Genomic DNA, 143600 nt, shown 5'->3' on the forward strand with positions numbered 1-143600 from the left:
AACCTGATGTCCCGGCTGGGTTCCATGGAGCTGCTCAGTTCACCCCAGCGTGGCCTCCCAAATGGGCACATCCAGACCTAGCAAGGTTTCCAGATCACAGGCCTTTCTTGTTATTTATTTATTTTAAAAAAGACTTTATTTATTTGAGAGAGAGTAGGAACAGGGAGGAGAGGGAGAAGCAGGCTCCCCCCCGCGGAGCAGGGAGCCCGATCAAGCAGGGCTTGATCCCAGGACCCTGGGATCATGATCTGAGCCAAAGGCAGGTGCTTAACCAACTGAGCCACACAGGCACCCCTAGGGTTTTCCTTTTAATTGGACCTACTTAGTCTCCTTCAAAGGCAGTAGGGGTTAAAATATTCTTTTCCTCATTCATACAGCGGAGACCTTACTACACATAATATTTTACAACCTGCTTTCTGTCTTAGCAATACATAATGGGCACCCTTTTATGTCAACAAATATTCTTCTCAACAGCAATTCTGATGGCTGTAGAGCATTTTATCCTATAGACCTGCCATGATTTACTAATCTATACCTCATATATTGAATGCATCAGTTACTTTGAAATGTTCGCTCTCATGACTAATACTGCACAGACTCCAGAGTTCCCGGCCACTGGTAAGGATGTCCTGGTAGGATCACAGGTGACAGACAAGGATCTAGCTAACTATTTCTGGTCTGTTTATTGAATGTTCATTCTTTCCCCCCCTATTATTAATTGCCATTTTGACCATGTACTAAATAATTACGTATACGTCTGGATCTGTGTCTGGGCTTTCTCACTTTAGTCTGCCTGTTCTTGTGTCAGGACTGAAATGTTTGCTTTATAAGTTTGAATTGGGCGGTACAGAGTTTCTGTACTTCTGTACGTTTTCCAGGCTGTTCTCATCTATTCATTTTTTTTTTTTTTGGTTGAACTTGGCAATCTTTTTATCAAGCTTCTCCCCCACTTCCCAATTAATTTCCAGGTTTGGCCTGAAATTTTACTAAATGTATACATTAATTTGATATTGTATTAGTTACGCATTGCTGCATAACAAATTACCCCGAAGTCTGACAGCTTAAAACAACATATATATATCTTATACCTTCTCTGAGGGTCAGGAATCTAGGAATGACTTAGCTGGATGATTCTGGGGAGGTTACAGTGAAACTGCCGGCCCAGGGCTGCAGCCTTACCTGACCAGATCTCTGCCCACTTCACTCACGTGACTGTTGGCAGGAGACGTCAGCTCCTTACCACGTGGGGCTCACATGGCTTCCCCAAAGAGATGAGAGAAAGAGAACCCAAAGGAGAAGCAGAATGCCTTTTACGCCCTAACCTCAAAAGTGACAGATCACCATTCTAGCATTTTCTATTGATGGCGCAGAGCAACCCTGACACACGGCGGGGGGGGGGGGGGGTCACGAATACCAGGAATCACGGGGAGCCACGTTGGATGCCCACGAAGATAGATGGATTAGACATTTTCTGGCGTTAGATCTTTCTGATTGTGAATGAGACCGTGTGGTGAGGGCATGGGGGTGCAGCGGGGGTGGGGCAGGGCAGGGGCCCTACAGCAGGGCCATCAGTCTAATACCCCAGAGATTTAGCTTATCGCCTCATGACTCCTACATCCAAGTCTCCAGCAACCTCACTTCAGAGTCCTGTTCTGGATGCCTCCCCAGCATTTGCATGGGCTCCAATCAATTCCCCCTTGCAAGTTCCTTCATTCATTCTCTTCCAATAGATATTTATCTAATAGCACCTGCTGCAGCCTAAGCAGTGTGGCATGCACAGAGAACATCAGTGAAGCACTGCTTGCTATCTAATAGGGAGAGAGAGAGAGAAACACACAGTAAGTAAAATGGTGTTTTACAAAGCAAGTAATAAGGAAAAAAAAAATCAAGCAGAGTAGGAGAGGATCAGGAGTACGGAGGAGTTAAAAGTTAGAGCAAAGACTTGAAGGAGGTGAGGTTCCAGATGGAGGGAAGATCCCGGGGAGGCCCTGAGGAGGGAGCATGGCTGGTGTGTTTGTGGAAAGCCAAGGAGGCCAGCAGGCTGGGGCACAGGTGGAGGGAGAGGGCTGGGAGGGCTTATCTGAGGGGGTGAGGGTGGAGAGAGGCAGATCCTGGAGTGCCTTTGTGGGCCCCTGTGAGGACTTGGGCTTTGACTCTGAGTAAAATGGGGGCCATGGCAAAGTTTTGAGCAGAGAATGCCATGATCTGATTTAAGTTTTAAAAGGATTTTAAGTAGGGCGCCTGGGTGGCTCAGTCGTTAAGCGTCTGCCTTCGGCTCAGGTCATGATCCCAGCGTCCTGGGATCGAGCCCCACATCGGGCTCCCTGCTCAGTGGGAAGCCTGCTTCTCCCTCTCCCACTCCCCTGCTTGTGTTCCCTCTCTCGCTGTGTCTCTCCCTGTAAAATAAATAAATAAAATCTTAAAAAAAAAAAGATTTTAAGTAGATGCAGAGAGAACCTGATAGGACGCTCTGGGATAAGAAATGTCTCCCAAGTCTCCCCTCCTTGGTCCCCACTGGTAGCTCCCATACAGTCCTTATCACCTCTCTCCTAGACTTTGGCCAAAGTCGGCCGGCTTTGCCTGCCTCCTGCTCTTCCAGCCTCCTCTTGGCACCAGCGCCAGAGCTGAGAAATGCCTCCAAGCCCTTCTCTGGTTTAGGAACCTCTGATGACGTGAGCAGTTCATTCATCCTGACACTCTAGGCTTCCTGGCCAGGGAGCTCTGGCTTTGCCTGCATCTCCCTCCCTCCCGGTGGTGGGTGCTGGTGTGGAGGCCCATTATTTGGAATCACATTTAAGGACTTTCGAAAGACATTTTGCTTCAGTTGTATGTATTCTATATCTTACTGTATAAAACAATGCAGAATTGCCTATAGTGGTCGCCCTTCCCCTTCCAAGAAGAAAGCAAGAAGCCATGTGTGGGGGTGCCTGGGTGGCTCAGGTCATGATTCCAGGGTCCTGGGATGGAGCCCTGAGTCGTGCTCCCTGCTCAGCAGGGAGTCTGCTTCTCCCTCTCCCTTGCTTGCCTCTCTGCCTACTTGTGCTCTCTCTCTGTCAAATAAATAAATAAAATCTAAAAAAAAAAAAAAGCCACGTGTGCTCCGTATTTGTCCTTTGTCTACACAAAAGTAATGATACAAATTCAAATAATGAATTACACTGCACACAGTATTCTGTGGGTCACCTTTTCCTTTTATCTGCCGTGGATATCTTCCCTTGCCAAAGCAGACAGTTCCACCCATCCTTTGTGACAGACAGGTGTAATGTTCGGGACTGAGCAGCGCCCCCATCCCACAGAGGGACGTTCAGGTGGTCTCCAGTCCCTTTGCGTGTACTCCCGCTCCAGAAGCAATTGCGTTAGCGTGCAGAATTAAACAAATCACGCGGCCAATGACAAATGAAAACAAAACAAGGGCATTGAAAAGCGGCAGACAACCATCTGCAGACCCAGGGGCCCCCTCGCCTCGTTTTTAGTCGCCGGTATTCCTGTCGTCTGCGCGGCCCCTGCCCCTGCGTTCGCGGCCACTGAGGGCCACAGTGTCCCCGACGCACTGTTTGGTGGTCTCCTCTCCGCGCGGATCCACCTCTGCGCCCCTGGTGCCCCGGGGCTCCGGGCAGGCGGGCTCCCGGGCTCCTCGAGGCGCCCACACCGGCCGCCAGGGGGCGCCCCAGGCCCGGGCCGAGCGGCCTCCTCCGCAGGGCAGGGCGGGCGGGAGGTGGCGCCGAGCGAGCAGAGCGGCAACCACCCGTGCCCGGCGAGCGCGTCTTTCCGGAAGGCGGATCCGGTGGCGCCCCGGCTGCGTTCGGCTGGAGGCTCGGCCTCCCGCCCCACCGACCTGGGATTGCCCACCCACCCTTTCCCGGCAGAGTGGCCACCACATGGGTGCCATCGGCATCACCCCCGCCCGAGGCGCGCGTGCAGCCTGCCCATTCCTGCTCTCCGTCCCCTCCGGCCTTTCTCCCTGCAGGCGTCTCTCCCCGCCCAAAGAAAGAAGGAGGAGGGGGCCAGCCGGAGGCCGGACTCCCCTCGTGCCCCTGTTGCCTCTGCTCTGGACACCGTTCTCCCACCCAGCCCCAGTTAGGGCGCGGAGAGCTGTGCCGGAGGCAAGGGAAGCCCTCGCTGTAAGAAACCGGGAACCGGCACACAAGTAGGGGAGTCACTGGAATGTCTGAGCTGGGAGGACAGAGAAGAGAAGGGCGTGGCGAGTCCGGGGCCGCGGCTCCGGATGGTCGAGCCTCAGTGTGGAGGCTGCAAGGTCTGGGTCGCGGGGCAGCAAGCCAGCTAGGCCTAGGCGAGGGGCAGCCTGGCCCTCCACACTTGTTTTTGACCCTGTGGCTTGACACTCATCCCAACAGCTTCATTATTCTCCTGTTGTGTGCTAACCCAGCAGCTGGAGAAGAGAACCCAATCACACCTGTGGCCCATCACCCTCGGGTGTCTGATCCACCTTTGGCCCTCATGGGGAGGGAAGGGGACATGAAATCACCAATCCTACCACACCACAGTGCCAGACCCGCACCCGCTGTTGTTTTTCTCCTGGTCGGGTTACAGTTTTAAACCATCAAAAGATTCACAGTTGCCAGTGGATGTCGGATTTGAAAGTAGAGTCGCAAGGTGGCAACTTAGGGATTGGGTAGCAATAGGCAGGTTACTTACCTTCTGGAGCCCAGTTGCCTTGTGGGAATACAGGGGCAGCTGTGAGTAGCTGTGAGCACCTGTTGGCCTGGTCCTATCCACCTGAGAGCAGCATCCCACTCTGTCCCAGGTGCTTCTGATTCAGGGCACAGAGAAACCATATCATTCTGCTTGGTGATCTCCAGACACCTGCAAACAACCACCACAAAAAAATCAACTGCAACAACCAAAACTGAGCCCTGGAGGATTAATCCGTCAGGACATGCTCGGCTTTCGGAGCTCAGGATAGGGAATGGAGAGAGGAAGTCGGCCACCTGTGTGTCCTTGAATTCCATCCATGGTAATGCCCCTTCCTGGTCCCTACTCATTCTATCGTGTTTCCTTTCTGGGCGCTAACACAGTGAGAGGCAGAGTTTTAAAAGCATTACCTCAGGATGCCAAATGTCCTGGAAAAGAAGAAGGCTGGCAAGATGGGAGCAGGTAGAGGGAGAGGCTGAGGAGCCTAGGGACTGCTGGCTGGCTCCTCTGGCCAGTTTGAAGTTGGCTCAGAACTCATGGAATGCGTAGGCAGAACTGCCTTTTCCTCCTCTTACCTGCGGAGGAGAGATCAGTTCCTGGCTGGCCCGGGCAGTGTCATCGATACGGCTGGTGTCATCGTTACCTTCCACTAACAGATCACTTGACACCTGTCGGCCCAGGCAGGGTCGGGTCCGCACATTGCCCTGCAGAGCTGGAGGCTTTGATCCTCCCCATTGTCCTTGAACCCCAGGGGAGGCCAGGACACAGGCGCTGCTGGGATGTGGCAGTTGGTGACCCAACAGAAGGACTAGATTGCTCCTGATGCCTGCCCCCCACCCCTTGCCGGGGCCCAGCTGCCTCTTTGCTTCCTGCTGCCTGGTCCCTGTTGCTGTCCTGGGCAGAGGAGATGCGTTTGTCCCTGGCTGGGTGCTGAGGCAGCGTGACGATGCTACACAAAGGGACACCCCAAGTGATGCTGCAGTGAGGAGCCGGGGGTGAGGAGTAGCCCAGGGTGTCCCATCTGGCAGGGCTTCTTGGCTGGCTGCCCTTCTGGTGGGTGCACCCCAGCTGACATCATGCTGCAGCAGATCCTGCACGACATGTACATCGACCCCGAACTCCTCGCCGAGCTCAGTGATGTGCAGAAGCACATTCTCTTCTACAAAATGCGAGAGGAGCAGCTGAGGCGCTGGAGGGAGCGCGAGGCTTGGGAGGTCGTGGCCCAGGCAGAGGGCCTCAGGCCCCCGAAAGTCAAGCAAGGTATGTGGCTGGGAGTCACCAAGGGGTTGGCCCCTGGGCTCCCAGGAGGTAGAAAAGTTATTGATGCCAGGCTGTCTTCTTTAAAAGGAGCCCAAGTGTGATGAGGGCTGGGGACTCGAAACCCTTGTTCTGGGAGGGTCTGGCCCCACTAGCCTGGCCTCTATGTTTTGATCAGGTCTGTGAGGCTCCAAGGCAGCAGAGGGGGCTCCTGATGGGGTGAGGGAATGGGGGGACTCGCTTGGCCTTGTGGGAGACCCAAATTCTGGGAAGACTCCGTTGGGATCTCCGATTGGGCTCCAACACAGGTGATGATCCCTTGGTGAGGGAGAGGGCGTATTCTTGACCTTCACCAGTGGTTCTAGGATGGAGGGCCAGCGTGTAAGGAGGACATGCAGTTCCTCCCTCCCTTGTGCGTGCCAGCACAGTGGTTCTCAGCTAGGGTCAGCACAGAGCACCCTGCTGCTCCTCTCAATTTGCGTGTGAAAGGAAGCCTGGGGCTGTGGCTGGAGCCTTGCCAGGCATCTGGAGAGAGGGTGTCAGGGAATGTCCTGCACAGAGAATGACAAGCCCTTAATGGCAGTAGCAGGTGCAGAGAAAAAGCAGGGGTCCGGCCCGTGTTTTACGTTTCGGGTGGTTTATATGCAGTCCTGGGCCCGCTGGCTGATGCGCCCGGGATGAAGATAACGCTGAAGTAGTCAGGACCTGCTGGAGGACTCCGGGTCCTGCGAGGGATGGTACTTTCTGTGGCTCCTGCACTTGACAGTATGCAGTCCATTAATCTTCTCCCTCATTCATTCCCCCCAACAACCCTCCTCTTGGCCTCCATATGGTTCAGCAGAGTGAAGTATAGACTTGATCTCTTTAAAGTTTCAATCCAGGACAAAGCCCTATGTCTGGACTGGGCATGCAGGCCCCCTGGTGACCTAGCTCCTTTCCCCCTCCAGGCTCCCCGCTGGACCGTCCTGGCCACACTCACACCCATCTGGACATGCTTGCTGTACCTAGCCTCTGTCTTAGCACGAGTGGTTCTTCCTATGGGGAATGTCCCCTTGCCTCCTCCCCCTGACAAACTCCCCCAGGACTAGTCCCTGCCCCCTGGAGTCTTTGGTGGGTGCTCCTGGTGCAGGGAAGAACTCACTCCTCTACAGGTGCTTGGCATGTAGTGCCCCCCTCTGGGGGCAGGAGTAAGTGGGGACATGCTCTACTGGCTGGATCCTCTCTCTTCCTTGCCTCTCCCCCCCCCCACTATCATTTATCATCTGCTTGCCTGGCTCTCCCAGGGGTCTCAGAGCCATTGGAGCATGAGACCATACTCCATCCTGTCTTCCATCCTTTGGTCTAGCACAGAGCTGGCACACGGTTAAATCTGTGTTTTGAATGAGACCCACAACAGGACCCCAAGGGGGAGAGCTCTGACTTGGCTGGGTGTGGCTGGTGTCCAGGCTGGGGCCTCCCTAGTTGGTGAAAATGACAGGCTGCCTTTCCAGCCCTGCCTGACCTCCGCCCTGGGGCCTCACACCGTCTGTATGGTGGCTTTTCTGGGAGGAAGACAGATGCCCAAAAATTTAACGGCAAAAACATTTTTATGGCAATTTGTCACACATTGACGTCTACATTTTCATGTGTAAATTATACATTAAACTCATTTGGGTTTCTGATGCAGAAGATTCTTTTCCGGGTAATTAATTTTCTGATTTATAAAGAATGGAAGAGAGGAAACACACTGAGGAATGTGTGCATTTCAGGTCAGGATCTCGTTCAAATCTCAGCTCTTGGCTTCAGCCCGGCCTGTGGAAACGTCTGGGTGGACCATGGGAAGCCTTTGGAGGGGGTGTCTGGCTTAGCAGAGCTTTTGCTGCAGGGTCTGGGATGCACCGTATGCTGAGACCCTGTTTCAGACGAGAAGCCATGGGCCACGAAGTGACTCAATCCACCTAAAGTCACCTAAATGCTAAGAAGTGGAGTCGGGAAGCACAGCTCATGACTTTGACCTTAGATCTGGTGACTAATGTTTTTCTATTCATTCGCTTCTGAACTCAGACTTGAATTCCACAAATGATCTGTGCGTGCATTCACTTGTTCATTTCTTCACTTATTCCTTCCCGTGCGCAACATTGCTAAGTGCAGACTTTGGTGAACTGGACAGAGCTTTGGCCCTTGAGACTGGGTAGACAGATCACAGGGGCCACAGCCGACTGGAGTGCCAGCAGCAGGGCCTGGCGCATAGCAGCTGCATGGTGGCTCAGGGCAGGAGTAAGTGGGGGCATACTCTACTGGCTGGATCCTCTCTCTTCCTTGCCTTCGCCACCCCCATCCCATTCCCACTCTGTCTGGAAGGAAGATCTGCTATGCTTTGCTGAGGTGTGTGCCAGCCCCTTGGGGTCCCCGAGCACAACTTACTCAGTCCTGGTGAGCCTGGAATGATGCTTTGCCTCCTCCTGCCCATTCCCCTGTCCTGTCTTGTCCCTTAAAGCCTCTCTCCCACTGTCTCTTTTCTGGGGACATTTCCCAGCTCCTAGCAGATCTGACCTTGTGGTTCCGAGGGCCCCTGTAGGACGGGGCAGGGCAAGGTGTGCCTTGTCTGTGAGAACTTTCCTGCTATCCAGTCGTTCCTGGAGAGGGTAGTAGTGAACATTGGTGATACGGATCATTCTAGTTTACAGCAACTCAGGGGCTTTATGGATCCTTGAACACACCTTTGGGGTCTACGCAGAAATGAGCTGGGGTAAAGATGATGGTCTTGGCTGGGCACGCATCACTCCTCTGACCACGCGGGCATGTCTATTTTGTTTTCACCTTATGCTTTGGTGAGCACCTTCTGATGTCCTACCCTGCTGTGGAAGATACAGACTCTCAGCTGTGTTTTCCCATCTACCATCATGCTTGCTGTTTTGTCACATTTCTATGATTCAATGTCTGACAAGAATTGGTGCTGTTATGTTGAGGCTCTGGGAAGGCATACTCTAACATTGTGTTCCTGTTAGATTGAAGCCAAGCCCCTCCAACATGACCATGACCTTCACACTCTCTTCCCTGGTTAAGTGTCCTTTCTCCACAAACCCCACACCACACGTCAGGAGCTGTGGAGCCTCACAACCTCTCGCCCTTCAGTGCTTGCTCAGTCATCCCTGTTTCTTGAGGGTAGACCTAGGTGTTGTCTGGGACGAGGACTCAGGAGACATGTTCACCCTGCCGCCAGCCCCAGGAAGCTTCCCCACCTGGACCCGTCCGTTCTGCTATGACCCACAATTTCTGTCAGTGTTAAAGTGGTTCCTCCATGACCACCTCTGTATCCATCTGGACGTCCTCTGCCTGGGAGCCAGACATCTTTCCCCACCCTCCTTCCTGGCCAACACCGGCCAGCTGGTGAACCAAGTCTGCACACTCACGGATGTGGCTCCTCTCAGCCACATGGCCGGCTCCGTGCCAGAATGCCTGCATCTTCCTGTGTAGGCTCGCCAGCCTGCCCCTTAGTTCCAGCCTGGGGAGTGCTCAAGTCCAGCTGGGCTCCGGCCCCCTCTGCCTCCACCCCCCACAGCTGGGATCATCCAAGGCCCACCTCTCTCTGTTGGCTTAGCCTGGGCAGTGACCAGAAGCAGCCCTAAGACGCGCTCCTTAGCATCCTCTCAGGTGACTCAGAATTCAGCCCCTCCTGCTGCATATCTGGCCTGGCTTAGGTGCCACAGGTGGGCCCGGTCCATGCCCCAATGACGGCTGTGTGACATGTTCCTTTTCATGGGGCATCTGCCTTCTCTGTGTGTCCTGGGAACCATCCAGTAACCATGGCAATCTTGCCTGTTGGGCCAGGGGCCCTCCTAGCCTCAGCGTCCTCCCTCCCCGCCCTCGCAAGGAAGGGTTGACCTTGATCACCAGCCATGCCTGTACTTGCCTGCAGACTTTCCTAGTGTGGCCCTGTCCTCTGCCTCATGCTCACTCCCTGCAACCCTTTTTTCACACAGCAGCCAAAGAAACTTTGTAACGTGCCGATTAGCTCCTTCATCTCCCTGCCTCAGTGGCTTCCACTGTCTTCAGAGGAGATAAGATGCTTCTTGTTGGCCTGTGTCCCCTCTCCAACCTACTCTCCACCCATTTGTGTCCCTCTGCGGGGAATGCTCTCTCCCCAGATCCTCACAGGGCTGAGTTCTTCCCTGACCGCCCACTCTCCACGGGTCCCGTCCCCATCTCTCTCTTACCATACCCTGCTGAACTTTCCTTACAGAACCTTCCATGACCACAAGTATCTTTTCAACAAAATTGTGGTGAGATACACACAACATAAAATTTACCATTTTAGCCACTTTACAGTGTTCATTTCAGTGACAGTACATTCAAAATGTTGTGCAGGGGGTACCTGGGTGGCTCAGTCGGTAAAGTGTCCGACTCTTGGTTTCTGCTCAGGTCATGATCTCAGGGTCTTGAGACCCAGCCCCATGTAGGACTCCAGCTCGTACTCAGCTCCAATCGGCTTGACGTTCTCTTTCTCCCTCTGCCCCTCCCCAGCTCGCGGGCGCGCTCTCGCTTAAAAAAAAAAAAAAAAAAAAGTGTTGCAACTACCACCATCATCTAGTTCCAGAACATTTTCGGCCCAGAAGGGAAACATTTTACCCATTAATCACTCACTCCCCATCCCTCCCCCCGCCCGCCCCCCCCCCCTCACCCTCAGACCTTGGCAACCGCGCCGGTCTGTGTTCTCTATGGATTTGCTGCCTTTTTTTTTTTTTTTTTTAATGTATCTGTTTGCTTGTTTGTTGTCTGTCTCCTCCATTAGCCTGAAAGTGCTGCGAGGCCTGGAGCGGGGAGCAATCGCTGGCTTCTGTGCCAGCATCTGGATGTCTGGATGCGGGGTGGGGGTAGGGGCGTGGGCGTGGGTGCGCAGCTTGCACACACGTGCTGTGTCACAGGAGCTGGCCCGAAGGGGAAGGGACGAGTAGTAAAGGGTTTCTACTGAGTGAATGGTTGTGCGCTCTGCAGCATGACCCCTCCTCTAGACCCTGAAAATCTGCATCGAAAGTATCAAAGGCCCAATATAGTTGTGTTGGTAGATGGGTTATAGAAGCTGAACTACAACGTATAACAACATATAAGTCACAGCGATTCTGTCACCTTTTCACTCAGACTTATACCTCATTTCAGCTTCCTTCCTCGTTTTCGGATTTTTGACTTGGATGTGAGTTTGACCAATACAACGTTTTCCCCCATGCGTCTTTTTAAAAAAACATATTTATTTATTTGAAAGAGGGAAAAAGGAGAGGGAGAAACAAGACTCGCCACTGAACGCAGAGCCTGATGCAGGCTCCGTGCAAGGCTTGATCCCAGGACCCCGAGACCATGACCCACACCGAAGGCAGATGTTTAATCCACTGAGCCACCAGGTGTCCCTCCCTTACATCTTCTTAGTATATATATATATATATATATATACACACACGCACACATATATATATATTTAAAGATTTTATTTATTTATTTGAGAGAGAGAGCACAAGCAGGGAGGGGAGGGAGAAGCCGACTCCCCTCTGAGCAGGGACCCCGACCTGGGGCTTGATCCCAGGACCCCAGGATCATGATCGGAGTGGAAGGCAGACAGACACTTAACCAACTGAGCCACCCAGGTGCCCCTTCTTAATGTATATTTGCCTCAACCTTTTTTTTCTTCCAGCTTTTTGGTGCCATATTAAAGAGCATATGCTGTTTTAAAAACTTATTTTAGGGGGTGCCTGGCTGGTAAATTGGGGCTGAGTGTGGGTCTGAGGGGTCAGTTACGGTAGCAGAAGAGCAGTGAGGGAGCAACCAGCTTCCTAATGGGAACCCGGAAGTCAGGCAAGAAGAACATCATGAGAAGTGTATCTGTGGTGACACAGGGCTGTCTACCTGAGCCCAGAGAGGTGTTCAGCACCCATGACTTGGAGATAGGTGCCTGCAGCTCTTGGGGTATATTTGGGGACAGGCAGACCACGTTCATTCTTCTAGATTTTCACACCCAAAGGGATACTCTATTAGCTCATTTTCTGAGGGGCTCAGGGATGGGAAATAACAGTGAGCGATCAATTCTTCACCCTTTGGTTGGGTCGATGCTATTTTCAAAATGCCTCTAGCATGGTGGAATGGAACCAGGTCTCCTGATGTTCATCTTGGTTCCGTTTTGACCTTTGAAAGTCACCTGTGCAATGGGAATAACCACCCTTTCTCAACAGTCATTGGGAGGATTCATAAAGCTTCTTCAGCAAGTGGGAAAAGCTCCTGCTGCGTGAGGGGCACTTAAGAGCCAAGTTCTATTCCTCTCCTCCCTCTTCCCCCCGACTCTGGTGGCAGATCATCTGGGGACTGGCTCAGCCTCTTCCTGAGAGCTCCCCCACTAGACCTGGGGCGGCTGGGGGGCCAGCCTCCTCATGGCCTGGCCAACCTCAGTTTTTCCGGAGCCTCAGCCATAAGGGGGTCTTACTTGTGTCTGTCAAATCACTCCTTGTGTGGCTTATTTTTTAGGATAAATTGGGAGGAAATTCAGTTATTTCACTAAAAGTCTACTCTGATAAACACCTTTCCTATGGATTGGGCAAAGATGTGATACAGGGAGTGCAGGACTAATCTATGGGGAATTGCTGTGATCTGCAGGTTGTTGGAGGCACGGCATTGTGTGGCCTGGGACCACCCTGTTTGTGACTGTGTGGCTGGGTGTGGGGCCTAGTCCTGGGCAAGGCACTGGAATAAAGGCGAGTGGTCTCTGAGAGCCGTGTGTGTGTGTGTGTGTGTGTGTGTGTGTGTGTGTGTGTGTGTGTGTGTGTGTTTTATGCGTTTTGCTGGTACTTTGGGGCATAGAGATGGGGGCTGGGGCCAGACCCCCTGTTCCACCTGCCTGGACTGTGAGACCCAACGTGAGCCTTCCACCAGTAAGTGCTCTACCCAGCTTTGTGGACTTGACTTTGGGGCCCTACTTTCTGGTTTGCTAGCATCATGTTCTGCCCCTACGTGGCAGACAGCAGGGTGGGATGGCTGTGCTGGCCAATGAGCTCCTGGGGGTGATGTCACTCTGCTTCCTTGCAGCTCCCTTCCTTCATCTGCAATGGGGGAGGGATTTCGGAGTGGTAGTGAGGATGTAGGAGCCACTGTGCCAAGTTCCAAGCCCATGCTGCCTGCATAGCACTGGCTGTGGGGGCGGCTGGTTCTTTTGCAGCCCACCGCCTTGGCCCCTTTTACTCCCTGCCTTCCCTAAGCCCAGCGGTATGGTGCCCCAGTGAAGAGGCAGCTCCGCCTGGCCAAGGGCGCCGGGGTCCATGGCTCCCCATGTCCGGTGCCAGCACTTTTGAAAGTGAAAAGCCCAGCATCACTAGTAAATCACAACAGGGCAAATTATAACAGGAAGATAGGCAAATGTCAAAGAAGTTTGAGGGTAGTCATGTTGATGATGATCCAGACAAAGAGATATTCTCTCCTACGCAGCCGAGGGGGACATAGAAAGAGGGGCAGAGTGCTTGTCTTTTTCCAGTATTCCTGCAGGTTCCCGAAGAGCCTGGGCCCACTGGGATTGGACAGGTAGCAAAGGCCGGTGCCTGGAGGCACACAAGCTGGCTAGGGGTCAGTGGCCCAGCCGAGAACTTGACTTTCTGGGTAGTACCCTGTCCTCTCCTCACTGCTGCCAAAGCTCAAGGACTTTGGGCGGATGAGTTTTGCTCAGCTCTGGATGGAGGAAAGCCCTTCTCATTGCTATTGCAAGGGGGATGCCTGGTGAGCTGTGCTCAGGTTTAATTTCTGCCCCCTTGCCACAGGGGTGACCATGCCTGCCACTTCCCTGCTTCTCCCCTCTCCACCTCCCTGCTTGCCATTCCAGGTTGGAGGTCAGCAGGGGGCAGTTTCTGAGAAAGGCCACCAGCTGGTTATCTCCTGACTCCCTGTAACCCGACCCCAGGTCTCAGCTCTGGCTCAGGGTGTGTTGAAGTAATAGGTTGCAGATGGGTGCCTGTCCCTCAGCTCATCTCTCCGAGTGGCTGGCATTACTGCTTTCCAGGGTTTTCTCACGTAAAAATTAGCAATGCTTCTTAGGGTTTTCCCATTTGGAACCAGATTTTGCATTTGACTGCTGGGTCTAAATTCTTTGGTGGGGAGCATTTTCACACCGACTTCTCCCATGTTCTTGCAAAATTACATGAATTTAGGCTTCAGGGGCATTTATTTTATTTAATTTATTTATGTTTAAAGATTTATTTATTTTGGGGGGAGGGGCAGAGGGAGAGGGAGAGGAGAGAGAATCTCAAAGCAGACTCCCTGCTGAGTCTGGAGCCCTCTGTGGGGCTCAACCTCACAACCCTGAGATCACGACCCAAGCCGAAACCAAGAGTCGGATGCTTAGCCGACTGAGCCACCCAGTCGCCCCTGGGGTCATTTATTTTTATCCTATCATTTCACTGATATGTTCATTTTCTGGCCACCACAGTTGGGTTCTCACAGTCAGACTCTGTGAGATGCTAAAGATTTAGGAAGTCGGTCCATGTCCCCGGTACATATGTACCCCTTCATTTTACAGATTAAGTTATTTTGTGCCTCAGATGTTGTTCCAGATAAACATACTGGGCTAACACCAGTGACACTGGGGTCCAGAGATCTCACTGGTACTTTGATTGGGCTGTGCCTGAACTGAGGGGAGGTGAGGTCGAAGGTGGAGTATTGCGGATTTCCCAGTGATAATGACACCAAGTCCCAACATACATGGGGCATTATGGTCTTGGTGGCAGATTTCAGATTTGTCCCTTATTTTCCCAGGAAAGGGCAAGCCTTCTGAGAGGATGTGGCATGGAGCGTGGGGAGCCAGGTGAGGAGCCATTTTACATTCACAAGGTTAAAGCAAGTGTTGGGGGAGGGTGGTTTAGTGTGAGCTGACCCCAAGTCTGTCGCTGACCCACAGCAAGGACAGTTCTGAATACAACATAAAACAGCCTGGCCTTGTTGACTGTGTACCTTATGGCCATACCGTGCCAAGCTTCACATTGTTTGCCCCAGTGGTGGCTTATGCAGTGATTGGTCCGAGGGCCCTGGGTTCAAGTTTTGGCTCTGACCACTCCCTAGCTGTAGGTGTCTTCTATGTATTAATTTGAACTTAGCAAATTGCTCAAGGCTTCCTGAGCCTCAGTTTCTTTTTGTGTACATTGGGGATGATGGCAATAGGACCTCTCTCCCAGATCTGCGGGCAAGATTAAACGAGATGCTCCCAGTCGAGCCTGGTATGTTTAAGTATCTGATAAACATGAGCAAGAGCACATTTCTCACCTAGAGGAGTTCTTTTCTGTTTGTTTGTTTTTCCCAGAAAATTAAAGTTCACAACTTAGAACAAAAAGCACTTATATTAAGAGAACACACCAGCCATTGGGGCAGCCACTTCCCTGCAGGATTGTTGAAAGGCACCATTTCATCAGAAGTGGCCCTCCCCTTAGGAGATAGCTATCTGTCTGTCTGTCTGTCTATATTTATTTTAAGGAATTGGCTCACATGATCATGGGGACTGGCAAGTCTGTAATCTGTAGGGCACACCTGCAGGCTGGAAACTCAGGCAGGATTTCTGTTCCAGTCTTGAGGCAGAATTCCTTCTTCTTGGGGAGACTCTTAAGTCTTTTAACTGATTGGGTGAGGCCCACCCACATTATGGAGAGTAATCTGCTTTACTGAAGTCTACCGACTGTAAATGATAATCACATCTACAAAACATCTTCACAGCAACATCTAGACTAGTATTTGACTGAACAACTGGGCACATGGCCTAGTCATGTTGACATATAAAATTGACCATCACAGTTCATAACTGATTCTACTCACAGGGAGTAAGCACCTACTGTGTGCATCTACTGGGAGAGATGCTAGAAGTCCTCTATCTGGCTGGGGTGGCCAGACACTTTGGTAAGGACGTGCCGGGTAAAGGAGGATTCTTCCAAGCTACCTCCCAGAATCCAAGAAGGGCAAGTATAATCTGGAATCAGAGAGTCACAGCCAGAGATTGTTCTCCTGGTTTCCTGTTGGTGTTTCTCTAGGCACACTTGCTCCTTCAGGCCAGCTCCCAGTGCTAGTCATCTGCAGACATAGCCCTGCTAATACTGCCCCAGATCCGAATCTGGGTGGCCTTCCATTTCCAAGATCCGTTATCACCCCACCCTTTTTGTCCCTCAGTTTAGATTCCATTCAGTGGGTGTCTGATTGGCCCAGCTGATTGGTTCACCTCTATGAGCAAAGGAGCTGGGGTCATGGAGAAGGTAAGGCTGCTGATTTTCAGAGTTATGAGCTATGGAAGGCAGAACTAAAAGGGCAGTTGGATGTGATGGGTAAACTGGTAATATATCTGCTTAGGGTAAACCTTCTTGTCTTGGTCAACCCAAAGTGAACTTTCTGCACCTTGGGAATCTCCTCAGTTCCAGGCAAACTGGGACTCTTGGTCATCCTATCTCTGGCACACCCTTTCTATTTGGAGAGAAACTGTAAGATAAAGGGGGATGCTATTACCTTTCCCACTCGTTGACAGGTAGAACATGGACACATACATGAGGTAAAGTAAGGGTCCAGATTCTGTTTGCTGGAGAAAAATATCCTTTCTCCATTGAATTACTGTGGCACTCTTGTTGAAAAGCATTTAACCATATATGTGTGGGTCTATTTCTGGACTCTGTTCTGTTTCATTGTTCTTTTTCACTGATGCATATACCTACCCTTACACGAATACCACACTGCCTGTAGCTTCATAATAAATCTTAAAACTATAGCTTCGTAGAAAATCTTGAAGCTGAATTGTCTGAGTCACACTTTGTTCTCTTCCAGCATTGTTTTGGCTAATCTAGGACTTCTGCTTCTCCACAGAGATTTTAGAATCAGCTTGTCAATTTCTATAAAAATCTTGCTAGGAATTTGAGATTGCATTGAACCTGTAGACCAATTTGGGGTGAGTTGACATATTGATACAGTTGAGTTTTCCAATCCATGAAAAAGGTATGATGTTCCATTTATTTAGGTCTTCTATTTCTCTCAACAATGTTTTATGGATTAGAGAACACCTTTTGTTAAATTTATCTCTATTTCATGTTTTTCTATTTTCTATTTCTATTCTATTTCATGTTTTTCAATGCTATTGTAAATGGTTTTTTAAATTTTAATTTTTACCTGTTTGCTGATAAAATATAGAAATATAATTTATTTTTGTGTTTTGATTACCTTGTTTTCTGCAACTTTCCTAAAATCACTTATTAGTTCAAATAGTCTTTTTGGTAGATTCTTTAAGATTTTATACATGGTGATCATACAATATGCAAATAGAGAGCATTTTATTTCTTCCTTTCCAATACGTGTACATTGTAAATTTCTTTTTCTTGCCTATTGCACTGGTTAGGATCTTCAGTACAATGTTGAATAAATGTGGTGAGAGCAGACAACCTTGTCTTGTTCCCAATCTTAGGGGTGAAATCTCAATCTTTGGTCATTAACCATAATGCTAACCAAAGATTTTTCCTAGACGTATTTTATCAGGGTGAGGAACTTCTCCATTATTACTGTTTTGCTGAGAATTTTTATTAGGAATGGACATTGGATATTTCAAAAGTTTTGTTTGCATCTGTTGAGTTGATTATAGTTGTTTCTTTTTTAGTCTGATCATATGACAAATTACTTTGATTGATTTTTGAATTTGAATCAACCTTGAATTCCTGGGATAAACCCTGTATGGTAATGATACATTATCCTTTTTATATATTTCTGAATTCAGTTTGCTAATACTTTATTAAAAATTTTTAAAATCTGTGTTTGTGAGGGATATTAGTCTATAGTTTTCTTGAGATGTCTTTAGTTTAATATCAAGATAATATTGACCTCATAAAAATGAGTTGGAAAATACTCTCTTCTCTTGATTTTCTGGAAGCATTTGTGTAGAATTGGTTTATTTCTTCCTTAAATATCTGGTAGAATTCACCAGTAATGTCTCCTGGGCCCACGCTTTTGTTGTGGGCAGATTTTAAAGTACAAATTCAAATTCTTTAATGGACACAAAGCTACGCAGGTTGTGTATTTCTTCTGGAGTGAACTTTGGTATGTCTTTCAAAGAATTTGTTTATTTAATCTAAATTACCAGATTATTGGCATTAAGTTCTTTGTAAATTCCTGTGTCTGTGGGATCTGCAGCGAAGGACCCTCTTTCATGCCTGATATTGGTAAGTTGTGTCTTTTCTTGCTATTTTGATCAGTCAGTCTGGTGAAAAAATTTATTAATTTTACTAGTGGTTTCAAAGAACCAATTTTTATTTCACGGACTTTTTTCTGTTTTTGTTTTCTTGACTTCTGTAATCTCTATTATTTCTTTTTTTATTTTTGGATTTAATTTGTTCTTTATTTTCTAGTTTCATAATGTGGAAGCTTAGACCACTGATTCGAGATGCTTCTCTTTTAAAAAAATATAAGCATTCTACATTTCTCTTATAGCACTGCTTAATAACATCCATGGGTTTTACATGTTGTATTTTCATCTTTCTTCAATTAAAAAAATTTCTAATTCACCTTGAGATTTCTTCTTTTATCCATGAGTTGTTTAGAATTGTATTGTTTTATTTCTGAATACTTGAAGGGATTTTTTCCGGACATCCTTCTGTCATTGATTTCTAGATTGATTCCACTGTGGTCAGTGTTATACCATAGATGATTTCAAACTTTTAAATTTGTTCTTTTTTTTTTAATGGCCGAGAATATGATCTATCTTTGGTGAACGTTCTGTGTGCACTTGAAAGAGTTCTGCTGCAGTGTGAAGTGTTCTATAAATGTCAATTAGGTTAAGTTGGTTGACAGTGTTGTTTAACGACCTCTTATACCCTAACTGATTTTTTCCTCTACTTATCTTATGAATTACCAGGAGTGATTTTTTTCTTAAAATTTTTTTTATTGTTATGTTAATCACCATACATTACATCATTAGCTTTTGATGTAGTATTCCATGATTCATTGTTTGTGCATAACACCCAGAGCTCCACGCAGAATGTGCCCTCTTTAATACTCATCACCAGGCTAACCCATCCCCCCACCCTCCTCCCCTCTAGAACCCTCAGTTTGTTCTTCAGAGTCCATCGTCTCTCATGGTTCGTCTCCCCCTCCAACTTACTCCCCTTCATTCTTCCCCTCCTGCTATCTTCTTCTTTTTTTTTCTTAACCTATATTGCATTATTTGTTTCAGAGGTACAGATCTGTGATTCAACAGTCTTGCACACTTCACAGCGCTCACCATAGCACATACCCTCCCCAGTGTCTATCACCCAGCCACCCCCTCCCTCCCACCCCCCACCACTCCAGTAACCCTCAGTTTGTTTCCTGAGATTAAGAATTCCTCATTATCAGTGAGGTCATATGATACATGTCTTTCTCTGATTGACTTATTTCACTCAGCATAATACCCTCTAGTTCCATCCATGTCGTTGCAAATGGCAAGATCTCATTCCTTTTGATGGCTGCATAATATTCCATTTGGTTTATATACCACATCTTCCTTATCCATTCATCTGTTGATGGACATCTTGACTCTTTCCACAGTTTGGCTATTGTGGACATTGCTGCTATAAACATTGGGGTGCACGTACCCCTTCGGATCCCTACATTTGTATCTTTGGGGTAAATACGCAGTAGTGCAATTGCTGGATCGTATGGTAGTTCTATTTTCAACTGTTTGAGGAACCTCCATACTGTTTTCCAGAGGGGCTGCACCAGCTTGCATTCCCATCAACAGTGTAGGAGGGTTCCCCTTTCTCTGCATCCCCGCCAACATCTGTCGTTTCCTGACTTGTTAATTTTAGCCATTCTGACTGGTGTGAGGTGGTATCTCATGGAGGTTTTGATTTGGATCTCCCTGATGCCGAGCGATGTTGAGCACTTTTTCATGTGTCTGTTGGCCATTTGGATGTCTTCTTTGGAAAAATGTCTGTTCATGTCTTCTGCCCACTTCTTGATTGGATTATTTGTTCTTTGGGTGTTGAGTTTGATAAGTTCTTTATAGATTTTGGATACTAGCCCTTTATCTGTTATGTCATTTCCAAATATTTTCTCCCATTCTGTCGGTTGTCTTTTGGTTTTGTGGACTGTTTCTTTTGCTGTGCAAAAGCTTTTTATCTTGATGAATCCCAGTAGTTCATTTTTGCCCTTGCTTCCCTTGCCTTTGGTGATGTTTCTAGGAAGAAGTTGCTGTGGCTGAGGTCGAAGAGGTTGCTGCCTGTGTTCTCCTTTAGGATTTTGATGGACTCCTGTCTCACGTTTAGGTCTTTCAACCATTTGGAGTCTATTTTTGTGTGTGGTGTAAGGAAATGGTCCAGTTTCATTCTTCTGCATGTGGCTGTCCAATTTTCCCAACACCATTTGTTGAAGAGACTGTCTTTTTTCCATTGGACATTCTTTCCTGCTTTGTCAAAGATGAGTTGACCATAGAGTTGAGGGTCCATTTCTGGGCTCTCGATTCTGTTCCATTGATCTATGTGTCTGTTTTTGTGCCAGTACCATACTGTCTTGATGATGACAGCTTTGTAATAGAGCTGGAAGTCCGGAATTGTGATGCCACCGGCTTTGCTTTTCTTTTTCAATATTCCTCTGCCTATTTGGGGTCTCTTCTGGTTCCATAAATATTTTAGGATTCTTTGTTCCATTTCTTTGAAAAAAGTGGATGGTATTTTGATGGGGATTGCATTGAATGTGTAGATTGCTCTAGGTAGCATTGACATCTTCACAATGTTTGTTCTCCCAATCCATGAGCACGGAACGTTTTTCCATTTCTTTATGTCTTCTTCAATTTCTTTTCTGAGTATTTTATAGTTTTCTGAGTACAGATCCTTTGCCTCCTTGGTTAAATTTATTCCTAGGTATCTTATGATTTTGGGTGCAATTGTAAATGGGATTGACTCCTTAATTTGTCTCGCTTCTGTCTTGTTGGTGTATAGGAATGCCACTGATTTCTGTGCACTGATTTTATATCCTGCTACTTTACTGAATTCCTGTATGAGTTCTAGCAGTTTTGGGGTGCAGTCTTTTGGGTTTTCCACATACAGTATCATATCATCTGCAAAGAGTGAGAGTTTGACTTCCTCTTTGCCGATTTGGATGCCTTTGATTTCTTTTTGTTGTCTGATTGCTGTGGCCAGGACTTCTAATACTATGTTGAATAGCAGTGGTGAGAGTGGACATCCCTGCCGCATTCCTGACCTTAAGGGAAAAGCTCTCAGCTTTTCCTCATTGAGAATGATATTCGCTGTAGGTTTTTCATAGATGGCTTTTATGATACTGAGGTATGTACCCTCTATCCCTATACTCTGAAGAGTTTTGATCAAGAAAGGATGCGGTACTTTGTCAAATGCTTTTTCTGCATCTATTGAGAGGATCATATGATTCTTGTTCTTTCTTTTGTTAATGTATTGTATTATGTTCATTAATTTGAGGATGTTGAACCAGGCTTGCAGCCCAGGGATAAATCCCACTTGGTCATGGTGAATAATCCTTTTAATGTACTGTTGGACCCTATTGGCTAGGATTTTGGTGAGAATTTTTGCATCCATGTTCATCAAGGATATTGGTCTGTAATTCTCCTTTTTGATGGGGCCTTTGTCTGGTTTTGGGATCAAGGTAATGGTGGCCTCATAAAATGAGTTTGGAAGTTCTCCTTCCATTTCTATTTTTTGGAACAGTTTCAGGAGAATAGGTATTAATTCTTCTTGAAATGTCTGAGAGAATTCCCCTGGGAAGCCATCTGGCCCCGGGCTTTTGTTTGCTGGGAGATTTTTGATGACTGCTTCAATTTCCTTAGTGGTCATAGGTCTGTTCAGGTTTTCTATTTCTTCCTGGTAATTGATACATCTCTAGGAATGCACCCATTTCTTCCAGGTTATCTAATTTGCTGGCATAGAGTTGCTCATAATATGTTCTTATAATTGTTTGTATTTCTTTGGTGTTGGTTGTGATCTCTCCTCTTTCATTCATCATTTTGTTGATTTGGGTCATTTCTCTTTTCTTTTTGATAAGTCTGGCCAGGGGTTTATCCATCTTGTTAATTCTTTCAAAGAACCAGCTCCTCGTTTCATTGATCTGTTCTACTGTTCTTTTGGTTTCTAGTTCATTGATTTCTGCTCTGATCTTTATGATTTCTCTTCTCCTGCTGGGTTTAGGCTTTAGTTGCTGTTCTTTCTCCAGCTCCTTTAGGTGTAGGGTTAGGTTGTGTATTTGAGACCTTTCTTGTTTCTTGAGGAAGGCTTATATTGCTATATACTTTCCTCTCAGGACTGCCTTTGCTGTATCCCAAAGATTTTGAACAGTGGTGTTTTCATTTTCATCGGTTTCCATGAATTTTTTAAATTCTTCTTTAATTTCCTGGTTGACCCATTCATTCTTTAGTAGGATGCCCTTTAGCCTCCATGTATTTGAGTTCTTTCCAACTTTCCTCTTGTGATTGAGTTCTAGTTTCAAAGCATTGTGGTCTGAAAATATGCAGGGAATAATCCTAATCTTTTGGTACCGGTTGAGACCTGATTTGTGACCTAGGATGTGATTAATTCTGGAGAATGTTCCATGGGCACTAGAGAAGAATGTTATTCTGTTTCTTTGGGATGGAATGTTCTGAATATGTCTGTGAAGTCCATTGGTCCAGTGTGTCATGTAAAGTCTTTATTTCCTTGTTGATCTTTTGCTTTGATGATCTGTCCGTTTCAGTCAGGGGGGTGTTAAAGTCCCCGGCTATTATTGTATTGTTGTCAATGTGTTTCTCTGATTTTGTTATTAATTTCCTTATAAAATTGGCTGCTCCCACGTTAGGGGCATAGATATTTACAATTGTTAGATCTTCTTGTTAGATAGACCCTTTAAGTAGGATATAGCGTCCTTTCTCATCTCTTATTACAGTCTTTGTTTTAAAATCTAATTTGTCTGATATAAGGATTGCCACCCCAGCTTTCTTTTGGTGTCCATTAGCATGGTAAATGGTTTTCCACCCCCTCACTTTCAATCTGGGGGTGTCTTTGGGTCTAAAATGAGTCTCTTGCAGACAGCATATCGATGGGTCTTGTTTTTTAATCCAATCTGATAGCCTGTGTCTTTTGATTGGGGCGTTTAGCCCATTTACATTCAGAGTAGCTATTGAAAGATATGAATTTAGTGCCATTGTATTGCATGTAAGGTGACTGTGACTGTATACTGTCTGGGTTCCTTTCTGATCTATGCTGCTTTTAGGCTCTCTCTTTGCTTAGAGGACCCCTTTCAATATTTCTTGTAGGGCTGGTTTCGTGTTTGCAAATTCCTTTAGTTTTTTTTTGTCCTGGAAGCTTTTGATCTCTCCTTCTCTTTTCAATGACAGCCTAGCTGGATATAGTATTCTTGGCTGCGTATTTTTCTCATTTTGTGCTGTGAAGATATCATGCCAGTCCTTTCTGACCTGCCAGGTCTCTGTGGATAGGTCTGTTGCCAATCTAATGTTTCTACCATTGTAGTTTACATATCTCTTCTCCCGAGCTGCTTTCAGGATTTTCTCTTTGTCTCTGAGACTCGTAATTTTACTATTAGATGTCGGGGTGTTTACCTATTTTTATTGATTTTTGAGAGGGGTTCTCTGTGCCTCCTGGATTTTGATGCCTGTTTCCTTCCCCACATTAGGGAAGTTCTCTGCTATAATTTGCTCCAATATACCTTCTACCCCTCTCTCTCTTTCTTCTTCTTCTGGGATCCCAATTATTTTAATGTTGTTTCGTCTTATTGTATCGTTTATCTCTCGAATTCTGCCCTCGTGATCCAGTAGTTGTTTCTCTCTCTCTTTCTCAGCCTCTTTATTTTCCATCATTTGGTCTTCTATATCGCCGATTCTCTCTTCTGCCTCATTTATCCTAGCAGTTAGCGCCCCCATTTTTGATTGCACCTCATTAATAGCTTTTTTGATTTCGACTTGGTTAGATTTTAGTTCTTTTATTTCTCCAGAAAGGGTTTCTCTAATAACTTCCACGCTTTTTTCAAGCCCAGCTAGTATCTTTAGAGTCATGATTCTGAACTCTAGGTCCGACATCGTACTAATGTCCGTATTGAGTAGGTCCCTGGCAGACGGTACTACCTCTTGTTCTTTTTGCTGAGGTGTTTTTTCTCGTCTTGTCATTTTGTCCAGAGGAGAATAGATGAATGAGAGAACAAAATGCTAACAGGTTAACAACATCCCCAGCAAATATACTCTATACAAATCAGAAAAGACCTGAAACCAGGGGAAAAGAAAGGGAAAGAAAGAAAAAAGAAAGAGGAGAAAAAAAAAAGAAAAAGAAAAAATAAAAACAAAAACAGAACAAAACAAAAAAACAGAATATGATCAAATATGATCAGGCTAGTGCATAGATCAGTGCCACACATACTGGATTTTGGGCGTATTTTGGTCTGTTAGAAGAAAGTGCCTCCTAAAATTTTAAAGGAAGAAAGACTTATATATGTACAAAATAAGGGTTGATACAATGAAGGGATGGAAGATGAATGTAAAGATGAAAATTATAAAAGATTTTATAAAAGGAATTGATAAGATAAGAAGTTGTTTGAAAAAAGAAAGAAGATAAAAAAAAAGGGAGAGAATGTGATCAGGCAGGAGACTAGAACAAAGCCATACACTAGTGATTTAGGGTATATTTTGATATGTTAGAAGAAACTGTATCTCACAATTTTAAAGAGAGAACAACTTATATATATATACCAAAAATAAGGGTAACTACTATGAATGGATAAAATATGACTCTAAAAAAGAAAAATAAAAAATATTTTTTTAAAAAAAAAGTGATTGATAAGATGTTGGTTGAAAAAGGGAAAAAGAAAAATAAAAAAAAACAGTTAAAAAATTAACTTTGAAAAACTAATGAATCATGGTAAAAAAGCCATGAATTCTATGTGCAGTATTCCCCTAGCGCTGGAGTTCTCCTGTTCTCCTTGATTGGTAAACTTGGTCTTGGCTTGCTAGCTGTTCCTGCTGATCTTCTGGGGGAGGGGCCTGTTGCCGTGGTTCCCAAATGTCTTTGCCGGAGGCGGAATTGCCCCGCCCTTGTCGGTCTGGGCTAAGCAATCTGCTCGGGTTTGCTCTTGGGAGCGTTTGTTCCCTGGAAGCTCTCGGTACAGCTTTGGAGGCCCAGGGTGAAAATGGTGGCCTCCCAATCTCCGCCCGGAGGAGCCGAGAACTCGGGGCCCTGCTCCTCAGTGCGCCCCCAGAGAAAAGCAGTCACTCCCATCTCCCCGGTCTCCGGCCGCACTCGGTGCTCACCCAGCCTGTGACCGAGCGTTTGTATCTCTGGTTCCTGACTCCGTGTGGAGTCTCCAAACCCAGCAGATCCCTGCGGTGCGCTCCCACGCCACTCCTTCCAGGGGGAGAAAGGGGAGTCTCCCGGATCTGCCGCTTGTTGGGTCCCTGCTGGAGGAGCAGTGGCCCGACTGGGCCGCGGATCACAGTTTATGGCAACCCCGAGCTGAGTGCCCACGCCTCGGCTCTGTCTCTGCAGCCGGCTTCCCCGCTCCGATACCAGGAGCTGTGCTGCACTCAGGCACCCCCGGTCTTCCCGTGACCCCGAGGGTCCTGAGACCACACTGTCCTGTGAGGGTTCCACCCCCCGCTTAGCCACTGGAGCGACGTCCCTCAGCGGAGCCGACTTCTAAAAGTTCCGATTTTGTGCTCCGCGGCTCTATCACTTGCCAGAAGCGGCCGTCGGAGGCCACCTCCCCCACCGTCTATCCTCCCGAATATCGCCTTGGATTCACTTCTCCGCATGTCCTACCTTCCAGTAAGTGGTCACTTCTCTGTTCAGAGAGTTGTTGCTACTCTCTTCTTCGGTCTCCTGTTGAGTTCGTAGGTGTTGAGAATGGTTTGATCCCTATTCAGCTGAATTCCTGAGACCAGACGAAATCCAGGTCTCCTACTCCTCCGCCATCTTGCTCGGCCCCCCCTTAAAAAATTTTATTGAGATAGAATTCATCCCCCATGTAAGTCAGTTATATAAAGTTGTACAGTTAATTTTTAGTAAATTCACCAAAATATGCAACCATCACCACAGTTAATTTTAGAATATTTTCATCAACTCAAGAAAACCCCATACACTTTAACTGTCACTCCCCTAGAACCCCTTTTCCCTTCCCCAGTCTTTAGCAACCACTCATCTACTTTATGTCTCTATAATTTCTCTATTCTGGACTTTGATATGGAGGAAATCTTGTAAATATGTGGACTTCTGTGACTGGCTTCTTGCACTTAGCATAATGTTTTCAAGGTCCATCCATATTGTTGCATTCCTTTTTATGGCTAAATGATATTCCATTGTACAGATGTAGATTTTTTTATCTGTTCATCTCGTAATGGACATTTGGGTTGTTTTCACCTTTTTGCTATTATGAATAATGCTTCTCTAAACCTTGAATGTACAAGTTTTTGTGTGCACATATGTCTTCATTTCTCCTGGGTGTGTACCTAGGAGTGGAATTGCTGGGTCATTTGGTAACCTTATGTTTAATCAGTTGAGGAACTACCAGACTGTTTTCCAAAATAGTTGCACCATTTTACCTTCCCACCAGCAGTATGAGAATTCCAGTTCCTCCACATCCTCCCCAACCTTTGCTATTATCTATGGTTTTGATTAAAACCATCCTGGTGGATGCGAAGTGTTAGGTCATTGTGATTTTGATTTTCATTTCTTTGATGAGTAATGACGTTGAGCATTTTTTCTTGTGCTTATTGACCACCTGTATATCTTCTTTGGAGAAACATTTATTTAGATCCTTTGCACATTATTTGAGTGGATTGTCTTTTACTATTGAGTTGTAAGGGTCTTTATATACTCTACGTACATGTACCTTATCAGATATATGATTTGCAAATATTTTCTCCCCGTCTTTGGGTTGCCTGCCTTTCTTTCTTTCTTTCTTTCTTTCTTTCTTTCTTTCTTTCTTTCTTTCTTTCTTTCTTTCTTTCTTTCTTTCTTTCAGAGAGAGAGCACTTGTGCGTGTGTGTGCAAGTGCAGGAGAGGGGGGACAGAGGAGCAAAGGGGGAGGGAGGGGGAGGGGAAAAGAATCTCCAGCAGATTCCACAGAGCCCACCTCGGGCTCAATTTCACGACCCTGGGATCATGGCCTGAGCCAAAACCAAGAGCCAGATGCTTAACTGACTGAGTCACCCAGGTGCTCTGCCTTTTTACTTTCTTGGTGGTGTCCTTTGAAATACAAATGTCTTAAATTTCAGCAAAGTCTGCATATATATATATATATATATATATATATATATATATATATTTGTTGTTTGTGCTTTTGGTGTCATATCTAAGAAATCATTGTCTAAATTAAGGTGATGAAGATTTGTGCCTATATATCTGTATCTATTTTCAAATTTATTGACACAGAATAGCACATGGTATTCTCTTGTAATCACTCCTTGTTTTATGTTATCTCTATAATTCCTAATGGTATTTTTTGTTTTATTTCTTTTTTACTTAATTAGGCATGCTAGGTGATTTCCTATTTTATTACATTTTTCAAATAACAAATGTTTGGACTTATATATGCTTTGCATTTCACTAATATTAGCTTTTTTCTTCATTAATTCTTTTCCCTTACTTTCTTTTATCTTATTTTATTTAAAAAATGTTTTAGATTGAACACTTAGTTTGTTCGTGTTACACCTCTTTTTTTTAAAGATTTATTTATTTATTTTAGAGGGAGAGGGAGAGAGAGAGAGCGTGTGCACACAACTGTAGGGGGGAGGGGCAGAAGGAGAGGGAGAGAGAGTCCTGAGCACACTCTGAGCTAAGCCTGGAGCCTGATGCGGGGCTAGATCTCACGAACCTGAGATCATGACCTGAGCCGGAACCAAGAGTTGGCCGCTTAACTGACTGAGCCACCCAGATGCCCCTCATTTTACATCTTTTAAAAATAAAGCTTTAACATTTTCTTATTATAAATTTTTGAACATACAGGCAAAATAGAAAATAATATAATAAATACTCATAGACCTATAATATCTTTTTTTTTTTTGAGTTCCAGTGTAGTTAACATACAGGGTTATATTAGTTTCAGATGTGCAATATAGTGATTCGACACTTCCATACAATACCCTGTGCTCATCGGGAGAAGTGCACTCTTTAATCCCCATCACCTATTTCACCCATCCCCCCGCGCACCTCCCTTCTGGTAACCATCAGTTTGTTCTGTATAGTTAAGAGTCTGTTTCTTGGTTTGTCTCTCTTTCCTTTTTTTTCTTCCTTTGCTCATTTTTTTGTTTCTTAAATTCCACATATGAGTGAAATCATACAATATTTGTCTTTCTGTGACTGACTTATTTTGCTTAGCCTTATATTGTCTAGCTCTGTCCATGTTGTTGCAAATGGCAAGATTTTGTTCTTTTTTTAATGGTTAAATAATGGGGTGCCTGGGTGGCTCCAATGGTTAAGCATCTGCTTTTGGCTCAGGTCATGATCTTGCCCTGGGATTGAGCTCCATGTCGGTCTCCGGCTCAGTGGGGACTCTGCTTCTCCCTCTCCCTCTGCCTCTCCCCTCTGCTCCTGCTCTCTCTTTCTCTCTCAAATGAATAAATACAATCTTTAAAAAAAATTAAAAAGAATAATGGTTGAATAACATTCCTCCTCCCCACCTCTTTTCTTTATCCATTCATCTATCGATGGACACATGGCTATTTCCATAATTTGGCTATTATAAATAATGCTGCTATAAACATAGGGCTGCATGTATCCCTTTGAATTAGTGTTCTTGTTTTCTTTGGGTAAATACCCAGGAGTGCAATTAGTGGATCATAAGGTAGTTCTATTTTTAACTTTTTGAGGATTCTCCATATAGTTTTCCACAGTGGCTGCACCAGTTTGCATTCCCACCAAAAAGGCATAAGGGCTCCTATTTCTCCACATCCTCTCCAACACTTGTTGTTTCTTGTGTTTGGACCCATAATATCTTTATTAAATGTTGACATTAGTGCCTTCTTTGTTTTTATTTAAATACTTCATATAGAGTAGAGACCTACGTTAACGCCTTCCTAAAATTTTACTCCCCATCTCTCTCCCAATATGCAACCCTTATTAAATTCAATGCATATCATACTTATATCCTTGCCAGACTGTGATATATATTTTGTAGGCACTATGTTACTTAATCATTATATGAATGACATTATACTATATGCAACCTGAATTCAATTTGTGGTTCTGCATTTTTAAAAGGCATATATTTATATTGTTCAAATACATTTATTTTTCTTGCTGTAGAGTATTACATTATCGAAACATATCATGATTTGTCTGTTTTTCTTTATTGGGTATTTACGTTGTTTCTAATTTTTCAAATTTTGAACAGTGTTAAATTTGAATCATATTTTCTTGTTCAGTTTTCTCCAAGCACATGTGAAAGAGAATCTGTAAGTTATGCACCTAAAGTGTTATTCCTTAGTGATGATGTATAACATTTTCAACTTAACTTAATGTTACCAAAGATCTTCCAAGTGGTTGTATCAGTACCTTGCACCATCAGCAATTTTTGTAACAACTATTGTTGCTCCATATCCTTTCCAACATTTGGCTCATCAGACTTTTACAAGATTCTTTCTAATCTTGTAGGAGTGAAATGACTGTTCATTCTTGTTTTTATATGCTTGTACCTAATTAGTGATAAAGTTAAGTCTCTTTAATATGTTAGTTTACTGTTTATGTTTCCTCTCTCGTGAAATGTCTGTTCATATCAATAACCTGACAGCAATGTGTTAAGCTGGAAGCAACGGAAAATCCAATCACCAGGGACTTACCTAGGTAGGGTTTGTTTTCCACCCAAGCAAAAAAAATCTAGAAATAGGCAAACCTGAACTGGGTTATTGGTCCTGTGATGTTATTAATGTTGCTGGTTCTTCTTTCATGATCTTAGATGGTGGCTTAGTATTTTGGGTCTTCAGGTGGCTCTTGTGGTTTTTAGCATCACGTGAAGAATAGGGGGAAGAAAGACTGGATGTTATTTGTGTCAGGACAGCAAACATTTCTCACAGCACTCTCACTACCTTCTAATTATAATAATTGGCCAGAACTTTGTCACATGGCCGCCCTTCCCTGGAAGGGAGACAGAAAATGAGAATTGTAATCAAATCTATTGCTCTTTTGATTAAACTCTGCATACTAAAAGCAAGGAAGCAACAGAAGGAGGGTTGAGGGGTAACTGGTAGGTAACTGAAGGCATTTGGGACAATATTTGTTGCCCTTTCTTCTGTGGGGTTGTTTATCATTTTCTTATTAGTTTATAAGTATTCTTTGTATATTCCAGATAAATATTATTATTTTTAAGATTTTATTTATTTATTTATTTATTTATTTATTTATTTATTTGAGAGAGTGAGAGCATGAGGGAGCACAAGTAGGGGGAGGGGCAGAGGGTGAGAAAGAATCTCAAGCAGACTCACCAATGAACCCAGAGCTGAAACCAAGAGTCAGACACTTAACTGAGCCACCCAGGTGCCCCTATTCCAGATAGTTTTTTTTTTCCAGTCAAGATTCTGTGAAAAAAATTATGCCTCTATATTTTAGCAGTGATTCTTGAAGTGTGGTCCCTGGATTCCTGGAGGTGTGAGACTCACCATGTCAACAAGGTTAAAACTGTTCTCACAATAATACTGAGGTGTTCTCTGATGCTACTCACAATGTTTATGCTTGTACTAATGATGCAAAACCAAGAGTGGGTAAATGTGCTGGTATCTTAGGAGCAATAGTCATTGTATTTTTTCACCATCACACACTTACAGTAAAGTTAATAATGGTTTCACTCCTTGATGAAACAGTAAACCTTATTCATTTTATCATGTGACAAAATGGGAAGTATGCATAAAATATTTCCATTGCATATTCAAGTACGATGAGTGTCTTCAGGAAAAGCACTGTGGGATTTCTTAAGTCACGTGCTACACTATCCTCTTTTTTCCTAGAATGCCATTTTTACTTGAAGGAAGACTGACAGACAAGCTACATCTTTTGTAAGACTTGGGTATTTGAAAATGAATAAAGTGAATCTGTCACTTCAAGAAAAACAACTGATAGAATTTATGCCAACGATAAAATCCCAGCTTTCAAGAAAAAATTAGAATTTTGGGAAAACTTCTGTCACCAACAATTTATTAAATTCCCAATACATAAAGGCTTTTCTCATGAGATTCATAGTGATATTAACAAACATGATTTTCTGATATTATAAAATAAAATGCATCCACATTTGGAATATCTGCTTGACTCAGTGAACCAATATTTTCCAAAGGACCAATGGATAACTTTGGAAGATCATGCATTAGTGCATGATTCATTCGAAGCACAAAATAAACCAACGGATTTCTATTTTATTTTGCTTTTTAAAATTTTAAACTTTTTATTTTGAAACAACTTTAGACTTAGGGAAGAGTTGCACAGTGATTCAGAGAATTCCCATGTAGCCTTCACCCAGCTTCCCTGAATGGTAACATCTTATGTTACCTTGGTCCATTGATCAAAACTAAGAAAATAAGATGACCAATGAGTCCTAAGATAACAAAGTGCAATAAATTCATGGATATTTTTTCAGGTTCCACATCACAATTAACTTTTAAGAACTACCATTTGTTTGGGCGCCTGCGTGGCTCAGTTGGTTAAGCGACTGCCTTCGGCTCAGGTCATGATCCTGGAGTCCCTGGATCGAGTCCCGCATCGGGCTCCCTGCTCGGCAGGGAGTCTGCTTCTCCCTCTGACCCTCCCCCCGTCTCGTGTGCTTTCTCTCTCTCTCATTCTCTCTCTCAAATAAATAAATAAAATCTTAAAAAAAAAAGAACTACCATTTGTTTGAGTTTCACCGTAGTATCAAAGATTATCAAAAACTCTCTGAAAAACTATCAAGTTTTCTCCTTTCTTCTCTTTTCTATGTATCTGTGTGAAGTAAAAATTTTTTATATATTTCAACTAAAATTACATATTGCAACAGAGTGAATGTAGAAGCAGATATGAGAATCCAGCTGCTTTCTATTAAGCTGGACATCAAATAGATTTGCAAAAATGTGGAACAAGGCCACTCTTCCTATTAAATATTTTTGTGCTAGAATATATAGCCATTTTTCATAAAAATGCCGTGTATGTTAGTATGTAATGGATTTGTCATTATTTTTAATAAGGATTAAATTTTTTTCTGGTTTTAGTTTTGAATATGGTAAATATTGGTAGATATGACTCAAATAAATAACAGCATTTGAGATACTTAATATTTTTAAAGAATGTAAAGGGGTCCTGAGAGCAAATTATTTGAGAACAGCTTTCTTAAAGGATCCATTGTATGTAATGGGTTAACTTTTCTACAATGCATCAAGGCTAGTACTATCTATGTACCATCTTTAAAAATCATCATTCAAATTATGTTTTATAGGGCTTATTTTTCTCACAGGACCTCAGGAGGGGAAGCTTGTTCTAGACATTAATAAGTTAATAGATGTAAAATATGTTGAACCGTGATTAACAGATAAGCCCTCTGTAGATGTGAGCTGTTATTATTGCTTTAATTAATTGTTGCAATCATTTGACAGTTATGTGTATTCAAATATCTTCTCTCCGCTGGTGGTCTGATTTTTTTTTAAAGATTTATTTATTTATTTTGAGAGAGTGAGAATGAGAGCGAGAGAGCGAGAGCGAGCGAGAGAGAGAGCGCACATGAGAGGGGGGAGGGCCAGAGGGAGAAGCAGGTTCCTTGCTGAGCAGGGAGCCTGATGGGGGACTCGATCCCAGGACTCCAGGATCATGACCTGAGTCGACGGCAGTTGCTTAACCAACTGAGCCACCCAGGTGTCCTGGTGGTCTGATTTTTAATTGTCTTTATGGTGTGCCTTTTTGTGTAGAAATTTTAAGCCTTGATCTGTATTCAAATTTATCAACATTGTCTCTCATAGTTTATTCTTTTTATTTCTTGTAGAAGAAATTCTTCCCTTCCCCAAAGTTATAATGATGTGCTTTTATATTTCCCTCTAAAAGTTTCCAAGTTTCCTAGTATTCCTTTTCACCAATTCATGAAACCACTCTTGTCAAGATAACCATGACCTCCATGGTGCCAAATGCTGTGGTCGGTCCTCGGTCTTCATTCTGTTGACCCATGGGCAGCTTTCGACGCAATCGGTGCTTCCTTAATTCCTGAAATTCTTTCTCTCCTTGGCTTCTGGGATATCGCTCTTTTAGGGTTATTCTCCGGCTCATAGGCTTCTTTGTCCTTGCCTCCTTTGGGGGTCCTCCTCCTCAGTGTTGAAGTGTCCTGGACCTCCAACTTTCGACTTCTTCTCTTTTCCATCTATCTTCATGCTCTCTTTGTTCTCATCCAATTTTGTGGCTTAAATATCTATACACTGATGACTCCAAAAATGTATATCTTAATTCTAGCCTCTCCTCTCAACTCTGTTTTATTCAACTGACTCTTGGACGTCTAATAAGCATCTCAAACTTAATTTGGCCCAGACAGAATCATCTATTTCTGCAAGTTGTTTCTTCATGGTGCCAGCCCATTCATTCTGATGTTTAAGCTTGGAATGTTGGACTTTTCTCGTTCTCTTTCTTTCACAATTCATATCCAGAATTTAGGCAAATTTTGCTTTTTCCCTCAGAGTATGTCCTAAATCTTAACCACTTTGTGCCTCCTCCACCATGGTTGGGGCTGCTGCCCCTTCCCCACCTTCCCTCCCGCTCTCCTTGCCCCCCTTGACTGCAGCCACGGTGGCCTCCGTGCTGTTCCTTGAACTCACCAAGCACATCACCAGCACCTGGCTTCAGTAACGAGCTTATTCAGACCCCTGCCTTGCCCAGAGAACCTTTGTTCCCCTTCACCAGTAGGAGTCACATTCCCGGTGACCGCTGATGCTTCAGGACCAAGTGGAGTCTAAGGCTTCAGCCCTGCTCTCTGCTTCACATTCCTGTTTGGTATAGATTCCTTGGAGGTGTTTCTTGTATTCCTATGCATTTTGTCTTGCTATTTTGTATCTATTATTGTTATGTGTTTGGAGAAGAGATGTACATCTTCACCAGGGCATCCAAAAGAAAAGCGTTTATGCCTATACTTTTGAGCTCACTGTTATGTGTACCTATATTTTTTGGCTACATTTTCCCCTTACATAAAATGTGATTGCAATTTTGATTTTTTCTAAGATTCTTAGGTTACCTAGGAGATATTTTCTTTTCTTTTCTTTCTTTCTTCCTTTTTTTTTTTTTCTTTTTGTGAGAGAGCACAAGCGGGGTGGGGAAGGAACTTAGGGGAGAGGGAGGAGGGAGACAATCTTAAGAGAATCTTAAGCAGGCTCTATGCTAAGCATGGAGCCTGATGCAGGGCCTGATCCCACCACCCTGAGATAGTGACCTGAGCTGAAGCCAAGAGTCGGACCCTTAACCCACTGAGTCACCCAGGTGCCCACTAGGAGATATTTTCTTAATTATTAATTTATTAATGGCTTTTAAAAATGGCTATTTTCCCCATCAATTTCTAATTTTTATATTATTATTAGAGATTATGGCCTATACATTTTTTTCTCACGATTGTAAGCTCAAAAGGAAAACAAGTACAATCTCAAAGCTTAAGGAATGAAGTTCTGTAATTGTTAAATAAAATTTTTTTGACCATATTATTCAAATCTTCTGTATTATTAATTTTTAAAATCTACATGATCCACCAACTTCTGAAATAAATATAATAAAACTACCCACCATAGATACACTTTCAAATTCTCCTTGCATCATTAGGAGTTTTTCTTTGATGCAGTTGTCTGCTGTGTTATATGTTGTATCAAGTTTTATGACTTTTATATTTTCTTTGTGGGGTGCATCTTTTATTATCACACAATATTCTTCTTCTTTTTTTTTTAAGATTTTATTTATTTGACAGAGAGAAACACAGCGAGAGAGGGAACACAAGCAGGAGGAGTGGGAGAGGGAGAAGCAGGCTTCCCGCGGAGCAGGGAGCCCGACGCAGGGCTCCATCCCAGGACCCTGGGACCATGACCTGAGCCAAAAGCAGACACTTAACAACTGAGCCACCCAGGCACCCCTTCTTTGTCTTTTTTTTTTTTTTTAAGCACACTTGTCCTTGCATTGTCACTCCTGCTTTCTTTTTGCTCACCTTTTCATGGTCCACTGCTGCCTAGCTCTTTACTTTTAACCTTTATCTTGTAAAAAAAAAGTATGTTTTTTTAAAAAAATATTTATTTATTTATTTTAGAAAGAGAGAGAGTGCACGTGCAAGAGCACGAGAAGGGGGAGGAGCAGAGCGGGAGGGAGAAGCAGACTCCCCGCTGAGCAGGAAGCCTGATGACGGGCTTAATCCCAGGATCCTGAGATCATGACCTGAACTGAAATCAAGAGTCAGATGCTCAACTGACTGAGCCACCCAGGCACCCGCAAAAATGTATGTTTTATTTAAATAATGCACAGTTAGGTTTTACTTATTTATTTTAAAGATTTATTTATTCGTTTGAGAGAGAGAAGGGGGGAGGGGCAGAGGGAGAGGGAGAGAGAATCCTAAGCAGACTCCATGCTGAGCATAGAGCCTGATGCGGGGCTTGATCTCATGACCCTGAGATCACAACCAGAGTCGAGTGCTTAACCGACTGTACCACCCAGGCGCCCCTAGATTTTATTTTTAATCACATCTGACAGCTTCAGAGTTTTAATGGGGGAATTAATTCTGTTCATGTTTCTGTGTTAGTGAATATACTTAGGGTTTAGGGCTTTGGTGTTATTTTGTGTTTGTTATCTAAATCAGTTAGGGATGTGCTTGACCTTACATAATGGAATATCTGGCAAATAGTCGCTTAATTAAAGCAGCATTTCAAATTAATATTATCATATTTCATTTGATAATGATACAACTGTATTCTTTGAAGGTCGTTATTTGTCTCAAACGGCGAGGCCACTGGAGGTTACTGCTTGGGTAATACTGGTGTAGCTGCTCAGGAAAACCATCAGGGCCCCACCTCCTTCTCTCTTTCTGCTTCCTCGCCCTTAGTTGCGGCTTTCTTCCTCATGGTGGCAAAAGTCTTCCAGCAATTCCAGGCTTCATGTCTTCATTTCAGGGAGGAGGAAGGAGGAAATAAAAGAGGAAGCATGCAGGGGTTTTTCCTAAGGAGTCTTCCCCTTCCGTTCAGAGGGGAAAGCTCTTTATTTGGACTTCTGCTTACATCTTTGTCAGAAATGGAGACTTTAGGTCTTTCCTAGATTGATCCCTCACTAATTCTGCTTGTCCTTTGAGGCTGGCATAGAAACTTGCCTTTCCTGATGCTGCAAGATCTCTATACACCCTGGGCAGATCAGGGTTTTCCCATAAGGGAGGAAGGTGGGGTGGAGGGGTGGCGGCTGGGCACCGACATCGTCTGCTCTAATAACTGCATCGTGTTTGTTTTCTCTTGCCTTTTACAGATTTTTGCAAGATTGGTAAACCTCTTATCATTTATTTCCTCCCACTATTACTCTGGAAGTTTTATAATCTTAATAGTGTTTTACCAGTCATAACTAAGCCTGTGTTGCTTTTACCATGCAAAAAAGTAACAGTATCGTCCTATATTAGGGAATTAATGCTGCTTTGGGCAATGGATAAGCCCTGAAATTTCAGTGGATTAATATAAAGGAGGTTTATTTCTTGATGTGGATTGGGTGGCTCTTCTGTGTCACTGGCTTTCAAACACTGACTCATGGATCAGGCTGCTTTTTCCTTGCACTCCCACCATCTTGGATGAGACGGGTGGGTGAGGGACAGAATATGGAAAAGTCACACCAACCGCAACAGTCACAGCCTGAAAAGGTATAAATAGCCTCCTCTGACATCATCCATAGTCTAGAATTCATTCACATGGCCACGTGGAACTGAGGAGAGCCGTCATCTGGGGGGCTCAGGGAGGGGAAATGGGGTGCCGGACAGCATGGTGGCGGTCACAGATTGTCATTCTGGTCCCTCCCACATTATGTTCTCCTCTTCCATATAAGTGCACTCACGACCTCCTTAAGCGGGATACCCTCAAGTCCCATGCAGTCACTGCCTCCAGCCCAAAGTCCACAGTCTGCATGGGTTCTGCATTGATCTCTCTAATGTCTGGATGTGGCTTGAAAAGGCATGTCATCTAAACACCCCCCACCTTTACAACATACTACACAGTGGTAGAGCGGGGGTTGAGAATGTCCACTATGGAAAAGGGGAGAATGTGAGCCCCACTCAGTCACTAGCTGATAGCATTCCTGCAGTCCCACCGGTCAGGCTCTGCAGTTCTCCTGCCCCGGCAGTGAAGGGACAGCCTTCAGTAAGGGTAGGACCGTGCCCTTGAGGAGCCTTCTCTTTGTTCATCATTCCCCTTAGCCTCATCTGAAGTGAGTGTTGAGGACCACGCCCTCCTGACCAGTACAGCCTTTGAAACCTGCCTCCTGTTCATTCATCGAGGTTGGGTATCCAAGGGTGGCTGACATCTCGAACAATCAAAGGCTTTTTTTAGTCCAGACTCAAAAACTTAGGAGGCTTCTGATCTGTTTGTTTCCATGTCCCTGTAACCACATCTAAAATTTCTTTTCTAGACATATTTTGCAAGTTGACTGCACCTCTCTGCCTCTATTTCTCCTTCCAACCGAAGGGCATCTATCTATCTCAGGCTCTTTGAAAAATAACACAAGAGATTGCACTCTTAATGCACTTGTGTTAGCCTGACTCCTCTGAGGAATAGAGACAGGAATGGGGTTACACAAACAAGGGCTTTATTCAAGAAATAAAATTTTCCTTATGGGAGAAAAGGGGCAGAGCCCTGGAGAAGTGTGGGAGAGCCATTGTACTGCAACACAAATCTGACCTTGAGTGAAGGAGGGTGGGAGGCCGAGGTGTTCTGGGCAGGGGGGAGGGAGGTGGGGGAGGAGGTGTTCTAGATAGCCATGCAGCCCAAGCTGTGCAGTCAAGGAGTCATTGACGTTGCCCATCCGAAGAGTCTGCTCTTCGGATGGTGAGTCAAAGGCTGGGAGCCCCTCTGGGAAGCATGGTGGCGGGCAAACACAGGAGAGTAGGAACTGAAGTGCTTGCTCGGTTCTGCCCCCTGCAGTTGGATGTCGGTGGAGCACATTCTCATGGCCGCCACGGTGTTCTGTGCCTTAGGTCACTTCTTCACCTTAGGAGTTCTATTGGGCTCTATCATGCAAACTTCAAAAAAAAAAAAAAAAAAAAAAATCCCCTCTCCTGTAATTTGGGCCCCAGAAGGAGGTGGTTTTTTCCAGTCCTACAAAGTCCCAGATTTCTGTGTTCTCTCCATTCCCTTTCATTTTTACTTGCAAAGCACTCAATTCTTCCTGGAACTCATTTCTTTTCTCTTAACACCTTGCTGAACACAATAGGCATTGGAATGTTCTGTTTTCCAATCTCTTGCCTTAGAGTGGCAGTTCTGGAAGGCGTGAGGGTCTGCCTTTCCAGTTACAGCGTCTGACAGTTTTCTCAGCTGTTTTGCTCTTGTATTAACATGGATCTGTAGCCGTTCATTCAGTCTGCGGCTGACTGCCACCTCATGGCTCAGGCAATGACACACAGCTGCTATTTCTGTCCTGGCACTACCCGGCTTTGGGAGTAGATTTCCATTTTATTTTATTTTTATTTACTCATTTTTAAAGATTTTATGTATTTATTTGACAGAGAGAGACACAGCGAGAGAGGGAACACAAGCAGGGGGAGTGGGAGAGGGAGAAGCAGGCTTCCCGCGGAGCAGGGAGCCCGATGCGGGGCTCGATCCCAGGGCCCTGGGATCATGACCTGAGCCGAAGGCAGACACTTAATGACTGCGCCAGCCAGTCGCCCCATAGATTTCCATTTTCGTCCTGGTAATCAATGGAATCTGTTGCAACAGGCAAACCGAGCAATCTCAGTGGCTTAATACGGCACAGGTTTATTTCTTGCTCATGTTACAGGCAGGTGCGGGTCAGGGGCCTAGACTCTGTATCTTGGAACACTATCTCCAATTCCTTGTTTCCAGCCAGTGGACAGGAGGGAGGAAGAGAAGGCCGGATGCACTGTTCTCCTGCTGTCCTGTTTGCTGAAGGTCATCTCCACAGCGCTCAGCCGCCGACACCAATTCCAGCCTTGGGCACCTGCTTCAACGGGCTGACGTGGCAGCTGCGTTGCTCCCTGGAGGGAGTGGGAGGGGAGGTGGAGGTGGACCTGCACTCAGGCTATCTCTCTGGAATGCTTTTTGTAGATGACAACGTTCTGTAGAGACAACGTGGTGCACCATTGGCCAACCTAGCCCATCCTGGACTAATTAGAACTCAGACCTGTTTCTTCTTCCTTCCTTGTTCCTCCTTCTGCTGTGAGGCAGCGAGCGACAAGCACATCCGGTGGCTCCTGGGGGCAGATGGTGAAGTCTGGGTCTGGATCATGGGCGAAGGTCCTGGTGACAAGCCCTACGAAGAGATCTCTGAGGAGCTGATTGCACAGAGGGCGAGGCTGCAGGCACAGAGGGAGGCCGAGGAGCTCTGGTGAGAGGTGCAGATGGGTCTTGGGTGGGATCTGAACACAGAGCCTAGGCTGGGTCCAAGCTGAAGGACGACAGGTGGTGGGTGGGAGGGAGGAGGTGCCAGGCAGCTGGCTGACCCCGCTGAACTCAGCTAAGATTAGGCGACCAAAACCTCAGAGTCTTCTTCATCAGGTAGATCTTGTGGGTTCAAATCCTGGCTTCACCAGTGAGTAGAGAGCTGATCTGGGGTCTCAGTTTTCGAATCTGTGGTGTGGGCATAACACCCTTTCCATCTGGACATAGTTTGGATTCACTGAGATAATGACATACATTTCTTTTATTCTTCACTGAGTTGTCCCTGTGACAATAAAGGAATTTGGATTCACTGTTGTCTGCTCATTTCTCTTTTAGCTGCATTTCACATACAATGTGGATAGTTGAGCCCCCGGTAAGATTTGGTGTCAGCCTTCTTTCATAAACAACTTTTAACCTTTTTTTTTTTTTTTTTTGCCCAACTTGGAAATCCATATAAGTTGACTCCAACATTCCCTCCCACCCAGCTTTTAATGACAATATTTTAATTGTAAAATTGTAACAACTCAACACCCACTACCTAAGATAATCACGGTGAGCATTTGGCAACACCTTCTTTTCATTTATATGTATTTTCTGAGTTTTCTCAGACAAATTGATTAATATAGATTCACAAGGATTATTATATGGTATCCTATTACATGAGAAACCCAACTTATTGGTCCTGTTAATGGACATTTAGGTTGTTTGCCAATTGTTATGTGATAAAAATCCTCTGATGAACATCTTCTACCTACACCTTTGTGATCTTAAGCGAGAAAAAGGATTTCTGAGTCTATTTTTTTTCCTGGCTTCCAGAAAAATTCGGTCGATTTACATTACCCTACAGGACAGTGACTATTTCTGCCCCCACCTTTGCCAGCATTGAGTTTTGCTGCTCTTAGATATATTCCATTCTGATAGACCAAGAAATATTGCTCCTGGTTTTTATTTGAAATCCTGTTTTTATGTGCCTACATGAGCTCATACCTCCTGGTGTTCTCTTGCAAGGAGACAGAAGGAGGCAGAAATCACCAAGAAGTTCCGGGATGCTCTGGCCAATGAGAAAGCCCGGATCCTGGCAGAGAAGTGGAAAGTGGAGATGGAGGACCGGAAGGCTGCCAAGGTCCTGGAGGAACGCATCCGTCAGGAGTTCAAGGTGAGCCAGCGCATGGGGCATCCGTCTGCGGCCCCCAATGCTAGCTCCCAGGCTACTGGCTTTCATCTTTGGTTTGGCCATTGGTTGGTACTGAGTGCTTTATGAGAACAGAAATCTTGAATGTCTGAGGAGGGAGGAATGTGACACCCCATTTGAGCCGATCCACTTCTCATTGGACAGATGAGAAAACTAAGTGTTAGAGGAAGAGACTTGCTGAGGACATCGTGTAGGAGGGGACAGAGGCAGGATCAGAACTCAGACCTTTTTTTTTTTTAAGATTTTATTTATTTATTTGAGAGAGAGAGAACGAGAGATAGCACGAGAGGGAAGAGGGTCAGAGGGAGAAGCAGACTCCCTGCTGAGCAGGGAGCCCGATGCGGGACTCGATCCTGGGACTCCAGGATCATGACCTGAGCCGAAGGCAGTCGCTTAACCAACTGAGCCACCGAGGTGCCCAGAACTCAGACCTTCTGCCTCCCAACCCAAGGGGCTTGAAAAGGGGCCCAGAAAGTGCTGAGTTTGTGGTCAGACCAGCCTGGGATCAGGTTCCAATTCTTCTGGTTGGTCCTGTGTGACCTTGGGAAGCTTGCTGAGCTTCTCTGAGCCTTCACTTTCTTGTTTATAATATTAGGGTAATAACAACACCCAACTTGAGATTTTTGGAAGATTCAAGGAGATGAAAAATGCACATTTTCTGGCTCTGGAAAGGGAGTTGTTGGGAACCTTGCATACCTACACATTCTGGGAAAGTTTGGAGCTGGTAAAGGAGTTTTTTACTGCTCTCTGGTAAGAAGCTTAGGTTGCCTGAAGAAAAATTTTTTTCTGGTCCCTATTTTGCAATTTATTTTTTTCTATAGGAATAATACATTTTTTTGGGGGGTAGAAAACTCAGAAAATACATATAAATGAAAAAAAGAAAATAATAACCATGCTGAATTCCAACAATTATATTATTTTATGAATTGTATATCACAGCATTTGTACACTTAAACGTTTTAATAATATTTTTTCCTATAATGATTAGACAGTGAGGACAGTGGCCCCTTAAGATCATTTATGTTGCAAATATTTATCTCAGAGGATTCTTTTTTTTGAGAGAGAGAGCAGAGGGAGGGGCAGAGAGAGGGAGAGAGAGAATCTTAAACAGGCTCCACACCCAGCGCAGAGCCCAGTGCAGGGCTCCGTCTCAGGACCCTGAGATCATGACCTGAGCCGAAATCAAGAGTCAGACACTCAACCGTCTGAGCCACCCAGGTACCCCGCAGTTTTTTTTTTTTTTTTCTTAATTTTGGTTATAGTGCTTTCAGGTGTATAGAAGATTAAAATTTTTATTAGCCAACTATATCAAACTTTAAAAAAATGATTTGTCTCATGCTAAGAAAGATCTGTGCCGCCACAAGCTTGTACTACTATTAATCTACATTGTTTTCTCTATTTTTCATGATTTTATTTCTTTGTACCTAATTTTCCTGCACTTTGGAGTGTGGTACGATATAGGGCTATGACTTTTTTTCCTTCCACATGGTGGGCACATCGTTCCATCATCGTTTATTATATAACCTGTCCTCTCCCCCTCTCATTCTACCTGCTGTCCCGATTCTTCTTACAGATCTTTGGATCTCTTCGTGGGTTTTTTCTTCTTTGATTATTCCTGAGCCAGATTTGGTCATTTAATGACTGTAGCTTTTAAAATGAGTTTTAACATCTGCTAAGGTATGAACCTATCATTGCTCTTCATTTTCAAAATGCCCTTGGCTGATTTTGCCCATTTTTTTTCCTACCCGAGATACATTTGAATCTTTATGTCACTATCCTCCCCCAAACAGCAACAACAAAACCACACAGTGATTTTAGTTGGAATTACATCAGTGTTACAGATGTATTTGTGGAGGATAGACATTTTTCCCAATACTAAATCATTCAGTCTGCTTGTTCAGGGTATGGTATGTTCTCCCGGTTACTCAAAGCTTTTTTTGTCTTTGGTAAAGTGATTTGTTGTTGTTGTTATTTTTTGTTATTTTTTGTTTTTATTTTTATTTTTTTATTTTTTTTAAAGATTTTATTTATTTATTCATGAAGCAGAGGGAGAAGCAGGCTCCCAAGGAGCAGGGAGCCTGATGCGGGACTTGATCCCAGGACCCTGGGATCATGACCTGAGCCGAAGGCAGACGCCTAACATCTGAGCCACCCAGGCGCCCTTTTTTGTTTTTAAACACCTGTAAATGCACTGGCCACCCAATCCCAAACATTCACAATAACTTGTACATAATGTTGTGCTTCCATCTTTTGGACTTTGGTGAAATTTATTATTTTACTTAAATGCTCCACATCTCTTGTTAACCATAGGTTTAATATTTTTTGTTGTGATTGTGAATAAGATTGTTCTTATTACTTTAAAACCTAATGCAATTGCTGGTTACATATTTATATTGTTATTGATCTTATTTAATTTTCTCTTGAGCTATATATATATTTAGGAGATTCTCTTTAGTTTTTAAGGGAAGCAATATTTACTCTCCAAACATTTTTTTTAAAGTAATTTCAAACTTGCAGCAAAATTGAAAGAAAAAAGGACTTGTAGAATCTCCCCTGAAATTCACCAATTATTAATGTCTTGTCACATTTGCACTGTCTCTTTCCTCCTCTGCTCTAGATATATACGCACACATATATACATATGTATATTTCTGTTGCTACTGCTGAATTGTTTTGCCAGGCAATTGGAAAGGAAGCTGTAGATATCATATACTGTAGCCCAGGGCTTACCAAACTCTTTTCTGTAAAGGTCCAGATAGTTAATATTTTAGGTTTTGTCAGCCACACCCTCTCTGTCACAATTACTCACCAGGCCATTGCAACACAAAAGCGGCCTCAGATAGTATGTAAGCAAATGGGTGTGGCTATCTTTTAATAAGACTTTATTTTAATTTTTAAAGATTTTTGAAATGCATTTGACAGAGAGAAAGAGAGAGAGAGCGCAATGCATGAGCGGGATGGGGAAGGGCAGAGGGAGAAGGAGAAGCAGGGGCTGGATCCCAGGACCCTGGGATCATGACCTAAGCCAAAGGCAGACTCTTAACTGAGCCACCCATGTGCCCCCGTAAGACTTTATTTTAAACAATAGAGGGCAGATCTGGCCTGGGAGCCTAAGTTTGCCGACTCCTGACCAAACCCTACGTACTTCAGTGTGCATCTCCCATGACTGAGAGCCGTTCCCTCTGGAGCCACAACAATCATTTCCACACCTGTTGAAATGAACAATAATTCCATAACAGTATAAAAATCCAATCAACCCATAGTGGAGAGATGTTTGGTTTATATCGTTGGATTTTGCATACAATTATTTAAGTCTGCTGGAGAAGACAAGTAATACTTTCTCTTTTTTTTTAAATTAACATATAATGTATTATTTGTTTCAGGGGTACAGGTCTGTGATTCATCAGTCTTGCACAATTCACAGCGCTCACCATAGCACATACCCTCCCCAAAGTCCATCCCCCAGCCACCTCATCCCTCCCACCTCCCTCTCCTCCAGCAACCCTCAGTTTGTTTCCTGAGATTAAGAGTCTCTTATGGTTTTTCTCCCTCTCTGGTTTCATCTCGTTTCATTTTTTCCCTCCCTTCCCCTATGATCCTCTGTCTTGTTTCTCAAATTCCTCATATCAGTGAGATCATATGATACTCGTCTTTCTCTGACTTATTTCGCTTAGCGTAATACCCTCTAGTTCTATCCACGTCGTTGCAAATGGCAAGATTTCAATTTTGATGGCTGTATAATATTCCAGTGTGTGTGTGTGTGTGTGTGTGTGTGTGTGTGTGTGTGTGTGTGTGTGTACACCACATATTCTTTATCCATTCATCTGTTGATGGACATTGAGGCTCTTTCCATAGTTTGGCTATTGTGGACATTGCTGCTATAAACACTGCGGTGTACGTGCCCCTTCAGATCACTACATTTGTATCTTTGGGGTAAATACCCAGTAGTCAAGCAATGCTTTCTATGTATCTCTAACAGCAAGAATCCCCTGTTCTAATCTCTGGCCTCCCCCCTCCCCGGAGGTGAGCTGAGCCCCAGATGCTGGGAAGGTGGCTCCATGGAGCTGGTGTCCTGGGGCTCAGTTCACAAGGAGATTACAGAGGGGCTGAGTTCCCAGAGATTTTCTGGTTGATGATCTCCTTGAGAACCTCAGTGAGATAGAGATGATAAATTGTGGGGTGCTCCATATTGGGGCTCATGGGGGGCTCAATAAAGCCATGAGGTTCACCAAGGAACCCACATGCAGGCTTTGGGTGTTATTTATAAGGGAGGCTATGGTGATGATATGTTTGTTTTTGATTTCAAAATTAATTTGCTGCATGTGAACGTTTAAACTTTAATACTCACAGTAATTCTGATTTGGTATGTCTGCATTTTGAGGAGCCTCAGACAGGCAAGTAGTACCTGTGAGGCCCTGGTGGGCCTCATCGGGGCAGTGTCTGCCAGGAATGTCAGCTCATGCACTTGGGGGTGGGAAGGTCCAGGCTTACGAGCTGGGATATTTTCTATAAATGGGCTGCCCTTGTATTGTGATGAACTCTTCATATCAGGAACTGTCTTAGCATGGGCTGAAACAAGATCTGAGAAGTTTCTGTGGTGGATTAAATATGGCTGACAGCAAATTCTTTGTCATGTCTCTCTTTGAGAGGTAGGTTTATTTCCCTTCCCTTGAGTCTGCTTTGGCCTTGTGCCTAGCCTTGATCTGTAGAGTGCAACAGAAATGATTGTGTAACTTTTGAGGACAGGCTAAAGGAGATTTCCAGCTTCTGCCCCTTTTGCAATGCTCCCTTTTGGAAGCTGCCCCATGAGAAACTCTACAGCCTTAGACTACCACTCTGTAAGGAAAGCTGGGCAAGCCAGGCAGAGGGAAAGGGGCTGTGTGGAGGACACTGAGGCACCAGACACGTGAGTGAAGCCTTGGTTCTTCCTGTGGTGAATGACCCCGGTGAAGTGATTGACCTCAGATGTAACCATGTTGAGCAGAAGGGCCACCCGCCAAGCCCTGCCCAAATTATTACCTACAGAACCACAAGCAAATAAAATGTTGTTTTTTTTTTTTTTAAAGAATTTATTTATCTGACAGAGAGAGACACAGCGAGAGAGGGAACACAAGCAGGGGGAGTGGGAGAGGGAGAAGCAGGCTTCCTGTGGAGCAGGGAGCCTGATGTGGGGCTCCATCCCAGGACACTGGGATCATGACCTGAGCCGAAGGCAGACGCCCAATGACTGAGCCACCCAGGCGCCCCAAAATGGTTGTTGTTTTAAGCCATTATGTGTTCTGGGAGTTTGTGACTCGGTAATAGATAACGGGAACAGCTTCACCAAAGGGATTTATGCATTGGATTAGAGATTGGCTTAGATCATTTTCATTGTGTCTTTCAACATCAAGATTCTAACCTGATGTGAGTCTTGCATGTGGGAATGCACCAACAGAATTCATTTAATTTCATACATTTTTTCCCCCTTTCCCTGAGAACCTAAGTGCAAGTTGTTTGGGGGGAGGGTGGTGGTAATAGTAATAAACTCCCTACTCTCTACAAGCTTACAGGGTGCCAGGAGAGAGAGAGAGAGACAACTCTGTGAGCACCCCTCAGCCCCCACCATGCCTGGGGGCCTACATGGAGCGCAAAGGAGCACCTGCAGGAGGCTGGGCGTGATCAGAGCAGGAAATGGACAGGAGATACGTGGAATGGTGACTGTGGTCTGCTAGGGGGAGACAGAAAAGCACGTATGGGGGAAGCCAGACAGGAACCTGGCAAGGTAGGCCGTGGGGTCCTTTGATGCTACGATAAAGAGGCAGACAGTTGTCTGTGGGCAGAGCAGTGCTGTGAGGATCTTGATACAGAGGGACATGGTTAGATCAACCTCTATGAGAATGACTGGTGGCCATGGTGTGATGCAGGTGATGAAGGCGTCGAGGGAGGGAGAGGCCAGTGAGGAGATTTTTGCGGTCCTCGAAGTGGTCACTGATGAGTCTGAGGATGGCTAGATTCAGGGGGATAGACACAGAAATAGGGGAGGCGAAATCAGCAAGGCTTGGCGTCAATTAGATGCTGGGATGAGGGGATGGAAGAGCAAAGGCACCTGAACCCAGGCTGAGGAGTAGGGAGAGGGCGCCACCCTGTTGCAGAGGCAAGCTGGGAAGGGGCCGGGTAGGCTTGGGGGGCAGGGAATGTGCTAGCTGGGCCCAGGGGGTTTGTGTTTTGTGCCGCCCGAAGAGGACTTTGGGGTGGGGGCTGGAGGAGGGGAGGAAGCTGGATGGGAGCCGGCTGGTGGAGGGGGGACGGGTTGCCTGTGTCCAGGATGCAGGCAGGTTCTGTGAATTCTCCTGGTCATAGGAAAGATAAGAGTGAAAATTCCTTTGAGGAAATGGGGGGAGAATCCAAGAATCTTGTGTAAGGTTAAAGAGGGAACTTCAAAATAGAAGGTACAGACAGTTGGAAACCTGTTTTTTTAAAACCTGTTCTGTTGTGTCTGGCACCGTTTGGATGCAATTTACATGCGTGTGAAAGTGTTCCTTTAGAAAGAAGGGGTCATGAGGCCAGACAGAATTTGTGTATTTTCTCCGCTTTCTTAACTCCTAAGACTGCTTTTGGCTGCTTCTGCCTCTGCTTAAGACCACAGAACACTGTCGGTAAGGATCCTGCGCTCTCCCTCTGCCTTAGTCTCCCTCCCTTCCCAGTGCTCCCAATAAGGACCGCGCACAGTTGATACAGTTATGTTGTCCTCTGGTTTTGCACCATTTCCTATTCAAGGCCACTCGTTCTCTTTTGTGTTTCCCTCCATTAAGGCTGGAATTCTTCTTGGCCCTTCATGCCATCTTGTACGACTATAGAAACAATCCCCACCTTATTTCCAATAGGATTATCAGTGGTGGGGACACTTTCCACTTTTCTCTCAAAAATGGGAGGCTTGCTCCCAGTTTCTCTTGGATGACACTGGCCTCAACAAAACAACACGATGCGGCTTACCCTTCCCCTCTCAATGATCATCACAAACCCTGTGTTACCTTCTTTTTGTTTGTTAGTTCATTCACTCATCTGGTCAGCGTTTACGGAGAACCTGCTCTCTGCTAGGCCCCGTGCTGGGGGTTGTCGATGGGAGATGGACAGACACAGTCATGGCCCTGTCCTTTTGGAGTACATCATCTCAAAAAGCATGATGGTATTATTCGGGCCAGATGAACAACTAACTGAAGGGGCTCGGACAGCCCTCCTGCCTCCAGAATGTGCCACTTTGGCCCTCAGACTATTTTGAGCTGAAGGAAATTGAGACCCGAGTGTTCAAGAGAAACTATTGTCCCACCCTCTAACTACATAGAAGAATCTAAGTGGGGGGATCTTTTCAAGATTGGGGGTTTATTAGCAGAGATATATTTGATCTGAGTGATCCAGCTGTATGGCAGGGCCAACATCGAATTACCAAACACCTGCTCTTCTCTTTATTGCCCTGTGAATTGCGTTCCTCTCTTTGGGAATCCCAGACCCCTAACTCCCCTTCTCCTAAGTTCAGGATGACACATATCCCTCATTTTGCCTGACAGTCTTCCATATCTGTGTGCTTTCCCCGTATGTATGCTATGACCTCTGATTTTCTACTGTTAATCTGTCTCATGTCAATTTGATTCTTAGTCCAGCTAGAAGGACCCTTGAAGGGGACAGGAATTCTTGCTCCCCAGCACAACGAAAATGACTGTGCCTTCCAGAAAAACATCTGTCTCGGTGACAGTTTCCACGGGGGTGGGGCGTGGGCTCCCACAGTGTGGCGTGACTGATGGGTTATCAGGAGAAGGGGGATTGAATAAGGCGGGTGGCTCCGAGGGCTTTGGGCCCGCCAGAAAGAGGCATCGATTCCTAAGGTAGAAGAAGGGCATGTTTGCCCATCTGCCTTTTGGCTGTGTTGGCCTTTGCCCATCTGTCTTTGGCCGCCTTTGGAAAAGATAGACTTTTCCTCAGGGCTCGCAGGGGAGCCAAAGGGTTGTGAGAGTGGCCGCAACAGGGGAAGTTTCCAGGCAATTTCAGCGGTGAGGGCTGAGGCATTTCAGCAAGACTGTGGAGGGAAAGATGCAATGCTCTTTATCTGTAGCTGCAAAATGTTTTCTTTTGTTGTCCCCAGCCCTGTGAGAAGCTTGTCTTTGTCACAGTAAGTGGCTGGTTATTTTCCTCGGAGATGGAGGAGGCAGCGGGTTCCGGCTCCCAGCGTGCTGTTCACTCGGGCAGAGAGGATTGACTGAACAGTGTGGCTCTGCCATTTGTCGATTTATTTATTTGTGGGTAGTTCCCTCCCCCGCAACTTTACTGAGCTACAATTTCCAAATAAAAGTTGTATATATTGAAGATGTACAATGTTTTAGTATAGGTATACATTGCGAAATGGTGACCATAGTCAAGATAAGGAACACATCTGTCACCTTACCTGGTGACCTTTTTTGTGTGCAGTAAGAACACTTAAGATCTACTCTCTTAGCAAATTGCAAGTAGTCAGTATGGTATTAACTATAGGCACCATGGAGCAAGTCCAGAATGTATTCATCCTGCACAACTGAAACTTTGTGCTTGTTTGCTAAACAAAACCTTAGTGTCTGCTGACCAATGAATGGATAAATAAAATGTGGTATGTATATATTATGTGTGTGTATATATATATAATGTATACATAATGTAATGTATATATTATAATGTATGTATATATAATGTATATGTATATATAATGTTTATATATGTATTATGTGTGTGTGTGTGTGTATATATATATATATATATATATATATATATATATATAATGGAATGTTATTCAGTCTTAATAGAGAAAGAAACCCTGCCATTTGTGACAACATGGATGCACTTGGAGAGCATTATGCTAAGTGTCAGTCATGACCCTTCCCTGGGGGTGCTGTCTCCTTGTGATGGGCTGAACTGTGTCACGCTAAAATTCTAATGTTGAAGACCTCACCGGCACTATTTCAGAATGTAAGTGTATGTGGAGGTAAGGTCTTTGGAAAGGTCATAAGGTTAAGAAGCGGTCTTCAGGGTGGGTCCTGATTCAGCATGACTGGTGTTCTTAGAAGAAGAGGAAACTTGGACACAGACATGTGTACACACAGAGGACAGAATGTGTGAGACATGGAGAGAAGATGATCCGTCTACCAAGCAAGGAGAGAAGCCTCAGAAGAAAGCCACTCTGCCTCTAGAGTTATGGCCTCGATAGCTCATAAATGTCTGTGGCTTCAGCCTCCTGGTCTGTGGTACTTTGTTATGGCAGCCTGAACAAGCCAGTACACTCCTCCTCTGTACCAGAAAGTAGGACCAGGGGGGTTGAAGACACTCTGCTCGGACAGGCCTTGGCTGACTGTGTTTTCCCTGAGACCTGTTCCTGCCTGGAACCCCGCCCTGGGCAGGTGCCAGATCTGAAGAGCCGGGGTGGACGCCGTCTTTGTGGGTGCCCCGTGTATTGGGTAATGTGACAACCTGGGTCAGAGATGAGGGAACTGAGGTGAAGGAGGCAGGCATGGGAAACCAGCTGCATACACTGCAGTGCTGTGCTGGGGTGGGGTGGATTTTTGCTCTGCTGAGATGCTGGTGATTGCAGAAGGTGAGGTTTTCTTCATGGCTTCGAGCTAAAACTTCTGCTTTGGGGTCAGACAGACTTTGGTTCCAATTCTGCATCTGTCATCAACTCTCAGCTCTGGCCGTTCCCATCCGAGCCCATGTCCCTCCTCACCCCACATTTCCCTCCACCTGCCGCTCCCTATCTCCGCTCCTATCTGCAGAAGATGTCCCCAGAGGGCTGTCTGCGGTCATTTCCACTCCCTCCCCCATGCCGCCTGGATGGCTGCCCCTCCACCCCACTGGGCAGCTCTCCCATCATGTCCTGAGGCCACGACCTGCCTGCCGTCCTGTCACTTCTCTGTCCTTATCTTCTGTGATGTTTCAGGGCCTGCAGCTCAGTTTACCACTCCCTTTTACTTGAAATGTTCTTTCTTGGTTTCCCCAACAGACATCACCCCTTCTGGGTTTTTAGCTTATCTGTTGGCTTTCCTTCTCAGCCTCCTTTCCTGGTTCCTGCTCTTTCTCTCAACTTTTAAATGGTGGAGTGGCCCAAGACACTCTGGTTGTTCTCTCTCTCTCTCTCTTTTATTGTTATTGTTGAAGCATAATTGACATACGGCGTTATATGAGTTTCAGGTGTGCAACATAGTGATTCAACAATTCTCTGCATTACGCAGTACTCACCACGGTAAGTGGAGTCACCCGCCATCTGTCACCCTACAACGTTATTATGGTTTTATTGACTATATTCCCTATGCTGTACTTTCATCTCCGTACCTTATTTCTGGTTGTTTCCTCTGGATCTGCATTCTTTCTCTCAGTGATAGCATTAGGTCCTGTGGCTGAGAAACTTCATCCCTACGCAGATGACTTCTGAACCAGTATCTTCAGCTGAACTTGCCCTTCAGCCCCAGGCTCCCCCATCCTGCTACTGATGGCAGGCCTCTGGGATGTCAGATGGCATCTCGAACTCATCAAATATAGAATTTTGACTTTTCTTCTTCCAACCACAGTAGATGATTCTATACTCAAACATGCCAAGCTCATTTGCAATGCTGGGTCCATTGTGCTTGTGCTTTTCTCTGCCTGGAAATTTCTTCTCCCCCAAACTTACTTATCGGCGTTCTTCCTTACTATTCAGTTATCAGATCACATCGACCCTTCTGAGAGGACTTCTGGTCACCCAGCCTAAAGTAGCATCCTAAATTCTCTCTGTTCTTTTTCCTGTTTTAATTCTCTGCACACTGGTTATTATCTTCTGATATTTCCTGATTTTTATTTGTCTGGTGTGTTTTGCCCCCTGGAAAGGTAAGCGCGGAGGTGGGGCCTGCATGTGTCCTGGCCACTGCTGTGTCCCCAGAGCCCGATGCAGGCCTGAGCCTCTGTGTGCTCTGTAAGTATTTGGTGAGTGACGTGTGAAGCCACTCAGCTTCTTTTGTCCTCATGCCCAACTCTTGAGAGTGACTCATTAGGAAGTGGGAATTCTGCCTATTTTTTCAGACTAAAACTTTGATTTTTGAATTAGTAAAAAATCCTTAATCTATACTGTTTCAGAAGAAACAAAAAACTTTGTCTTTTTTTTATTAAATGAGGGATTAAAAACTCAGTTACCTCCTCTCCACCCCGACTCTTGTTGATCCATTTAAATAGTAGGAAAGGACTGAAAAATTTCCAAAGCACCAGGAGAGAGAAAATGAGAAGAGGGAACAGATAAGAAAATGTTCGCTGAGGTTTGAAGGCTGGAAGACAGAGTGGTGAGGTTCAGTGGGGCTCCTGCAGGAAGGGGGTGGGTGGGTGAGCTGGCTCAGTCTGGGTCCCCATGGGCTCGGGACCTAGAGGCACCAGGGACTGTGAAGCAGGGAGCTCAGGTTGGCGACCAGTTTCTCTGTGGAATGGCTGGACCCTCACGTCCCCATTTTCATCCAGGCTACTACATCCCTCCCTCCACGCTGAAGGAGATGGGGAGTGGGCAGAGGCTCAGAGCTCAGTGTGTCAGGCTGAATGGCGAGAGCAGGCAAGGGACACATGGGAAACAGGAGGATTAAGGAAAGGTCTTACTTTAAGCAGTGAGTAACCTGAGCCATAGAACCTGCAGCCTGGGCTGCCTCTGGGATGACAGGGCGGGCAAGTAGTTTTGCATGGTGTCTTTTCTTATCATAAATTATCAATTTGAGCCACGTGAAATCAGCCTGTTAGGTCTTTTCTGGTGACCCAATCTCATGCAATGCTGCAATAAAAATACAGTGCCTACTGGCAGGGTTTGTAGGCTTGCTAGGCCACCCCCCTGGAAACGTGGCCTGGCCACTAGACTTCAGGATGATTCCATAAATATGTGTCTTGGAGCTCCTGGGGCCATATGGTTAACCCCTTTCATGAAGGAGAGGGTCAGAGAACACCCTGAGGGGGAGAAACAAGGGACTGGGGCTCATGCGGGACCTGGTCTGGACTTAGGGTACCTTACCTGGATACCACTGCTGCCCCTGCCAATCCTGGGAGGACTCTTTCTGGCCTTTCCTGGCAGACACCTGAGGGGGATGTTTGCAAAGAAGGCATGTCAAGGCATGGTGTTCCTATGAAATGTGGGACGCAAGCTAGGGGTTCTGTTAGCTAAGGTCTCAGGGCTGTCTTGCCTGCAGCCTGCCTCCCCCACAGATTTCGGTATGCTGGTGCTCAGACTCCACCTAGTAGGATAGAGGAGAAGACACGGAATAATCTCAGACAAAGGACCTCTAGATACTTACACTTACACTGGAGTACTGAGTATTTTCCTCAGTGAAATGGCTGATTCCTCATCCAGTCATCCTAGCGTGAAGCCCACTTCCCAGGGAAGTCCTGTCTACACCCTCTGAGTCTCCCATTCGGATAGTTATTTCCTGTCTTGAATATGGACAGCCAGGAAACATGAGACATCTGAGAAAAGCCTCCAACACCAATGACAGGCAACACATAAAACATACTTTAAAGGGAAAAAAAAAGCAAAAAACAGAGGAAATAGACCTAAATCAGAATATGGGGGGCGGGGGGAGAAAGCTCTAAAGTCCTCAGAGATGAAACATTACACTCTTGAAACCAGGACAGGGTGCAATGAAGCAAAAAGGAACAACCGAAGAATAAGAAGGAGGGCTTTAGGAATTACAAATGCAATCTGTAATAAAAAATGTAGTAGTCTGTTTAGACAATAAAATCAGTGAATCAACCAGGAAGTAGAACAGCAAAGGCAGGGAAGAGAAAATAAGAGAGAAATGCTAAGCCTCCTAGAGGATCAAGTCAAGGAGTCCAGAATTTGACAAGCAGGAGTTCTAGAAAGAAAAACAATGAGAGGAGAAGAAATTACCCAAGAAATTCTAAGCCAAGGTGTATCAGACTGGAAAGATCTGAGACTTCAGGCAGAAAGCTCCTTGCATGCCTAGCACAATCAATGAAAGAAAATCCCCACCAAGGCACATCATTTAACCATGTTCAGAACATCAGCGATAAAGAGAAAAATTAATGTCTCATGCAGAAGATTGAGAATCCACGTGGCAGTATTGGATGCTGGGAAGTAAAGTCTTCCAAATTCTGCTTTAGGAAAGTGGTTTTTAATTGAATTCTATGCTCAGCCAAATTAGCAGTTATATCTGAAGGCAGCATATAGATGTCTTCAGACAAGACTCAGAGTGTCTCCCTGTGCGTCCATACTTGAGAAGTCCTGCTAGCTATGTTGTTGCAAAATGACGAAGTGGCCAGAAAAGAACGTGGAACAAAGAAACAAGAGCTTCAACTGGAGGAGGGCTAAGAAATGAGTCCCCAGGTGGATGGACGGAGTGGGTGGTCCCCGGGTGGTTACCCGGAGACCCGGTAACAACCAACTGAGATGGGAGAAGAAGGAAGGCTGGCATCTGGGGATAGTGGCGACCCCTGAAAAAAGATAACTGCTGTTTACCTGTTAAAATAATAAACACAGAGAAAGATTTACGACAGATCTTAGAGAAGTTGGGAAAATTCAATATGCAACTTCAGGATAAAACAATTATGAACTCAGGAAAGAAAAAGCCATCGTACTACCATATTTTACTGAATATAAGATGCCATATTAGTTAAGTATTGATTTATTACTCATCATTTTAAGAAGAAAGAAAAAACTGTTGCCTATTAAAAAGGCAACTTGCAAGTCTTGAGACACACCCACATTATGTTAGAAAGTTACAAAACGTACTTCTTATCATTGGTGAAAACAGCGCCCTACTTTGGCTTTGCAGTGAACCGTATTTACACCGATTATTGATTTCACCACAAATTTTGATGTTGACATGCTAAGGAGGAGGAGAGGAAAAGTCTGGGCGTGTACCTGTGTGGCAAACATAAATGTCAAATACTCATGTACCAAAAAGGAAAGGCAGTAGTTTAATGTCTAGAATTGATAAATAAAAAAATTAGCTGCGTGATTCAGACAGAGATGTCACCACATGAAGGAACAGCTAAAATAACTGAGAATGGTGGCCTCTGGGCACTGGGTGAGGGTGGGTAGTTTGGGGTGACGTGGCCTGGAGAATTGCTGGTTCTGAAAATGAGCCTATAGCATATAATGCATGTTCGACACCTGCCGGTTACTTTGATGTGAACAAAGGTAGAGGGAAATACACACACACACACACACACACACACAGCTTTTTGGAGTTTCAAAGTGTGACAATTGGAGATGTGGGTCCCCCGAAACCTGCTTGTCTTGGAAATATCTTATCCAGACAGAAGGTTAAGACATGATCATATCCTGCTTAATTGGCCTCCAGAAGGAGTGGTACCTACCCTCCGTCTCCCCCAGAATGCAAGTGTGGCCAAGGATGGCCCAACCTCCTCTTATCTTTGCAGAAAGCTTTGGGGTCTACAAATTATTCCACACATTATTTTTTTTTTTTAAGATTTATTTATTTATTTTAGGGAGGGAGGGGCAGAGGGAGAGGGTGAGGGAGAGAAGCTCAAACAGACTCCACGCTCAGTGGGGAGCCCAACACAGGGCTCGATCTCACGACCTTGAGATCACCACCGGAGCTGAAACCAAGAGCTGGTAGCTTAACCGACTGAGCCACGCAGGTGCCCCTGTTCCCCGGATTTTAACCCGTTGGATCCTTCCCTGACTATGGCCATTTCCTGTGTCAGAGAATACACCTGAGCCGCCAGCCCTGGCCCACCCCACGCCGCCACAGCACAGCCCTGCCCCAGAGTCACAGGGGCACTTCTCTCTCGTAACCTAACGTCCTTCTGTCCCCATGATATTCTAGAGGAAAGAGGAAGAGGAGAGGAAGCGAGGAGAGGAGCAGATTCGCCTCCGGGAAGAGCAGAGGGCCAAGGAACTCTACTGGACCCTGAAGCAGGCCCAGCTGCAGAGCCACGCCAGCGAGAGCGAGGAGCGTGAGTGGGAGGAACAGCGTGAGTAGACCGGCCTGTCGCCCCACCCGCTCTCCTCCCGCTGCTTATCTGCTCCGTCATCCTTCAACCTACCGGTTCACGCCTTCCGCCCCAGGCCTTTACGCAGGACACACCCTGCACGGGGCCCTGCTAAGGACCCAGAGGGTGAGGGCTCCGCCCGCCGAGAGCTTATTTATATGCCTATGGAGGAGATTTCTTACACTAAAAAATATTGATTGCGTTACCAGTACTTTACTGGCTCTGTGCTAACCTCTGGGCACCCAGAATTGGGGGATCACCGTGCTTATCTTGGAGGAACTCCCGGGCCGGGTGGGAGACAAGACACGCAGGCTCCCGGCTTTGAGGGAGAAAGTACCACTCCTGTTGGGAGTACAGAGTGGCTATCCCGGTGGGCTTCCGGAGGCAGCATGACGAAGTGAAGCTTGATGCGGGCACAGGAACAACGGAGGCGAAGGGCGGGTGAGGGAGAGGGTGCCCCAGACGGAGGTCCCAGCCTACGTAAGGGCATGATGATGGGAATGGGACGTGCACAGGAAGGTGGAGATGTATGGCGCGGGCTACAGAGGCTACACAGCTTGGCGAGTGTCGGGGGGAGAAAAGTTGGGGAGGGGGGAGAGGGAGGCGGAAGCAGATTTGAAGGGTGGTGTTTCAGTATGTGCTCGGGCTTCGTTTGAATCAGGTACGGTAACACCTGGATCATATGGATAATGTGGAAATGACGACGTTGCCCCAAGAAGTTTTTACTCACAGGGAGCGGGACACGCCGGGCGGGGCTTCATGGGGAAGCACCAGGGCCCGTCAGGGGGCGGAGGGAGCCAGGGCCCAGTGCTGGCCTTGTGGTTTGCTGGGCGCAGGTGACGCCAGGCAGGGGAAGCAGGTGTAGGATCGGCTGGTTTGAATCATGTCTGCAGGCTCTGGGGCACAGGGGCTCTCTAGTTGTCTGACGCCTGGCCCTGGGGTGAGGAGGGCAAGCGTCCAACTCTTGGTTCACAGTCAGAACTAGATAGAGGAAGTGATCCGAGTATTTTGGATTGGCTGGTTTGCAAATGAAAGGCACACTTGCGGGTGAGTCCTCTAGTATCTTTAGGAATTGGACATCCCTGGGAGGGCCAGTCTCTCTCGGCTCAGCAAGGTCCCAGAAGTCAAAACATGGAGAAAATAAAAAGGCATGGTTCCTTGCAGGTGGGCAGTGGGACACTTGTAAAGGTGGGTTTGGGGGTGACAGACAGGAAGAGGCTGTTGCAGTGGTACCCCCGAGAGATGACTGGGGCCAGGGCCACGACAGGGGGAGCGCATGACTTCTACTCGCCAGCCCTCTGGTCCGCAGCCTTTTTCAACCACATGCCAGATTCATTCAACAGACTAGAAAAAGAAATTGAAATACAATTCACATAACATAAAATTCATCCTTTTAAAGTGTACAGTTTAGCGGCTTTTAGGATACTCAACGCCTTGTGCAAACCACCGTCACTGTTACTTCCAGAGATCTCCTCACCACAAAGAGAAACTGTCCCCATTGGATTTTCCTTCTCCCGCCACACCTCTGGGAGCCACTAATCTAATTTCTGTCCCTATGGATTTGCCCATTATCGATATTTCATATAAATAGAATTATACATGATGTTTATCCATTCATTAGTTGATGGACCTTTGGGTTGTTTCTACTTTTGGGCTATTATGAATAATGTTGCTGTGAACATTGGGGTTTTTTTTTTTGTGGTTCTTGAACATGTGTGTTTTTACTGAAAAAAATCACTCATAAATTAACAGAAATGTACAAACACATAAGTAAATAATGTAGTGACAAAGACTATTTTTGTGAAGTGTTTTTTTAAGTGAAGATTTAAGTGAAATCTTTAGATTTCAGTGCAAAATGTACCCCTGGCACCTCTTAAAACATAAGTGCAAGCTCAAAAAAACGTAGTAGTGACTGGATGTTTACCCCAAAGATACAAATGTAGTGATCCGAAGGGGCACGTGCACCCCAATGTTTATAGCAGCAATGTCCACAATAGCCAAACTATGGAAAGAGCCTAGATGTCCATCAACAGATGAATGGATAAAGAAGATGTGTTGTATACACACACACACACACACACACACACACACACACTGGAATATTATGCAGCCATAAAAAAATGAAATCTTGCCATTTGCAATGACATGGATGGAACTAGAGGGTATTATGCTAAGCGAAATAAGTCAATCATAGAAAGACAAATATCATATGATCTCACTGATAGGAGGAATTTGAGAAACAAGACAGAGGATCATAGGGGAAGGGAGGGAAAAATGAAACAAGACGAAACCAGAGAGGGAGACAACCCAGAAGAGACTCTTAATCTCAGGGAACAAACTGAGGGTTGCTGGAGGGGAGGGGGGTTGGACGGATGGGGTGGCTGGGTGATGGACATTGGGGAGGGTGTGTGCTATGGTGAGTGCTGTGAGTTGTGCAAGACTGATGAATCACAGACCTGTACCCCTGAAACAAATAATATATGTTAATTTAAAAAAACAAACAAAAAAACCCCCATAAAACAAAGCCAAAACCAAAAAAAAAAAAAAAAAAAATCCGTAGTGGTTGAAGGAAGCTAGCTATGTTCCATGCCAATGACCAGTTTCTTCCCATCCTTGCTAATGCTTGGCATCTTTTGTCTTTTTGATAATAGACGTCCTAACAGGTATGAAGTGATGTCTCTTTGTGGTTTTGATTTGCATTTCCCTTATAATTAATGATGTTGAGCACTTTTTCATGTACCTATTGACCATCTGTATATCCTTTTGAAAAAATATCTATTCGGGTCCTTTGCCCATTTTTTTAAATTGGGTTATTTGTTTTTGGCTATTGAGTTGTATGGATTCCTATGTATTTTGGACATTAACCCCTTATTAGATATTTGTAAACCCCTATATGTGGTTTACAAATATTTTTTCCTATTCTGCAAGTTGCCTTTTCGTTTTGTTGATGTTTCCTTTACTGTGTGGAAGGTTTTTAATTTGACATAACCCCGCCTGTTTATTTTTGTTTTTGGTGTCATAATCCAAAAAAAATCACCAAGACCAATGTCAGGGAGCTTTTTTCTTACGTTTTCTTCCAGGTGTTTTACAGTTTCAGGTCTTATAGTTAAGTCTTTAATCCCTTTTTCATTCTTTTGTCTGTGGATATCCAGTTTTCACAGCACTATTTTTTTTGAAAAGACTATCTTTCCCCATTGGGTATTCTTGGCGCCTTTGTTGAAAATTATTTGACTGTATGGGCGCCTGGGTGGCTCAGTCGTTAAGCATCTGCCTTCGGCTCAGGTCATGATCCCAGGGTCCTGGGATAGAGCCCCGCATTGGACTCCCTGCTCCGCGGGGAGCCTGCTTCTCCCTCTCCCACTCCCCCTGCTTGTGTTCCCTCTCTCACTGTGTCTCTCTCTGTCAAATAAATAAAATCTTAAAAAAAAAAGAAAATTATTTGACTGTATATGTATAAGTTTATTTCTGAGCCCTATATTCTTTTCCATTGGTCTATATGTCTCTTTTTATGCAAGTACTATACTGTTTTGGTTACTATGGCTTTGTAATATAATTTGAAGTCAGGAAGTTAGATGCTACTAGCTTTGTTCTTCTTGCTCAAGATTGCTTTAGCTGTTCAGAATCTTTTGTGGTTCCATACAAATTTTAGGATTATTATTTTTTCTATTATCTGTGAAAAATGCCATTGGAAATTTAATAGGGATTGCATTGAATCTGTACATTGCTTTGAGTAGTATGTATATTTTAACAATATTAATTCTTCCTATCTATGAACACAGGATATCTTTTTGTTTATTTGTGTCTTCTTTAATTTCTTTCATCAATGTCTTATAGTTTTAGTGTCCCAGTCTTTCATCTCCTTGGTTAAATTTATTTCTAAGTATTTTATTAAATTTTTTTTTCTTTCCAAGTTTTTATTTAAATTCCAGTTAGTGGGGTGCCTGGGTGGTACAGTTGGTTAAGCGTCCAACTCTTGGTTTTAGCTCAGGTCACGATCTCATGGTCCTGGGCTTGAGCCCTGCGTTTGTCTCCATGCTCAGCATGGAGTCTCTTGAGATTCTCTCTCCTCTCTCTGTCCCTCCCATTCATGCTTTCATTCTCTCAAATAAACAAATAAAATCTTGAAAACAATAAATTCCGGTTAGTTAACATACAGTGTAATATTAGTTTCAGTTGTAGAATTTAGTGACTCATCACTTGCATATAACACCCAATGCTCATCACAAGTGCCCTCCTTAATACCCATTGCCTATTTCACCCATTCTGATGCTATTGTGAGTGGGATTGTTTTACTAATTTCGTTTTTGGATATATATTGTTACTGCATAGAAACAGAACCGATGTTTATATGTTGATTTTTAATCCTGCAACTTTACCAAATTTATTGGTTCTAACAGTTTTTTGGTGAAATATTTAGGGTTTTCTATATGTAAGTTCATGCCACCTGTAAACAGAGACAATTTTACTTCTTCCTTTCTGATTTGGATGCCTTTTACTATTTTTTTAAAAGATTTTATTTTTATTTATTTGACAGAGAGAGAGAGACAACACAAGCAGGGGGAGTGGGAGAGGGAGAAGCAGGCTTCCCGCTGAGCAGGGAGCCCCATGTGGGACTCAATCCCAGGACCCTGGGATCATGACCTGAGATGAAGGCAGACGTTTAATGACTGAGCCACCCAGGCGCCCTGCCTTTTACTATTTTTTTTTCTTGCCTAATTATTCTGGCTAAGACTTCTGGTATCACGGTGAAAGAAATGGTGACAGTGGGCATTCCTGTCTTGCTCCTGATCTTAGAGCAAAAGCTTTCAGCCTTACGCTGTTATGTATGATGTTAGCTGTGTGCTTGTCATATACAGCTTTTATTATGAGGTACATTCTTTGTATACCCGATTTGTTGAGAGTGTTTATCATGAAAAGATGCTGAATTTTGTCAAATGCGTCGTCTGCGTCTATTGAGACGATCATACGATTTTTATTCTTTTTGTTAATGTGGTGTATCATAGCTACTGAGTTGTGGGTGCTGGGCTAGCCTGGCATCCCAGGAATCAATCACATGTGATCATGGTGTATAGAGCGTTTGGAAAGGCCCCGTGGAGGAAATGGCATTTGGTTTGGGAGAAGTGGGGAAGTAAAGAAGCAGGGAAGGGCATCACAGCTGAGGGAGGAGCACTGAGCAAAAGCAAGGTCATCGGGTGCCTAGGATGTGTTTCCCCGTGGCTGCAGCCTGAGGTTCATGGTGAATAATGGGGAAAGTGGGAAAGGCAAGATGGATAAGAGCTAACGAAGAATTCATTCATTTAAATTCAGAATGGAAGAGATAGGGGGAAAAAAAAGGCAGGACAAAGCTTTATACTGAAAAAATAGTGAACAAGTACAAAATGAGGTCACATGAGGTCACTCTAGTGTGGGAGAAGGAGCACTGGACTGGGAGTCCTGCCCTAGCTCTGCCACGGACTCGTGTGACCGAGAGCAAGTTCTTGCTCAGCTGCTCGGTTTCTTCCTTTGGAAAATGGGGGTAATCATGCTGAGTTGAGGCTTGTTGGGAGGGTATAGTAGGAGGAAGGAAGTGCCACCCAAGAGTGTTCCTCTTTTTGTAGCGACATGATGAGGCGGACCGTTAGGGGCCCGGCAGGTGTATCGTTAGGGATGCAGACTGGAGGTCATCTGGCCCAAGTGCTGCCTGACTGCTAATTAATGCACCATGTGGCAATGGAAAGTGGAAAAACCTCCAAAAGACAGTGAAAAGGTGATGATGCCGGCCTCACGATTTTGGTTCCTTATTTTATGCTTTCTTAAAGAATGATGTAGCTAAACTCTGGAGGCTGTCATTCAAAACCAGCAAAACCATTCTGCACTCAATTAATTTAATATGAAAGATTATAGTGGGCCATTAATCTAGAGGGAGCAGCCGTTTTTGATAAAACACCTAAATTAAATTCTCCGAGTTAGAAAAAAAAAGGCATTGTTTCCTTTAGTATCACTCGAATACAAAATTCGTTTTTCAGTTCAGGCTCTGGCCTCTCAGAAGCTCTGAAAATCCAGGCAGAAATTCATTTAATTAATTCTCAGCTGCAAACGTGTAGGAGTGTGGAGTTAGGTGCTGTCTAGTTGCCCAGAGAGTTGGAGAAGAGCCTGGATGACTTGGTCGATGATACTATTTCCAAATCCTGGAACTGTGTTCTCATGAACCCCTCCCCCCTTTCCTTGAACCATGTCATTCTGGGGTGGCCCCTTCCCCACAGTCTATACTCTGCTTGTCTCACCCTTTGCCGTGTGCTCAGAGCCGAGGGAGAAAAATGTGTGCTCAGGCTCAGGATGGAGTCCTGCTCAGGATGTAGTCCAGCTATGTTGGTTCTGTTCTCTTTGTTCATAGAAAAGAGAGTGCTCTGGAGTCTGGGTTTAACGCGGGTGTTCTACAGTGCTGTGTGCTGGAGACAGGCAGACCCCGAAGGGGAGATGCCGGGTGGTCGGGAGATGGGGTGGGGTAGAGCTGGATGTGGGGCTGGAGGGAAAGCTGACACAAAGCAGGGCCTGTTCTGTGTACTGATGGCCTGGGAAATGGTGCAGTGTCTCTTTGGACAGAACCAGTACTGGCCGTACCTCCAGCTCCGAGGGCCACGTAGGTTTGGTTTTACTATTCAGATTAATGCCCGCCGGAGTCCCCATGTGCTCGATTCGTATCCTGCGTGGGCTTCTCTCTCCTCTTGAATTGCTCAAGAATCTCTGGAGGCTTTCTGTTGTCCCAAAGTGGAGTCCTTCCCGGGTTCACCCGGGTGCGGGGAGCACTCTGGTCTTAAGGAACCTCTCCACTGGTTGCGCCTGGTGGCCACAGGGGGTCACTGTTGGCAGCCATCAGGAATTGCTAGCGGAACTCGGTTGATGGTGATCTCAGAGGCATTGGAGTCAGGGAGGAGAGAGCCCTCCTTCCCTTGGGCTACATTTAGCTGTGGGGGAGCCTCACTTTCTTTCCCTGAGGCTTATCTCTCAGGGTCCATCCTCTTGGTGCCAAACCCACCTGTTTCCCAGGTGATGGCTGCTCCAGCAGGTTGAGTCCCCAGGGGCCTGTGTGCATAGCCTTCAATATCTGGAATGCCTGTTGTCCTCCCCCCGGGGCCAGGAAACCTCCCTGTTTCACAAAATTTTCATTTTCCCCCTTTGCCCGACCAGAGCTCCTGACACTACTCAGCCCTACCCCTACACCAATTCCCTGCCTCCACCCCTTTCTGCCTTAAGTGGGACGGGCCCTTTCTAGAGGCGGCGTTCCAGTCCCCTCACGTCACAGCGAAGACAGAGGTAACAACAGTATATGATATTTAATGAACTTCTGCTCTGTGCCAGAGCTGTCCAGGACCCTTCTGTGTAATATCTCATTACCTCATTTACAGAGCAGCCCTCTGAAGTCCCCATTTTACAGATGAGGGGATAAAGTGTAGATATGGTAACTCGAGTTGTCCATTGTCACATGGAGCAGAAAACAGAGCAGAAGTTAAACACAACTGCCCACATAAACAATTTAAATCTTTATGGGTGCTTTTTCATTATATATATATACATATATATGTATGTATACATGTATGTATGTATGTATGTATGATTAACTAATTTTCGGAGACATTATATATTATTCACCCAAGGTGTTACTACAAATTGATATTGCTTTGAAGCATTGGGTTTCTCTGTGGATGTAACTGGATCATCTGAATTCTATAAAGTACTCTTTTCTATCTGGGCAGAGGTAGAAAGCACCCAAGGAACCATGGGCAGGTTCTCTAGAGAGGAGTCTCATGATGAGCAGCAGCTAATGATCTTCCAGAACCTCATGTCCTCCTGGGATCCCATAGGCATCTCCACCTCAACACATCCAAAACTCAAGCCCCCACTTGCCCCCAACCGGCTTTATCAGCTGGCTGTCAAAGGCAGAAGCTTGGCTGTCATTCTGGTCTCTCCTTTTGGCTCACTATCAATTCCCAAACTTACCAAGTGGTAAGGATTCTACTTCCTTACTATTTTTTGAATTTACACCCTCCCACCCCATTGTCCTGGTACCATCTGAACTTTGACCCCATGGCTCTCCATATATTTCTGTTTTCCAAGCCTTTATTCTTGTTCCTGTCGGATTCATTCCCAACACTGCAGCCAATCCAATCTTCGAGAGGTGGAAACGGCATCCCACTGTCCTGCTAAAAACATGGCAGTGGCTTCCAATCACCCTTTGGTAAAGCATTAAAATTAATTAGCCAGTATTTATTGGTCTCCTAAATGGCCTTTTCTGTTTCTGCATCCTCACCTTTTGCCCAGTCTGTAAGAGAGCTGCCCTCCAGCCATCCTGACCCATTCCGGGAGGAGTCTTGCCCCTCGGCCTCTGCCCCTGAGCCTGCTCTGCCCAGAAGACCCTCTCCTTGGCCTCCGTTGGTTGACTCCCACGTGTCCACCAGGCATCAGTTTAGATGTCCTTCTCCAACTCAGGTCCACAGTTTGCTGGCGGGGTCCCCCTGCTAGATGGTAAGCTCTCTGAGAGCAAGGACAATGTCTTGCTCATTGTTGTACCCATGTCTCTTAGTACCAGCTTGGCAGCCAGCTGTTATGCTGACCTTGTGAAAATTAGAAAAAGACACTGCACTACCATCTGCCAGAAAATTGTTACATGTGTCCAAATCTATGATGATCATTACATGTGTCCAAATCTATGATGATCATGCAGGGACTGTGCTCTCTGGAGGTGTGCAATGTGCAGCTTTGGTCCTGTGCAGCACAGAGTGGGCACAGAATGGGCACTAACTACGCATGTGCTGAATAAATGCACACACCCTGCCCGACTGTGTTAGAGTGTTAAGAACTCTGCCTCTTGCAGTGACTAGTGTGGCTTGACGTCTGAAGCAATGTAACTGCTTGCAGATTCTGCCAGGGGGGAAACCAACTTCTGTTGTTTCTCTTCGGTGTTGGAGAACTGAGCAGTGTTATCCTGAGCACAGATAGGGACATGATTCCAGACCAGCCTGGCAGTTTGGTAGCCCTTGGATAAAGGATGGTACTGTCTCCAGGGAGGGAAAACTAAGATCCAGAGAGATGAAAACTTGTCCCAGTCTAGACAGACAGGAGTAAAGCCAAGCAAATGCCCAGCTCTCTCCACACCCCTGAGCCTGAGGCAGCTGAAGTTTCCTGGTCTGATGTGGGAGAGTTTGGACTCCAAAACCTGTGGGACTCCTGGTTTCTTCTTGAGCAGGAGGGTTCCAGGCTGGGCAGTCCTGGAGAGTGGTGTCTCAGTTCTGGCGAGGTGGCCCCACGCCAGGCAGGTGTGGGTACATCCCTGAGATAGGGGGCAGAGCTGGAAGGGACCTTCCCCCTTACCTGCATGGGAGAGAATTGAGGGCTGAGGCGGGGACACAGTTGGGTGCACATCTAGCCAATGATGACGCTTAACTATGCTCTGGTGGCTGCTTCTTCTTTTCAAGATTTATTTACTTATTTGAGAGAGAGAGTGAGTGTGAGCACGGGAAGGGGCAGAGGGAAAGAATCTCAAGCAGACTCCCTGCCGAGTACAGAACTCCACAGGGGACTTAACTCGGGGTTTGACCCAGGGCTCGATGCCACGACCCTGAGATCATGACCTGAGCTGAAATCAAGAGTCGGACGCCCAGCCGACTGGGCCACCCAGGCGCCCCTATGATCTGGCTTCTTCATTCTCAGCCCAGTGCTCACCAACCAGAGTGTTACAGAATGTCCATTTAAAAAAATTGTGGTAAGATGCACAACTTAAAATTTACCACTTTACCCACTTTTAAGTGTACAGCTCAGTCGCATTGAGTACATTCCAGAACTTTCTCATCTTTCCAAACTGAAACTCTGCCTCCACTGAACAGTAAGTCCCTGATCCACCCTGTCCCTAGCTACTTGGAACCACCATTCTACTTTTCGCTGTGTAATTAACTATTGTAAGTACAGTACGTGAAGTATCAGGGGAATCATACGACGTCCTTTGTGTCTGGCTTATTCACTTAGCCAACTGTCTTAAAGATTCATCTGTGTTGTAGCAGGGATCAGAATCCCCTTCTTTTTTTTTTAATATTTTATTTATTTGAGAGAGAGAAAGCGTGAGCAAGAGCACAAGCAGGGGGAGCAGCAGAGGGAGAGGAAGAAGCAGGCTCCCCACTGAGCAGGGAGCCCGATGCAGGACTTGATCCCAGGACCCTGAGATCATGACCTGAACTGAAGGCAGACGCTTAACCAACTGAGCCACCCAGGCGCCCCAGAATTCCCTTCTTTTAGGGCTGGGTAATATTCCACTGTGTGTGTATACCCTACTGTGTTTACCTATTTGTCCTTTGATGGACATTTGAGTTGTTTCCACCTTTTGGCTATTGTGAATCACGCTTCTATGAATATCGCTGTACAAAAAATGTGTCTGAAGCCCTTCTTTTGGTTCTTTTGGATATATCTCCAGGAGAGGAGGTGCTGGCTCACATGCTAATCGTATGTTTAATTTTTCTGGAACTGCTGTCCCATTTTCCACAGCAGCTGCGCCATGCTCAATGCCCACCAACAATGCACAAGTGTTCCACTTTCTCTGTACCTTTGCCAACACTTGTTTTCTATTTTTTCTAATTTTTTTCTTTTTTTAAAATAATTTTTTATTGTTATGTTAATCACCATACATTACATCATTAGTTTTTGATGTAGTGTTCCCTGATTCATTGTTTGTGCATAACACCCAGTGCTCCACGCAGAATGTGCCCTCTTTAATACCCATCACCAGGCTAACCCATCCCCCACCCCCCTCCCCTCTAGAACCCTCAGTTTGTTTTTCAGAGTCCATCATCTCTCATGGTTCGTCTCCCCCTCTTACTTACTCCCCTTCATTCTTCCCCTCCTGCTATCTTCTTCTTTTTTTTTTAACATATATTGCATTATTTGTTTCAGAGGTACAGATCTGTGATTCAACAGTCTTGCACAATTCACAGCGCTCACCATAGCACATACCCTCCCCGATGTCTATCACCCAGCCACCCCATCCCTCCCACCCCCCACCACTCCAGCAACCCTCAGTTTGTTTCCTGAGATTAAGAATTCCTCATATCAGTGAGGTCATAGGATACATGTCTTTCTCTGATTGACTTATTTCACTCAGCATAACACCCTCCAGTTCCATCCATGTCGTTGCAAATGGCAAAATCTCATTCCTTTTGATGGCTGCATAATATTCCATTGTGTATATATACCACCTCTTCTTTATCCATCCATCTGTCGATGGACATCTTGGCTCTTTCCACAGTTTGGCTATTGTGGACATTGCTGCTATAAACATTGGGGTGCACGTACCCCTTCGGGTCCCTACATTTGTATCTTTGGGCTAAATACCCAGTAGTGCAATTGCTGGATCATATGGTAGCTCTATTTTCAACTGTTTGAGGAACCTCCATACTGTTTTCCAGAGGGGTTGCACCAGCTTGCATTCCCACCAACAGTGTAGGAGGGTTCCCCTTTCTCCGCATCCCCACCAACATCTGTCGTTTCCTGACTTGTTAATTTTAGCCATTCTGACGGATGTGAGGTGGTATCTCATTGAGGTTTTGATTTGGATTTCCCTGATGCCGAGCGATGTGGAGCACTTTTTCATGTGTCTGTTGGCCATTTGGATGTCTTCTTTGGAAAAATGTCTGTTCCTGTCTTCTGCTTATTTCTTGATTGGATTATTTGTTCTTTGGGTGTTGAGTTTGATAAGTTCTTTATAGATTTTGGATACTAGCCCTTTATCTGATATGTCATTTGCATTCTGTCGGTTGTCTTTTGGTTTTGTGGACTGTTTCTTTTGCTGTGCAAAAGCTTTTTATCTTGATGAAATCCCAATAGTTCATTTTTGCCCTGGCTTCCCTTGCCTTTGGCGATGTATCTAGGAAGAAGTTGCTGTGGCTGTGGTCGAAGAGGTTGCTGCCTGTGTTCTCCTTTAGGATTTTGATGGACTCCTGTCTCACGTTTAGGTCTTTCAACCATTTGGAGTCTATTTTTGTGTGTGGTGTAAGGAAATGGTCCAGTTTCATTCTTCTGCATGTGGCTGTCCAATTTTCCCAACACCATTTGTTGAAGAGACTGTCTTTTTTTCCACTGGACATTCTTTCCTGCTTTGTCAAAGGTAAGTTGACCATAGAGTTGAGGGTCCATTTCTGGGCTCTCTATTCTGTTCCATTGATCTATGTGTCTGTTTTTGTGCCAGTACCATACTGTCTTGATGATGACAGCTTTGTAATAGAGCTGGAAGTCCGGAATTGTGATGCCGCCACCTTTGCTTTTCTTTTTCAAGATTCCTCTGGCTATTCGGGGTCTCTTCTGGTTCCATACAAATTTAAGGATTATTTGTTCCATTTCTTTGAAAAAGGTGGATGGTATTTTGATGGGGATTGCATTGAATGTGTAGATTGCTCTAGGTAGCATTGACATCTTCACAATGTTTGTTCTTCCAATCCATGAGCACGGAACGTTTTTCCATTTCTTTGTGTCTTCTTCAATTTCTTTCATGAGTATTTTATACTTTTCTAAGTACAGATCCTTTGCCTCTTTGGTTAAATTTATTCCTAGGTATCTTTTGGTTTTGGGTGCAATTGTAAATGGGATCGACTCCTTGATTTGTCTCTCTTCTGTCTTGTTGTTGCTGTATAGGAATGCCACTGATTTCTGTGCATTGATTTTATATCCTGCCACTTGACTGAATTCCTGTATGAGTTCTAGCCGTTTTGGGGTGGAGTCTTTTGGGTTTTCCACATACAGTATCATATCATCTGCAAAGAGTGAGAGTTTGACATCCTCTTTGTCGATTTGGATGCCTTTGATTTCTTTTTGTTGTCTGATTGCTGTGGCCAGGACTTCTAATACTATGTTGAATAGCAGTGGTGAGAGTGGACATCCCTACCGCATTCCTGACCTTAAGGGAAAAGCTCTCAGCGTTTCCTCATTGAGAATGATATTCGCTGTAGGTTTTTCATAGATGGCTTTTATGATACTGAGGTATGTACCCTCTATCCCTATACTCTGAAGAGTTTTGATCAAGAAAGGATGCGGTACTTTGTCAAATGCTTTTTCTGCATCTATTGAGAGGATCATATGATTCTTGTTCTTTCTTTTGTTAATGTATTGTATCATGTTGATTGATTTGAGGATGTTGAACCAGGCTTGCAGCCCAGGGATAAATCCCACTTGGTCATGGTGAATAATCCTTTTAATGTACTGTTGGACCCTATTGGCTAGGATTTTGGTGAGAATTTTTGCATCCATGTTCATCAAGGATATTGGTCTGTAATTCTCCTTTTTGATGGGGCCTTTGTCTGGTTTTGGGATCAAGGTAATGGTGGCCTCATAAAATGAGTTTGGAAGTTTTCCTTGCATTTCCATTTTTTGGAACAGTTTCAGGAGAATAGGTATTAATTCTTCTTGAAATGTCTGATAGAATTCCCCTGGGAAGCCATCTGGCCCCGGGCTTTTGTTTCTTGGGAGATTTTTGATGACTGCTTCAATTTCCTTAGTGGTCATAGGTCTGTTCAGGTTTTCTATTTCTTCCTGGTTCAATTTTGGTAATTGATACATCTCTAGGAATGCACCCGTTTCTTCCAGGTTATCTAATTTGCTGGCATAGAGTTGCTCATAATATGTTCTTATAATTGTTTGTATTTCTTTGGTGTTGGTTGTGATCTCTCCTCTTTCATTCATCATTTTGTTGATTTGGGTCATTTCTCTTTTCTTTTTGATAAGTCTGGCCAGGGGTTTATCCATCTTGTTAATTCTTTCAAAGAACCAGCTCCTCATTTCATTGATCTGTTCTACTGTTCTTTTGGTTTCTAGTTCATTGATTTCTGCTCTGATCTTTATGATTTCTCTTCTCCTGCTGGGTTTAGGCTTTAGTTGCTGTTCTTTCTCCAGCTCCTTTAGGTGTAGGGTTAGGTTGTGTGTTTGAGACCTTTCTTGTTTCTTGAGAAAGGCTTATATTGCTATATACTTTCCTCTCAGGACTGCCTTTGCTGCATCCCAAAGATTTTGAACAGTGGTGTTTTCATTTTCATTGGTTTCCATGAATTTTTTAAATTCTTCTTTAATTTCCTGGTTGACCCATTCATTCTTTAGGAGGATGCCCTTTAGCCTCCATGTATTTGAGTTCTTTCCGACTTTCCTCTTGTGATTGAGTTCTAGTTTCAAAGCATTGTGGTCTGAAAATATGCAGGGAATAATCCCAATCTTTTGGTACCAGTTGAGACCTGATTTGTGACCTAGGATGTGATCAATTCTGGAGAATGTTCCATGGGCACTAGAGAAGAATGTGTATTCCGTTGCTTTGGGATGGAATGTTCTGAATAAGTCTGTGAAGTCCATTTGGTCCAGTGTTTCATTTAAAGTCTTTATTTCCTTGTTGATCTTTTGCTTAGATGATCTGTCCGTTTCAGTTAGGGGGGTGTTAAAGTCCCCCACTGTTATTGTATTGTTGTCAATGTTTTTCTTTGCTTTTGTTATTAATTGTCTTATATAATTGGCTGCTCCCACGTTAGGGGCATAGATATTTACAATTGTTAGATCTTCTTGTTGGATAGACCCTTTAAGTAGGATATAGTGTCCTTCTTCATCTCTTATTACAGTCTTTGTTTTAAAATCTAATTTGTCTGATATAAGGATTGCCACCCCAGCTTTCTTTTGGTGTCCATTAGCATGGTAAATGGTTTTCCACCCCCTCACTTTCAATCTGGGGGTGTCTTTGGGTCTAAAATGAGTCTCTTGCAGACAGCATATCGATGGGTCTTGTTTTTTAATCCAATCTGATAGCCTGTGTCTTTTGATTGGGGCGTTTAGCCCATTTACATTCAGGGTAACTATTGAAAGGTATGAATTTAGTGCCATTGTATTGCCTGTAAGGTGACTGTGACTGTATATTGTCTGTGTTCCTTTCTGATCTATGCTGCTTTTAGGCTCTCTCTTTGCTTAGAGGACCTCTTTCAATATTTTTTGTAGGGCTGGTTTTGTGTTTGCAAATTCCTTTAGTTTTTGTTTGTCCTGGAAGCTTTTTATCTCTCCTTCTATTTTCAATGATAGCCTAGCTGGATATAGTATTCTTGGCTGCATATTTTTCTCGTTTAGTGCTGTGAAGATATCATGCCAGTCCTTTCTGGCCTGCCAGGTCTCTGTGGATAGGTCTGTTGCCAATCTAATGTTTCTACCATTGTAGGTTACATATGTCTTTTCCCGAGCTGCTTTCAGGATTTTCTCTTTGTCTCTGAGACTCGTAAGTTTTACTATTAGATGTCAGGGTGTTGACCTATTTTTATTGATTTTGAGAGGGTTTCTCTGTGCCTCCTGGATTTTGATGCCTTTTTCCTTCCCCACATTAGGGAAGGTCTCTGCTATTATTTGCTCCAATATACCTTCTTCTTCTTCTTCTTTTTTTTTTTTTTTTTTTTTTATAAGAGACAGAGAGAGAGACAGGCAGAGGGAGAAGCAGGGTCCCTGCCGAGCAGGGAGCCGATGTGGGACTCGATCCCAGGACCCTGTGATCATGACCTGAGCCGAAGGCAGACGCTTAACGACTGAGCCACCCAGGCGCCCTCTATTTTTTCTAATTAAACAAGTTAAAAAAATAGCTACCCTCATGAGTGTGAAGTGGTGTCTTACTGTGCTTGGTCCACTGTTGGATCTCTCAAGTCAGCCTTGCTTCTGAAGTCTTCAGTGTGTTCCCGCAGTCCCGGTTGTCTTTACGGTGTTACTGGGAGATGAGTCTCAATCTCCCACAACCAGGAGAGAGGAGGCTCTGGATCCTGCCTCAGAAGTAGGGGTGGCCATGCTCACCCTTTGTCCTGTGTGCAGTGCAGGCCCTCTCAGTGTCTACTGGACAGGCCTGTGGGGCATCATCTCGGGCCAGAGTGTGGCGGGGGGAGGGAGCAGGTGACTCAGTGTGGGTCTTCACCTCCGCCGGGGGGTCCGCCGGGCCATGTGGAGAGGCTGACCCTTGGTGGCTCAGGGCAATAGATGCTTGTGGCTGCTCCTAATGTGGCTCCTCCTCTGAGTTTTGGTTATTTTCACTGGGTGAGAAGGAAGAAACCCTGTGAGTTTTGGCTGAGGGTTTTCGCGGCAGATTCACGGGATACAGTCTGAATCCCTGATTCTGACAAGGAACTAAAGCAACCTTTTAAGATTTCAACTTGCAATTTCGGGTAAGCTGCTTGACCCAGAGCAGATTCCCTGTGATCGACCAGCAAGGATGTCTCTTCCTGGACTGGCCATGAACTCTGGTTTGGACTTGGCAATACCAGGGCTAATGGAAAGGAAAATTTTAGGGGCGCCTGGGTGGCTCAGATGGTTAAGTGTCTGCCTTCTGCTCAGGTCATGATCCCAGCGTCCTGGGATCGAGCCCCACATCGGGCTCCTGGCTCAGTGGGGAGCCTGCTTCTCCCTCTGTCTCTGCTTCTCCCTCTGCTCATGCTATCTCTCTCTCTGTAGCTCTCTCTCCCTCTGTATCTCTCTGTCTCAAATAAATAAATAAAATCCTAAAAAAATTGTTTAAAAAAAAAAGGAAAAATTTTAACACTTAACCATGGTGCTTAATATGTCCCTGACATGGTTTTAAGTGAACACTATTAGCTCTCTCAAGCCTCACGACAACTTTATGAGGTAGGGACTACCGTTGTGTCCATTTTACGTAAGAGGAAATGCAGGCCCAGGGTAATGAAGCAGCTTGTCCAGCGTCACACAGCTGGAACGTGGAGCTGGGATCTGAATCTAGGCAGCCGGGCTCCAGACCCAGGCTTTGGGGCATTTGAAGAAAGGATCAACGTCAGGGGCCTGATCAAATAAGACACTGCCTTTCCAGAATACTTCATATGTTTTTATTTTCCATTTACCCTTCATGACCACTCTGTGAGGCAGACATTTGTGTCATTCTCGTTTTGCCAGAGGTGGAAACGGAGGCCTAGAGGCGTTCAGGGACTTTCCTAGGGAAGCTGGATGGCGTGTGGCAGGCACGTGTGTGAAAGGGACCCGGTGTGCGCTGTTGGTGGGAATGTAAGTTGGTGCAGCCACTGTGGAAAACAGTATGAAGCTTCCTCAGAAAATTAAAAATAGAACTACCCTATGATCCAGCAACCCCACTTCTGAGTATCTAGCCGAAGGAAATGAAAGCAGGCTACTGGATGAAATAAGTCAATCAGAGAAAGACATGTATCATATGACCTCACTGATATGAGGAATTCTTAATCTCAGGAAACAAACTGAGGGTTGCTGGAGTGGGGGGAGGGAGGGATGGGTGGCTGGGTGATAGACATTGGGGAGGGTATGTGCTATGGTGAGCGCTGTGAATTGTGCAAGACTGTTGAATCACAGATCTGTACCTCTGAAACAAATAATGCAATATAGGTTAAGAAAAAAAAAAGATAGCAGGAGGGGAAAAATGAAGGGGGGGAAATCGGAGGGGGAGACGAACCATGAGAGACGATGGACTCTGAAAAACAAACTGAGGGTTCTAGAGGGGAGGGGGGTGGGAGGGTGGGTTAGCCTGGTGATGGGTATTAAAGAGGGCACATTCTGCGTGGAGCACTGGGTGTTATGCACAAACAATGAATCATGGAACACTACATCAAAAACTAATGATGTAATGTATGGTGATTAACATAACAATAAAAAAATTAAAAAAAAAAGCATAAGGAAGCTAACTGACCTGGCCAAAACTCTTTGACAGAGCCAGGAGTGGCATCTGGCCATCAAATTCTAATCAAGAATAATTTTCACCATTTCATGTTTTTTTTTTTAACTTTGGATCGAAAATCAATAAGCAATTGAGATTTTTTCCTTAATAAATTATTTGAAATTGTTAAAAAAAAAAAGCAGGCTACTGGAGAGATAACCTGCACTCCCACGGGCATTGCGGCATCATTCACAGCGGCTGAGATATGGAAACCACCTCAGGGTCTGCATGGGATAAGTGGCTAAAGAGCATGCGCGTGTGTGGCTGGGCAGCAGGTAGGCTTGGCCAAGGCCACGGCAGAGCCCCCGCTTGCTTCCTGCTCTCAGCCTCGGCCACTTGCTCATCCCCGGGAGACGTCAGTGCTTGGCCCTTCTGGCTGCCCTGGCTGCCCGCTCGTCACAGCGGGTCTGGGTGGCTGAGCACAGCCGCACAGGGGAGAGTCCGCCGAGCGTGGGGAGCACGGTGGAACCAGACAGCAGAGTGGGGAGGAGCTCAGAAGCCATTGGACTGGGGGAAAAAGTGGGGCAGGCAGGACACTTCTTAAGGGCTGGGAGAGAGGGGGGCTATCCTTTATCCTGTGTGCAGTGGGAGCCCCTGAAGGCGTTTGAGGAAGAGAATGGCCAGATTAGAGCTGGCCTTTAGGAGGCTGGGTTTGGTCTCTGTGTGTCTGATGGCTCAGGGCCTCACCTGGCTGAGTTCCAACAGCCTGTCTTCCTAGTTTGCCTATGACTTCCTTTTGCTACCTGTCACTGAGTGTCACTGTCTCTCAGGGGCTGTAAACTCTCAAAGGTCACCGGCTTTTGTAGGTCACCAGCTTCCATGTTTAGTTTGCTGGCTGGTGGCTGCAGAGCTCACGCCCAGGCAATCCTGGTCTTATCTTTGACCCTCCCATGGCAATGCAGGGCAGGCATTATGGTGTTCTTAGTGTCTGGAACATACAGATGAACCAGCTGGGCATCAAACCTAGATTTCTCCCTGGGATGGCTTCTTTTCTCTGGAAAACTCCTACTGACCTTTCCAGATGCTTCCTCTCCTGGGATGGCTGTTGGCTCCCTCACAGAATATGAGAGCTGCTGCCCCTAACCCCTGACAGTACTTTTATCTGTCCCAGATTTCATTGTGTTAGAGATACTTGTCTTATTTTCCCAGGCAGGCTCTGAGTGCCTTGAAGGAAGGGTCTGGTCTTTGTTATGTCTGCACCCAGCTCAGAGTTAAATACTTGATTGGGCACAGTCATCCAAGAATAGGCATTGTCTGTTCACTGACACCTGTGTATGTAGGCCCTGGGATATAGCCATGAACAAAGCAGAGCAAGTCCCCCACCTGCCCTTGGGGGGCTCAGCCTACTGGAGGCTCTGCATGTGACCTCCACTTCCATAAATCTTTCTGAGGGACAGACTTTATGCTGCCTTCCTCATATCTGGGGAAATGTTCTATTATAAGACAAGGTCTTTGATAACGTGAGAGGTAAAAGTGCTCTCTTTCAGGACAGGGGCTATTTACCTTGTATCCTCCCAAACACTGACAGAACGCAGTTCTCTGATGTTGGTCGGTTGTAGGTGTTTGCGACACACGTGTGGAATGGAGCTGGAGCAGGAACAGACTCTGGGTAAGAGTTGACTCCAGGACCGGGCCCGCGCACTCACCAGTCATGCACTGTTAGAACATGTCCAGCTCCAAGAGTTCTCTACAAAAAGAATTAGATTTTAGAGGCAGATAGGGGCCTGACAAGATGCAATCAGACTGCAAAAGAATTGGTTTTAATTCGAGACCTTGCCTCCAACAGGTTGTGTTCCCTCTCTTGTCGTTTCCCCAGTTCCAGGACTCCCTTTTGAGTTTTAGAAGCAGCAGCACACGCATGTCTTTCCCAGGCCACTTGGCCGAGACCAGGCCCTGCCTTGGGAAACACAGAAAGCTGGAAGGCTGGAGAGAGGGGCATCTGGAGTTTGTGGTCTGCGAGTGACAGAGCTACCAGAGGATCCTCTCTCTCCAACACACTCACCCAGTGTCAGGGCCACCGCAAACCAGAGAAAGGGCACCAGAACCAGGACACCAGGGTTTCCAACAACTCAGCCTGTGGTAGCCGGAAGGATGGCTCCAGGCTTGGCTTGGCCATTGCTCCAGCTGGTCAAGTTACTGTCCTTCCTCCTGCCTCAGATTCCACATGAGCAGCATGGGGAGGTTGGATGGAGGGTCTTAAATGCTCTTTTGGCTTTTTGTAGGAAGAAGCAGTGGCTCTGGTGTCAGGCACACCTGGATTTCAAAGGAAGGGAGCTTGAGAGGTAGGGTGCAGGTGGTAGGAATGGCTGCATAGGTTTTAGAGACAGCCACACTTGGTTTCCAACGCTGGCTCTGCCCCTTGTTAGCTATTTATTTGGGGGCAAGTTTTGTAACTTTCGGGAGGCTGAGTTTCTGATGTAGAAACAGTGATGGGCCCTCCACCCTGGGTGGTTGGGGGAATCATCTGTAACGAGATGTTGCAGGGAAAGTGTGGAACAAGAGTGTGGCACAGAGAAAGCCTAGAGTCAATGTGGGGGATGGCAGTGGTATTTGGAGATGCTGGGCACCTGTCCAGGTGCCCTTGAGGCTGGCAGGTGGGCACATGGTACTCCCAGAAAGAAATACATATAGAGATGTATATTTCCATCCAAAGGTTGCTTGCACGTTCTGGACCAGGGCTGCAGGAACAGGCAGATGACCCTCAACTGTCATGAGTGTCTCTACCTCCACGGTGACAGGCAAGCCCAGAGCTGCTGGCCGGAGCTGGGCTGGCCCTGCCATTCCTGGGCTCTGAACATCCATGTAGCCCATGTAGGTGAATCCAGGTGAATTATGAGACTCTGGGTGAGTCCCGGGTCTCCGGGCCCAGTCCTGGCTTGCTGGGTGTATGGCCTGGGCTGTGGGTCTGGGTGAACATGCTCTCCACCCCTTTCCAGTGCGCAGGTCCAAGGCCGCGGACGAAGAGAGGAGCTGCCGAGCTCAGCGCGCCAGGGACGAGTACCGGCGCCACTCCCTCCGCGCCATCCAGAAGGGCACGGTCGCCGGCCTCAGCTCCATGTTCCAAGAGCTTGGCCAGAGCCGCGAGCAGGAGGCCAGACTCTACCACCACCTCCCAGGCCCCGGGCTTCCGCCACCCCTCGCCATACCTGTCAGGTGGGTCTGGGGGACTCTGCAAATGCAGCGTGGCTGGGGGATCCAGTCCCTGCTCTGCTCCAACAGCTATGAAATTTGGAGCTAGTCATTTCCCCGCCGTGGGCCTCAGTGTTCAAGTCTGTGTAATGGGGCCAGAGCAGGGCCGTGAGGAGTCTGGTTGGAGATTTCTTTTTTTTTAAATTTTTTACTGTTATGTTAATCACCATACATTACATCATTAGTTTTTGATGTAGTGTTCCATGATTCATTGTTTGTGCATAACACCCAGTGCTCCTGGTTGGAGATTTCTAATAGCCCCAGAGTTCTGGGAGTCTTAACATTTTGGGGTCTAGAATTCTTTTGAGAATCTAAAGAAAGCTGTGCACCCTCTTCCCTCCAAGACGTGCATATGAAAATACCCAAAAATGTTTGCATATAATTTCAAGCTCTTAAACGTCCACACACCCCAAGAACTTGTAATATAAGACCTCAAATGGGTTAAATATGGCCCAGCTGCTTGGAAACCAGGGCTGGCTGCTTTTTCTAACCACAGGTAGTGCTGGTGCATCCCTGGTTCTGATAACAGGTTTGCAGATGAGCGTGGTTGAGTCCTGAGGGTCCTCACACACACTGGTGTCTCTGGAGTGGCTTGGCAGGGGCACTTAGGTGACTGCCCATCATTGCCAGAACCCAAGGTCAAGAGGTTGCCTGGAGCCTTTCCACTTCCCGCCTGTGCCCACCTTAGGCCAGCCCCAAGGTTGGTGCCCCACACCTCCATCCTTGCTGAGTAACTACTGCCCCATGAGGGTGCGTGGTGAGTGCTGCTGGGTCCCTGAACCATGGTTAATCTGTAGAAGAGTACGTTCTGAGTTTTACTTTAATTGGGATTTAGGATTATTCATAACTCCCTTCTCCCTCTCCCTGCAGGCTAGAGAGGGCTGACCATACCTGCATTTCTTCCTTCCTTTCTTCTCTTCCTCCCTCCCTCCTTCCCTCCCTCCCTCCCTTCCTTCCTTGTCATTTATATGATTCACAAACCACGAAGTTTAAAAAGAAATATGGAAAATGGTTGCCTTCTATGCCTACCTCCACCTACTTAGTTCTCCCCCCCTGTAGGGGAGCACTGTCCTCAGTGGTTTTGTGCACCACCCCCCCAGTTCCTTTGTGTAGTTGATGACCTGAAAAGTCGTAGCCCTGTCTTGTGTTTTTGTTTTTGTTTTTGTTTTTTTGTTTTTTTTTTAGAAAAGGTTGCATACTATATACATGGCTCTGCATCTTGACTTTTATTTCCATTTAACTATATTTTGGAGGTCTTTTCATATCAATTCTTAGCTAGTCATTTATTTTTATTTAGTTTTTTTTTTTTTTTTTTGACAGATAGAGACACAGTGAGAGAGAGAACCAAGCAGGAGGAGTGGGAGAGGGAGAAGCAGGCTTCCCGCTGAGCAGGGAGCCCGATGTGGGGCTTGATCCCAGGACCCCAGGATCATGACCTGAGCCGAAGGCAGACGCTTAACGACTGAGCCACCCAGGCACCCTATTTAGTTTTTTTTTTTTTTTTTAAGATTTTCTTTTTAAGTAATCTCTACACCTGATGTGGGACTCGAACTCACTTCCCCGAGATCAAGCGTCCCATGCTCCACTGACTGAGCCAGCCAGCCACCCTGGCTTAGTTTCCTTTTTTCTAACTGCATCATGTTCACTCCGCAGATGTGCTAGAAATTATTTATCAAAAACTCTGTTAATGAACATTGGAGTTGTTTGAAATCCTTGGTTATGACCAGCAGTGCCCTTAATGAATAACGCTGTAGACGTTCATTTTACACACGGGCCACCCTGGGAGGGAGGCTGGTGGCTGGCCTCTCTGGGTGCGTGGGTCTGCCGCTCCTGGTACACGAGGGTCTTCCTTCATGGATGCTGATGTTCGTGCTCTGCAATTCTAGAGGGGAAAAAAAATGCCTTTTCTCTCCCTCAAACACCCCCTCCTCTTCTCTTTTCCATTCCCATCTGTGTGGCTTTTTTGGAAGCAAGCGATAACAGTGCTCTTTTGGGAAAAATAATAGTAGTTGGCGCATTATTATCTGCAAAGTGCCTTCATGCACCTGGACTCATTTAATTCGCTCCACAGGCATGAGTGTGGGCACTGTGCTGATTCATTCTCACAGTGGCCTTCCCTCCCCTCCCTTCCCCTCCCCTCCCTTCCCCTCTCCTCCCATTCCCCTCCCCTCCCTCCCCGACTCTCCACACTTCGTCTCTCTTCTCAGCAGGACCTGGGAGCGCCCACTGAGACCTGTCTCCAGAGAAGTCATAGTCCGCTGGTTTAAGGAGGAGCAGCTGCCTCGCAGAGCTGGCTTTGAGAGGAACACTGAGTCCATCGCCCCCTGGTTCCATGGTAGGATGGCTTTCCGGGCCCCTGGGGCAGACAGTTTCCACCTGTCAGCCTCTCTCCAGGGTTGGGAGGAGGTCCTGAGGGACTGCTGTCATCAGGGGCAGTGGAGGACTTTGGACTTGGCTACTTTCGCGCTGCCCCCACAGAGACTGGCCAGTCTCCCAGCGTTAAGGATCGGCTCTCCTGGGTCACCTGGGGGACAGTGGCATGGAGACAGGTCCCATGGCTGCCCTCTGTTTGCTCATTGAATGTGCTAAGCTCAAGGCAGAGTTTGATTTCCCCAGGGCATGAGCTGAAATGCTGAGTGGCGTTCATCAAGGCCTTAGGGACCAAGGCAAACATCTCCGAGCAGGAGTCCAGGAGACTGGAGGCGCCAGGGATTCTGAACATGCATTCATTCCCCTCTCTCTGCTGGGGAAGGATGACCACGATCTTGCCCACTGCCCCCACTCACAGCCTCCTTGGCCATCCGGAGGCGTCTTCTCTATACTCACAAGACAGGGAGCTCCCCTTGCACTTGGTGGACAGGGCCCACATCTTGTGGTCTGAGCCTGCATCCCAGATCCTGGCCATAGACAGGCACACAGCAGGCTCTGAACAAATATCTGTTGATTAGATGACAGAACAGCTGAATGAAGAGGTCAGAGTCACCCAAGCAGAAGGCTCCCTGGAAGTGTCTAACTTCTCATTTTTCAGATAAGGAAACAGGTCCAGATTGGGGAGAAAGTTTTCATCATATCACCGATAGCCTTGTAAAGTCAAGTTCAAGAATATATCTCAAGCTCATGATCCCAGTCCAGTGATCTGAACCTGGAGAGGCCTCAAACCGGGAAACAGGATTGTAATTTCAGCAGAGACTTGCTACAGTGAAATAGGAGTCGTTACTGGCCATCAACCTCTTCTGTATCAGTTAGCTATTGCGACATAACAAATCACCCCAAAACTCAGGAGCTAAAAACAAATAAGCACTTATTGTTTACTCATAAATTTCTGAATCGACTAGGCAGTTCTTCTGGGATGGGCCAGGCTCAGATGATCTGAGCTGAGCTTGCTCATGTGTCCCCAGATAGCGGGCTGGTCTCCTGGGTGCTTTATCCAGGACAGACTTGCCCAAGACATCTCTTCTCTGCTCCATATGATTTCTTATTCTCCAGCAGCCTGGCCAGACTGCCAGGTTTCTCTGGATAAGTTGCATGCTGGCCTTGCTCCCGGAGTCTTCCCTCCCTCATCAGCACTGAGCCCCGGTTTGTCTGAGGACTAGCCTGGTCAGAATGGATCTCTTCGGCTGCAGTTAGCATCCATCAGACCCTGACCTGCCTTTGTTTCACTTCTGCCTGCCTCTGGGGAGCGTGGCCAGCCTCCACCTTGGCCTGTGTCTCCCCTTGCAATGTGAACTACATACCTGCTTCCTGACCAGCCTCCATGTGTTCTCAGTTCCATCCAGATGGAGAGCATGACCCTCAGTGCCATGATGGGCACTAGAGACCGTGTATTCTTAAGGGCTAATGGGGAGGCCCTCACAGGCAAGCTGTGGGCGTGGCTCCAGCTCTAGGACAGGCAGCTGGAGTGAAATCATGCAGGGGCAAGCAAGGCCATGTGCACCTTCAACCCCATCTTCAGGAGCCCAAAGAGTTTATGAACTATTGAGTGTAGGTGGTAGCCATACTACAGGTGGGATGACTGAAATGTAGCATTTTTCAGGGACTGTCCAAGGTCATAAAGGTCACAGAGGCACCACCCAGTTCATGCAGGAATGTCTTTACAGGTTTGCCTGTTTCACTCTGGCCCCTCTACAATTTATCCTTCACATAGCATCCTGCGAATATTTTAAATATAAATCAGATCCTGTCACTCCCTTGCTTAATACCTTTACATCTGCAATGAATTTCAAGCTCCATGCTGGGGCCTGCAAGGCCCCCGATGATGGGTCCAGCTTCCTGCTTCAGCCTCATACCACAATTCTCTCTTTGTCCACCTTGCTTCTACAACTCTGGCTTTTTCCCTCTTCCTCAAACAAGCCGTTTTCTTTTCTACCCCAGGCCCTCTGCACCTGCTTTTAATCTGCTTGGTATTGCTCTTTTCCTAGCTTTTTGCATGGACGATGCATTCTTATTTCTCATCTCAAATATCCCCTTCTCAGAGAGGCCTTTCCTGAATCCTCACCTAAAGAAGCCTTTGCCATTTTCTCTCAACTCACTATGCTCATCTCTTTAAGAGTGCTCACCCGATTGGTATTTATCTTATTATTTGCTTTTGTCTGTTCTCCTACCTGAACGTGAGCCTGTGAAACTAAGACCTTGTTCATTTTCTCTGAATGCCTAAAGAATGGGTGAAGGTGGGAATCAAGTGCCAGATTAGATCCAGTCTTCCCAGTCCCAGAGAAGAGCCATCGCTTCTCCACACTGGGCCCTGGTAGGTCTCGTAGGTGTGTGGGTCTCCTGAGGGCCTGATGAGTGAGTTTAAGTGGGAGCCGTCCACTTGTAGCCTGCCCCCTTCTCCATGGGGATGGAGAGGCTCCTGATGGCCCAGAAAGAAAAGAGTCAACATTCACAGGTGACTGAGGCACACAGCCCCCAAGCTGGTCCTGGGGGATTCCCTGCTTCTTACTTCGCTCCCAGTTATGTAGCCCTGAGAATATTGCTGCTTTCCTTTTCATTCATCCATTAGAAGCACAGAAGGACATCAGGAGCATCTTAGGCGCCTGCGCAGTGCAGCTCCAAAGTTCTGCGGAGGAGGGGGTGGGGCTGGGGCCCCCGGGGGCTCCGCAGTGCTTGCTGCAGCTGGCGGAGAAGGCACGACAGAGGTGCTCAAATTCATCTCTTAGCTTTATTTTCTATCCTGATGAAAAAAATAAACTTTTTATATTGTCACGGAACAAACAGAACCGTGATTTAAGTCTCATAATTTATGTAACTGATTTCATGTTCTCTTGACAGTTCTATCATAAAGCATGCGGGAAAGTTGCTAATACCCAGACTGGAGCTATTTAGTGACAAAGTTCTTATTGATATGTGACAGAATGAAAAGAAAAAGGCTCATGGACGGAGGGTGGCCCACTGTCTTTGCTTGGAAAGGACTGTGTCGTATTCTAAGATGATCTCCTTTCCTCCATTGTAGTATGAAAATGTTCTATCTTTTATGAATTGGTGGTGATAGTAAGTGGTAGTTATTTTTATATATTGCCTTTGCTCAGAAAAGCAAAAAGCTAGCAGCCCCATGTTGGTTTCTAAACTCTTGAGAGTAACTTTGCTTCATACCTAAAATCCCAAAGTCTGGAACTACTGGTATGGTCCGACCTCTTCTCCAGTGGAGGCATTCTGTGACAGCATCCCTGAGAGGCGCCCCCCCCCCCCGCCCCCGGTCCAGTCCTTCCAGAGAGTGAGCTATTGCCCATACTGCCCACAGGCAGCCTGCACCCGTTTAACTGTGAGGGAGTCTTTGCCAAGGTGGGCTGGGGGCTCTGCTCTCAACTGCTCTTGGTTGGACATCTCAGCGGGGGTGGCTCTGCTCCCCGAATCTCCCACGCTCCCCTTGGGACCAGCAGGCTAGCCCAGGCATGCTCTTCCCAGCAACCAGAGAGCAAGTGGCATTCTAGGCCTGTGAGTCTAGTCTTCGAAGCAGGACGCTGGCAACTTTCACCTCATAACATTGGCCACGATATGTCACAGAGTTCAGGCGTGGGAAAGTGTATCCTGCTCCTTTCCCGTGAGGAGCTGCAAAGCTGTGTGTCAAAAGGTGTGAGGACAAGGAGGGAGAGAGAACTTGACGATAATGGAAACTGTTACAACCCCAGTATAAATCTTTTCTTTCCTGGGTAAAACATTCCTTATTATTTTAGCTGGGTTTTAACTATTTTTTTAAGAAAATACTTTATTTATTTATTTTAGAGAGAGAGCGCACGAGAGAGGGGAGGGGCAGAGGGAGAGGGAGAGAAACTCAAGCAGACGCCACATGGAGAGTGGAGCCCGATGTGGGGCTCGATCTCACGACCCTGAGCTCATGACCTGAGCTGACATCAAGAGTTGGACGCTTAACTGACTGAGCCACCCAGGCGCCCCAATTTAGCTGGGTTTTAGATGGAGATTAAAAATGACCACTGTGACTCCTGGTTCCTTCCCTACCCTCAAACACATTTGGATACATTGTATGCGCCAAAGAGTAATGTGAACGAGGAATCTGAAGATACGGGGCCCACTCTAGAACCTAGCAGCTCTGTGACCTTGGGCGTGTCCTTTAAATCCCCATCTATGAAATTGAGATTTTAACATTGGTTTCACAGGACTTATGGAGATCAAGCCAACAAATGTGCTTTGTCCACCATAATGAGCCATGTTGGTGTGAGTGCTGATGTCTCTCGGAGTCTGAGGTGGGCCACAAGAGAAGCCACCCACTCTGGGAAACAGAGTTCAGAGGTGGGGGGAGGGGGAGGAGAACTGGCTTCCTGCTGGGGCCAAGGAGTTCTCAATAGTCTCCTCTGTTAAAAAGAGAAAGTGGTAAAGTTATTCCTCCTTTCTCCTTTGTTCATTGTCATGTTCCAGGGGTTGTAAGAGAGACTTCTAGTTCTATAAAAATACTCCCAAGAAAAGCTCGTGCATCTGAGCTTGGCTTTGGGGGAAAAATCTATTTTTGGACTTCAACATGTATCTAAAATTATTAAGAACATCCTCTGTCTGAACATTGGCTCAGTCGGACCCCATTTCTCTTTCTGTGCTTAACTTGTAGAAAAACAGTCACAGTGTGATCCATAGTTTATTGTCTTGGCAACAACCCACTGGCTATCTTGCCACTTACCCTTAGGGCTTGGTGGGGGACGGTGCTAGGCGGTGGGTGATGTAGTTGGTGTTGGTAAACTATTCCCACAGGACCCTGTTCAGGTCCTGGGAGTGGATCTTGAGCACGGCCTCGCCTGGGGTGTTATTGTCCTGCCTTTTCAGACAAGCACAAAGTGGGGGCTTCCCCAGGGAGGAATTACTCCCCACCCCCCCCCACGTAGACGGTGCAGTCTGCAGGGAGCCTAGCAGTGGGGGGTGGCTTTCCATGCAAAGCTTGAGCTCCCAAGTGGAATGGGCACTGCTTCCTACCTTTCCACACTGACTTCAGAGCATAGTTAGAGGACAGGAATGTTGAAGGTCCTAGGGCTGCGAGGTTCTAGAATGGGCCCAAACCTTCAGACTCCTTGTTCACCTTGCCCTTGGTCCCAACGCATCTCAATGTGTTTGAGGTTCAAGGGAAAGAAATAGAGGTCACTGTGGTCATTTTCAGTGACTACCCAGGGGAATGTTTGTTTTGGAAAAGACTTGGTGGGGGATGGGTGGGAGAATAGAGCCACCATTTCTCAATCTCTGGAGTTCTGTCTTGAGAAGAGAAGACTATTCTAAGATGATAGGACCAGGGCTGGGGGCTAGGACTTACAAAGAGAGTCCTAGCATTGGGATTCGAGTTGGACCCCAACAGAGAGTCAAGCTCCTCTCTTGAAGAAAGAGCTTTTTGGTGGTTACAGCTCACTGTTGGGCAGTCTGGATGGCTGGTGGCCTCATCGGATGGGGTGGGGGCCTTTAAGCATTCTGTCCTTAGCGCCCAGGGTGCACTGTGATTCTGAGTGCATGTTCTGCCGGCAGCACTCCAGGACCAGGGGCTCTGCTCCTGCTGAGCCTCTAGCGTTTTCTCTGGTGCACAGGTGCATTGGAAACTATGGCCAGGGCACAGGGCCACTAGGGGGCGCCTGGGAGTCTGCGGGCTGAGAATGAAGGGTGACTGTTGGCTTTTTCACCTTGCTCATTTCTCTATTGCTGCTGGTGTTTCTGGCCTAGGAGCTGAGGTACAGGCAGTGGGGACCCCCTCTGGATGGCTCTTCTGGGAGTCCTGCAGGCGAAAGACAGACTCACCAGGCCGTTCTGCCGGGAGGCAGCTTCTTGTGAAGTGGGAAAGATTGTGCTTGGAAGGCAGAGGCTGAGTGGGAATGGAGTCTAGACTCAGCTCCTCCAACTGCATGGCTTGGGAGGTCTCCTCTTCTCTGAGCTGCACAGAGCAGGGAGGACTTGGATTGGCTGACCGTAGGTGACCCTCCTAGCATGATGCAGCTGTGCAGTCTTGCGTGTCTGCAGGGTGGTGTAGATGTACGGGGTGGCTTGATGGGTATCATCTCATGGGAACTCTCAACTTCTCTTGACCCAGTCATGGTTCGCTTTTTACTGGTGACCATACTGAGGCCCAGAGAGCTTGAGAAACTAGCCCCTGTTGGCTTCTGGATCCTGGTCTTACCTACTCCATTTTGGAGGTTCCTTGAATATACCGCTACCAAGGGAGAGAGATTGGGGCACAAAAGTCTTCCCTCTGGATTCACTGTCCCTTACTGTATATTCATTTGAAGCTCTTTTTTTCTTCAAGATTTTATTTATTTATCTGAGAGAGAGAGAGAGAGAGTGAATGAGAGGGAGAGGGAGAGAAAATCTGAAGCAGACTCTGCACTGAGCACAGCCCACTGTGGGGCTCAATCCCACAACTGTGAGATCATGACCTGAGTTGAAACCCGAAGTTGGATGCTAACTGACTGAGCCACCCAGGCGCCCCTCATTTGAACCTCTTTTAGATGCAGCCTGAGCTCTTTATTTTAAACCTTACCCCTGCTCATTCTGTGTGTGACCTTGTGGATGGAGCTGCTACTGGTCTCCTGGCCCAGCTAGAGGGAAAATCTGGGAATGCCCTGTTTGGCCTTTGAGATTACTTTCAGAAGCTAGCATTTCTGGAGCCGAGATGGAAAGCATGAGCCAGCTCGGGCCCTGTTCTTGGTGTCCAAGATCAGTGGGAGGAGAAGGAGCCATGGTGAGGCTTTGGAGGTTGTGGAGACGTGGCAGCCGGTCCGGGGGCCGGGCAACCATGACCCATGGCCCAAGTCCGTGTTAAGCAAGGACTGACTGCAGAGAAAGTAGTCATACCCACTTTGTAGTGGTGTTACGAGGATTAAGTGTATGGTATTTATAAAGTGTTTAGAACATTCCTGACGTAAAGTAAATGCTTCCATTTATTATATGGAATAAATAAACACGGTAGCTTTTGGAGATGCATATGAGGATTTGAATATGTAAATGGTGGCCTCTGACCCTGAGGCCGGGTCACTGCTGTCACTCGGAAGTAAAGAAAAAGATGACATCAAATGATTGCATAAAACAAAGATGATACTTATTTAGCCTCCCCCCTGCAAAAAAACCCACAAGTCTGAATTTTCTTACATTATGACTCTGATCCCCATCTTGAAATGTGTCTTGAAAGCTGTGAGGGTAACACACGGGTCATTTGGAAGGATAGTTGGCATGTTGCAGATCCATCGTGTCAAGTCAGATTGCTCAGTTTCCTGAGCAGAGCGTGGAGTGGAAATTTTCCACCAACTCGGATCCCAAATGCAAAAATTTCTAAAGAGGGAAAAAGTAGGTTAGTTGACCTACTTTCCTCTTAAGTTCTTGCTGAAGCTGTTCCAGCTAAGAAATAAAGGAATCTTTTTCCTTCTTTTAAAAAAAATTGTGCACTGGCTGTAAAGTCTCAAAAAAGGATTACAAAGAACAGCAGCATTATTTTTTGCTTTAGGAAAGCATAGATTGTAATGGTGTTTTCAAGATTTTAACTCTTTCCTTTGGCTATCTGTAGCTCTGTGCTTTTGATTTCAGCCTTTTGTGTCTTGTCCACCTAACACTTTTATTTGGGCTGTTTTGCTGAGATATTTGTCTTCTGATCCACAGGTGAGGGTAACTAAAATATGTGGGAAGGGACTGGGCTTGGACTTCTAGTTGGATTTGAGAGAACTGAGTTTTTCTTTTTTCTATTTGGGTTTAAAAAAGCAGAGTAGCCACAAACCATGATGTCTGTTGATGTAATTGATTTAATATTCTTCTGACAGTCCCATCATATTTCTGGTGGTGACAAAAGACGCTTCCTATCTCCCTAACTCTGGGAGCTTCCTATCATAGGTTAGACCCCTCTTCCATTCCAGCAAGCTATTTTGGGGTTTTCTTTGCTCCAGGCTCTGTAGTCTAGTTTCCCACCTGTTCCCAGCCCCAAGCTCATCCCAGCCCTGGTACCCAGCGCCCCAGCTCATGCCAGAGCCATTGGCCTCCCGTTTTCCTGAGGGCAGGCACGGGGTTGAACAGGAAGATGTGGTGGGGGCGGGGCACAGCTGCCGTCTTCAAACCACTAACATCCCCCAACCTGTGAGAAGCCTCAAGGTCAGGACATGGAGCATGAGGTGAAAATCACAAGGGCTGACTTTGGCACAGTCTGATGTCCTGAGATGGAATAAGCTACCTCCAGGAGTCCTGAGCACCCGCGGCTGGGGTGTGTAAACAGAAGCCAGACAGCCCTTCAGTCAAAACAGCGAGAGCACAGATGGTCCCGTCTGATGGCGATTAGGTCAGATCGCGTGCCTCTTCTCCCCTCCCCTTCCCACCAGGAGCTGTTCTCCCTCTGCTTAGCCGAGAGACCAATATGGTGGCTTTGACATTTGCTAGAGAACAAAGTCTAGTCACTAGAGTAGTTGAGAAGCCTTTCTGGAAATGAACTCATTAATATTTATGCATAATTATTAACAGTTTATCAGACTCAATCTATAAAGAACTTAATTGCAGAGCAGAAGGTAATTTTACATGCCAGAGCATTTGCTTACAGGTTTCATTTCAAACAGTGATGCTGCTTTTGGGTATTGTGATTCACACTGCCTCTCACCAGGGTGCCCAGTGCAGGAAGGTGTCCTCTACCCATGGGACAATCTAGAAATGCTTCCCGGAGGGGAACAACATGGCTTGCATATGCAATCAATGTATGGGTCCTCCTGTAATGGGGGCAATACACCACCCCCTGCAGGTAGTGGGGCGTTACCAACATTGGTGCAGTCAAGTTGCAAGCTTCAGCGTACAAAGAAAGTGGAATTCCTTTATTTTTCTACATTTCTCCCATGTCATGAAGTTATCACTGCCCCCCTCTTCCTTTCTGGGTAGTAGGGGAAAAAATAAACTCTAGTCCATTTTGTTTAACTTCGTCCTATTTAGTGGAGTCATTTTCTTCGGGAGGCTAGGTCTTTAGGATTTTCTCCCATCTGCTTCTCTCCAAGAAGGCATTGGAGTATTTGGGGCTTCTCTCCAGGGTGAGGAGGTTGTTGGGGGCAGGGTTGCCGTGCAGATGTTTGGCCTTTGTCTTGCATCAGGGTAGGGGGCTGAGGGACAAGAGAGGCTGACCCCTGGATCTCTGCTGCCAAGCCCTGTACCATGTATGGAATTGTGTCCATCTGGAGACGCACAGAAGCACTGCTTGGATCGCGGGCATCCCTGGAAAGGGGGCACTTAACCTTGTACCGGTCCTCAGGGATGCAGCTTGCTCTCCATGGGGTGTGGCTGGTTGGCCTCCCCTGTGGGGTCATGCTGGCTTTTATGTTTTAACAGATAATTTATGAAATTTTTACTTTGTCCTGGCTATGCCAAGGAAACATTTCCTTGACTCCTCACACTACTCTCTGGAAGAGGTAGGAATACGGGCAGTTAGGTAGGAACAGTGTTTATAGTAGGCCAGATGCTGGCTCACATTCATGGACTTATTTAATCCTTGTATCATCGCTGTGTGCTTCCTGCTAGCGTTAGCCCCATTTTGCAGATGAGAAAGCTGAGGTTCAGAGAATTGAGGCCACTTGCCCGAGGCTCGCTTGTGGTAGGTGGGGGCCATGGGGCTCAAACCCTGGAGATCCCACTCTAGAGTCCATGCCCCTATCTGTGATGCAAAAGCAGCCTTGTCACCATCTCACAGGTGAGGGACTATGTTACGTTACTGCCCTGGGGGCAGGCAGAACTCAGGGGAGCCACTTCCTTCCCAGTCCAGAACAGCTTCTGGAGGAGGAAGAGATAGCTATTTCCTTAGGAGACACACAGCATCTGTGGGTCGTGGGGTCAGCTGTTCAGCTGCCATGCCTTATTCTTGGCTAAGGCAAGTATCTGCTCCTTCCTAGGCCGGCACACCCGCCCACAGAAAGCCTGAAGGGTGACCTCCAAGTCTCACACAGTGTTCAAAGTCCTCATGCAATAAATGGGAGTAAAACAGGAAATTGTCAGTGTTGGGAATTGTCGAATCACCCAGGCAGGGGCATGAGGAGGCAGGCTCCCTGTGTAAGGCATTTTTGTAATTAACTTATTGTAATTTTGTAATTAATATTAAGCTTCTGTTGTGTTAGACACTGTGCTAAGTACAGAGCATTTGGTGGTGAATTCAACTGACAGCTTCCCTGCTCTCATGGAACTTATATTCATTTGCAAGTAACAGAAAAAAACACAACCCTGATATAATAAAAAAGAGAATTTATTTGTTCATGTGACTGAAAAATCTAAAGGTAGGGCTGGCTTCAGGCTTTGCTTGATCCAGGGAACTTAAAGTTTCAGCATCTGGCCTTTCTCCATCTCTCAGCCCTGTTGCTCTACACCATGATTTCTTGTCCAAGCAATGCATCAGCTTGTGGTTGCCACGTCCCCTTTTGCCTAGGTTGACGTCCAGCAGACAGAAGACGTGCTTTTTTCTCAATATTCCGGATACTACTAGTCCTCACATCCTGCTGTGTTGGGTCTGGTTTGGTCACATGCTCTCTCCTGAACCAGTCACTATGGCCAGAGGCACGAGATCTCTCTGATTGGCCAGGCGTGAATCACATGACCATCCCTGGTGAGGAATAGAATCCATCCCATTGCAACGGCATAGACGTGAGTGTAGACGTGAGTGAGAGGTGTGGCTTCCCAAAAGGAGGTCAGCATTCCCTTGCCAGAAGATGGGCAACTGGTCCCGAGTGGGCAAGACCAAACGATGTCTGCCATAGAGAGGAAAAAGCCCGTTCTTTGTCCTCGTGAAACTGTCAGTCCAGTCAGCAAGACTGACCTGAAACAAATAATCGTTTTATACTTTCAGTTGAAGTTGGTGCTACACAGGTTCCTTGGGTAGCCAGTTTCAGAAGTCATTCTACTGCGTGGTTGCCATCCTCTGTCCCAACAGTGGCGTTAGTGATTTGAACCTGGCATGTCAACCTGGAGCAGGCGGTCGTGGGCATGGGATATTGCCTCTTGTGCATGGCTATATCTGGAACCAAGAAGCTCTTCCAGTGAAACCCTTGTCTCAGCAGTTAGCCGTGGTTAAATTTCATTTGGAGTTATAAAAAAATGAAGGCATGTGAACTCATTCATCACAATCTCTGTGGCTTTAGGATGCTTTAAGAAACTGTTGAGAGTGAAGAGCTTAATAATTCCAGCCTCTTTAATGATATCGTCTGGAAAGTATGGCAATAAGAAAGGAAAGTCACAAAAATGAATGAGAAATAGCTAACCGGTTGATGGAGGAGTTGCCGGCCGGTGAGGCGTAGCTACAATGGAAGCTGTAAGAAATATGCCCATCAGATAAATTGAGACCCATAAAAAGTAAAACGTCGTGTCTGGCCTGCCTGCATTTCGTTCTTTTCAGAGAGAAACCCCGACAGAGAAATAAAAGGAACCCATTTGGTTACTCAGGTTAAATTCAGAGCCAGTGCTTTCAGGGACCGGGATGGAGGTGGAGGAGGGGCTGGGAACTGAATCCAGGATTTGCTAACAGGGATTTATGGGTCCCTTTTAGCCCAGCGTCTTCTGGAGGTGTGTTTAAAGTGCCTTTCCTTTCCTGGGGCTGCCGCCAGTTAGCACCGATGGAATCAATATTTTGATAACAACTTGAGGTTGTTGTTGGTGGTGTTTGAGAGCATCTTCATGGGATGCAGGGAGATGATTAGGTGAGGCTTAGCGAAGATGGCACGGGGATTTGTGCTCCGTACAATAAGAAGGGAGTCCGGAGCTGCTGGCCACACCTCGCGGGGCTGCCGGCTGCAAACACGATATTAATGTGCGGGGATTGGGACAGGGAGAGCAAGCCTGGACTTCTTGGCTACGCTGGCCATCTCCGCTTCTGCATTCCCTGCTTCTTACCCTCCCGCTGTGCAGTCCGGGATGGGGTGGGGGGAAGGGGGCAGATGCTCTGGAAGGCTTCTGTCCCCTGACCTTGGCCATGGTTTTTACTGGAGAGGCCCAGCAGAGGGCGCTGTAGTTAGTTGGCTTGCCTCTGATGTTCAGCACCCAGAGGAACCGCAGACTATTTTGTTAAGACTTTTTGTTGTTGTTATCAGTCAGAGATCTTTTGGGTCCATCTGTATGTCAGCGGTTCTTGCCAGGGATGATTGTGCCCCACGGGGCAGCTGACAGTGTCTGGAGACATAGTTGGCTGTCTCTACATTTCCATCAAACTTTTGAATTGTTGCTAGAAAGATATAAAAGTGTAATTTCTTGTTAATTTGTTTTTTTTTTTTTAATTTTTTATTGTTATGTTAATCACCATATATTACATCATTAGTTTTTGGTGCAGTGTTCCATGATTCATTGTTTGTTCATAACACCCAGTGCTCCATGCAGAACGTGCCCTCCTCAATACCCATCACCAGGCTAACCCATCCCCCCACCCCCCTCCCCTCTAGAATGCTCAGTTTGTTTTTCAGAGTCCATCATCTCTCATGGTTCGTCTCCCCCTCTGACATTTATAAGGGGTCTTACCTTGTCAGGACCTCTGTTTCCTGCTAATGCCTAAAATATCACCCTCAGCATTTCCACTTCCTTTGGTTTTAAGAGTCTCTTTCAGTTTAACTCGGTTACTTTCTAACAAATATTCAATCTTTCCAACATCACTCCTTTTCCCCAGGTGGTGTCTGAGTGGAGGGGGAGCTCATGGCTTGGGAGGGAGTCAAAGAAAGGCCCTGGTTGGCCCCTCATCTCTGGACCTTGTTCTCTGCTTTTCCGAATCCGATGGTCCACTGCTGCTGGAAGCATCTGTGATTGTCGGATACCGAGCATAGCTGGGGTCTGGGGATCCCCTTCTCCACACCAGTTATCTCCCACACTTGACTTACCCTACCTTGGCTCTTGCTGGGCCTTCTGAGTTTCAACAACTGCCATCAGTTAACTGTTAGAGAAGACCATCTACCCCAGAGCCTAGGTTCTGGGGTGACCTTGCCTCTCTTCTGGGCTATGCTCTTAATGATGTTTATTTTCCAAAAAAAACCCTCAGTCCTAAAGGTTCAGTTCACTGGCCACCTCTTTCACCCCTGTCCTCAAACTTTATTATCTTTATGGAAAGAAACAAGGCTGTCCCTTATTTGTTTGTTTTCTTACTCTCCTTTATGCTCCACCCACATTCCCCTTCCTCCTCAATAAGCAGCCAACCTGATCATAATGAGTATCTGTTCAAAGAGTTCTTGTATATATATCATGTATATATCACCCAAGAGAAGTTTTTCCGTTCCTTATTTTCTTTTTTTCTCATGCTAACGTTACATATGATTTGACCTTGATGCTTTTCTGTGGCTAATTTTTTAAAAGATTTTATTTATTTGAGAAAGAGAATGAGTGGGGAGGGGCAGAGGCAGAGGGAGAAGCAGGCTCCCCGCCGAGCCGGGAGCCCGATGCGGGGCTCGATCCCAGGACCCTGGGATCATGACCTGAGCCGAAGGCAGACGCTTATCTGACTGAGCCACCCAGGCGCCCCACTTCTGCTGTTTTTGTGATGTGTCCACAAAGAGCGCAGCTTACTTCCTGGAATATCCAGGCTCTGTTCCCCTCCCCCATGTGGGTCTGGACCTTCTCCTTCATCCCTTTCTTTTCTCCTACCTTGCTCAATTTTGATTCCACTCCCAGTGATCAGGGGTGGCCCCAGAGGGTGTCACCATGGATGGGCCTCTTGCTCTTCCCCAGGATTGGGGAAGGCAGATCCTCCCCAGGTTTCAGCTGCTGTTCTAAAGTTGGCCTCCTGCTTTCCAGTGAATTCCTGTTGACTGCTCTCGGGTCCATCGGTCACCCTTGTTTCTTTCTTCTTCTTCCTGTGGAAACACTTGGTATCACGAAAGTCTTGTGTTGACTGATTTTTCCTACCTCCATCTGTATCTGGGGTTCATGGGGCTACCTTGCCACCTAGTTTTGTTGGAAACTTAGTCCATGGACTTTGTTATAAGAGCCACGCTGCTTCTACCTCTGGCCTATTATTTCTAATTGCTGCACAGAATTCCACAGGCTGCATCTACCTAATTTTGCTCACCCTCTCCTCGAGTCCTGGATACCCACATTGCCCTCAACTTATCACCACCACAGATTAATCTCAGAGTCAATTACGTTTCTTGCCCTGGACCCTTATGGACTTGTGTGAGGATTTCTTTATAATATACCCCAGGAATGGAATTGTTGGACCAGAGGGTAAATGTGCAGTTAATCTGATTAGGGGTGTCCGGAAGGCTGATCCAGTCCCGATTCCCAGCAGCCACACATGATGGTTTCTCTCCTTCCATGTTCCAAATCCCACACCAGAAGGTGTTGGAAGTCCTGGCTCCCCTCCAGGACACACAGAAATTTGGGGAGCCTGGCAGCCATCATGTTCAGGCTGTTCTGTCTCCAAATCCATTGTTCTGCCTAATTGTGGCTATACTGTGCTGGTGCATGGCACCTGCTAGATTTGCCACAAAATTGGGATACGGGACTCTTCTAGTTTCTCTGTGGGGTACAGGAACATGAGTGGGGGTCCTCCCTTTAGTCCCTCTTTCCCTCGGTGGAGGGGATAGTGGTGGGATGCCACCCCAGCCCAGGAAAAGCTCTTTCCCATCTGCAGGGACTTCTCACAGGCCCTACCTCTGTCCCCTCTAGAGTAGGTCTATAAAACTGTGTTCAGACCTCCAAGTACTGCTTGAAATATAGAGGGAGTTTGTAGAATGTGAAAATCCACTTTTTACATCTGTGCCAGCCTTAGCTTGCAAGACCATTTACACTCTAGCTCAGTCTGTCTCAAACCTGGTTGCGTATTGGAATTACCTGGGAAGATTGTAAACATTACTGATGCCTGTTGGACCCAAAATGAATTAAATAAGACTGTCAGAGTGGGCCCGGGCAGAGAACCGTGCTCTAGGGACCCAAGACAGCCAACACTGACATTTAAAGCTCATTAGTGATCCTTTTTTTTTTTTTCTGGGTGATAACCTCCCCATCCCTCAAAGGACATTGACCGACTTTGAATGAACGTCACAGCATGATGTGTGGGGAGGTGCAGAACCATGATATTTAAATCCTTAAAATATTAAACATCGAATAGATACAGTGTGCGCACATCCGATGTGAAGGGCATGAAGAGAGCTTCAGGAGCAGAAACACGAGCTGTCCTGGGAGCACCTGTGTGCCCCCGACCTTGGTCGCCCGGGTCATCGTTCCACCAGACGCCATCCGTCTCCCCAATACCTGCTCTATCAGATCTTTGCTTCATTTATTGTTTGTATATTAATCTCCAAGCGCTGTAGCCTTTAGCTTGGTGAGCTTTTCACTTTAATACCAATGGAACTATAGTGTAGTTATTTCTTAGTTATTAGCTTGTTTCACTTCATTGAAAAAAAAACTTCTCCTGGTTGCATTTGTCCAGCTCTGCCCTTCGGAGGCCACACGGCTCTCCAGGCCTATCTTTCAGCGGTTAATTGAGAGGACATAACATGTATATTTCACATATTCTCAAAGTTGCTACATATCTTTACCCTCTTCCTAGACACAGAATTTTTATTATTTTTATTATTTTTTTAAAGTTTTATGTATTTAAGTAATCTCTACACCCAGCGTGGGGCTCCAACTCACAGCCCTGAGATCAAGAGGCTCATGCTCTTCCAATGGAGCCAGCCAGGCTCCCCCTCAAGACACAGAATTTTTAAAGTCCAGTGATTCTGCTCTCAGCTGATCAGATGTTGTCAGTATGACAGTTCTTTCCTTAAATCCTCAAATTATCCATTACTAGTATCGTTTTGTAAGTCAGTATATCTTTTTAAATTCACCTGCAGGATCTATGCTCATCATTCCTTCTAGCCCCTGAGATTCTCTGTTCAGGATCAGATTTCTTCTACCTGAAGTATGTCCTTTAGATTATCTTTGATAGTCGATTTTCTCATTTTTTTTTCTTCTGAAGATGTCTTTATTTTGTCCTTTTCCTTGAAAGATAGTTTCATTAAACACTGTTATTTTTTTTTTTTTCCTCAACACACTGAAAATATTATCCCATTATCCTCTGGCTTCTACTGTTGTAACTGAGAAGTTAACCTCAGTCTAATGGTTCATTCTTTGGCGATAATCTGCCTTTTGCTCTGGCTGACAGAATGACACTAAGTCGCTTTGGGCAGGTTCACTGCAACGTGTCTTTGATGAACCCCCAATCCTTCACTCTCTAAATATGGCCTCCTCTCCCTCTCGCCTGTATTCTCTGGGATCCGGACCGCGCATGTGCGAGACCTCTCAGCCCATCCTCCGCGTCTCTTCCTGTCCTCAGACTTTGATGAAGCTTCTCTTATGCTCCATTTATATCAGTGCGCCGTGGGGGTGTCCTTCCTCGTCTTGGCTGTGACTCTTCGCTCATTGCATCCCTCCTTCTCCCCTCCCACGTCATCAGCTCTGCTTACGGCTTGTACCCAGAATCTGCCCGGCCCCAGACGCCTGCTTCACATCCCCCTTCGTTGCTACTCGCACGCCTGTCCTGACTTCTCCAGGTCACATTAATCTCCTCCTTCTGTGTCTTTCACAACAGCTCTTACTGTCCTGTGCATGTGAAAACATGGTGTAGAGCAAAGAGCACTGGGCTTGGAGTCCGAGGACCTGAGTTCAAAATTTGGCCCCACCACTTACTAGCTCTGTGACCTGGGATAGGTCCCTTTTCTTGCTGACCCTTGGCACCCTCAGTTATGAATTGATGATGATCGGGATGTCAGGAGGACTGAAGGGGATGAGGGTCACAGAGTCCCTGGATGGTGCCCAGGGCTGGCTGTGACAGGGAGCTTCTTAGGTAACCCCCCCCCCCGTGTGTCCTTTTGCACCCCTGCCTCAACATAGAAGCCATCTCTGGCAGACACTCAGTCCGGGAGCTGAAGTCCAGCGCTGCAACTGTGGAAATGTAGCTATGAAGCAATCCCTACATGATGAAGACCTAACTGCCTAACAGCCCTAACTGCATTGAGATCCCTGGCTTGTGTGCCTCTAGTTCATACCCCCTGGAGCCGTCTTTTCATCCTTGGACATTCTCATATTCTTCTCTGTCTAGTTCATACCCCCTGGAGCCATCTTTTCATCCTTGAACATTCTCACGTTCTTCTCTGTTTAGAGATCATTAAGTCCAGGATCCTCTATCCCTGATGGTATGGAGAGCTCTTGGGGGCTTGGCTCCTGCCGACCTCTACGTATCTCACCATTGCTGTTCCTGGGCTCCTACTTTGGCACTCCCTCAGGCCACAAAGAACCACGTGCTAATCTCTTTTGCAAACAAGTTCTTGCCTCGCGCCTCTGTTTTCACCTTTCTGGTCTCAGTCTAGCTGTCGCTTCCACCCTTAGCACCAGAGCTGGGTGGGGTGCCTCCTGCAGCACCTGGGGCCTTGATCACCACTGGTTACAGTGAACCTTTTCTTAAAAAAACAAAACAAAACAAAACAAACAAACAAACCCTGTCGATCTTTATTTCTGTCCAGAGTCAAAGCTTCTGGAAGGCAGGAACTCTTTTTCATTCAGTGCTGATTCCCAGGTATGCAGCATGGGGCCTGGCTCCTAGAGTGCTTAACACATAGTTATTGAAGGGAGGAAGGAGAGAAATTGCAGGAAAAGCTACATTTCCCAATGTTGGCAGGTGAGAATTGGCTCAAAAGGGATCTACAGTTGCATTCTCCAGTCATCATTCCAGAACAGCTACCCTGGAGCATTGTGTGGTAAGGCCGCATCCCTCAGCAAGCCCTGGTCATTGGCAGACGCAGAAAGTGTCCATGATCCCTGGGGAGCAGTGTGCTTGCTCCACAGTCAGAAGCGGTGAGGTGAGGCCTTCCCTTCTTTCCTTAGCCAAGAAGTCGTAGAGTGTTGAGAAGGGGCAGAGGTGGGATGGGATGGGGTATGATTAGTGCTTAGTTCCCAGTACACTTGGCTTAGAGGCGATCCAGGGAGAGAGAGGGAGACGAGCACAGAGTATGAATGGGCAGAAAAGTGTAACAGCTTCTCCTTGTAGGTGTCCTACAGGCCTCCCAGCCACCAACTAATTCTCCTGGGGGTCAGGTTTTCTATGAAATGGTCTATGCCATCCTGAACTATGAGGCTGCATTACTTTTGGTCTTGGGCCAAATTATACTGTTGACTTCTATGTAAGTATCAAAGAGTGGGGCCAGAGTTCACAGATGTTTATTATCCCAGACACCTGGAGAGTCTGCCAGGGATGGTGCAGGTTGGGGCCCAGGGACCCAAGCAGTCCCCATCAGAAGTCACCCGCTACAGCCTCTGTCTGGAGGGATTGGGTGCGTGGGTGTGGGCAGCACAGTCTGGCAGTGCTATGACCATTGCTGTTCCCAGGACGAAGTGACATCCAACCCTGGCACAGGAGTGATATGCTTGGTGTAGCCAAGACAAACTAGTTATGTGTATTAGATAAGCGTTGTGTTCTCAGGCACTGTGGCGAGCACGCTTACACATTAATTTAAGATAGGCTCAAACAACCTTTTGACGTAGGTAGGAGTAATGGTACCACTTAATAGATGAGGACACTGCCCTGGGTTTCAGAGAGGCTTAAGTAACCTGCCCAAGGTCACCTATTGAATGAATCCCTGAGCTGTGATTTTATTTTTATTTTTTAATTTAATTTAATTTTTTATTTTTAAAAGATTTTATTTTATTTTTGATTTTTGATTTTATTTTTATTTTTATTTTATTTTATTTTTATTTTATTTTATTTTTATTTTTTAAAAGATTTTATTTATTTGAGAGAGAGAGAAAGCAAGAGAGAGCGTGAACAGGGGGGGGGCGGCAGAGGTAGAGGGAGAAGCAGACTCCCCACTGAGCAAGGAGCCCGATGTGAGGCTCGATCCCAGGACCCTGAGATCATGACCTGAGCTGAAGGCAGATGCTTAACTGACTGCGCCACCCAGCTGCCCCACCTGAGCTGTGATTTTAGTCTATGCTCTTGATTACTGCTCCAAGCAAGCCCCCCAACGGGCCAGATGCTTGGGGCACAAAGGTCAGCATTCGGTGTCAGTTTGGGTCTTCCAGGAAGCAGAAGTACAAGCGATTTTCTGGAAGAAATGCCCATGAAGGGTAAAGGGGAGAGGGAGCAGGAGAAGGTGGGGAGAGTCTTCAGATGAGGTGCAGGCCTGACACCCATGAAGGGAGGATGGGAAGGAAGGGTCATTGGGAGGAAGAGCCTGCTACTGGAGCACAGCTCAGGGAGAGCCTTGCTCCGGCTGATGGGAAGCCCTGAGCAGTGACTGCTCACTAGAGGAGTCCCACACCGGGCAGAATGGCAGCTTCTGTAGCCTCGTGCTCAGTCATAGAACCCTCTGTGTTCTGAGTCCGGGGCACTGGGTCCTGTACCCTCTGTACCAGAAGCAGCTGGGGCAGAACATGCTTCAGTGGTGGATCCTGAGCAGCAGCTGGGGGCTGTCAGCTCTGGACACTGTTCCTTGCAGCAGAGTCTCTCTTGAGGGAGGCCCGAGCAGCGCGCTCCCATGGTTGCCACAAGCTTTATCCTCGAGCCCTTCACAGCCTGTTCACTAATACACTGTGGCATCTGGGCAGGTGTTATGAAAGCTCACAGGTGGATATCCTGTGCAGCCTCCTGGGATAGCGATGATTTCCTGACAGGATGGAGCAGGTTGCACACTGAATAAAGGGACCCTGCCAAGGGGGCTGGTTGTGGGGAGCAGGGGTTGAAATGTGGAAATGTGAGCTTGGCCATTTTGGCCCAGAGAGGCACCCTTTTCAAAGTCCACCACTCAGAGGGACATCTGTTTCTCAGTGGCACAAAGGTAGAGTGTAGGTGACCAGCAGCATGGGCTTCCCAGGAGAGAAGAGGGGGATTCGGGGTCAGTGGGGACAGAGGGGGCTGGGGGCGGGCATGAAGCTTCTGCACAAGGAGGGCTTGTGGGAAGGAGCCAGCAATGGTGCACAAGGTGAGTGACTGAATGAGCCTAGAGAGGTGGGTGGGTGGGGTCCCAGAGCCCAGTGTCTGTTGTTCCTGGAGCCTGGAGTCTGCCAGAGTCCGGGGAGGCTATTCAAAGGTTCTAGATGGCAGACACATGACATTGTCCTTTTGGTGTTATTGGTCGCTTTCAGATATTAAAAAGTCGAGTCCTATTCAAGTTTGACTGTTCAGGCTCCTGCCCAATGCAACAATTCTCTCCTCCCCGATTTTCAGTCTGGTCTGGGCTTTAGCTTGAGGTGGGCAGAGTGGAGATGGGGGTGGCATTTTCTGGTCCTTTTTCCTCCTGGCCCTTGGCTCTACTCTGTCTCCTCTTACTTTTCTCCCTGCCCCAGCCACCTTTAGGGTCTAGGTCTTCTGGCACTGGGGCAGGGAGGTGGGTGAGGGACGGTGCTGAGTCTTCTGACAGATTCCAGGTGGCCATTTTGGTCCTCCTTTGGCTGTCACTGCTTCCCTGGCTGAAGACACTAACATCCTCCCCGGGGCAGCCCTCGGGTGCTTCCTCCTGCCTACGTGGGAATTGTGCACGATTCTTCAGGTGTCCTGTGGTAGAAGGGCTCCCCACTTCCTTCCCCTTCCCCTCTCCCTAGTTTCCTGCTTACATAGCCTGGCTGCGGAGAGGGTGGCTCACTTGACGGCCTCTTGATAAGTTCTGGGCAAGGAGGACGGAAGTGACCCCCAATTGTGTTGGCTGTCTTTAAAAGGGGGACATGTGACAGTGTGGTAGCCTCTATGTCCTCTGCTTTGGGCACAAGGAAAGTCCTGCCACACCTCCTATAAATAGGAGAGCAATGGCAGGGGTTTGGGGGGGAGCAGGGAGTACCTACAGGAAAGCTTGAGAAAGGCACCAGGGTGCAGCAGGGGAGAGGTCACAAGTGTGCAGTGCCTCTCAGGGTCACAGGGACCAACAGCCTGGCTACCTTCTACTCCTTTGCTATGTGACTGTCAGTAAATGATCCCACGGAGTGTATGCACAGGGTAACCAAGTGGGTGTGTGAAAAGGACCATGTGTTTCTCCTCTCTCCCCAAATACGATGATAACAGTAGCCAACATTTCCACAGTGTTTCTCAGTTTATGAAATGCTTTCAAACTCTTTAGCTGACTTGAAAGTCGTAATGTGCCCTTGAGGTAGATGGATTAAGATGCTCACTTAAATGTCAGAGGACATTGGAAAAGTCGAGGAGTTGGCTGAGCATCACGGAGCCCAGAGGAAGGCAGGTTGAGCAGGTCACCTAGGCCTTCTGGCTCCCTCCCTCTTCCCGCTGCCCCACCCTGCAAGGCTGGTCCCCTGACACATGGCTTCCTATGCTCTATCCAGAGGACAGCAGCTCCCAAAAAGCCCTTCTGGGGATTGCCACTGACAAGTAATCAGTAACTTCAGGGCTGGACCTGACCTCCATACTGTGGTGAAACCACATCCTCGTGAAGGACTGCAGAACCTGAGAAAATTTTGTCCTTTGAGCTGGTTTCCCAATGCCCACAGGTGGGCGGAGGAAGTCTTTTCACTTCTTAAGAGGACCTACTGTTTTCAGGTGCTCATTCATGGGTACCAGCAAGATAACTGGGGTAGTAATCGTGAATCACTCTGCTGTTGTCATTAAAGCAGGACTCTTAAGGCTCTCCATGGGGCAGTGCTTGCTGACTTGTATTTGTAATCGATAGATGCTCTAATTCTGGCTCATTGCTAATTCTTTGCTTACCCAATTAATCCAAATTAGTGTGGCTTAATTTGGAGGAAAGCGTGCTAAACTCAGGTCCTAGTAGAAACTCTGCCCCCAGGCTCACAGCTGGTTGCTCTGGGCGGAAGGAGGTAAGTAAGTGCTGGACAGCTTCTGAGGCCCCCTCTTTCCTGACACCATGGAAGGAGGATGAGGGGCAGGGGTGTGTCAGGGAGAGTGGCAGGGGAAAGATTTGCTGAACCTACGGACTTATTTTTTTTCTTTTTTAAACCAGGAATTATTAGCCGAGAAGATGCAGAAGATCTCCTCGAGAACATGACGGAGGGAGCATTTTTGGTCCGGGTCAGTCAGAAAATCTGGGGCTACACCCTCTCCTATCGCCTGCAGAAAGGGTTCAAGCACTTTCTTGTGGATGCCTCTGGGGACTTTTACAGCTTCCTGGGAGTGGACCCCAATCGCCACGCAACACTCACCGATCTCATTGATTTCCACAAGGTATCCTTCACAGGGCTGCTGGTCAAGAGATAGGACTGGGAGAAACTTGAAGTGAAGGAGCACCAGGCTGCAGGTATCCTAAGAGATGGGGTGGAGAGAGAGCAGGCAGCCCCAGAAGGTCCGCAGGATCAGAGGGATATGGGACATCGTGGTGGAGGAGAGCAGAGATGGTCTAGACAGGCCCTGGGGCCTGCTGTTCTTCTCTCTGGCTTACCCTCTGACTAATGCAGGCCCCTCCAGCCCTGGTCCCTAAGCCTCTCCTCACCTCAAGTATCTGAGTTCTCCCTATGGTAAACACCTTGGGACTAGTTGATGGCACCTTCTGTCCAAGCCCGCAGCTTACCTGCAACACATCCCCAGGATGTCCTGCTTGAGGACGTTCTAGCCAGGCCTCTGGCAGCTTTGTAGCGTTGGCTGAAGCCTAGCTGTCAACCCTGTGCCTTGAGAAGCTTTTCTAGTAGAGTTACCACGCCTCTTGTTCAAACTACAAGGATATGTACGTGTGTGGTACGTGTGTGACTTTGGGCAGGTTCCTTAGTCTCACTGAACTTTACCATCCTAACCAGGCAAATGGATGTAAATAATCGTTCAGATCCCATGACTGTTAAATGAGGCAGTGTCCGTTACAGCACCCTGTGAAGTGGTGTGGAAGTTCTTGTTTTCCAGAACTCTCTGTTATTTGTCCCCCTCCTGTAGACCTCTCATGAGGAAAGATGTTGCCTTCCAAACAATATATGCAGAAAGAAGCAACTTTTGTGTTAATGTGACTGTCAGCACAGTAGTAACTGGGAGAAAGCCAAAGGTGGAACTTGGTGAGCCACAGGGTGGGGGGGGGATTCCGAGAGACAGAGTCATGGTCGCTCCCCATCTACCTGAGCTTTGCAGCTGTGGCAAGGTTCACAGACTCACATCTCACCGGGTTTTTGCTGTAGTAGGAACTCTTGGATTGGTTTTGTTTTTTCTTCATGGATGTCCCCCAGGCCCTAGGGACAGCTCTTGACTTGACCTTCTAAGTAAAGCACATAGAAAATTACCTATTTACAAATACCTAGACTCTGGGTGGACAGGACTCCTGGAAAACTGGACTAACCAGGTTCAGGGCAGTTTTCTACCTGTGTTGGGAAGAGCTTTCTAACAACTCTAGGAAAGAGAAAGGGAGGGCATGTGTGGTTATTGGCACCTTCTCTGTGTCAGGCATTATGCCGAGTGCTCTCCATCCATTTTCTCGCTTCCTCTTCATGATAGCTCCGTGAGGGAGGTAGACTAGTCCCATTTCACAGATCAGGAAACCAAAGCCAGGGAGCTTGAATAGCTTCCCTAAGTTTTCATGGCTGGCACCACGAGGTCCGAGAGTTAATCCTCAGGCCGTCTGCCTCTAAAGATTGTGCTTTTTCCTCTCTAGCATGATGTTTGGTTTCCCTGGCCACTATAAGCTGCTTTGAGCAGTGATGAGCTGCTTGTCCTACGAAGTGTTCAAACCCAGGAAAAAAGTCCATCTCTCAGATATGCTATGCTATGGTTCCTGCGTTGGAAGGTTAGAACAGATGTCTTTGAAGGTCTTTATTCTCTCCCAAATCTAGGGTTGGAGACTTCCAATGTAGTTTCTTACACTAAAGAGGGGGTTCATCTATGCCTATGTGGAGATCTGGTGGTCAGCGTGTATAAATTAAAGTTTTAATTACACAATTAATTTGTGATTATGTTCTAAGAATAATCAAATACAATATAAAGTGAATGCCTTGTCCATTTCAAATCTCCATTTCCATCCTCCACCTTAAAGTATTAGTTTGCCATGTACCTATCCAAGTATTTCCCGGGCATTAACACAGAAATTTATGTACATAAGGAAGTACATAGTTTTGTTATTTTCCACATAAGCCAGACAATTCTTTTTTTTTCTAATTATAAATTTAATGCAGTTCTCTACCCAACAAATATACCAATAGGATGGAGATTAAAAAAAAAAAAGGTAGGATTTTCCAGAAAAAACTGAAATACACCAGTTTAGCCAGGGAAATTCTAAAAAATAAGGATAGTGGGGTGAGATTAAACTGGACACTTCTTTACCAATAGCTCAGCAATTTGATTTTTTAGCAGGATCAATATAGCATATGGTGTATTTTTTCAAAGCATGGTCGCTGGAAGCGGGCTGCTAAATTTTCAATCCCAACTTCATTACTGTGAGTGACTTTGGGCAAACTACTGAAATTTTTGTGCTTTAGTTTTCTCCGCCGTAAGATGGGTTTCAAAATAGCACTCACCTCCTTAGGGTCCCTGGGAGGTTTCATTGAGATATCACTGTGTAAAGTGCTGAAACAGTACAGCCAACATTTGTAAGTTATCAGGACGTTGGCTGTTACTGAAATGCTTGTATTGAGTACATGTACCAACCACATCCGTACACGTGCCCCATGGTTTTTCATGATGGCCACTTACATAGCTTCCAGGTTTCCATGATCACAAACGGGGCTGCAGAGCTATGCTTGTCTATGTCCCTCTGGGCACAGGTGCAAGTATTTCTCTAGGATGGATCCATCGTACTGGAATTGCCGGATAGAAGATGATGCACATTTTAATTTGAAAAGATCTGCCAGATTGCCCTTCAAAAACATAGCACCAATTTGTGCTTCTGCCAAAACTGGATGAGGCTGTTTCCCCACACTGTTGCCAACACTGGGGATTATCAGTCATTTTAATTTTTTCCCATCAGATGGGCAGATGCTCTACCTCACTGTTGTTTAGCTTGTATTTCTCCAATTACTACTGACACAGAGGATCTTTTCATATGTTTAATGGCCACTTGGATTTCTTCTGTGGATTGTTCGTTCCTGTCCTTTGTCCATTTTCTACTTAGATGTCTCCTTTCCTACTGACTTGTCAGTTCTTCCAGCAATTAAATTGAGCTTTAGTTATGTCTATTCTGCTTCTCAGGTCTTCTTTTGGGAAATTTTTATTTTTATTTAATGGGCACTCTTTTCATTTGCAGGTTCTTTAACTAAAAAAAATAGCCCATTTTTTAAAAGATTTATTTATTTATTTTGGTGAGAGAGAGAGAGAGAGAGAGAGAGCACGAGTTGGGGGGTGCAGAGGGAGAGGGAGAGAATCCCAAGCAGAGTCCATGCTGAGTGTGGAGCCTGACGCGGGGCTCAATCTCACAATCCTGAGATCATGACCTGAGCCGAAACCAAGAGTCCGATGCTTAATGGGCTGCACCACCCAGATGCCCCATAAATAATAGCCCATTCTTATTTCATGAATGATTTATCTTCTTATTCCACTGAGGAGATGAATACCCATCCCTGAAAAGCTCTTTCAGTTTGTTTTATAAACTTGATATTTTCTTGAGGGTCAGTTCTGTTGTTGAGTTGCCATCTTTCTTTTATGGGTATGATTTTCCTTAAGTATGTATACATTTTGAGGTATGAGGTGGTGTCTGAACCTTGAATTTCCTGTTTATCCATCAGTGGATACAGTCCCTGTTTCCTGAATCCATTCTCTCCATGCTGTAAGGGTTGGAGTTGACAGCTCATCTTTTGGGCAAGGGAATGTCTGAGCTTTTGTGGACTCTTTGGCCTCCCAACGAAGGGCAGTGCCTCTCCTCACTTCCCATCTGCCCGAGGCAAAGACCTCTACTGTCTCGGGCTCCCCAGCCCGTCCCTCGGATACTTGCTCCAGCCCCTGCCTCACCTTCCCTCCTCTGACAATCTCACCCTGTAGGTCTTTTGGTTTTCGAGTATTCTTTAACATTTGGCTTTGTTGATGGCCTTCCTTCTTATTTTCCCGTATTGGATTTATTTCAGTTTTCCCAATATGGCTCTATTTCTTTTTTAAAAGCAGATTTTTTTCTGTCATTTCTATAAATTTGAGTGAGGAGGAGGCAGATACATATTCATAGACTTTCTATCTTGAACTGGCCTCTCTCTGGTAGATGTTTATTTCCCTTGCTTGGTTATAAGTAATTCTTCCTTTTTGTTTTTCCTTTTAGGAGGAAATTATCACTGTTTCAGGGGGAGAGCTGCTGCAGGAACCCTGTGGACAGAGGAACAGCCCACCAGACTACCATCTGTTGTTTGAATGATCCCCCCCCCTTATCAATTGGGCTTCTTTGGGCATCCATTTTTTGAACTCAACTTAAGAACTTCCCAGCTCAAATCCTTATGGCCCTTCTGGAAGATCCACCACCATCCAGAGGATTCAGTAGATTAGTATGTCTCAAGGGATATGAAATATATGTGCTATTAGTCCCCGTCCCAATGCCCAGGACAGAAATTGCTAATAGCTGATGCAATTCTTTCATGAAGAGCTTAGTTATGACTTCATGAAGCCTATTTTCCTTGGCCACCCTAAGCTGAGCCCCTAGAGCACCTGGGTCATGTTTTAATAATCCAAAATAATTCCAGTGCCGAACTCTGAATTTAACCCATGGTAGACATTTAATAAATGTTTGTTGAATGAATGCAATTCTTCTGAATGTCTTGAAACACTAATCAGCAATGTTTTCTAGTAAGTCATTTCCTACCTTTTCTGTCTATAAAGTCATGGAGAGTATAGAAGAAATACTGCAAAGGATTTATATGGAAAATATAGATGCTGCATCTTTAATGATGTACATTATCGCCCTCATTGATTTTATCATTGGAATAATTACCTAAGGCCTCTGAGACCCAGGTTCCAGAATAGGTGGCTGATACTGCCCTGCTTTCTTTATTTGCCTCTTCTTCTGCCACCCATCCTTGGTCTTGGAAGCATATCTTTTTTTTTTAACAATTTTTTATTGTTATGTTAATCACCATATATTACATCATTAGTTTTTGATGTAGTGTTCCATGATTCATTGTTTGTGCATAACACCCAGTGCTCCACGCAGAATGTGCCCTCTTTAATACCCATCACCAGGCTAACCCATCCCCCCTCCCCCTCCCCTCTAGAACCCTCAGTTTGTTTTTCAGAGTCCATTGTCTCTCATGGTTCGTCTCCCCCTCCGACTTACTCCCCTTCATTCTTCCCCTCCTGCTATCTTCTTCTTATTTTTTTTTCTTAACATATATTGCATTATTTGTTTCAGAAGTACAGATCCATGATTAATCAGTCTTGTACAATTCACAGCGCTCACCATAGCACATACCCTCCCCAATGTCTATCACCCAGCCACCCCATCCCTCCCACCCCCCACCACTCCAGCAACCCTCAGTTTGTTTCCTGAGATTAAGAATTCCTCATATCCGTGAGGTCATATGATACATGTCTTTCTCTGATTGACTTATTTCACTCAGCATAACACCCTCCAGTTCCATCCACGTCGTTGCAAATGGCAAGATCTCATTCCTTTTGATGGCTGCATAATATTTGGAAGCATATCTTGACCCTGGTTTTGCAATATTGAGTCAGTGGTTTTGTTTATTCCCATAGATGTGCCCAAAACCTGGGATGAATTATAAATTCAAGAAAGCCTTCGCTCTCTAGGATTTGACCCTCTTGATGTATGTTACCCAAATGATTACTTCTGCCTTCTTGGTCATTTTGAGTCTGATCCTTGTATTCACTTAATCTGAGTATGGTTTTCATATCAATGAGATTCTTCCAGTGACTCATCAGTAACTCTCAGGGATAGTGTCTTCGTGCATACTCAGGTTCTCACGTTTATGGACAATCAGAGACAGCATGTTATGGTGGGAATATTATAGTGGAATCAAGCAGACTTGTGTTCAACTCCCCACCCTGGACTTACTAGTATTTTAATGTTGGCAGCACCATATTGGTGGGAGTGAAAGCATGGATGGGCTCTGATCCTTGTCAGTGGATGGGCATACCTTACTTGATAGTCATGTCCCACACCACTTATGCTCTCCTTCACTTCCTCCTTCCCTTACTCTTCACATCCTTGGCCACTTGCTTCACCCTGGTCACTACCACTGCAAGGCGTTCTGCCTGGACTCTGTTCTTCCTTACGGGGTCCATCAGCTTGATGTGAGAAGAGCCAATGCCACTTGCCCATGTGGTGCTTTGGACCCCTCATCTCCTATTGCTGCAGATGCTGAAGACACCGTGCACCCATCAAGAGCAGGGCAGTTAACTCTGCATGTGCAGCGAACCTGCACATCAATGGGAGACAGCAGCTGGTAGATTACTTCTTCCCCTTCCTCCCGCTGGGGGGCTGTTCGAACAGGCAGTTCTTCCGACGACCTCTGAGAAGACAGTCCTGCAAGATGGAGCAACTCGTCAGGATGAAACCAAGGAATGGCCAGATGAGGTCCGACCCCTCCCGTCTGTCCCTCCTCCTCTTCTGCCTCCTTCTCCCGCTCCTCTGGGCTGCCCACCCCTGAATTAAGTGGCAGCATATGGGCATTTGCTGCAGGCTCTGCCTTTGAGGAAAGCCAGGGTAAGGACCTATCATACAAATGTGTTCGATAATGTCAGCCTCGCAACCTGGCTTCTGTCTCGCTCTCTCCCAGGGCCCCCGAATTAATAAAAGAGAAGGTGGAAACCTGCTTCTTGAATGCTAAGATGCTTTAAAACCTTCATTGATTATGGTTAGATTTTCTTGTAATAGTCTTCCATTCTAGTAGCCTCAGAGGAACCAAATTTTAGTTTTGGCCGTGCTACTTACAAACTATGTGACTTTGTTCAAGACGTTCAACCTTGTGAAGGCTCAGTCTACCTGAGAAGAGGAATTTCTGTGTGGCTGCCACTAGTTTTTTTTTTTTTTTTTTTGGTGGGTCACTTAAATGAGCAATATGAAAGCTCTGTCTAAATGAGAGGCATTGCTGGCAACAACCACAGGAACAGCAACAATTATTTTGGGATTAGCAGTGATGTGGCAGGGGAATATGGTGTGATGATTTTCAAGGTGTTGGAAGAAACTTCTTACTCCAAGCACTAGCAGCAGCTCTGAGAGCCAAGCAGGCTGGGCTGAGAACCTGAACCCCTGAGCTGTTGTTCCTATCACCCCTAATTAATATGTGAGAGACAACAGCTGAGGTTTCTATGCCTAACACATTTATTTCATTTTATTTTGGGCCTGCACTTTCTGCATGTCTCATATATTTTAGGTTTTACCTGGCCTTAAAATAAATTCCTTGTAAGTTGTCCTGCAAATGAAATTACTGTCTGGAAAACTGCAATTTCATCTTGAGAGTTTTATTATGCTAATAAATGTCAGGATTCTCAAATAAAAGGATTGCCTTTTTTTTTTTTCCCTGAGCCCTACAAATATAATGAAAAATAGTCAGCTACAAGACTCAGCAAAGAGAAGATTTACAGTCTATAACTAGAAAGAGAAGTTGTGAAAAACACTATGCAAGTTAATGGAAGATAAATGTCACTGAACGGAAGGGTAACTTGGGGTCCCGATGAGGGAGGGCCCTGAGTGGCAGAGCCGGAGAGCTGGACACCTGGGGTGTGAGGGTCTAAGGGGCACGGGCTGCAAAGTGGCTCCTTGGGGTTAGAATGGAGCCCTGGACATGAAGATCTGGGCTCCTGGGGAGTGTGGCCCCCTTCTGTACCCTTGAACCCTTCATTAGCCTCAGGACTAAATTTAGAGCGTTTGTTCTGTGACCCTAGGCAAGTGTCTCCAATTCTCTGGGCCACAGTTTCTTCTATGAAATGGGGGTAAAACCATGCTTGTCTCAGACGGTGGCTGGGAAATTGAACCATGTGGGGGTGCACTCGAAAATCCACATATAACTTTTGACTTCCCTCAAAACTTAACTACTAGCGGCCTACTGTTGACAGAAGCCTTACTGATAACATGAACAGTCAATTAACACCTACTTTGTATGTTTTATGTACTACATACTGTATTCTTACAATAAGGTAAGTTAAAGAAAAGAAAATGTTATTAAGAAAATCATACTGAAGAGAAAAATACATCTACAGTACTGTACCGTATTTATTGGAAAAAATCCATGTCTAAGTGGACCGGCGCAGTTCAAACCCAAATGTTCAAGGGCCAACTGTCACATCATGTGAGATTTTGTAATAGTAGTGACAAATACTGTTTAAGCTGTGTGTATGTGGGTATGTGTGTATGTCTAATTCTTGCAATCATGCCGAGGGAGACAAGACTATCCTCTCCACCTTGTGCATGGGGAAACTGAGGCATAGGGAAGTTTAGAACTTCCCCAGGGTCAGCTCTCGGGGAAGTCGTATGATAGAACTGGGATTCGCCAGTTTGGCTTTGGAGTCCGTGTAGACCTTGAACCAGTGCTTCTCAAACAGGGCTGTGCAAATTAGACACAGAGGGGGTGTTCTTAAAATGCAGATTCTCCTTTAGTGGATCTGGGGTGGGGCTGGAGGTTTTGTATTTCTTTTCTTTTCTTTTTTTTTTTTTTTAAAGATTTCATTTATTTATTTGACAGCAAGAGAGCACAAACAGGGGGAGCAGCAGAGGGAGAGGGGGACAAGCAGACTCCCCGTTGAGCAGGGAGCCCGATGCGGGGCTCTATCCCAGGACCCTGAGATCATGACCTGAACTGAAGGCAGACGTTTAACCATCTGAGCCACCCAGGTGCCCCAGAGGTCCTGTATTTCTAACAAGCTCCCGGGTGCTCTCTATGCTGCCTGCCTGTCTGCCACGCTTTGAGAAGCAAGCTTTGAAAGCAGGGTGAGGCAAACTCTAGCTGCCGGCCAAATTCGGTCTGCTGCCTTGTGTTTCCACAGCCCGAGAGCCAAGAGTGGTTTTTCCGTTTTCAACTGGTTGGAAAAAATTAAGAAGAATAATATTTTATGACCTGTGAAAATTATATTTCATTCAAATTTCAGCACTCATAAAGAAAGTTTTATTGGAATATAGCCACGCTCATTTGTTGCCACCGAATCGTTGGCTGTGTAGGGCCTGCAAGAGCCTAAAATATTTACTATCTGGCCCTTTACAGAAAAAGCTTGCTGACCCTGGTTTTAAATTATGTGCATATGTTAGGGATTATTTTGCTGTCTTGCTCTGCTTGATCTAAATCTACTTAGGAGAGATTCTAACACCATATTTATACTTCAGAGAAGCCGAAGTGAATGTATTACATCTCTGGTAATGTTCCCTTTTTAAATATGATATATCTCACCCCTTCTCAAGTAACCAAAAAGGAGTCTTATTTTATTTTATTTTATTTTTTTGGTCAGAGGATTTTAACCAAATGTAAGCTGGTTCTATCACAGTTATATAGATACTTTATATGGGCACAGAGTCATTTGCTTTCTAGAATTTATCATGCTTCCTACACTTAACTGTGTATTTATCTGTTTTGCTCTTCAATCTATGCAGTCCTGGAGGTCCGACGCTGCCATATTTACGGGTGTGTTTTATCACGCGTGGAGCAGTGGATGTTGTTGAGTTGTGTTTGTTACAGATTAGGGACAAATGGACCTTGCTGGTTTCAAAGACCTGCTTTACCCTTTACAGGAGCCCCACAGCCGAAAAGCCCAGGCTGAGCATTAGGGCTGCTTTGGGTTGGAATCTCGACTCCTCTACTTGCAGTCGTTAAGAGGAACAAACAAACAAGCCAATGAGACTGCAGACGTCAGAGGGAGCTCTGCTACCAGCTAGCGTGAGATGTGCGAGCTGAGAATTGAAACAGAAATCACATCTTGGCAAAGCTGTTCTATGACTCGCAAAACAGACACTGAGCTAAGCCATAGCAGGCAAGAGAAACTGAGCCCAAATGCTTCTTGCCAGTTTGTGCAGCCCCTTGTGTTCTCAGAGGACATCAGATGAGGTGGTCTGGCAGTAACTCTGCAGGACTGGTTTTTACTGTGGTAAAATATATGTAATAGAAAATTGACCATTTTAATCCAATTGTCACCATCTCCCGTTCACGGAACACTTCATCTTGCAAAACTAACACTCGGTACCCATTAAACAAGAACTCCCGGGCGCCTGGGTGGCTCAGTCATTAAGCGTCTGTCTTTGGCTCAGGTCATGATCCCAGGGTCCTGGGATCGAGCCCCGCAACAGGATCCCTGCTTGGCGGGAAGCCTGCTTCTCCCTCTCCCACTCCCCCTGCTTGTGTTCCTTCTCTCGCTGTGTCTCTCCTGTCAAATAAATAAATAAAATCTTTAAAAAAAAAAAAGAACTCCCCATTCTCCCCTCCCTCTGGCCCCTGGGAATCAACATTCAGCTTTCTGTCTGTATTTATTTGATAACTCCTGGTAGCTTATTTAAGTGGAATCATTCCGTATTTGGCTTTTTGTCACTTAGCATGTTTCTTTAAGGTTCACCCAAGTGGTAGCATGTGTAAGAACTGTCTTTCTTTTTAAGGCTGAATAATATCCCCTTGTATGTGCACCCCACATTTTCTTTATCCATGCGTCCATCAGTGGACTTTGGGTCTGCTTCTGCCTTTTGGCTATTGCAAATAATCCCGCTATGAACATGGGTGTATTTCTGTATGATTTGTGTGCTCTACAAGTCCCTGGTTTACAGATTCTGACCAATCCCTGCCAAAGCCATTCCTGATCTCAATAAGTAATCTTGGTTAACTCCCACCTTATGAGATGTTCTACGATTCCTCTGGTATGTGCTCTGCCTCCTGCAACAAGCTAATAAACCTAACTTTGGTTACGTGTGTGTTCTGGGTGGCCTTTAGCAGGTGGGCTTTAGAAAGGTGATATCTGTAAAGCTGTGATAAGCACTTAAAAGAGCTGAATGTCTTCTCCCCCTTGACCACACTGGGAGCGGCTGCATAAGGCCCTCTCGTGAGTGGTATTATGTGCATTTACAGCCTCATCTCAGAGAATGAGCTCATGCCTGCTTGAGCTCTGAGCTCACCCCCTAGGAGATTGTGTAAAGCGGAGGATGGTGAGGTTGCAGGGCCAGAGTCAGACTCAGAAATGGTGCACCACCTGCTCTTTTGAAGGGAAATTTCTTGCCCCAGGGGCACCCAAAGTCAGAGGCCCAGCAATCGAAGTGACCCCCTTGAGAGAAGCTGGAGGAGAGGAGGCTTCAGGAGCCCCCATGCTCTGTAGAATGGGGAGGCCAGCGGAGCTCATCTCTGGCGAGCCATTAACCCATTTGCTAAGGGGCTTCTTCTCTCCCTGGATACCTCCCCTACTCTTCCCTCTCCTGCCCTGCGGGTAGGAGGAGGTGGCAAAGTTTAGTGGGAAGAGTAATTCTTTGGTGTTATCAACGTAAATCTGAATTTAAATGGCAGAAGAAGAACAGAAGGGGCTGCCGCAGAGAGGAAAGGAGGCGCTTCAGCAAAGGTAGAGAGGCAGGAAATGCATAAGTGACTGTGTGTGTGTGTGTGTGTGTGTGTGTGGTTAACCTTAGATATGGTCCACAGGGGTCGTTCAGACCCAGACATGGGCTGTGTGTGTGGGGGGTGGGGTGTGAATGAAGAAGTCCTGATGGGCGCTCTTCAGCATCCTATCCTCCACCCCTTCTTTATCACACAAACTAAACATTTGCACGACCAAATTTTTGCCCAGATTCTCACCCACCAGCCAAGTGCCTTGGACACTTCTGCAAGCCTATGGGGCAACAGATGTCTGTACCTATAACTTGGGTGTTGACCAAAAATTCAGCATGCATAGACCTTCCTTAAATCTCTCTTCCTGAATCCGTTCATCGATATTGCATATTGTTGACTACCTTTCATGTCCTCTGCTAGCATGTCTCTGGGTAATTTCTCATTTATTCTCACGTCTTCATCGAGTTTTGGTGGGTTTTTCCATTGGGCTTCTTCTTATTGGCTGAGATGACTGCCCTTCGTGAAGGTTCTCCCCCCCCCCCCCCTGCCGCGGGCAGCTGCTGGGCAATTTGATGAGAGGAGGGACCCACCCCCTTATATGTGGCATGGGTATTCTTTACAGCGTCAGATTTCTACTGGTTGTCGGTTGTTGAACACAACTACAGAAAGTTCTTTGGGGTAATCAAGCCTCTCCCCTCATCTCCACTTTCTACGGAGCCAAAATATTGCAGTGAAATACAAAAATTAGGATTCTAATAAGTAACTAAATCCAAAAAAACATCTGTGAGCTAGTAGCCCAGAGTCTGACTCTAGCATACTGTTTTAGGAATAAATCCGACACCTCCCCAAGTCTGCCTAACAAAATATCGTTTCCCATTAACAGCTTAGCAATTTGTTCGAGAGGCATGGAATCCCTGAACAAATGGGCCGTCAGGAAACTAATTAATGACACTCTGCATTAGACACATTCTTAACCTTAAAAAGCAGACGCTAACTCATAGCTGAAACAGAAACGCAAAATCATTTTAGGAACAACTTAACTTTTATTACTTAGTGCATACCAGGGGAGGAATACTTTGCGTTAAAAGCACTTACCTGACACGTCTATAAAACAATGGAGCCCAAGCTGGAAGATGTAGCGCACGGAGCCTTTAAAGAGGAACTGTCAGTAAACACAATAGAGATTTATGTTCTCAATTAAGCAATTCAGTTATTGGTTTAAGGGAGGGACCATTTCTCCCAGCAATTTAAAAAGCTCTGAACGCTAATTTTTTAGCCAATTGCACTCAAAAGTACGATGGTGGCTCAAAAAGGAGAAAAAGTTAGAAACACATTTCATGGGCTTTTTCTCTTGTCTCTGTTTGTTACTTCTTCAGATGGAATCATTTTTCAACGCCAGTGAGTATGCCATCTGTCTCTGTCCAGAGACCCTGAGAGTGGCCAGGAAAAGATCTAGGGGCTGTCGGCGTCTATATTAGTCGGAGCCCTAGTAGCGAAGAGGATGAAGCTCTTTGGTGTTATCATTTGATGAGGTTCATTCGCAAAGGTGGGGGTGCAGGGGAGCTGTACTGGAAAGTGCAGTGACCCGTGGCTTCGTAACTTCCCAGCTGCCCCCTCCCCCCCAAGTGACAGGGGAGGAAGCAGTTGCACTATGAGGAGGGACATACACATGCAGTTGGCCATTTTGAGAGAGTCAGGACTGTGTCCAGGGAGAGAGCCGGCCTCAGGTGACCTTGCGGGTAGGCCACCGTAAATAAGTACCCTGACCTCACCCTCCTTCCTCCTTCTACACTTTGTAGTGTGCCCTGTGGCCGAACCGGCCTAAAGCCAGAGGGTCTGAAAGTCTACCCAGGTGAAATCTACCCAGGTAGGCCTCCCAAGGTAGAGGGGCCAAAGGTGCACCTGGGGGGCAACGTTACTCCAACATTGTCCCAGCTTTCCTTGCCAACCTTGAGTCCTCTCACATACTCAGAGATCATACCTCTGCCTGCTCTCCTGTTCCATCCGCCTCTGTCACCTTTGCAGTTCCTCTTGAAGAGTCTGTTAATGGGCCTCTTCATTTTGAAGGCCGACGCCATTATCCCATTACTTAACTTCCTGCTTTTAAACTTGGCTGTCGTGTTTTGGGTGCAGGTGACCCTTACCTTGCCCTCCGTACCTGAGGAGACAGGCAGTGTGGCAGGGGTTACTGGAACCTGGGATGGCAGGCTGCTTCATCCTCCATACTCTGACCTGCCCATTTTGATGGATTTTCCAGTGAATTTTGTGTTTCATAATGAACCCATTCTTGGTACATTTCTGTCCTGGATGTGGCCATTTGACCACTTTAGGGGTCTACAAAGACAGAGTAACAACGGGAGATTTGTGAGGATCATCAGAAGTACACACCGGGAGCCAGTACACTCTGAGCATCTCTAGAGGTTCTTCAGCTGAGCCTGTGGATGAGGGTTCCCACGCAGGTCCCTCAAGACCCAGCTGTTGGGGGAGCGTGAAGATGCCCCCCCCCCCCACCGGGCAGCTCTGTCCACCTTCTCCATGCAGTTGCTTCGCAGTTTTGGCCGGACAAGAGGATGGCCAGGCAAAATGGCGGTTGTCATTTGCTCACTGGTTCATCTGAGCATGGGATGAATCACTAGTGTGATTTCTGGAGAATTAGAAAGAAGTGAAACTTAACTGTAGTTTGGACTTCTGGCTGAGCCTGATACAGCTGTGTGTGAAATTTGGGCCACAACAGAAGGACAGAAAACACACCAACAAGGAGGGGAAAGGGCCTCAATTGTCTGCTTATGTCTGTCCTAATATGCAGGATTACATGCCAGGCATGAACGGGAAGGTCTAAGATAGTCTCTAGTGGTACTTGCATGACAATATTCCAGGGATCTTAAAAACAAACAAACAAACAAACAAACAAACAAGCAGACAAGCAATGTTCCTGCTCTAGAGATGCTGAGACAGTTGGTCTGGGCTGGGGTCTCTGTACAGGGACTCTATGTGTCAGAGGTTAAGTGTCCACTCTGTGGCGCACAGGGTAGTGTGGACATGCTGTCTTGGTGGGGATGATGCCATTTACAGTCTTCATAACTTCAGGAAGCTGAGCAAGCAATGGAACTTTAATTTTCTGTAATGAAAACTAGTTTGTCAAGTTCCCATTCTGCTGAGTTAAACTTGGTTATTTTAGGTTAAAATTAGTCAATTCACAATCCTGTCTTCTTCGTTGGGTGGACTTACAGCATCAAGGGGTTGGTGACTACTCCTGGTGTGGGATGGGGCTGGTGGGAGATGTTCTTTCCCAGTCCACATCCACCGGATGTAGCCCTATCTGATGTTGGGGTCTCTCCTGCTTCCCTGCTGGACCCTGGTGGAAGTTCCCATCTTGTTCCCAGCCGTGAGGTTCACACTGCCCCTGCTGATAGTCTTGTTCTGGCTTCAAAGCCCCAGCAGGTCCACCTTCTCTCAAAGACCCAAGAAAAAATTTGTCTGCTTTCTGAGTTCTCTATATCCAGATGCGTGGAGACTCTGTGCAACCTCCTGGGTCCATCCTTCTAGGTATATTCATGTAGCCTCTCTCTCTAAATATAAATCTGCAATGTTTGCCATTAGGCTGGGGGACCTGGAAGGAACCTGAAGTTGCAGTTCAGTCCAAAGACTGCTGCAGAATCCCCTCTTGCTCAGGGGAAGTCAGTCTTTTGTTCTATCCAGGCCTTCAACTGACTGGACAAGGCCCACCCTCATTATGAAAAGCAATCTGCTTTATTCAAAGTCCACTGATTTAAATGTTAATCTCATCAAAAACACCCTCACAGAAAGATCCAGAATAATGTTCAACCACATACTTGGCACTGTTATATGTTAACATCAGTTAACATATAAAAATAACCATCACAGTGGCCCTGAACTCCAGAAGCCAACGGCAGTGTTAAAAGCATTGACTTGCTGATGACATGACTTGGGCCATGGTGACCCTAAGGAGGGCCTTACTTTGTGGTTCCCTCTCTTGGTGGTCTGCCACATCTATGCCTCAGACTGGAAGGACCCAGATCTCTCTAGCATCCTGAATTGTGCCTTTGCTAGATCACCCCACCCTGCTTCTTCATCCTAAAATGGGAGAGAGAGATTGCCCTGGGGCTCTGCTTTTTCTCTGAGGTTGCCAGTTCAAAGGCATAGGATTAAAAACAGCCCTCTTTCCAGAGTCAGTCTGGATGAATTCCTCTGGGGCCTCTTCCGTGAAAGCACATCTGTCAGGGGCTTATGAGCCTGTCCAGTCCTGCCTTCCACTCACTAGTAGGTAAAGAGAAGTGAGTTGCTGTAGCAAATCGCCCGTATCCTTTAGGTATTTTATGTGACTTCTGGAAGCCATCTGCATTAGCTCCAGCTTCTATCCTCCACCTAAGAGGATGGGTCGTTGTAGGCTAGTTGTGTCTGAGAACTGCATAAGTTTGTTCACCTTCTAGAGACAAATGTTCACTCCACACTGGATCCTTTCTAATGACAGGGGTCCTTTGACCTTGGAAACTCTTTCCTTGGACAGAGACAGTGTGGCCAGGACTTGCAAGATAATAAAGGGAATTAAATCCAGATTGGAATCCCTGACCTGTACTTGCTTGTCCCCTGTCTGGGTCTGTGCTCATCCCTGTTGCTTCCCTGGGCATGGAGTGTGGGAGCCCAGCCCTTTGTCTTGGGTTGGGACAATTCTGAGGTGTAAGATTACCCTCCTGAGGGGTCAGCCTGAAACCCCCCTCTGCTTCACCTTTGCCTGAGATCTCCTCCTTGCTCAGCTTCCTCCTCTTCCTGTTCTGCTCCTCCCCCCTCCCCACGCTGATCTTCCCAGGAGAACTGCCTTCGTAAATCGCCGGTACCTGATTCCTCTTCCTCAGGTCTACTTCTGGGGAGTTTGTCCTAAGGCAGTCACCGAAAACTAGTCAAAAAGACAAAACCAAATGATTAAGTTTAAGGGGTGCTGGGAGCACAGATCAGGGACTGTGTGTGAATGTGTGTGTGTGACACACATGGGGAGAAAAGGGCGTCAGGGAAGCTTTGGTGCCGCCATGATGTTCAGGAAGAGTTGCAGTGTCTCTTGTCTTCTGGCTGCCCGGCGTCTGAGCCCTTTACCTGAGTGGATCTGGCTAGAATTCAGGCTGCATGTCTCACCATGGAAGTTGAAAAGCCCGATTTAAGTCCCCCAGACTTGCCCAATTGGACAGATCTGTCTGAAACTTGGCACTATGGCCGATGAGTCACATTTCTTGGATTGGTGATGGTGACAGTGTGGGGGCACAGTCAGCCTGCGGGGGGTGGAGGGTGCTGGTGGTGGCCTTGGCAGCGCATACCCCGATTGCTTCTGGTGGCTGGTGTTGGCAGCAGAGGGGTCACCCCTGCACTGTTTTGCACTGCAATCTTGGCCATGGTTCTGACTGTACTTTCCTTCATTCCCAACCACCTGCTCATGTTTCTCAGTGATGCTGGGAGCTCCCTGACACCCTCTGATAGGCTGTTTTACTGCTTAAGTCACCCGGAGGCAGATTTTGTTGCAGCCAAGAGCCCTGACTGGTCCTTGAGTCAAAAGTTTGGGGAGGATGGAGGGAAAGGATGGCGGGGGGGCATGTGAAGAGCCATGGAGGTAGAAAGGGTACCAGGAGCTATGAAGTTTGATGTTTATGGGGGATGGAGTCAGGGATGAGCTGCAGAGGCCAGTGCAGAAGGATCTCATGGGCTCTGCCATGGAGACGGGCCTTATGTTTCTGTTGCTTTTTCTTCCAAATGTAACCCAGAAGGGGAGATAGGCCTTCAACACTCAGTGACCTAAACTCTTCAGCCATAAAATAAATTGTAATATATTTAATTTTCAAATGAACATTCTGTCACATCTACTGCCTCTAACTTCCTGGATCCTTGGTTCCAGAACTAACTGTGGAGAAAAGGCCCTGATTTATCTTGAATTCCAACCTCTCTGACATAAGAGGAGCCCAGGTAATGGAATGGGGTTCAACTTTCCTTTCCTTTCTTCTTTTCTTTTCCCTTCTCTTCTCTTCTCTTTTCTTTTCTTCTTCTTCTTCTTCTTCTTCTTCTTCTTCTTCTTCTTCTTCTTCTTCTTCTTCTTCTTCTTCTTCTTCTTCTTCTTCTTCTTCTTCTTCTTCCTCTTCTTCCTCTTCTTCTTCTTCTTCTTCTTCTTCTTCTTCTTCTTCTTCTTCTTCTTCTTCTTCTTCTTTCTTCTAAAAAATTTATTTGGGGACGATCATTTTCAAAGCAGTCCACATTTTACGTCTAATGTGGACACATTATGTTCATCATCTCATTTTACAGATGAGGAAATGGGGCTCAGATGACTTAAAGGTTTTTTTGAGGTGGCCCAATGGCAGAACACGAATGCTGCTATGTGAACCCAGACCTTCTAGCTCCACAGCATTGAGACTTTCCCCACGGGCTCACTGAAGATTTTATTTGCAGGTCACGTTCCAGTGTCCAATGTGAAATACGGCTCACCTCCAGTGTGGTGATGAGGCATCAATCTTATTTCTTCTGTGTCTTTCCAGTTTGGATGTGAGAGAAGGTATACATTCATCAGGGACACCTGAGACCACTGTTAACGATCCAGCTCTAACTGACCCAAAGCCTCAGGGCTCGTGGTTACAGGTGGATCTAACCTTGGCAGCGAGGGGGCTGATACATGACAATGACATCACCCATAAGAGTGAGATGCTATGATTTCCATGTTTGCATAGATCAAAGCCTTTTACTAGTATCCATGAGCAGTGAGCTGCTGAGGACATGAAACTGTTGGGAGAAAATTCACATACTAGTACTGGTAATAGTCACCATTTACTGAACGCCTGCCCATTCTGTACCAGATACCATCCTAGGTACTTATATATATGGTATCCATATAATCCATGCAAAATGCAATGAGGTAGGTGTGGACATGCCCATTTTACAAATATGGAATTCAAGGTTCAAGATGGTTAAGTCCTTTGTCTGAGGTCATGCAACTGGTAAGTGGGAAAATTGGGGCTCAGACCATTCCATCTGACTCCAAAGTTCATGCACCTTCATCTACAATCTTGCTACTTAAAGTGAGGTCCTTGAGCCATGCAGGGTCCCAGGCTTCACCCTAGACCCAGCTAATCAGAATTTGCATTTCAACAAGATCCCCAGGTGAACATGTCTGTTCACATTAAATTTCAAGGCACTGTTCTGGGCTACGCTACCTGGGCTTCATCCTTTCAGGGTCTTGTGGATGCAGTTCTGATTGCCATTGTCTCAACTGAACAAACAGAACGGAGTCTCATGGAACTTTTCTTTCCCTCTCATGTGGAGAATTGTTCCACGTTAGCCCATAGCTTATGTATAGGTTTTTTGTTTTTTTTTTTTTTTTGGCAGAGAGAGAGAGAGAGAGAGAGCACAAGCAGGGGGAGTGGCAGGCATAAGGAGAAGCAAGCTCCCTGCTGAGCAAGGAACCTGATGCAGTACTTGATCCCAGGACCCTGGGATCATGACCCCAGCTGCAGGCGCCTAACTGAGCCACCCAGGCGTCCCTTACGTATAGGTTTTTTTTTTTTAAGATTTTATTTATTTATTTATTTTGACAGAGAGAGACACAGCGAGAGAGAGAACACAAGCAGGGGGAGTGGGAGAGAGAGAAGCAGGTTCCCCCTGAGCAGGGAGCCCGATGAGGAGGGTTCCATCCCAGGACCCTGGGATCATGACCTGAGCCGAAGGCAGACGCTTAACGACTGAGCCACCCAGGCGCCCCCTTTTATGTATAGGTTTTAAACCAAGGAGGATGGGGGCCAAAGCAGTATTGGGGGGGGCAGCCAGGCCTGTTTTATTCGTCTTGGCCAGCAGGGGGCGCCTGCCGCATCTGCCGGCTTCTCTAGCCGCAAGGAAGACAGACGGGAGGCTCAGACCCTGGGAACATGGAGTGTCATGTGCGGAGTAGATCAGGCCGAGGTGGAAACTCTCTGCTTTCTCGGGATCTGGCTCTGTAGCTCTGTGGCGCAGAGGTGTTGGGGAGCTTTTGTCAATATGTGTGTTTCCGGGTAAACAACGGGATTAACCCCCGGATGATCCCAGGTGCTCCTGGGCAGGCTGTAAACCCGCAAGCACCCGGAGGCAGGAGCTTGTGGTCGCGGGCAAGGGACCTGGGTTCTGACTCTACCTCTGCCACAAACTCACAGTGTGATTTTGGTTCCTGGTTCCTTTCTCCACCTTAGTTCGCCCAGCTCTCTGAGGACTCACCTCGAAGGTCTTTTCAAGCTGTAACATTCTATGAAGCCATAATCTAAAAGCCCCGGGAGAACACACTCTCTATTTAAAGGAATTTTTTTGTTAAACGAAACTGTGCGAAGCTAATTATCACTCCTTAATTCATCCATTTTTATAGCTTTCGCTTTTTTTTTTTTGCCTAAGTTTTTTTCCAGGTACAAAAGTGAATATTTAAAATATGAAAAGAAATCACAACAAAACACAAATTTGAATAAGTGGCCAAATACCACAGACATCCTCAAATCTAGAAAGATGGCATAATGTTTACTAAATAATTGCCTAACACACCTTTATAGTACTTAACATCTTCCTACTTTTTTTGGCTTCATATTCTTTGATCATCTCTCCATAGAACTGTCATTTTTCATACAAAGAATTTAAAGGATAATCTATTGTTTCTGCTAACAGTTGATCAAAATTTAAGGTGTATTCTTGAGATGTGTTTTGTATCAACCACCTGACTTCAGATATTCACATACTCAATGTTCGTAGTATTGCTACAGGATTGCGCTTTTCAAACAGGAAATCCAAAAATGTTATTTCACCCAATTCCCATCAACACAGAGAAAATGTATGGTGCATTTATGACGCCATACACAGCACTCTTGAGTATATTTTTGAAAGGAGAGAACTTCCATTCTGACAAAATGTCGGTGAGCATTCTGGTTTCTTCCAGCATCACTTGTATACATGTGATGGCTCGAGAACTTTCTCACAGGTTGACTTCTGGCTCAGCACTTTCAGACCCATTTCTCCTCCATTCTCCATTGATGTCTGCTGCCAGGTGCAGTAGGACATGTTCACAGTGTGACGGAACGGGTGGTCCTCCACCTTCATGAGAGGATGTCGCCTGAGTTAGCATGTAGACTATTCTGGAAGCCGTTCTCGCACTCTTGCTGTCTCCAAGGCTCTGGATGAAATCCGGGCTGAGATTCCATCATCACTGCTGAAGAAAGTCCGCAGAGGGAACAGGGCAGGCCGCTGGCTATGGCTGAACAAGGCTTTGATCTTCCCCAGGGAAGGTTCCAGTGGAGGATGGGGCCACTGGAAAAGCTTCATTTTGTGGCTTTCATTGTTCACCTCCTTTGAATGGGTTCAAACCTCAGTGTCATTCCCCTTCTATCAGTTGTGTCTTTTCTTCCCACTAACTCTTTTTTCTCACCACATGCCCAAAGTCTGGAACTGTGGGTGGGCTTGGGATGGAAGTAGTTGCACCCCACTTTCCCTCTCTCTTCAAACCACAACTTGAAGGATTAGTATAAAAGGAAGCCAATGTTTTGGTTCTTCCATTCTCTCAAGAGTATTTCCCAGTTAGGTCTTCCTGCTTCTCACCTGTGGTGGTGATTTTTTGCCTATTTATTTATTTTTTTAATTAAACCTTCTATAAGGACGTGGTAAGCTGAATTCAGAATGAGGGTAATTCTATAGGACAAATGATGTGACTTCTTCAAAAGAGAAACGGCATAAAAAATTGGGGTAGGGAAGTAAGTTTTAGAGGAGAAGAAATTTAAGAGGCAGATCAACTGGATGCCATGCGTGGACACTGTTTGGATCTTGAGCTGAACAAATCGCCTATGAAAAGGGTATTTGTGAAACACGTGGATGGGACATTTGGACGTAGTCAGGAGATCAGCTGATGCCAAGGAAGTTTTGTTAATCAGGCTAGATGTGCTGATAGTGTAAATGATGAGTCAGCAAACGGTCACCTCCTACTACCCCCTGTCACCCCAGTGGTAGGGGATCTACAGGGAGGGCGGGGGCAGATGCACAGATCCAGAGAGGAGAGCGTGACGGTCCCAGCAAGGGGGTGGCCACAGGGCTAGTGGGAAGGGGTGACCCATAGGACCACTTTCTCTTTCCTTTCCACCCATCGTCTCCTCCCCTTAAGGTTATACCGTTTCTTGCCCTCAGCCTTTGCTTACTGTGTTGCCTCTTCCTAGAAGCCTTTTCTTTGGCTTTACCCTTCTCTAGAGTCCATCCCATCCCACCTTTGGCCTGCCTCCTCCAGGGAGCTTCCTCCACCGTCGGCCCCTTCTCTGAAAGCCTGTTGTATTCCCACTGAGTGCACGAGCATGGACGTACAGGTCAGCCCTTGGTCACCTGCTCTTCTCCAACTGGGGGCTGGGTCTGATGCATCCCTCCTAGCGTGCATGTTCAGAAAAGTTTTGCTGACGGAGAAGCACACGAGGCAAAGACAATTTATCCCGGAAAATGCATGTGCACAGAGATGGGGGTGGCCCCAGCAGTGCCTGTAACCAACGGAAGGGGGTGTGGAGGCAATGAAAACACCAGGTGGGGACCTGCAGATACCCTGGAGGATAATGAGTAACGTGGCTTTTATCATGTCTCCCCCAGACACTGGCACTTCCGAGATGCGCTCCTCAGTGAAGAGGCAAGACTCCTGGCAGAGAAGATGTTGATCTGCTCTACTGCAGTGGTTTGCACCCCTGGTTACGTGTCAGGATCCCATGGAGGGGGTCTTCAAAGGCAATCCTCATACATGGCGTGCCTCACCTCTTGCAGATTAATTAAAACAAAATCTCTGGGGGGTGGGGACCCAGGCTTCTTATTTTTAAAAACCCATCCAGGTGATTCCATTTGCAGCCGAGGCTGAGACGCCCTGGGCTGCGGGACTCTTTGCCCCACGAGAGAGCTGGGGTTTAACGGAGTCATTTACAATGCTGCCAGATGATCCTTGTTGGCTGTGCCAACAGAGAGAACAAGCTTCGAGTTTTTTATTTCTATAAAATACAGTCAGTAGTCCCAACGGTAAACAAGGGAAGGTTCTTAAAGCCATATGCTTCAGGAGAAAATTGGGGTCTGGGCTTAGCTGCCAAGTGGAGAAATTCAAAAGAATGGAATGGAAGTCTCTTTGCAGAAGGGAAAGGGGCTGAGCAGTCATTTCCGATGTTTTAAAGTTCCTGGTTCTGGGAGGGAACCTGGAGCCGGGGGTGGGAGGGACAGTGGGTGAGAGGGCAGGTGGCAGGGGAGCTGAGCGAGCGCGTCTACCCTGGGATCTGTAGTCCCAGGAAGAACTCTGGTCACCTGAGGGGGACTCGGCTGCCTGGAGCCCAAGGTTCTTACCTTCCACTCCCCTCTACCTCGGGGCAAAGTGTCCCTCTCCCTGGGGGTCCTGATGCCCCTCTGTACCACTGCCAGTCCTTGCCACGCGGATATGACCTAGTGGGGATGGCTGGCAGCTGGGCAGGGCACCTGTGGAGGACTGAAGGGTGCCAGAAAAAGGAGGAGAGTACCAGCCAGCTTGGGGACCCTCCTCTGCTACTGTGGCGGGGCCTCCCTCCCTCTTAGCGCTTGCTACCCTGTGTGACCACTGAGTGCATAAAAGAGCTGAATTACTTAGATGACACTTGAGGTACAAAAAGTGACACATTTCCTAATTTTTCTAACTAATACAAAATCCAGCTCTGAGATTCAGCTCATAAAGAAACTGGTCCAGGCATTTCTGGGCTTTCCATAGACAAGTACCCTGAAGCTTTCATATCCACCATAGTTGCCTGTTTCCCTTTCTTTCCAACCCCCCACCCCCGAAAGATTTTGAGAGAGAGAGATAGTGACAGCACAAGCAGGGAGGAGAGGGAGAAGCAGGCCCCCCGCCGAGCAGGGAGCCCGATGTGGGGCTTGATCCCAGGACCCTGGGACCATGACCTGAGCCATATGCAGACACTTAACGACTAAGCCACGCAGGTGCCCCTGCTTCTTTGCTTCATCTGCTAATGACGTTGCTGCTTCCCTGGGAAGTCTGCTGTGATGATGTTCTAGTTCCCAGCAGAAGGAGAAACCCAAACCCTTCCCCTTAATGCAGCTGATCTCGAATCCCTAATGTTCAACGGGGCCAACACCTCACCTTAGACTAGCTGTTCTCACCTGGACTCACCTGGGGAACTTGAAACACGACTGGTGACTGGCTCTTACCTCCGGATTTCCTGATTTAATTGGCTTAGATGTAGTCTGGGCATAGTGACTTAAGAGTTCCAGGTGCTTCTAACCTGTGGTCAAGATTGAGAGCTGCTGCCAGCCCAATTCCTCTTTGCTGAGCATAGAGAAGGTTCACAAACCCGGCGGCAGAGAGGGAGTGGCTACTGTTAACACAGGACGCCAAGGCTCCCACCTGCCCAGATCTGGTGTCTTTTAAAGCTTTGTGCAGGCTGGAGGCAGCAGGTGCAGGCTGGCCCACAGGGACCAGAGTGAGATCACTTGCCCAGATTTTTGGACACAAAAGCTTACTCATGCACTCATCTGGTCGGTAAAAGAAGCCCAAGGCTTCAGACGGAAAGCCCTAGCTGTCTCTTTGGGGGAATAAGACACAGTTATTTCTAAACCAGGTTATATTATATTTCTGACAAAGCATGCTGCTATGCCAGTTTACTTGTCTGTATGTGCCTTGAGCGGCACTCCCCTGAGACTGGTGACCAGGTCTGGGAATTTGCTGCTATGTCCCTCCTTTATAGGACAGAACCCGGTGCTCAACCGGTTGTTGCAAGAAGAGATGAATGCCTTAATGGATGGACGGATGGGTGGGTGGGGACATGATGAGTATATGGCCGGAAGAACCAGAATCACTGCTTCCTGAGAGGCTCCGGAGACCCAGCTCCGCACTCAGGGTTTATGGTTCTTTACAAAAGCCAGAATGGGAGGGAGGTCTGAAAGCAGAGCATCCCATAAATTCAAATCTTAAAAAGGCCAGAATCTCAGAGTCCTGGAAAGTTTTATTTTAGCTATTTATGTCATTGAAGTCTAAGTTTTTATAAGAGGAACCACTGCATGTCAGCCTCTCTGTCTTGTGATATGCAGTCCCAACGACTGAGGAGGGGAGAGAAAGCACATTCCGAAGAAAGCCATCAGTCTCAAAGAGCGACCTTTCAGATACGATTTATCAGAGAAGGAAAAAAATGCTACAATGAAAGGACTAAGATTTCGCTCTTCCATTCTTATCCAGCTACCTTTATTCCTGGAAGAAAGATCTTTGAGCTGCCTTTTATTCCATCATTGTGAAGGCCTTCTCTCTTTAACCTGTGCAGAGGGGATCCCCCAGGGGAAAGAGACGGGAAGGTGTGAGGTGGCTCTTGTCAACTCCTGTGCTCACCTGGCTTCATTCCGGCCGTGCCTAAGCAGCGTGCAGCCCTATAGACTTCTCACCCTGCCACACAGTCTGCCTTCTGCTAGGGACCCAGGCCTGTCTGGAGGACCATGTCTTGGGTGACTGGCAGCCTCTCTTGCTTGCCCTATGGAAGCTTCCAGAACCTGATGTCATTCAGGCCTATGGAAAGAGGGGTGAACTATTCAGTAAGAACCCCTGGGTCAGCAGGTGTGTTCTACACTCTGATTAGCAATCATCTCTGACCCCTGACCCTTGCTTTGGCAGGGACTGAGCCCACCGAACCCTGTTTTTAGGCATTGTCATGAACCGGAAGCCCGTCCCTGGAGAGGAGTCAGTGCTCTGCCCCTGTTTGAGGTAGCGAGTGCATGAGATGATGGTGAGGTCTGAACACTGAACTTCTCTATGGAGGGACAGTCAGCTATCCTCCCTCAACCCAGACAGTGCTGAATGCTAGCACCGTAAAGGACTCGGTGAACCCAGGAAGCATGTACTATTTCAAGGATGTGAACTTTCTTGTTGGGGTCCTGCTCTGTGCCAGGCTCTGTGCTTTACACATTTTGTCTTCTTTAATCTTACAGAAGAGGACACAGAGTCCCAGGGTCATACAACTAGCAGGTGAAGGAGCCATGTTTAAAAGCTTGGCCTGTGATGCCAAGCCCAGTGATGGACATCAGAGGCCCCTGCAGAAATTCCTGAGGCTCCACAGGGCACGTGTAGGAAGGGTGGGGGGAGGGGCACAGAGGCAGAGCCTGGTCTTGAGAGGCAGTGTCAGGGTGAACAGAGCCCTGATAATCTGAGACTCACAGTGAATGCCAAGAGCAGGTGGGCTCAAGGGCCTATTTAATTTTGTCTGCAATTAATTGAACAAGGACATGGTTTGCCTGCTGTTTGGGGCAAGGTTGATAGATGGACTGAGAGAACACTAGTTTGCTTTCTCTCTCTGTGGGGAGCATCAGTTCATGTACTGACCCAGTTTGGATGGGAGAACCAATACAACGGATCATTGACCAGACCCTCAGAGACAAACTGTATCATTTAGATAAAATACAATGAGTTTTAGCATGAATAACTCCCAAGTTCACTATTCGGTCCTTAACATCCACTAGACAGGTACAAATCAGTCAGAAGAGGCAGAGTTTAGGCTCTACCCGAAAAAGGCTGAAAGGTTTTAATCTCTGTGCTCATCAGATCATGGGCTCTGCTAGGAGAAATATAGCAGAACCAGAGAAAAGATGGGTGTTTTCGCTCTATGGAGATCTCATCCTGTGGGTTGGGTTGTACTGTTCAGATTGTGTTTGGTCAATCAAAACATTCATTCAGATTCTGGTCCAAGATGGCCATATAGGAAGACCTTGAACTCACCTCCTCTATGGTCACACCAAACCTACAAGTCTTTCTAAAGTGATTCTTCGGGGTGCCTGGGTGGCTCAGTCAGTTAAGCATCTGCCTTTGGCTCAGGTCATGATCCTGGGGGCCTGGGATCGAGCCCCATGTCAGGCTCCCTGCTTAGCAGGGAGTCTGCTTCTTCCTCTCCCTCTGCCCCTCTGCTCGTTCTCTCCTTCTCAAATAAAAAAATAAATAAAGTCTTAAGAAAAATAAAATAAAGAGATTCTTCCTGAAGAGGATCTGAGGGCTGACTGAACAGCTTCTGTACAACAAAAAACAGAATGGCAAGAGAGAAGGGACCCCCTCCTCTGACACTGGGAACTGCAGTGCGGAGGGATAGTGCTGAGGGAAGGAGAACATTTGTCTGCTCTGAGGCACAGGAAAAAAGCTATGGTTTACGAGAGCAGCTAGCATATTAGATTCAGCTCCAGAACTCTGCCAGGTGATGGAGGAACTGCTGGAACTCTCTCTGGGGTGGAGGGACTGACAAGCGCCATGGTTCACATTCTCCCTTGGCCTCGATAGAGCAGACAGGAGCAAGTTCTGGGCACCATAGCCTGAGGGCCACCTCAGTGAGCTCTGGGCCGCTAGGCCCACCAGCCCAGCCATCCCACCAAAGTGACCCCAGTCCAGCGTACAGTGGGACATATCCCTAGTCAGCGCTCATTACAGCTCAGGCCATTGTGCCAAGGTGCCACAGGTGCAAAGCACTCCAGAATACTTCAGGCCCATACCACTTCAGCTCTAGATGGCTTGCCAGGGCACCCCTCGCACAGAGCACTCTGGGACCACCTGGCTCACACTGGCTTAGGTTCCAGCCACTTGGCCAGGGTGGCCCTTGCATAGAGCATTTTTGGGGCCCCCTAGCCCATGACGCATCTGGGATCCAGCTACCTGGCAGGGTGCCCTCTATGCAGAGAGCCCTGGGACACCCCGGCCCACTCCCACTTCACCCCCGTGCCATCCCGCCTGGGCAACCCCAGCATAAAGTGCATGGGACCCCCAGCTCATGCCGACCACAGCTTCAGCTGGCCATCCAAAGTCACCAGGCACCTATAGTCTACACAAAGGATGACCATACACAAGACCATTCTTTCATGTCCAGGAGAAGTCGCTGTTTTGCCTAATTCATGGAAACAAATACAGAAAGTCAATCAAAACAGAGGAATATTGTCCAAATAAAGAACAAGTTAAAATCCTCAGAAAAAGAAGTAAATGAAACAGAGATAAGCAAAATGCCTGATAAAGAGTTCAAAGTAATGATCATAATGATATTCACTGGAGAGAAAAGTGGAAGAAAAGCATTCATTCATTCACTTATTCAGAAATATTCATAAGCATCTGCCAGTGCCAGGCACTCATGGATTTCTTAATCTCATGCAGAGACTGGTAATAAACAGATGCAAAAATAACAAGGTGGATTCAGATGCCAATATAAATGCATGACAAACCTGAAACAGTGGGGTATGTCAGAAAGTAGCTGGTGAGTGGAGGCCACTTTAGATTGAGTGGCCAGAAAAGCCCTCTTTGAGGAGGTGACGTCTGAGCTGAGGTCTGGATGACAAGAAGGAGCCAGTCATGCAGAGAGCCAGGCAAAGAGAATAGCAGTGGTCAGCCTGAGGCAGGAATAAACCTAGTGTGTTTGAAGAACAGAAATAAGGAATTGAGCGCTAGTTCTAAATTGATGGGAACTATGGCAGGGATGGCTAACTGAGCTCTTTCTTCTTCTGGGCACCCAAGGCTTCTATATTTCCTAGCCACCCTTGTTGTTGGGGGTGACAATCTGATTAAGTTTCAGCTCATGGCACGTGAGTGTAGGTGATAGATGCCACTTCCAGTCCTAGCCTGTAAAAAACCCCCATGCCTATTTGCATGTCCCATTTCCTTCTGCTGGTTTGATGGAGATGAGCAAGGTATTAGGTGCCATGTTTTGGAGACTTAAAAAACTACATTGTTAGTTTATTTTTTGGAAAGACAGGTCATGATTCCTGTTTTGGATACATTAGGTTAGCCATGCTATTTAGAAGCCACAAGAGTTTGCCCACTGTGAAGTTAGAAAGTGCACAGTCTGACACCAGCTGCAAGTTTGGAGACTTTTAAAACCACCTTCATATTTGACAATTTATTAGGTGGACTCTTAGAATTCCCTGAAAGCTGTTATACTCATGTTTATAGTTTATTATAAAGAAAGAATGCAGATTAAAGTCAGCCAACAGAAGAAGCTCATAGCAGAGTCCAGAAGCGCCAAACATGGAGCTTCCATTCTCCTTTCCCTGTGAAGTCAGGACAGCATGTATCTCCCAGTTTCAGTTGTGTGACTGTATGCATGGAGTATTGTCAACCAGGGAGCTCATCTGGGCCTTGGCGTTCGGAGAGCTCCATCACATAGGCATGGATAACTGCTCATGTGGCTGATCTTAATTTCCAGTCTCTCTGGTTGTGCTGATACCATGTAACCTAAATCACATTGGTAGATGAGTTGGTGTGATCCAAGGCTCTCAGGCAAATAAAGACACTCCTGTCAGTCAGGACATTCCAAGTGCTTGAAGGAAGAATATTACTAGTATTTACTGGAATGCTTAATATGCATTAAGACTTACGTTTGCATTGTGCATAAAACTCTATGAGCTATCTTCTCCCTGTAAATTCTCCATTTTATAAAAATTACTAACATTTAGTAAGCGCTTAATATGAGTTAAGACTAGTGTTCACATTATGCACCCGACTCTGTGAGGTGTCTTCTCTATTAAATTCTCCCTATTACAGTAGAGGCATTAAGTCTTAGGAAGGTAAACTAGTGGGACCAGGGCCAAACTGGATTCACTCCACATCCACCTGACTTCAGAGCTCATGAAATTAAGTCCTGGGCCACACAAGTTTCTGTCTGGTCACTGGGGACTGAGGAAGGAATGGGGCGTCCTTAGTGGAGACGAGAGGTGTTTTCTCTAGAGCCACCATTTGGAAGCAGATGTAGAACTGCTCTGTGTAGCAGCAGAGGGCAGACCCAGAGCCTACACTGGTCTACCAAGAAGATTCCCTTTGACACAGGGGAGACTTCCTGGGATCTAGTGTTCTCTGAGTTAGCCACCTGTTCAGGCTGATGAGCCACGGTCACGGTGGATGGATGTCCTCCTTCCAGTTCATTTTGCTTCTTCTCAGATGTGCGAGGCTACTCCTGGGGCCCAAGCTTTAGTTCCCTCTATGCTTTCTGGGCCATTAAGTGTAGTCCAAATACTACATGCCCCCAATCCCTTGGGTTTTTCTTCTTGTATCTTCAGTTTTCTTAAATGGAAATCAGCCCATCACTAAGCTGCAGCCGGGTGGATGCCACATGGTTGTTGCTGTGTAAGGCTACACGGAGCACTAACTAGGTGCCAGGTGCTGTGTTTGGTGCATCTCAATAATTCAATAACGTGGGTATTATCATTCCCATATAAGGGTGAGGAGACCACAGAAAGATGAGGTTGCAGAGCCCGGATTCAAACTCCAGCTGGCCTGGCCACAAAGCTTATCCATGTAACTGTATATAACTGCCCGGGTGCTGGGGTTACATTCCTTGTGGTTGTCCAGACTCCCTTGCAAGTTGTCTTGTCAACCTCATTGGTTAATTATGGGATTGCTGTTTTTCTTCCCTTAAGCCATTAGAGAAAAACAACTAGCTATTGATGTTTTGGTGAAGGTCCAACAGCAGATACGTCAGCTCTTTCTGAACAATAATAGCTAAAGATATTAGCTGAGGACAAACGTGGGTTTTCCTTGAACATCAGCTCTGGGCCGTGGGGGATAGACACCTGCCCACGTCTGCAGCCCGCAGTATTCCTGCTGACCTTGACATTCAGCCAGATATCAGGCTGGATGGTGCAGGGTGGGTGTGTGAGCGCTCATGTCTAAATAACCGAGTCTTCCCACTCATGCTGTTTTTTTCTACGATGCTTTGTGACTGGAGCACTGTTCAGTTAGCAAAGCGTAAACAATATTCCATAATCCCAAGTGATTTTCCTGTCAAGCCTGGAGGCACACAAGACTGTGCTATTGTTCCCATTTTACAGGTGAGAAAAACAAGACCTGGAGAGTCAGAGTAAAATGCCCCAAGTTACATAGTGGGTTCATGGCCGACTCCCACCTGCTTTCTGCTCTAGCACGCTGCCAGCCAGCCTTGCCCACAGGCCCAGAGACGGGAGTCCAAACTCTTTCCAGAGTGGAGAGGTGAGTGGGGAGGAGGAAAAGTGGAGATAGCAGCTTTTGTGTTTCTTTACGAGAAACATTCTACAAAATTTGATTCTTCCCAGATCCAAACCAAGCATGGCAGCTGGGTTAGTATCTAATTCTTAGGCTTGACCATGCATGGAGGGAAATGGGATATTGAATGCTTATAAGGTGTTATTGTCATGTTAATGCAGGAGCTTGGAGTGATTACACTGTGAAATTTACCTGGCAGCTCAGCAGTGAAATTGCAGCTAATTAATTTTGCCTGACTTGATGGAATCCTCCTCATTCTTAATCCTCTCTCTGCTCTTTGCCAAAAGATGAATGAGGGGGATGCGGATGAAATGTAACTTGCAAAGTAGCTTCTATGTGTGGCTGCCTGGCATTTCTCCTGTAGCCCACACTGGGTTTTCAAGCCTAGAATTCTCTTTTCGTGGGGTCTGGATAAAAAGAAAGCTGGAGGCTCTTAGGGGGTTTCATTCATTTCCAGCAGAACTGCAGAGGAATTGAAAATGAGGAGTCTGAAACAGGAAGAAGGAGATTTGAGTCCATTTTTGTAGAATTGATGGAGAAATTCAGAGAATTTTTTTTTTAAAAAAAGATCTTATTTGTGTATTTGACAAAGAGAGTGAGCGAGCGAGCGAGAGCACAAATAGGCAGAGCAGCAGGCAGGGGGAGAGGGAGAAGCAGACTCCCCACTGAGCAGAGAGCCAGATGTGGGGCTCGATCCCAGGACCCTGGGATCATGACCTGAGCTGACATCAAGAGTTGGACGCTTAACCGACTGAGCCACCCAGGTGCCCCAAAATTCAGAGAATTTTTTTTTTTAAAGATTTTGTTTATTTATTTGACAGAGAGAGACACAGTGAGAGCAGGAACACAAGCAGAGGGAGTGGGAGAGGGAGAAGCAGGTCTCCTGCCGAGCAGGGAGCCTGATGTGGGACTCAATCCCAGGACCCTGGGATCATGACCTGAGCCGAAGGCAGACGCTTAACGACTGAGCCACCCAGGCGCCCTCAGAGAATTTTTTTAGAGCCGGAGGTGTTCGTAGAAGTCATCTATTTTGTTCCAGCACTCTCTTATAAAATTGTGGCAATCTTTGAGTTAATTTGGACCGGGCCCTGGGAAATTGACCTGAAATGGGCAAGCTTGGATGAAGACCCGTGGCTATTGTCTATGTTTGGGATGGCCAGCCCAAGGGTAGAGGGTGATCTGAAAATTATCTGGGGCTGCAGCCATGGGGAGCAGCATCTGATCCAGACAGGTTCTTTAGAGATGACTAAACCATGATTGACCGTATCTTGATGCTTTGGATGGTGGAAGGACCCCCTGTTGGGCCAATGTTGAGGTTCCAACCTGGGCTGCTGCAACACTGTAGGTCTCAAACTGGGGGTGCAGGGCAGCAGATGTCCCAACAGCTGTGATAACATGTTCCCAAGGCATGCCAAGGCTCCTTTTGGGGAATGTTTTGCTGATCAAAATGAGGGCCCTTCCAAGCCAAAGCCATTTCTTTTTTCTTTCTTTCCTGAGCCCTGTCTTAAAGTGTTCCCACCCACATTCTGTTCTGTAGCTTGGGTAAGTGATGAGAAGCAGTCTTCCCATCTCTCTCTATTCTTGGTGCCCTGGCCACTGGTCTCTACCCCATCGGAATGCCAGTGCACAAAGAAGGGCAGCATTTCTCAAGATAAGGGACTTGAATTTATAAGTGTTGGGGAATCACTGAAGGGTTCCCCCTCCACTAGATTCTTTTTAATTTAACAACTTTTTGTTTTACAGTAGCTTTTAGATTTACAGAAAAATTGCCAAGATAGAACAGAGTATTCCCATGGACCCCATACTCAGTTTCCCCTATCATTAACATCTTATATTAATATGTTATATTGATCACAATGAGTGAATCAATATTGACATATTATTAGAAACTAAAGCCCATACTTTATTCGGACTTCCTGAGTTTTTACCTAAGGTCCCTTTTCTGTGTCAGGATTTATTTCATCAGAGATATCATGTTACATTTAGTTGTCATGTCTCCTTAGGCTCCCTCTGGCTGTGAGTTTCTCAGAGCCACCAAAGGGTTTTAAACAAGGGTGCTATCTGGTCAGATTTGAGCTTTGTAAAATTCTGGGACTAGAGTGATGGAAGGTGGGTGTCCTCTCAGAGATGAGCCTCAGGGTATAAAGGATGACGGGTGAACTTCTGGCATCTGGGCTCAGACCCTTAGTCTGTGAGGCAGGGATCTGGGGAGGTGGGCTATGCTGCTCACTGGGTCAGACCCACGTTCTGCTCCTGCTAAAAGCATGTTAAGAAATCTATTCCTTTTATCTCAATTTTTGAGATTTGTTATTGTGTAGTTGTGTTTCCTATTTCATTCTGTCTTTGGTTTATTTTAATTTTTCTCCTTTTGTCCCAAGCAGTGTTGCCAAAGTTCTATGTTGTCAATTTCTTTAAAGAACTACCTTTTGTCAACAGATGAATGGATAAAGAAGATGTGGTCCATGTATACAATGGAATGTTACTCAGCCGTCAGAAAGGACGAATACCCAACTTTTACATCAACATGGTTGGGACTGGAGGAGATTATGCTAAGTGAAATAAGTCAAGCAGAGAAAGTCAATTATCATACGGTTTCACTTATTTGTGGAACATAAGGAATTGCATAGAGGACATTAGGAGAATGAAGGGGGAGAAATCGGAGGGAGAGATGAACCATGAGAGACTATGGACTCTGAGAAACAAACTGAGGGTTTTAGAGGGGAGGTGGGGAGGGGGGATGGGTTAGCCCGGTGATGGGTATTAAGGAGGGCACATACTGCATGGAGCACTGGGTGTTGTACGAAAACAATGGATCGTGGAACACCACATCAAAAACTAATGATGTATTGTATGGTGACTAACATAACATAATAAAATAAAATTAAAAAATAATTCCTAATCTAATTAAAAAAAAGAACTACCTTTTGGTTTTGCAAAATGTCTATTTTTTAATGATCAATTTCACTTATTTTTGCCTTTATGTTTTTTTTTGCTTTTTATTTATATTTGCTCTGTTATATTTTTTGTAGTTTCTTGAATTGAATGTTTTCAATTTGTTTTTATTTTTTTGATGGATTTATGAATATCCAAAAAGTTCTGCTTCAGCTATTCCCACAAATTTTGAAGTGGAGTGTCTTAAATGTTACTGAGTCTTAGAGCATTTATTAATTTCAGTTATGATTTGTTAGTTCAAAAGTTATTAGTAGTAGGGGGTGCCTGGGTGGCTCAGTCGTCAAGCATCTGTCTTCGGCTCAGGTCATGGTCCCGGCGTCCCAGGATCAAATCCCACATCGGGCTCCCTGCTCAGCGGGAAGCCTGCTTCTCCCTCTCCTACTCCCCCTGCTTGTGTTCCCTCTCTTGCTATGTCTCTGTCAAATAAATAAATAAATAAAATCTTAAAAAAAGGTATTAGTAGTGTGTAATCCTATTTCTTGGTACATAGAATTTTGAATTTAATTTTTTGTTGGTAATTTTTAATGTTATTGGAGTATGAGTAGAGAACATACATACTTCTGTGATAGTGGAACATACCTCTTAGAATTTATTGACACTTCCATGGTCTTATAGATGGTCATTTCTTGGTGTAGGTTAAATATGTAATTAGTAAGAATGCATACTCAGTATTTATCCGGTGTGAAGTCCTCTGTCTTCAATAATTGTATTATTCAGACAGTCTCTTTTTTTTAAATTTTTTAATTTTTTTAAAGATTTTATTTATTTATTTGAGAGAGAGAGAACGAGAGATAGCACGAGAGGGAAGAGGGTCAGAGGGAGAAGCAGACTCGATCCCAGGACTCCAGGATCATGACCTGAGCCGAAGGCAGTCGCTTAGCCAACTGAGCCACCCAGGCGCCCCCCTTTTTTTTTTAATGTTAAGATTTTATTTACAAAGCTTTGTTGTACAGAAAGTAAAAATGCTGTTACAGTCTCGGTGTAACCGGTAGCCACAGACGGCCGGCTCCCCAGTCACAGCTCTCCACGCTACAGCAAGTCTGACATGAAAACCTAACAATGCTTACAATTTTGTTGGAGTGAAGTCCCCAAGCTTGGCGGTGAATTTCCAAGAGGGGCTAAATGGAGGAAGGTGGAATGTCACAGGAACTATTCTTTGGCTCTTTGGGTGGGTGGGTGTCCTGGGGTTTGTATCACAGCTACTCTTTTTTTTTTTTTTAAACGGCTACCAAATCCATATGAGCGGTCCAACCAATACTGAACAGTTCTTTCTTTCCAAGTTATTTGGGGTCTTAATCATCTTCTCCTTCATTGTCTGTTTCTCTCTTCCTCTTTTCGCCTTTCGCACTTTCTTCCTCTTCTTCATCTTCTTCGTCTTCATCTTCATCCACTTCTCCATCACGTCCTGATTCTTCTTCCTCGCCACTGACTTCGTCTTCATCCTCCTGTTCCTCAGCCACACCACGCACCTCAGCATCTGAGCCAGGGGCTTCCCGGGCCCCCCCCCCCCCCCCCCCCCCCCCCCCCGATCACAGCCGTCCAGGTAGGTCAGCCGGGGCAGGAGCTCGAAGACGCTCTCCGGTAGTCACTCAGGTCAGTAACCTCACAGTTAAACAGATCCAGGCTTTTCCGATAGTCCAACTTTTTCAGAGGTTCCAAGGTGCTGATATCTTTCAGTTTATTTTCACTTAAGTTTAGATGGGTAAGATTTGGAAGTTTTTCTGCTAACATGTCCAGACCGCCAAAGATTCTATCGTCACTGAGCTCAAGCTTTTTCAATTTAGGTAGTTTGGGGAGATTTGAAACTGAAATCTTGCCTATAATTGCCTACATTTATTAAACTGAGGAACTCCAAGTTCACAAATTCAGCTGTTAAGCCCTCAATTTTCCCATCATTTGATTTGCAATTATCCAGGACAAGTTCTCGAACAGCTGCGGGGGGCCGGTTGCTCAGCTCCAGGTGGATCCTCCTCTTCTTGTCCGTGTTTCCCTCTTGCCCCCTCTTCAAACTTAACTTTCCGCGGCGGGGGCGGTGGGGGGGAGAGGCGTCCCGGCCTGCGCAGCGAGGGCCGTCGGAAGGGCTCTGCGGACGGTAGAGGCCGCCGGCGCGGTCCCAGGCTGCGGGCGGCGTGCGGGCTGGCGAGCGGAGCCCCCCTCCCGGAGCCAAGTTACTCAGGGGAGCGGGGAGAAACCATGGAGCGAAAAGGGGGCTGGAGCGCAGCGCTGGTCTCACTACCGCCGCCTCCGGCCGCGGCCCCGCACTGCGCCTAAACCGGCGACGCGGCGCGGGCGGCTGCTCGGCTCCCCTCGGCCCCGCGCGGCGCTGCTCGGCTCGGCGGCCGCGGCTGCACCGAGGACCGGGCGGCTGGGAGACGCGCGGCGGGAGGGGCGGGAGGGGCGGGGGCCGGAGGGGGGGCGGGGGTAAAGCCAGATAGTCTCTATTTTTGCTCAATTTTTATGGCTTTATTTATCACTGTCTGAGAAGGGGATATTAAATTCTCAACTATAGTTGTTGATTTGTATATTTCTTCCCACAGTCCTGTCAGTTATTGCTTTATATATTTTGAATTATTACAATTATGTCGTAAGATACATAAATATCCATATACTTTTTACTGTTTCTTTTGATCAATAGGTAACATTATTCTTTGGGTTTTGGATTCCATTTTGTCAGGTTTTGGGACTGCCCTCCCAGCTTTCTTTGGCTTCATATTTGCCTGGTGTATCTCTCCCCTCTCACAATTTTTTTTTTTTTTTTTTTTAGCTTTTCCCTGTTTCTTTGCTTGAAATGTGTCTAAGACAATGTGTTGGTGGATATTGTTTTCTTTAATCCAATGTGGGAGTCTCATTTTAAATTGGTAAGTTTAACCCATTTGGGTTTTTTGTTATTATTTGATTAGAACTTATCTCTGCCATCTTATGTCCTATTTTCCATGTGTTTTGTGTGTTTTCCCTCTTTTCTGTTGTTCATTGGGTAGGTTGAGTTTTTCTCTGCTGTAAAAACCATGCATCCTATTTTGCTCTTATTGCGATTTCCTCCTCTTGTCTCATCGATCAGCTATCATCTCTCATAGTGTTAAGTAAGAGTCGTAAAAATGGGTGTCCTTGCCTTGTAGCCAATGTCTTCAGCAATTCTGCATTAAATGTGATGTGTGCTCTGAATAACCACATTTTTTCTATTATCATAATTAATGGTAAAACTCACTTCCCCCCTCCTGACTTGCCCCCGAGGCATGAGGACTTTAACCCTCATTCGCTTTCATACTCTCTTCCTTGCCAGGCTTGTTAATAAAGGCTGGGGTCCTTCCGAATGAGCACACATTAATATATAAATGTACACATTTTTTTTTTTTTTTGCAGGAACAGTGCTGCATTCATACAATAGCAGTATTTCTAATACATTTAATATTAAGTACGTGTGGCAGAGGCAGTATGTGTTTACCCTGATGTCCATTTTCTGTTTCACAGAACCTTTGATTTTTACCGGGGCTCATGGCTGCATTGAATGAGGACTCCGTTTCCTGTCTTCCTTTGTGGTTAGGTGAGATCATGTAATTAGGCTCATAGGGTTGAATGGCATTGTTTTATGGTAGCTTTTGGAGTGCTTTGCCTCTTCTCGCTCTCCTTCCTCCCTTGCTACTTGGAATATGGATGGCATGGCTGGAGCTTCATGATGGGACTTGAGCAGGAGGGCTGTCCCCTAGGAATGGGAGTGACCAACGATTCTGCAGATGCTAAGCCAGCCCTGGCCTGCCTATCTTCAGACTTGGAAATAAGACAAACATAAACATCTACCTGCTTTAAGTCCCTGTCGCTTTGTGTCACTATTAACCGAAGCTGAACTTAATCCTAACCGCTAGAGTTAGGATTTTGGGGTCTTCATTTTTTATTGCCCATCATTTCATATCATGACTTTTATGTTCTTTATTTTGATTTGACATTTGGTCTGGGAAGCTGGTCTTCGAACTAATCAGATTTGGATTTAAATTCTTGTTTTGTCATTTGTTAGCCAAAAACCAGGACTATTTTCTGTATTTAACCTCATTTCTTTATTTGCAAATAGCTAATAGCATGCATCTTGCATGGCTGTGGAGGGAGTCAATGTTTATAAAATGTTTCACAAAATGTTTGTCCTATAATAGCCTCCTGATGCAGTCTTTTTGGTCATTGTCCTCTTTACTCCCCATGTTGGGGAGTCATATCCTGCTCCACAGAATAATATTCTAAAATAATTCCCATAAAAATTGTTATATTTTGGCACCGGGTGACTTGTTTCCATGACAGGTGATCCACTCAATAGCTTTCCCCTGTTTGTCTCAGGGTACCTTGTGCCATTTGCCAGTGCCTAGGATGGGAGTTTTCTACATGGTCTTAACTTAAAAATATGTCACCATCTATTACCTTTAAATATCATTTTCAGGAATGATAGAGAAGTACATACTTAGACCCTTTACACAAAGTGATGAACTTCAAGTTTTCTGCAGTGAGTTGGTGGATTGAATTGAGTTCCGGTCATTCAGTGGGACAGGCCCTCCGAATGTGTGACAAAGAAAGCAAGCCCTCTGCTCTCAAGTGGTTCAGGGAGACGGACAGGAGGAAAGCACATTTGCTTAAGGATATGAACCACACAGAGGAAGGACTAATTAGTGCTAAGGGGAGATTGGAGGTGGCAGGTAAGTGTTCATACATCAGACTGTACCTGAAGTGGACTTTGAAGAGAAGTAGGGATTTCCCTGCAGGTGATTGGCAATGTTTTAGGGAGACCTGGACAGGGGGATTTAGATGAAGAGAACAGACCCCTCTGAGGAATATGGGTGCAAACTAGGACGGCCGCCTGCGCTCCTGGGAGTGGCTCTATCTTGTCGAGTCTGGGCGGCAAAATGCTTAGAGTCTGTGCCACTCTGGGGCTGGATAGACAGAAGGCTACCGAGGTTAGAGTCTGCATTTCCCAGAGACCCCTGAGGCAGCAGAGTTGGGGAAGGATTGGCTTATTCAGGGGGCAGCCCAGAGAAGAAGCCCATGCCATCATCCACACGGGGAGTGAGAAGGGCTGAAGTCAGGTAATGTCATCTAGGGGTGGAGAGAAGGGGGCAAGTTTGAGGCGTATCAAGGGGATGAAGCTGACAGTACTTGGCTGCCGATTGGATGTGGGAGTTCAAGGCTGTCTGTCCTCCCCGCCCCCCCCACCCCCACCCCCACCCCAGCCCTCACTTTCTGGACTGAGTGACTGACTGACTGATGAGGCCATTAACCAGGACAGAGCCCCTGTGAGGAGAAGGCAGCAGAGGAAGACAATGAGCTCAGTTTGGGGCATGATAAGATGGTGCTGCCTTTTCAGAAACCTTTGCCTGGCCACTCAAGTCCTATCTTGATTTTTCTAGGTTGTTTCTTGAAGCCAGCTCTCATTTACCTGCCTCTGTTGTTGGCATGTAACAGCAGCCTGGTTTCAGGCGTGTGGTGTTTGAGGGAGCGTACTTGGCACCCCAGGAGAAAGCTGAAGAAATGGCGTTGGAGTTTGAGAAGGCAGACTCAGTGTGCTGTGAGTCTGTGCTCGAATCCCCAGGGAGTTCCTTACAGGGAAAGGAAGTGAACCTGCAGGAGACACATTGGAAGAGATGAAGGAGGAACCGTGGACAAGCCCAAGCACTGGGAAATAATGGGAGTACTCTGGCCTCAGCTCCATGCCTGGAGGAGGCTGGCCTCGGGGGTAGAGGACTCATTTCTCCTCCCGGCACCCGGGTGGGCTGGTGTCCTCCATGTTCTCTCGCTGCCCTGCTTGGCCCAGAGGACAAGGGCAGGGGTGGGAAGAGTGAGTGGTGGAAACATGAGGAGAAGAGCAAGGCCGTGCCTGCTGGGAACCCCCCGGGATGAGGTCCTGGCGCATTCTGCCCCATGGCCCAGATACTTTGCGCCCACCCCGATCTCAAGTCTGCCTCACCCGCCACTTCCCTTCCCCTGTTTCTCTTCCCAGTGGGACTGTGGGAGGGAAGATCTAAGAAAGTCTGTGCTGTTGCCCATCTGGAAAATGAGCTAAAAAATCCGAGTTTGTAGCAAGCATAATTTTTGTAGTGGGCATAATTTGTGTCTTAATAAAGTTTCTCCAAATACGATTTCACAGCGACCCTCTCAATTTCCAGTCAAATCCCTACAAATTTGGTGATTTCAGGTACTCTGTGTTGTGGAAGGGCATTCAGTCCTGTCTCAAGATGTCTCTGTTTGGGCTAATGCACTTGTTAACTTTTGAAATGTTGTGGTGATTCAGCTGGGAATTTGGGCGACATCACACAGGGACAGCCCTGATCAACTATGACGGGGGCTCTCCTCGGCTGGCTGGAAGCCTGAGAGTTAAAGCACCCTGTGCTGCTTATTCTTTCATTGATTGGGGAGGTAATTTACTTAAGAGGATTGCAGTAGCGTGAGGGCTGTTTTTCTAATGAGGCAGTCCTAAGACATCGAGTTTTCTACATGGCAGGGCGATGTGGTGAAGGGCAAAGTCATGAGGTTCAGATCCCAGTGACCTAAACTGGAAAACTGCCTTCATCACCTATTTGTAGGGTGATCTTGGCAAGTGACTTGACCTCCCTGTATCTCAGTCACCTCATTTACAAAATGGGGGTGATGACTTCTGCTTCCTGGGGCCACTGCAGGGATTAGATGAGATGAAGCACGTAAGACGGCGAAAGAGAGCACGTGCTTGATCAGGCGCCTTTCCCTCCCTCTGAGAGAAGCTGGATTGGAAAAGTGCAGCAACTAGGAGCAAAGAACCTGGATTCACATACCACCTCTGATCCGCTCAGCTCTGAGAAGCCCTTAACTTCTCTGGGCCTCACTTGCCTCATCTGTAAAAGAGGATTCATATAATTAGCTCTCTAATTACTTCTCCCTGAGGCTATGAGGCCCTCGACTGTATTGTTGAAAGTCTTTTAAGAGCCATGAAGCCTTCTTAGTTGTTGTGCTGTAGGAGGATGTGTATGAAGGGTCAAGAAGGAGACTGGAGGGAATGTCCTGGTCTGTATAGGATTTGTGTGGGGAAGACACTCATTCAATATTCAAGAGATATTTGTTAGTGTGGGCTTAACCTATGTCTACCCTAGGAGTTAGCCTGGTCTGGAGGACTGAGTGGAGTTGAGATTTGACCCTAGCATTGATTCAGAGGAAGGCACTGGGTCGGGGAAGACAGTATCGTGGTGCATATGCATGGCTTTAGGCCAAGGGGGTCCTTGTGGGGGTTGAGGTGGGATTCCAAGGAAGACAGTCCTTCACTCCAGATACTTTCAACAGATGTCTGAGCCTTAAAGGAAGTGACTGTGAATGGGTTGTATCTTAATGGCCCTGGTACTAAGCAGACCCATAGTAATCTATACTGAATGAATAACTGTGTTGACTGTGTCTCTGTAGGACATAGAAAAGATAAGGCATAGGTAGATTTGGAATTGAGGATGGCAGCAACATTGACTTCCCGTGTACTTGGCATTGAGCTTCAGTGCCTAATAAGGAGCAACTGGGCCTTGCTGGGCACTGGGCCATGGCCCCACTCTTTGAGTAGGTAAAGGAAAGAGATACTGTAACAGCTCTCAGAGGACAAGAGGTAAATTGCCTATGTCTCATGGTAGCTAAGAGGTCTCATTCGCAAAGCTCATATAGGAAACCTCTTGGCCACTTAGAGAACTGGCTGGAAGGAAGTTTGGAGGATTCAGAGTTTCCATGGAACAAGTGGAGCTGTAGTCAGAGAAATACTTTTGGAAGCCCAGGCCGATGTGTTGTAATCTATGTCCAAGGAATCTTGGATAGAGACATGAATGAGCTGGAGTCTCAATTCCTAACAGACTGTCTAGTCTAATGATGAAGTATCTCCCTGATTTAGGATGCAAGGAGGTAACTAGGTTTGGAAGAGAGGCCAAGGACAGGTGACAGTACTCGAAGGAAGATGAGATGCCATCTGGCTCAGGACAGCAGTGGAGGGGTGGGCTTTGATCTGGGCAGGATTAGACCAGGGAGATGAGGCAGAGAGTCATTCTGACACCAGTTCTGAAGCCCTGTGAGGAACAACCCAACTGTCCCCACCTGTGTCACGTGTGTATGCTGTCCTTCTCCACTGGGGCTGGGAAGGTGGTATCACGAGAGGAAGACATGGCTTCAGAGCCTGCACGTCTCCTCTCTCCACTCAGATCTTGGAGATACCTTTCCAGGTACCCTTTATCAGAGCTCTTTACAGCTCGATGCTGACAGTCTGGCTTCCACAGGGCCACCTAATTAATCTTTCAGAAGCATGACTATTTATGTTATGACCCTGCTCTAAAGCCTTCGATGACTCCAATTACCTCTACAAAGTTTTTTTTTTTTTTTTTAACTTTCTTGATGAAAAGAATTACTGGTCTATCAGAACTTTCCCCCAGAAATTCTAAACCAGTATGTCTAGGTTAGGCTCCAAACATCCATTTCTTTGATAAGCACTCCAGATAGTTCTTAAGCTCAAGAAAACTTGTGAAAACTGCAGAGTAAATTCTAAACTCATGAGCCTAACTCTGGGGAATGCAATAACCTGGTCCTCAGAAAGAGAACAGATGGATGTTCTGGGAAAGTTGGAAAGAAGTCAAGTCTGGAATTAGCATAGTACCAGGTTAGAGGTCTGGCTCCTGGTCTGGTTCCATCTCGGCCACTGACTCACACGGTGGCCTTGGACTCTACTTTCCTCTCAATGGGCCTTGGTATTTTCTCTTCTGTAGTACAGGAGGTCAGGATCATAATATTGGCTCCCAATCAACCTCTGGTTTTGGCAAGGTTCTCCAGAAAAGGCAGAGGTGTGCTCAGAAAAACATACCCTTTTGAAGTTCTAATGTTGCCAAGCACTACTGGGGTTTGCTTTCCTATCCTGGGACCTGGGTAAAGTTGGAAAAGGCAGTACATCATGGATAAGCCCATGGTCAGAGCCAGAAAAGGTTGGCCTGGGGCACCAGCATGTACACCATTCCCTATGTGGGGCTAGAAGAACAATCAGTCCTGTGATTCAAGGTGAGCTCATGGAACCAGAGGTGAGGTCAAACCACAGGTCAGAAATGTAGGATGCTGGGAAGGGTCCACACATCTACTAGCATCAGGTGGGGCTCTCATCTGGGCTGGGTGCCTGTGGAGTACAGTACTGTGGCGTGCATGAGGCCAGTTGGTTTCTGGTAGTTTCTGGTTGGAGGCTCCTAGGAGCTTTAAAAATCCTTTGGCAATTCATGGCATGGACAACTAAGACCTGCCAAAGATGTGGGGAGATCCACTAGATAATGTCAGCCGGGGTGCTGGGGAGGGATCTTTCTTGGCAGGCCACTGTCCCCTGCCCCCCTCCTTCCCGGCTCCTGCCCCCCCACCTCCTGCCCAGGACCAGTGATTTGTGGAGTCTGCGCTGTGCACTGTCATCCTGGTGGAGGTGCAGATG

The 143600-nt window shown here is 46.2% G+C and overlaps 1 protein-coding gene, 1 long non-coding RNA gene and 1 pseudogene across 2 annotated transcripts; 2 read left to right on the top strand and 1 right to left on the bottom strand.

Annotated features, from left to right (window-relative positions):
- Nucleotides 1–5729: 5729 nt before the first annotated feature.
- SH2D4B (SH2 domain containing 4B) lies at nucleotides 5730–105652 on the top strand. The gene is made up of 8 exons (XM_027596459.2): nucleotides 5730–5913; nucleotides 39227–39386; nucleotides 40448–40595; nucleotides 55439–55586; nucleotides 76245–76461; nucleotides 78708–78832; nucleotides 100821–101041; nucleotides 105027–105652. The coding sequence occupies exons 1-8, from the start codon at nucleotides 5730–5732 to the stop codon at nucleotides 105117–105119; spliced, it is 1296 nt and encodes a 431-aa protein (XP_027452260.1). The 3' UTR covers nucleotides 105120–105652.
- A 29539-nt stretch (nucleotides 105653–135191) lies between these two features.
- LOC113920484 lies at nucleotides 135192–136371 on the bottom strand (annotated as a pseudogene).
- A 289-nt stretch (nucleotides 136372–136660) lies between these two features.
- On the top strand, nucleotides 136661–140237 carry LOC113923784. Its single transcript, XR_003520415.2, has 4 exons — nucleotides 136661–137034; nucleotides 137645–137717; nucleotides 138597–138849; nucleotides 139558–140237. It is a non-coding gene; the product is annotated as an uncharacterized LOC113923784 (long non-coding RNA).
- The last annotated feature ends 3363 nt before the right edge of the window (nucleotides 140238–143600 follow it).

This window comes from Zalophus californianus, chromosome 15 (genome assembly GCF_009762305.2).
Source record: "Zalophus californianus isolate mZalCal1 chromosome 15, mZalCal1.pri.v2, whole genome shotgun sequence".
NCBI classification, from domain to species: Eukaryota; Metazoa; Chordata; class Mammalia; order Carnivora; family Otariidae; genus Zalophus; species Zalophus californianus.

Bases quoted from the DNA above. Each gene is read 5' to 3' on its own strand.
- SH2D4B (XM_027596459.2), top strand. From the start codon at position 5,730: ATGCTGCAGCAGATCCTGCACGACATGTACATCGACCCCGAACTCCTC. The intron at 5,914-39,226 runs GTATGTGGCTGG...GCTGTGAGGCAG, and splicing joins GCCCCCGAAAGTCAAGCAAG to CGAGCGACAAGCACATCCGG. The intron at 55,587-76,244 runs GTGAGTAGACCG...ACCCCTTTCCAG, and splicing joins GCGTGAGTGGGAGGAACAGC to TGCGCAGGTCCAAGGCCGCG.